The sequence below is a fragment of the Acomys russatus genome, chromosome 2, assembly GCF_903995435.1.
Source record: "Acomys russatus chromosome 2, mAcoRus1.1, whole genome shotgun sequence".
NCBI lineage: Eukaryota > Metazoa > Chordata > Mammalia > Rodentia > Muridae > Acomys > Acomys russatus.
Window position 1 is genome coordinate 1277155 of NC_067138.1, and position 144179 is coordinate 1421333.

General features: G+C 43.1%; 1 protein-coding gene and 1 pseudogene across 1 annotated transcript; one reads left to right on the plus strand and one right to left on the minus strand.

The window, feature by feature from the left end:
* Window positions 1-988: 988 nt before the first annotated feature.
* Rnf38 (ring finger protein 38) lies at window positions 989-109091 on the minus strand. The gene is made up of 12 exons (XM_051157420.1): window positions 108839-109091; window positions 66544-66614; window positions 24332-24525; window positions 21333-21546; window positions 15300-15467; window positions 14343-14513; window positions 12724-12885; window positions 11791-11897; window positions 9266-9350; window positions 7169-7290; window positions 4330-4429; window positions 989-2035 (listed from the first exon to the last, which is right to left on the minus strand). The coding sequence occupies exons 1-12, from the start codon at window positions 109089-109091 to the stop codon at window positions 1973-1975; spliced, it is 1710 nt and encodes a 569-aa protein (XP_051013377.1). The 3' UTR covers window positions 989-1972.
* Window positions 48022-48665, plus strand: LOC127199375 (60S ribosomal protein L17-like; annotated as a pseudogene).
* Window positions 109092-144179: the final 35088 nt, after the last annotated feature.

The following is a 144179-nucleotide window of genomic DNA, read 5'->3' on the forward strand; positions in this document are numbered from 1 at the left end:
CAGGAGGGGCATTATCCCAATGATTTAAAAGTAATGTGTGCATTTCACCACTATTTAAGTATTTCTGACACACTAACACAAATCTAGGGCAAACAAAACCTAGGTCAAATCCTATATGTCTAACTAGATAGAGGCAACAGTGTCTGGAAGAAGACAAAATTGTGCTTCTGTGTGAATTGACTTTCCTGAACTCTAGGCTGTGGTAAGCTTAGAGAGACTTCAAGGGAGGGTAAGGAACATGGCAGTAACTAGTAGTTGAACACTGTCCCTGTTCGAGTGAAGAAACAGGCCCACTGCCAAATGAGTTCAGTGAGGTTGGCAGCAAGCTGTCACACCTGCGACAGGAAGGCCACAGCATGTGTGGATGCACAGATGCCAATAAGTCACAGAGGCAGAGAAGGCTGAGCACACAGAGAAGGAGAAAGGAATCCAATGTTGTTGAAAAGTGACTTCAAACAATCTAATTTATGTTCAATGAACCTATTAAAAAAAAACCCCACACACACATAGCTAGGTATCATTTCAGATTAAAGGCCAATTTCTGTTTGACAGCATTATCTTTTTATGCAAAAATTCAATCTTCATTTTCACTGCAGGTATTCTGGACACTGCTGTATTAAGCTTTTCTTGTTCTAACATAAATTAAAAGACTAAGACATCAGAGCAGACCAGGCCTAAGAACTGAGCTGTCACAGCGCTTGATCCATCCGGAAACAAAGGTTCGGATGAGAACAGGAGGAAGAACTAGACAACATCAGGACTGCAAATGGGAACTCAATTAACACCAACAGAAATACTTTTCTTAAAACAATTTAGTTGCCCATGGAGGCCTGAGTTAAGAACACAAACCAGAAATAAGGCTGAGTTAGGTAACAGATTTTGTTCTAGCGGAAGTCAAGGAGGTGAGTCTTACGGGACCAGTGGTGTTCTTATAAATATATTACTCAAACATCTTCAGAATAGACTACAAATCTACACATTAACAAAAACACAGGTCCTTTCTGTAAGAAGCTACTGGAAATGTAAAGGAAAAACAAGTACCAACACTCAGGCCACTGGCTGAAATGCTAATATTGCTGCTGATGATGTATGGTATTGCACCTTCTTTTTGGAAATAGCAAGTTGGAGACTTAAGCTTCTTTTACAATTGAATTGAAAAAAAAAAAAAAATTCAGGTCATGGAGTGAGAATCTGACACTTTTTTCTTAAGCGACCCACTTAGGATCACCAAGGAAGAGAAGGGGACAGCTGCCTGAAGCAAAGGAAGAAGGCTTTTCTCATTCCATTCACTGGGAAGGAAGCGGATGGAGTATTCAATGCTTAGAATTGATGCACCCTTAGCAATCAGTGTGCAACAGCAAACACAAGGGGAAAACCAGTGTACAGTACTAGTGCTGTTTAAATAACACACCAGATTATACATTGCAGCATAATTAAAACTACACACACATTCTTGGTACATGCTGGTATATAGGATCTCACACACACAGTAGCTACCATGCCCCCACACATGAGGTTGCACACTCTCTCACACAGATTCACTTATCACCAACAGTCATACGCTGCACTCATTTCCACTCACAGTTTCCGAAAGGCTCTATATAAGGTAGATTGCTATATCATCTGGAGCTACCACTTTTTATAAAAGCACATGCTAAAAGATCACGTCCACTGTAATCTTGCAGCAACACTCGGAATGATCACACAAAAACCAGGGAATGTTAGTGCACACACAAAATTAAGCTAAAGAAAAGGTCTTTGGAGTTCCAATCACACAGTTAGTATAACAATCCCATAATTGTGAAGACTAATTGTAAGCTTTTATAGTTGATTAAGTCACACAGTGCAAAGAAAGGTCCATTGACCCTTTTGGTAAAGGGAGGGCTGGAAGCCACACAGGTTAAGTTCAACGGATAGTCCATATATACATGTGATGAGGAACACCCAAACTAAATTTGTGCTCTTAGGCTGGTCACTCTGAATCCCGATGCACTTCTGAAGCATCAGCTCGGCAAATTGGGCAAGTACGATTTCCCTGGAAAACAAGAAGAGCCACTGAAGGTATGTCTCTGACAGGTAAGCACCCAGCTCTACTGTTAGTCCCATATGGTCTTTATATTCTGTTCCTCTAAAAACAAATGCTAAACAGGATGGTGGGGTAAACCCAAATCTTGGGAGGCAGAAAAATCAAGCCTTTCAAACCTCCTCTATGTGAGACCCTGTTTTAAAACAAAACAACAAAAACAAACTAAAGCAAGACGACCTACTCAAATCTCCAAGATATTACAAGGCCACAAGTGACTTTTAATGGCTTTGTTTAAACTTATTAACATGCTATCATCTAGCTATCACTTGTTTGGAAAAACCTTAAAATCAAAACCTGGGCTGCTGTTTTGTTGTTGTTTAGAGGAGGACAGAAGGGGTGGGACTGGGACTAAATCCAGAATGTCACACACTACTAGCTCTTCAGACTTTGGGGAATGGAATTTCTCACTCTGTCCTCATCTCTTGAGTGCTAGGACTGTAGGTTGTGCCAAGAGCCTGGCTCCAGCCTTCACTATTTAAAAAAAAAAAAAAAAAAAAAAAAAAAAAATTAAGGCAAAGTCTATTATGTAGATCAGGCTAACCTCAAACTCAAGCAGATCCACCTGCCTCTGCTTCCTGAGTGCTAGGATTAAGTTTCACTGGAATTAACAGAGTAAGCTTGTATCATACACATATGGTTCCCCTTATTCCTCCCCTGACCCCTAAAGTGCTCTCTTCCTTCTCTCCTTCTCCCTTTCCATAGATGGGAAACACAAAGGCATCACTTACTGTCTTACCTGCTACAACCCACTACTTACCAAACACTCAAATTCCCACATTATGACTGATGGCTCTCAGGAGCAATCAGTCTTTTCATCTGACTGTCATGACTTTATGATTGGCTCAACCTATCTTACTCCATCTTCCTTCATGAGAGGCCACTTTTCCTTTCTCATTCTTTAAACAGTGGCCAATGAGGTTTTAAAAACACAATTGTAGCTGCACTCCCCCATTCCTTGCTTTCAGAATCAAGTATAAACTCCCACATACTTCAGAATGACTGCCATAATCAGTGATATCCCTGAAACTCTTCCTTTGTGTACCACCCCCTCCCACACTCTCCCTTCTAGCTATTAGCTGCATGAACCTTTCCTCATTCACACATTAGGACTTTGCACAAGCCACGTTCTTCTAAAGAAGTTCAGACTCTTCATTTTCAGAATTTAGTTTGCTTGTTCCTTCTCTTACTTAGTAGACAGGTCTCACTATGCAGTCTGGAATAACCTTGAGGGCAGATGGTCGTGGCTTAGTATGTCCTCCAGTGCTGGTGTGCAGCTGTCATGCGGGTGCACACCAGCATAGCAGTTCTTTCTACTGTACCTGTTTTCTTTATGAGGCCATCAAGTTGCCTCATTAGCACATTCTACTAAAAGACTCAAAGTTGACTATTTTAAATTGTTTTATTGAATCATTTTATTTATATGTTATTCACATTAGTAAGATTATGCAAAGAGGGCTGGAGAAATGGCTCAGAGGTTAAGAGCACAGGCTGTTCGCCTGCTCTTCCAAATGGTCCTACTTGAGTTCAATTCCCAATAACCACATGGTGGCTCACAGCCATCTATAATGAGATCTGGTGCCCTCTTCTGGCCTGCAGGTGTACACGCAAGCAGAGCACTGTATACATAATAAATAAATAAATCTTAAAAAAAAAATATGTAAAGAAATGCTTAACAAGGAAGACAAGAAGCCTCAGAGGTCACTCACACAAGCCACTGCTGTCCTTAGTTTCTAAGCTTTTCTAAATGCACAAGTGAAGGACCAGCCAGAAGCAAGTTTAAAAAAAAAAAAAAAAAGTAAAAATCTCTGGGGGGAAAAACCCAGTGAGGTCACATACAAACTCTGATTTCAAAAACAAAAACTAAACAAAGTCCCACTAAATAAGTCCTAAGGAGCCTAAGGATGAAAGGAGAGCACACAGGTAACAGGGGCAAACAGCCTGCTTGCTCCCTGCTCCTGCCTAATTGCCACCATGAAGGTGGCTACAGTTTTTGTTTTTAATTTAAGAACAATGCTGGAAACGGAACTCGAGTCACTCATGTTAAGCACACGCACTTCCTCTATCCCCAGTCTCCGCCGCTACTCTTCACTGCACTTTTCACGGAGTGCTTCTGCTAAAAGCTAAGCCTCTATCATGTCTTATTTCCTACGAGCCTGCCCCCAGACACGCACGGGCTTACCCAGATGAACCTACATCAGTAAGAACACAGAACCCGGTTATTCTCCTCACACTTGGCACTTTACCTTCAGCCATTTATCAACACACTTGGCATGGAACTCGTGGTTACAGGGTAAGACTCTAAGAAGCTGCCTGGACTCAAAATCACACATGCACACTACACACCTGAAAAAGAGCAAAAAAAAAATTTTTGGTTTTCTATTTTGTTATGACTATTATGTTTGCAAAGCCATTCTCAGTTATCAAAATATCACTTTTTAAAATTACCACTATCCTATAAATGACAATGCTAAGGGATTTCCTGAGGGTTCTTTATTTATTGACAGATTATCAAAAATTTCTGGTTAAGGAGCAGGAGACATGGCTCAGTGGATAACAGCACTTGTAAACATGAAGACCCAAGCCTGAAGCCCTAGCATCCATGTACAAAGTTAGGCATGGCTGTGTGTGTGTAACCCGAGCAGTGGGAGGCAGGGACAGGGAAGTCTGAGAGCTCCTGGATGGCCTGTGTAGAAGCAAAAGCATACTAGCTTAGTGAGAGAAGAGACCCTATTTCAAGACAATGAAGTGGAGAGAGCAACAGAGGGAGACACCCAATGTCCTGTGCGTGCTCATGTTCATGCACACGAGCACCACACACAGACTACACTCAAACATATTATAACACACACACATCCACCAGAAATAACAAGTAACAAAAGCAACATCCAAGCTAGTCTGAAAACTAAAGATACTAGAGTATTGATACTGGATTATTTTTAGAAGTACTAGAATAAGGTTGAGCATGGTGATGCACACCGTTAGTCTTAGTACCTGAGACAGAGGTAGGAGGAGCTCTGTGACTTTCAGGCCAGCATGGTCTAGTGAGTTCCAGGACAGCCAGAGCTAGATAGTTAGACCCTGTGGCCGCCTCCTTCCAAAAAAAAAAAAAAGTTTAAAAAAGGGGGTATTGAAATAGTAGGGTAGTAACATGAAAAAGAGCAAAGGCAGACCTCCAAATTTTACACAATATAAAAATTAATTAGGGCGGGTGAGAGTTTGTTGCATAAACACAAGGACCAGAGTTCAGACTCAAAGGGCTCACATAAAAAAGCTGGAACCCCTGGGATAAGCTGGCTAGTCAACCAGCAAGGTTCAGTGAGACCCTGACTTAAGAGAACTGGAAAATGATTGAAAAGATACCACATATCAACTTCTGATCTGTGTGCACACACATGCATATGCACCTGCATATAAATGACAAACACGTATGTATGCAAAAAAATTTACCTTTAAAAAGTAATGGAACAAAATTCTAGATTAAGGGGGAAACAATAAATTTTTGTGATCTGGAGTAATAATAAGGTTTTCTGACTAGGGAAAATATCAACAGAAAAGCAAACAATAAAAATGAACTAAAACAAAATTAATCAAAACTAGGTGGGGATATAGCTTGGGGGTAGTGCTTGACTGGCATGTACAAAGGCCCAGTTTTAATTCTTAATATCACAAAATAAATTGCATCAGTAATTTAAGAAATTTGTTTTTTAAAGGATGCCATCAAGAAACTGTAAAGAGTATAATATAGTTCAGAGCGCTTCACTGGCATGTGTGAAGATATGGTTTTGGTTCCTGGCACTATTAAACCAAAATCTACTAAGACAACCCACAGAATGGGAGAATTCTGGGGAGGAGGGAGGGGAAGGAGGGGAGGGGAGGCAAAGAGTGAGTGAGTGAGTGAGTGAGTGAGTGAGTGTGTGTGTGTGTGTGTGTGTGTGTGTGTGTACGTACACACATGCACATGGAGATTAGAGATCCATATCAGAGTCTCCCTCAATTGCTCTCCACCTTTCCTTCTATGGGTTCCTGGAATGGAGCTCAGATTGCTGGCCTTGCAGCACAGCACATCATCACCTCCTGACAGGGCCTCTTGCTGAAACTGGAGCCTGCTCCTTCCCCAGTGCTGGTATTGGAGGAATGTGCCCCCCCCCCCAATTAAAAGTGGCTCTTGGTTTGAACTTAGGTCTTCACTCAAGCAGTTTCACCCTGAACTATCTGCTAGCCAAACCTCGCATTTTTGTTTTTTAAAATTACGACATCATTTCTCGCTTCCTTTTTCTCTCTCCAAACCCTCGCATATAGGCCCCCTTGCAATTGCATGCAGAGGCAGGCGGATTGCTCTGAGTTCGAGGCCAGCCTGGTCTACAAAGTGAGTCCAGGACAGCCAAGGCTACAGAGAAACCCTGCCTCGAAAAAACCAAGGAGTACCAAAATTACAGTTATGAAGTAGCAATGAAACAATTTTATGGTTGGGGGCCACCACAACACAAGGTCACAGCATTAGGAAGGCTGAGAAGTACTGTTACAGGGTCCCAGATATGTGCTATCCAGAGACAGAGGAGGCAGGCACGAAGAGGGATGAGAGGCAGGCAGGCTGTGGTGTGGTGCACGCCTTTAATCCCAGCACTTGGGAGGCAGCCCCAAGTGGATCTCTGTGAGTTCCAGGTCAGCCCCGGCTACAGAGCAAGTTCCAAGACAGCCAGAGCTACACAGAGAAACTCTGTCTCAGAAAGAACAAAGAAAGAAAGAAGAAAAAATAAAAAATAAAGAAATAAAGAAAGAAAAGAGAGTGATTTTTTTGAGTGATGAAATTGTCTAAGTCTGTGGTGATGCCACACAACTTTATGAACATTCTAATGGTGAACTTTATGGGACAGGAAATTCAATTCATACTGGATTCAAACCTATATCGAAATCTCATAATAGCAGTCACTTGCTACTGTGACTAAGACATTTAAACAGTCCTTACTGGTCAGCATAGACTCAGAAAAGCTCTGTGCTGGCCACTCGCTTTTATCACATTATCTCTGGCACTCCAACGCCTACTTCATAAAGGTAGCAGGAGTGTCACAGAAACACACTTACAAAGTCTGTTCTGACTGGTGGTTGCTGGGGTTGAACCTGTAAGAAGGAAGCTGTTCAATATCCGCCTTAGTCAGTCCCCGAGGCTTGGCCTCTCCCAGTCGCTCTGCCAGGTTTAACAGGGCCTACAGAGGGGGAGGAAACAGATGGTCATCTTTCTGTATATTTTTTATTGGAGTATTATTATAAATAGTCTAATTATTTGTGACTATGAACCTTTATGCATACACACAGCGCCACTAAACACATGAAGAGGTCAGAGGACAGTGAGGGGCATTAACTCTCTTTACACCAAATGAGTCCAAGGACTGAGTAAGGGTCATCAAGGCTTGGCGGCAAGAGCTTTCAGCCATCCATGGCAGAGAGAAACTACTACTATTTTTTTTTTTTTTAGACAAGTATCACTTTGTGGACTAGGCTGTCTTGGAACTCAGTGTGTGGCCCAAGCTGGGTTCAAGTACATGGCAATCCTCCTGCTTCAGTCTCTCGTGTGACAGGGTTCCTGGTGAGAGTCAGCACAGCCAGCATTACACCTTTTTATTTTACACAGTAAACTTTATCTGGCCTAGAATTTAGTGGAGTTCCCAGGATAACAACCTTAACCCAACCCCTTTGCGTACTTCTTTGAGGCTGCACCCTAACTTGTTAAGATTTTTCACATTTGCTCTCATCAAGTCTTTCTAGCCACGTCTCGTCTTGACAGGACTCTCTCTTGTGCGCTATACGTGGTCCTTTTCAGGAGAGGAATGGGCACAAACTTGCAGAGAGATGCATTAGGACAGAAACCAGGACAGTGACAGCGGGATCTTAACTCTGGCCCTTTGATAAAGCACTAACTACTTTTAATGGTTATGACATCTCTCCAGCCCCTCATGTCTCTTTTCATCCTTGTATTTGTTGAAGAAACCAGGTCAATGACCCGTAGAAAGTGCCAATGGGTGGCTGTGAATGTAGCTCAGCTGAAGTGCTTGCTTAGCTCAAATCCTGCGTTGCAGCCTCACGACAGTATCAACCCAGATACGGCAGAGCTGTTGATAAGAGTACTTAAAAGATGGAGGCGGGAATAATCACAAGTTCAGGGTAAGCCTGGGGACCCTATCTCAAAACAACCAACCACCACACACATTCCCATGTGACGCCAATGACTTTCCACTTCTGACCTATTTGGCTGAGCACATTCTGGCTGTTAAGTCGCCAGGTTCTAATGAGCCTGTTGTGCCATTCATTCATCAAGGCTGGCAAAATGATACTAATATCATCATTAGTAAAAGAAATATCTTAGAGTGAGTAACTTCCCCACACAAAAGTTTACCGAGGAGTATATAAAGAAAAGGTAGGATTTAAAAAAAAACAACAATGAATTGGGTTTTTAAAAAGCATTTACCATGAACTCGTGTTTTAAAATACCGGATGTATTTAGCATGTTATGACTATTATATTTATTGATTTTTACATTAGTACTTCATTCTTCCTGAACTTTTAATGGCTCATTATTGATCTGCTTTAATCTTTTTTTTTTTTTTTTTTAAATGAAGACAAAGTATCATGTTATACAGCTCAAGTTGATACTGAACCCAAGATCCTCCTGACTCAGACTCTTAAGCACCAATCCCAATATCATGCCTCAAATTTCCATTTTTAAGACAAGCTCTTACTACATAGCCCAGGCTGGCCTCAAATTTTCTACACTTCTGTTTCCAACTCTTAAGTGCTGGCCTTGCAGGCATGGTTCAGCATACCAGGTCCACTTTGGTCAGGGACCACATGCTGTATTCCGTGATGTGGTAACACTCCTCCCTCAACCTTATGCAATAAGTACATAGGTAAAATCCCTTCTTCAAGACTCAGCTCCGACATCTTTGTTTCCACACATCTTTTCTAAACACCTCATCATAACTCACCACATTATCTCCCTGAAATGGCAACTGTACACAGAAAAGGTCTACCTACTGTGACAGATAGCTGTGTGGCAAATGTTCAAATATCCTAGAGATCCTAAACACTTTCATGACTTTTTTGTAACCTAATAAATGTTGAAGTGAAAATACAGGATGATTACATACAGTACTCCCCAAAGTAATTCACACTTCATCTACTAACCTCATAGTTTTCAACTTCTCCATCTTCCACATCCAGTTCAAAGCTGAAAGTCGGGCCCACTGCAGGTGGTACTGGGAGCATTGACCTACAAAGAAAACCACCGAGGAAGCGTTAACACGTAGGTGTATTAACACAAATATATGGCAGAAGGACAAACTACACTGACGAAGAATGGCCAGTGTTCATTAGTGGGAACTCACTAAAGGCACTGGCTTTACTAGGAACAGACTAACGCTGAGAGTAAAAGCACACCACTTGCAATAGCATAGCAAGACAATGGTGGAGGCAGGGATGGCTCAGCAGGTAAAGAACTCTGCAAAACCTGATAATCTCAACTTGATCCAGAACCCACATGATGGAAGAAGAGCGCCCAACTCCCACAAATGGGCCACAGTATGCACATGCACACAGGCATGTGTAGACATAGTCACATTTAATAAATGAAATATAACAAAAAATTTAAATGTAGGGATAGAATTAGTAAAACATGTATGTAAGACCTATATAATAAAAACTACTAGGCAGGGAGCATGGTAGTGCATGCCTTAAATCCCAGCACTCATGAGGCAGAGGCAGGTGGATCTCTGTGTGTTCAAGGCCAGCCTGGTCTAACAGATTGAGTTCAAAACAGCCAGGGCTGTTACATAGAGAAACTCTGTCTTGAACAACCAAAACCAGGGGGCTAGAGAGATGGCTCAGTAATTAAGAGCACTGACTGCTCTTCCCAGCAACCACATGGTGGCTCATAGCCATCTATAATGTGATCTGATACCCTCTTCTGGCCTGTAGATGTACACACAGGCACAACACTGTATACATAATAAATAAATAAATAATAAATCTTTAAAAAAAGAAAGAAAGAAAGAAAGAAAGACCAAAACCAACAAAACAAAAACAGCTCAAATAAACAGTAATGCATAGACTAGAAAAATTCCTTGTTATTACCATTCCTCCATATTGATCTATGGGTTTAACAAAAAACATTAAGCTTTTTTGTCTTTTAGTACAAAATGCTTATTTTAAATTTTACATGGAAATGCAGAAGATTAAATAGAAACATTTTTAAGCTCTAAGTTAGGAGTTATATTACCTTATTTTAAGACAGAGAAGAGAGTGAGGTGTGTGGTGAGGGGGAGGAGAGCGCGCTAAAATGATCAGAACAATAACTTGTAGTTTAAAGATTACATTTCATACTTGTCTCAAACATGTGACTAAGTCCCAGTCAATGAGGCATCAATATCAACAACAGTATCATGTGCCATTCTGGGAAACGTCAAGAGAAGCAGGTAAACAGAGAACCCTATTTTTCTTTCCTTTTTGGGGGGAAGGTTGGGGGGCTTTTAGAGAGAGGGTTTCTCTGTGTAACAGCCTTGGCTGCCCTGGAACTCACAGGGATCCACCTGCCTCTGTCTCCCAAGTGCTAGGATTGAAGGCCTGGCTATTTTCTTATTTTTTAAACCCTTCATTTCTTTGAGATGGGGTCTTGCTATGTTACCTGGTTTGGTACTTTTTTCTGTGTAACAGGCTGGCTTTGAATTTACAGACAGTTTCCCTGCCTCGGCTCCCCGACTCCTGGTATTACAGTGTACCAACACATGCAGCTTCCTACCTCTACTAGCTAGTCTCCCGACACGACGAGCACACCCTAACCCATCTCCACAGACACAAGGCTAGCAGACCACCCTGGATTTGGTCTACTTCTACACTTCACTGTGTAAGGAAACAACAACAACAAAAAAACCACCCCAAAACCTACCATGTTTAAGCCACGATGTTCAGTACAGATGAACTTAATCCTAACAGACTAGTTCTAAGATGCCAAAATAGCTATCTTTTTCAAGAAAAACACCATCAAAAGCTGGATAATCAAAAGCAATTCTAAGGCCTAAGAGATAACTCAGTAAAGTTTTTCCCAGCAAGGCTGATGATCCCTGACTCACATCAAAGAGAGAAATGACCTCCCCAAGGTGTTCTCGGACCTTCACACACAAGCTGTGGCACACATGTACTCCCCGATCCCATGCATGACAGATAAAAGTTGTTTTGTGACTCTAAGGGCTGAAGAAATGGCTCAGCAGCTAAAAACTCTTGCTCAGCACCTCCTGTTCTTACGGAGAACCTAGGTTCAATCCCCACCATCCACACATATAACAGCTTACAATCATTTGTAACTTGGGTTCCTGGAATCCGATGCCCTTTCTGGCCTCTGCAGGCATGTATGCAGATGGCACAGATAACATATACTTGCTGGGAAAGACTCACACACAAAATAAAATCTAAAAGAACCAAAACAAAACAGTGATTCAACTGGGTTAAGTGGCAAACACTTTAAGATTGTCCATCTTGCACCTTGTTCGATAGGCTCTGTCAGAGTTTTTATCTCCCCTTTTCTTCCTTTAGGATGGCTCTCTAGTCCCAGAACCACTTAACATCAAGCAAAAGCAGTCACTCAGCACACACTAAGACCACAGAGAAGGCATTCGTAAAGCAACGACTGTCAAGAGAATTCAGTGAAAGGAACTTACAGCACGTATGGCAGGAAGCTGGGATGATAAGGGGGAGGTGGCATGGGCTGCTGGGATCGGTATCTACTACGTCCTGTGAGTCTCCGAGGCATAAATGGAGGATAAGGCTGTAAGAGGGAAAGGTTAAAAACAATCATTCTTTGCTTATAAACAATGTCAAACAGCTCTTCTTTATTATGGTGTGTGCATGATGTGTGTAGGAGCACATGTCACAGCATGCATGTATGTGAAGGTCAAGGAGAAGTCTATGGAGTTGGTTTCCTCCTCACATCACTGTGAGGTCCACAATGTAACTCAAGTTGCCAGGCTTACATGGTAAAAGCCCTTACCTTCTGAGCTACCTTGCTGGCTCCAACTTGAATTTTTGTTGTTGTTGTTCATGTTTTTTGGGTTTGCATTTGTTTGTTTGCTTGTTTTTTTCCAGACAAGGTTTCTCTGTGTAACCTTGGCTGTCCTAGACTCACTTTGTAGACCAGGCTGGCCTTGAACTTAGAGCAATCCACTTGCCTCTGCCTCCTGAGTGCTGGGGTTACAGGCCTTTCTGCCTATCCCTAGCTGAGCTGGACCTCCCTATGTAGATCAGGCTGGAGACCCACCTGCCTCTGCATCACCACATCAGCTTCCCAGCTTGGTTTTTTAAGACAGGGTCCAGCTATCTAGCCCAGACTGGCAAGAAACTTGCTTTGTAGACCAAAGGGATTATAGGCCTATGCCACCATGTCCAGCTGCCACTTGTTTATTTTTTAAAATTTACTGTTCAAGGGTCATTAACTAGTTCTTTAATGTTAATATTGATACAACATCTAGGATAAAACATACATGCAAATGATTTTAAAAACACATGAATCCTCAATATTTTCAGAGCTATACTGAAAACAACTCAAAATAAGTTGTCAAACAAATAAGTCAATATAACAATACATGAAGACTTACTACTCCAAAGGACACCTCCTGATGCAAAGGGTCATGTGTCAGGAACTGCAAGGGAGCTGACGGAGGTAATGTTGGGGGATGGGCTGAAGGAGGATAAGTAAAACTGCCTACTTGAAGATGTTCTCCTAAGAGCTCCACTTCATTTTCTATCCTCTGCAGAGGCTATAGAGGGAAAAAAAGAAATCAACATATTCTCAGGGCTTACATTTTTAAAAAATATAAAACAAATATTTTCAAGATCATGGTTGATACATCAAACCAAAATACAGGTGAACACAAGATTTCCTGCCTTTCATTACAGTTGGTCTTAAATACACATTAAGCATTTCTGCTTTCCAGTTTAGTATACATGTCTTTTACTAATCAAACTCTCACTTAAAACGGAAGACGAAAAGTCATATAGTAAGTCAATTGGCAAGTTAAAATTTGAGTTATCATAAAACTCCAACCAACAGAATTTTCGGACCCTGAGCCTCCCACCGTGTGTAGGTCAGAAGCAGAGGGATGGAGTACGGGACAATGCAAGTTGCGCTCTAGTACAAAAACCATGAGCTTTGGTGTCAATCAGCATGTGACTTTTAGATAAGTTCTGTGTCAGTATTCTTTCTTACAAAGCTGACATTTTTAGTGTACATCAGAAGTGTACTATGGCTGGGCATGCTAGCATCTATCTTAGGATGAAGGCAGGAGAACTGTTTGAGAACAGCCTGGGACACACAGGGGACTCCAATTCAATGTATCATGAGCACCACGTGAACAATAATTACAAAGCACATAGTACTAGGTGGCTCATTCCAAGTTTCTTTTGTATAATATACTGTGTCTCATGAACCTGGGTTAAAGGAGACTCTGTTAAAGAAAAAAAAAATAAATAAAAGCCAATAAGAGAAGAAAGGAAGAGGAGGAAGAAGTTCTTTAGGGTTGCAAAGATAGCTAAGAAAGAGGTTGTTGCTGTCCCAGGTAGAGTTCAGGTCCCAGCACCCATATTGGGTGGCTTAAAACCAGACTGAAAGTGCAGCCTCAAGAGGCTTGGACGCCCTCATCACATCTCCGTAAGTGCTTGCACACATGGTGTGCTCTCTCCTCCCTCTCCCCTGTGCCCCCCCAAAGATTAAGTATTGACAATTACACAGTTTCCATTTCTCAATTTAGAAATATATAAGAGGCCAGTGAGATGGCTCAGATGGGGCTTGCTGAGCAATCCTGGCAATCTGAGTTCTTGAATGTACACTGAAGGAGGAAGAAAACCAACTCAACAAAACTGAGCCACATGTCCCCTCCCCTACCCCCAACTACAGAATGAATATACACATAATAGACTTAAAACATCCCAGTAAGAGTTGTTCTTTGCTCTAACTTCCAGAAAGACTGCAGCTATGAAGAAACGACAACCCACTTCAGGTCAGTAGGACTAGACTAACTAGGGGGAAAGTTTTTAGATAAGCTCACTCTAAAATATGTTCAAACTAATTTGTGTATCTATAAGTTCCTTTTATTCTTCTAAGAGCTGCAAGAGTACCAACACTATAGTGCTTAAGTGGCAATTACATTACTGAACTAATTGGCCTAATCTTAACAGTCTGAAAAAACTAGAAGCACAAAGAGAAATAAATACCTACCGATCTCGACTGTTGTGTTTGAAAAGGAACAAATTGGCCTGGTGGCGGCAAGTGAGGAGGATGATGGGGAGACAGATGAGGAGGATGTATAAGAAATGGGTCACTAGAAATAAGGGGTGGGAACGCAGCATATGGAACTGGTAAGTGCTGAACTGAACATGCCTGAAGCATCTGTAAGGGAAAAAATTACTTTTAGATTAAAAATGTCAGAATATGCAATTTCTTGAATTGCCCAACTCATAAAAGTAGTCCAACTTTTTCTCAGAAACCAGCTTGGGTCATTTCATTGTTAAACTAGTAACCTCACAGTTGGACCAGGGGCTAACCTTATACCCAGGTTTTTCCAAGTGAAGATGAGTGACTGAGACCCTCTGGACTTCAGCCACCTGATTCATTGTTAATAAGACAGTTGGACTACGGGTCAGTATCACAAGATAAAATACAAGCTTTAGAGGGAAGAATAAGTAGTCTAAATCTCAAGGTCTCTATGGCATAAGGAATAATTTTCCCTTCCAGATCAAGTTTATAGATACTGGGGATCATCACTGTATCTCACTGTGAAAAACAAGACTGGCACTTGAGTGCCCAGTGAAGCCTCAGAAGGGGCAAGGTGGCTAACTGATGAATATTACATTACTAAGCTTAAAAGCAAACGTTTACTAAGGTTTAATTATAAACTTTTTATAGGCATAAATATGGTTTAAGACATTTAATCACTATAAATAAAACATATCATACCTTAAAGCTAACTTTATTTAATGGTCACTATAATTATGATGAGATTTTTATAATAGTAAAATTAATGTTTTTACTTGAAAATGAAGCTACGAAGATGGTTCTTACACCTTGGTAGCTATCCTAAGTGTGGACTGCTGAACTTCAAGTCTTAAAGAAACCCACTGTCAGTCAGCATGCTATTTTAAATAGTTAAGATCCAATGAGAAGACACAGACTTACTGGAGGAGGCACACTACAGACAGGGAGATGCTGTCCACTGAAAACCACAGAGCATCCTGGGACTTGCTGTGTACTGCAAGCAGGGATGTGCTGGCCTGTGCAGAGTGGAATCCCATGGGGTGCCACTGTGGTTACCGTGTAGGAAACAGGAACTGTTCCTTGATGTAGCTGTTAGGGAAAAAGAGAAGAACTTTTGATAAAGTGTTACCTATTTTAAAACTTAACATTTGAGGGCCTGGGGAGGGTAGCTCAGTCGGTAAGGTACCTTTTTTTTTTCCCCTCTCCTGAGACAGGGTTTCTCTGTGTAGCCTTGGGTGTCCTGAACTCTGTAGGCCAGAGATCCACCTACCTCTGCCTCCCAAGTGCTGGGATTAAAGGTGTGCACCACCGCCCGGCTGGTAAGGCAGTTGTTTACATACACGCGGTCCTGGGTTTGACCTCAGCAACACATAAACCAGGCATAGTGGCTCAAACATGTATCCTTGGCTCTGGGAAGTGGAGCCAAGAGGATCAGAAGTTCAAGGTCATTTTTTACTTATACAATGTATTAAAAAGACAGCTTGGGCTAGATGAGACCCTGCCCAAGCAAAATGCATTGCTTCCCCTATCTGCTATACGGAACTTCACAATGTACTTCCTCCATATATATTTTTTTTCTTTTTAAAGCAAGAGCCTAGTTCAAGTAAGCCTTTAAACTCACTATGTAGCCAAATTTGGCCTTGAATTCCTGATCCCCTTGCTTGCACCTCCCAAGTACTGGAATTACAGGTCCGTGACACCATTCCTTGCTCCCTCTAGTAGTTTCAATTGGAATATTTTCTGTCTTAGATAGGAAAGATAAGTATGAAGATTATTTATTATCCTCACAAAACTAGAGCTGAAAGACTGAAAAAAAAAGGGGGGGGGGGGGGGCTGGACATGGCTAAATGGTTAAGAGCACTTGCTGCTCTTGCGGAGGACTTGGTCAGTTCCTAACATCCACATGGTGGCTTACAACTATTCATAACTCTAGCTCCAAGGGACCCAACACCTTCTTTCTGCCCTCTGCAGGCACCAGGCATGTATGTGGCAAGGAGCTGGGAGAGGGAGAGAAGCCAAGCGGTGAGAAACAGTCTAATGTGAATAGCCTATGCAGCTGCCTGAGGCCATGGTAATGTCCCTGCCCATGCTGCCACCAAGGGCCATGTCTGGGTTCATGGCCCTGCAACAGCGCGGGTTTCTGGCAATGTCTATAGCCCATGTAACCACAAAGACTATGCGGACATCCTTGGTCTGGGCTACCATCTGCCATATTGATGTCTACGGCCTCATCTGGGCGGCACAATAGCACAGGTCCTGATGGTGTGAGCACTGGAGAGCCTGTCCCGCGCCCTGCCTGGGCAAAGAGAGAGAGAGAGAGCTTGCCCCTGTGGTTCTGCTGCGGGAAAACTGGCGGGCAGACCAACTCAGCTACCAGATTTGAGTTAACCCACCCCAACATCTACCTTATTATCTATGAACTTCTGAAAGCGGCCAGTCCTGCAGAACCAATGAAAAATCTGAGAGAAGCCCCAGTGAAGATCCAGTATTGAAAAGTGTGGCAGAAGCCAGCAGCCTTTAAAGTCAAACCAATGGCTCATTGCAATCAACATTTGTAAGTGATGCTATTTTGGCGTAAGGGTAGGAACTATTTGACAGTGCACACCAGACACGCCTGAGCTTCCATGGGAAGATTTTTTGTTTTTGTTTTCTCATGGGAATACGGGGAAGGTTGCAAGAGCGGAGGATGGATATGGAGGGACCCGGGGATAAGTGGAATTGGAGTGAATGTTGTAAAATTCACAATGAAACAATGAGCTAAAAAGGCCTTAATAGTATGTTAACTCTTTCAGCCTGCCTTGTAGAACAAAATTCCTAAAAAACAAATCTTTTTGTCAAAAAATTAAAGCTTGTGAATTTTAAAAAGATTTATTCTGATTTTTTTATGTGTACGGTGTTTTTGCCTGCATGGTCTGTGGACCAGTAAGTGCAGTGTCCAGAAGAGGGCAACAGATCCCCTGGAACTGGTTACAGATGGTTGTTAGCTTGGATACTGGGAACTGAATGTGAGTCCTCTACAATAACAGCCAGTGCTCTTAGTTGTTGAGCCCTCTCCAGGCCAAAGCATGTGTGTGTTTATTCATACTCAACATAAGAAGACTTTCATTTAGCTATAACTGGTAAAACAATCAAAGTGGTATTGAATGCACGTGTGTGTATATACGTACGTGCCTGTGGAGGCCAGAGGTCGTCAGAACCCCTGCAGTGGGGGTTCACAGGCAGTTTTCAACCTTCTAAAGCAGGAGCTTAAGAGCCAAACTCAAGTCCTCTATAAGGGCAGAAAGCACTCATAACTCCAGCCTCATGTTGAAAAAATGTAAAGCTATCATCTCACAACGCCAGCAGTAATGCTAGGACCCAATTCCTAGCATCTCTCCTCAAAGATGTGCATCACTAACATGTTTGCAATCAGAGAGAAATGGTATAGCACTTTCGCTTTAAATTTGCATTTCTCTAACTATAGAGGTTAAACTTTTTTTTGGCATAGGTTATTAACCATTTAGACTTTCTTTTTCATAGCCTCCCCTGTTGTTAAAATCATGTTCACAGACCTGGAGCTCTCTTGATTCAGCTTGTCCCAGCCGCCTATCTCCATCTCTGGGATTAAAGGCAGTCCACTCTGCTCAACTGATTATGTGCATCTTAATTCTACTCATCAAAATTGCAGGGCAGGCCCAGTATCTACTGAGCCATCTCCTTAGCCCCATTATTATTATTACATTTATGTGTGTCTATATTTGGACGCACACATGCTCAGGCGCACTCAGAAATCAAGAGGACAGCTTGCAGGAACTGGTTTTCTCTTTGTACCATGTGGGCTCTGGGGACTCAACTCAGGCGGTCAGGCTTGGTATCATGGACCTTTACCTACTGAGCCATCTTGAAAGACACTGCAATTTTTCAATTTTTCTTTTCTTTCTTTTTTTAAAATAAGAATTAGGGTTTCTCTGTGTAGCCCTGGCTGACCTAGAACTCGCTCTGTAGATCAGGCTGGCCTGGAACTCAGATCCGCCTGCCTTTGTCTTCGTAAGTGTTGAGATTAAAGGTGTGCACCACCATGCCCAGCTGCTACTGCAATTTTCATCTTAATAAAGTCCACATGACTTTTGTCAATTGTGGCAACTTAATACACTGGGATTAATAAATATCTGCTGGGGCTGGAGAGACGGCTGAGTGGTCTAGACCCAGTTCAGTTCCCACCACCCATATGGTTCAGCCTCCTACAACTGCAGTTCCAGACGATCACTCACCCTCTTACGGCCTTGGCAGCACCAGGCATACACGTACTATACATACACACAGGCAAAACATTCACACACAGAAAAATAAGTCTAAATATTTTTTAAATTAAAAAAAAAATTTTTTTTTCCACCAGGTGTGGTGGTACATGCCTTTAAATCCTAGCACTCAAAGAGGGAGAGGCAGGCGGACCTTTTTGAGTTCAAGACAGCCTGGTCTACAAAATGAGTCCAGGATAGCCAGGGCTTCTTACACGGAGAAACTCTGCCTCAAAAAAGCCAAAAAATTAAAAATTAAAAACAACAACAACAACAACAAAAACACATTTTCCTACTTCATAAAAACAATTACTTTCACAAATAATATTAATTTTCTAATACAGATCTAGACTCTAACTTGAACCTTTTGTTTGTTTTGAGTCTCTAGTTCAGGCTAGCCCCAAGCTTACTATGAAACAGGAAATGACTGGAACTGTTGATACACCAGCCTCTTCTTCCTGAGCAATAGAATTGCAGGCCCATCAGCACAGTGTGGAAGATCACGCCCTACCGCCTTCTGTATGTTGGGCAGCACTGTACCAACTGAGATACACCTCCATCCCTGCTGGAACTAACTTCTGTGTATGATTCAAAGTATGAGCTAAAGTTCAAATTCATCCAAATGGATAGCCAATATATATTTATGTCTGACAACGAACAATAAAATTGAAAACTTTTAATTATTTAATTATATACAACATACCACTAGTTTTGTTTACTTTTTGCCTGTTCTTATTTAAGAAAGCCCTTCCTCCTGAAGCATGAAGCTGTTTATAAGCTACCCTTTTAGATACCTAATTGTTTTATATCATGAATTAAAGACCATCGTCTTCCAAATTCAACCATCGCCATATACTAAATACAAATTATCCACAGATGTGCCATCTTATTTTTCGACTTTATAATCTGTTTTAATAAGCATAATTGACCATGCCATAGATCCCGTCATTAAGTCCTAAAATTTGGAGGTAAAACATAAAACACTGCTGAGGATATGAGCTCAGTGATAACATGCTTGACTTAGACATAAAAAACCCTTGGTTTTATGCAAGACATGGAGTTCAGTCCCCAGTCCTGGGGGGAGTTGAATTGCTATTCCTGATTACGTTGGGTTTTTTCCCCCTTCAGGATTATGCAACAGTGTCTAAATGAAGTATAGACTTCAACACCTAGAAAGTCTACTAACCTATATTGCTGGGTCTGCATAAGTAAGTCTACTATACACTTTGTGATTTGGCATTTAAAAATAAACAGTTTGTGTTTGTGTGTAGATAAAAAAACACCCTGTGGCAGTGGATTCTCTCCTCCTGCTGTGCAGGTCCTAGGGACTGAACTGTTCTAGGCTTGGCAGCAAGCACTTTTACTTATCGGTTCATCTCAGCAGCTCTGAACTGGCATTTCTAAAATGGATGTCTAGGTGTTGCTGTTTCTATCATCCAATTAAAAACTGTTTTCAGGAGCTAGAGACATGGCTCAGTGGTTAAGAGCTACTGCAGAGAACCCAGCACCCAAATGGTAGCTGACAACCATCTGTAACTTCAGTTCCAGGAGATCTGACATCTTTTTTTTTTTTTTTGCCTCCATAGACACCAGACACGCACACAACATACAGACATACATGTAGGAAGAACACACATAGATTAAAAAAAGAAAAATTCTATGAGAGAGCCACTTGCTTGAGGCTTTATGCCAAGGGTTAAGTCCTTGATTTTTTTTCTTAAAAGGCAAAGTAATAAGTAATGCTTTAGGTTTGTAGCTGCCTGGGACTGCACATAGCTTTGGTGATAAACAGGCATGTGGGGCCAAGGAAGAATAAAACTTCACAAAACTATGAGCAACAGCTTGCTGTTTTCTGCTACCAATTATAGATTTAAGAAATATTGCCAGAAATCGGGATCAACTTTTCAAGTTATACTAAAAATCTACTGTAATTTTATTTTTGGGACTACACTGATCCTACATATTCTACACTTTAATTGAGAACTGACAGGTTTTTACAAAACTGGGCCTTTCAAGCCAACTGCTCATCTTTTACTTTAAATTTCCTCAACCACGTTTTATAATTTTCTTTATACAATTCTTTGAGGCACTTGTTAAAACTGATTCTTCTTGGGCTGGAGAGATGGCTCAGAGGTTAAGAGCGCTGGCTGCTCTTCCAGAGGTCCTAAGTTTAATTCCCAGCAACCACATGGTGGCTTATGACCATCTATAATGAGATCTGGTGCCCTCTTCTGACTTGCAGGCATACATGCAAGCACAGCATTGTATACATAATAAATCTTTAAAGAACTTAACTCTTCTTTCACATTATTTTATTTTTTCCTTTTAGTTTTTATCCTGAGTAGATTTAAATATTAAATTTTCTTCCTTCCTTCCTTCCTTTCTCTCTCTCTCTCTCTCTCTCTCTCTCTCTCTCTCTCTCTCTCTCTCTCTCTCTCTCTCTCTTTCATTGGAGCAAGTTCTCGCTGTAGCCCTAGTTGGCCTCAAACTCAGAAATCTGCTGGGATTGAAGGTATGTGCCACAACACCTGGTTAAATTTCCATTATTAAAAGGAATGGAGAACTTAAAATAGCTACATACCAGCAATTAGATAAATCTACAACAACAAAATCAATGGATCCTAATACACAGCCACTAACTTTACCATTTGTTTTCCAACACATTTTGCTACTGTACCTGATCGTGTATGTCAACCATGACTGCGTTCTGCTGGGGTGGGTGAGCAGCTGGATGTAACAGACGGGGAGACACATTCGGAGGGTGGAAGGCTCGAGGTTCCTCTATTGCTTGCTGCTGTCCATAAGGGAGATGGTGATAGTTTTCATCTTGACTAATAGAATTGTGTCGAGACAGACGGTCCCTTCTTCCTCGCTGACGCCTAACAGGAGGACTATAATAGGGTAAATGCCAAAAAGAAGATCATTATGACAACGCTTACTAGTATGATCCATCAGGATTCTTTATTATCTGTAAACAATACATGCTAAGATAAGATGAAGTAATAAAAAATTTCTACAGTTCCAAATCAATTTTAAAAACCGACTAAATATAAGACTCACCAATAATTTTTAACAAGCATGGATCTGCAAGAACTATGTTACTCTGATAGGGATTTCTATTACCCTCGTGTCTACACTTATTAATGGAGCTGTTCCATAAGGAAGAGTCACCACTCCTCTTTTTTTTTTTTTTTAAATTTGAAGGCGGGTGGTGACACAGCCACAGTGTATTTGTCCAGATTAGAGGCCAACCTGCAGAAGTTCATTCTTTCGTTTTACTATGCGAGTCCTGGGGATTAAATTCAGGTTGTCTGACTAGGTAACAAGCACTCTTAAGCTCCGAACTATTTTGCCAGCCCAAATTAGCACTTTCTTCTCATCTATTTACTTAGTTGCTTATTATTGGTATGGGATCATGGTTATTTATTCGCTGGGTTGTGATTCATACTAGTGTTTTGTGGGTGCTAGGTCTCCTCTGCTTCTCCTTTGTATTGACATGAAGTGAAGAGCATGATTCTTTTTGCAGATTTAGGAACAAAAGGTAGTTACTATCTCATCTGCAAACATGGCTTATATCTAGTGTACATTTAAATGATGTTTGTGTACGTATGTTTCTAATAGTACACTTTACAGTAGTAATACCCTGGACATGACTATTAGCCAATAGTAGGCTGATAAACTGTCACTTTAATGTAAGATTAAACCACAGTAAAAATAAGTGCTGGGCTGGAAAGATGGCTCAGCAATTAAAAGCACTGACTATTCTTCCAGAGGACCCAGGTTCAATTCCCAGCACCCACATGGCAACTCACAAGTGTCTCTAACTCCAGTTCCAGGGGACCTGACACCCTCACACAGACATTCATGCAGGCAAAGCATCAATGTACATAAAATAAAATTCTCTATTTCCATCAACATTAAACACAGAATACTTAATAAAGTTGAAGAATGTATTTAAACGAAAACAAAATCCCAAACTGTACTGTTTAAAAATATATATAGGCACTCAAAACCACAGTGAGTAGGGGATCCATAAACTACCAGTTTACTCACTTGGAAGGAAGACGACATGGCTGTGTGGTTTGTGTACATATTACCCTTCTAACTGTACATTTGTTTCACGTGTGCTAAATATATATACAACAAACAGTTCACCATAAAATAGAGAAAGACTACATACAAAAAAATGTTTAAGCTGTAACCTTTATAAACAATCTTATTTCTGCATACTTATATCTAATAGATATAAAAATAATTTGCTTAGAAGCCATAAATTACTCCAATGTTTCCATATAGTTGCCTAATATAGTACTGGGTACTTATAAAGCATTAAGTCTCTGCTTAGATAAGAATGTTATGCTGTATTGTTGCTGTGTTCCAGCATTCATGCTGGCAACAGATCGTCCTTGCCTCAATTAGTTATTAAAGTGGGTAGTGCAGAATGACAACTTTGCCATGCTTTTAATTTTTTAAAAATAAATAACACTTGAGGCTGGAGGGTAAGGGCACTGACCGCTCCTCCAAAGGCCCTGACTTCTGTTCCCAGCAACCACATGGTGCTTCACAACCATCTATAATGTGATCTGATGCCCTCTTCTGGCCTGCAGGTGTACTTGCAAGCAGAGCATTGTATTCATAATTAATACGTAAATATTAAAATAAACAAACAAATAAATATACTTCTGTAAACTAGAAAGAAAAAGAAAGTATCTGCTTAGAGTATAACTCTGACATAAATTAATTTTGGCTGCTTTGAGATATCAATGGTGGTTTTTAAGATCGTATCTATTCAATCTTCTAAGAATGATGTAACAAAATATTATAACCACCGAGCGGTGGTGGCGATGCTTTTAATCCCAGCACTCAGGAGGATAGCAGAGGCAGGAGGATCACTGTGAGTTCAAGGCCAGCCTAGTCTACACAGTGAGTCCAGGACAGCCAGGACTACACAGAGAAACCCTGTCTCAAAAAAAAAAAACAAAAAGCCAGGCGTGGTCGCGCACGCCTTTAACCCCAGCACTCGGGAGGCAGAGGCAGGCAAATCGCAGTGAGTTCGAGGCCAGCCTGGTCTACAAAGTGAGTCCAGGATGGCCAAGGCTACACAGAGAAACCCTGTCTCAAAAAACCAAAACCAAAACCAAAACCAAAACCAAAACCAAAAAAAAAAAAAAAAAAAAAAAAAAAAAAAAGGGGGGCGGGGGGAGCAATCTCTGGCAACTGAAGGACAAAGAGCTGAGGAAGAACTTAACTCCTCTGAGAAGCAAAGGCAAGGTCCAAGCTCTACTGACAGTTTTGGGGTACAGAACACACTTTTCAGTTACCAGAATTGTAGCCTAGCCCATAAAAAGAGGTGTGACTGCAGGGCTTTGTGGATACTAGACAAATAGTCTACTCTGTAAGCTATAGCCTGGCTTCATTATTAGTCATAAGGTAGTTTAATTTATATATAGTGTCCTAGGCTGACTTTAGGTAAATCCCTTTCGTCTTTTTCAGTCTCTTTACTTATTAGTAAAAAGCTTAATGAACTCCCTATAACCTAAGATAGAAATCAAAGCCTTTTAATAATCTTGTGCATGAATTATGAAGTATCTACAAAAATATGCTTTCTGACATTACAAACTATTCACCAATCTACCGGTGGAAGCAAAGTAAAGAGATAAGCAGTAATTAACTAACCTTCTTCTGTTGCGTGCAGGTGTGTTGCATCGTTCCCCTGAGAAGTGATGTTGGTTTGGTCGAACTGAAGGGGCCTGCCTATTTGATGTCATCTCCCATGGTCGCATTGGCGGGGAGGGAGCTGGTGACGCTGACGTGTAATCAAAGACTGAGTGAGAGAGGCGCTGTCTCTTAGGACTTGGACTATCTTCACTCTGCCAGTGCAACAAAAACAGTCAACTGAATAAAACCATAAGGAGTTCACATTTCTACACTTGCAATAGGCATTTAAAACATAATTCCCATTAAAAACAAGGTATATACATTGCACTATCAATCCAAATTAAAAATCCTAAATTAAGAAATGTAGGAGGAGGAAAAAAAAAAAAAATGTAAGAGCCGGGTGTGGTGGCGCACGCCTTTAATCCCAGCACTCAGGAGGCAGAGGCAGGCGGATCACTGTGAGTTCAAGGCCAGCCTGGTCTACAAAGTGAGTCCAGGATGGCCAAGGCTACACAGAGAAACCCTGTCTCGAAAAACCAAAAAAAAAAAAAAAAAAAAAGAAAAAGAAATGTAGGAGCAGGGATAGAGAGAATAGGGTTGCACAGTAAATATATATGTGTGAAAAATGAACTGTTAAAAAAAAAAAAAAGCCACCATGTCAGATAACAAACATATAAAGTTTACAACAGCCTAGCTAACTCTTATATAGTACTCAACCTTCTAGAAATCCTAACCCACCTGAGAAATGTCACTGTGCTATAAGCAATCAGTTCATCCTTTAGGTAGTGATGTTATGTTTCGTTAGGAAGAGGCCCTCCTCTTTTCCTGAGTAGGCCCCAAACTCAGATGCTAAATCACACACCTCTACCATTCTTGTTGTTTGCGCTAATATAGTTATGTTTTCAGTGATAGTTACACGGGCAAAATAAAATTTATATGAAGTAGAATCAACTGATCAAGATCAACAATTCTTTTTAGAATGCCATAGCACTTTGGGAGTATCACTCACTGTTCAAAGGTCACAGTATAAGCTTTGGAACTGTAAAATTTATAAAATCATGTAACTGCTATTAACTCCAGGATTCCACAGTCAATTAAATTTCCCATTTAAGTAACCAAAACTGCCAAAATTCCTAATGAACTGAAACTCTGACAGGCTATGTTTTTTAGAAAGACGGTTCCTATTTCTAATCTACATCTCCAAGTTCCAATTATTACATATTAGAGTACGTTTAGTTGGTTTACCAAAGTTGGTATTTGTAGTGAACACAAATACATTAAAACATTAGCAAAAAATACAGGGATACATACTATAATTTACGTTTTTTATCTTACGCACATGAATATCATGCCTGAGTGTCTGTGCACTATGCATTGCATGCCCATGAAGGCCATAAAAGGACAGCAGATTCTCTGGAACTAGAGCTACAGATGGTTAGCAGCTTGGGGGATGGGGGAGGGTTGAAACTTAACTCAGTCTAATGCAAGAGCAACAAATGCTTTCAACCAGTAAGAATGCATTCTAGCCCCCCAAATGTCAGATTTTTAAAGAGATAAGCAAAGAAAACAACTGATTTTAGGGACAAAGCAAATTAATAAATAGAGCCTGGTCTACAATACAATTACAGCGCTTGACAAACAAAGGCCAGAAGATAGGTAATTTGAGGTCATTCTTGGTTACATATTAAATTGAAGGGCAGCTCCATGAGACCCTGTCTCTCTCTCTAGCCTTGGCTGTCCTAGACTTGCTTTCAGACCAGGCTGACGTTGAATTCACAGCAATTAGCCTGCGTCTGCCTCCCAGGGTGCTAGGATTACCAATGGGTGCCACTGTGCCAGTCTGAGACCCTGTCTCTTAAAAAAAAAAAAAAAAAAGAAAAGTACAAGGTTCCATTTGATCTTTCAAAATTATTTACGTATATGTATCACCAAACCTATATTCTCTTAATGGCTTATTTAAATAGACTTTTAAATTTGGTTAATAAGAAAGCCCAGTTTTTATATTCTGAGAAAACATGCATGCACACTCACAGGCACTAGCTGCCCAGACAGGCCTCCATCTTCTACAGATAAGAACGGCCCTCCCACCTTGTCCTGAGTGCTGGGGTTACAGGCTCAGTTTATGTGGTACTCCATTACATACTTTTGTTGTTTTTGTTTTTGAAGACAGTGTCTAAATAGCCCAAACTGGCTTTGATCCATTTGCTTCTGCCTTCAGAATGCTGGGATTAAAAAGGTGTGCCCCACCTACCCATCAAGAATTGCTACTTCAGATATATGATTCTAAGTGACACTTGGTGCTGCTGGAACCAAACTCTAAGAAGTTGGTAGAAGGGACTGTCTATTTTAAAGAAACTTTTGTTCTGAATTCTCAGGGAGAGAATTCTTTGATATAACTTATCTAGATTTGTCAATGTACCAAATGTTGGCAATTTAAATGTGTAAGATGTTAAATCATAGTTACTCTCTCTATGGTATAGAACACTGCTACAGATAAGAAGTCAAGGGAGGAAAGAAGGCAGGAGGGTAGGTATGAGGTTTTACAGTGAGTATCAAACAGAAGCAGAAGCAGGTTCTAGGTTCTACTTGACAACTAAAATGTGCCTGACTCCAACAACCATTGTACTTTTTGAGGATGTCATTCCCAAAAGAAGGAGGAATTGACTCATGTTGGGAGAGGCTCATCTTGACTGATAACATAATAGGATTAAAAAAAAAAATTCACCATGGAGTCAAGCTTGTGACCATGTCTGAGAAACTTCTAAATAAGATTAACTAAGGTGAGAAGATCTATTCTAAATACAATGGCTGGGGACTCAGACTGAAAAGGAAGCTGAACTGTGCTTCTTGAATGCTGGGCACAGAGCCCACTGCTTCACATCCCCACTGCCATGATGGACCAGCCTTAAATTATCAGCTACAATCAGCTTTTCTATCTGACTTAGTTTCTAGCACTCGGGAGGCAGAGGCAGGTGGATTTCTGTGAGTTCAAGGCCAGCCTGGTTTACAGAGATTCCAGGAGAGCCATGACTGTTACACAGAGAAACCCTGTCTCAATTAAAAAAAAAAAAAAAAAAAAAAAAAAAAAAGAAGAAGAAGAAAGAAAGAAAAAGAAAAAAAAGAAACATAGGTCTCTCCCAGTCTTACTCAGAACCTCATCTTAGGTCAAGCACAGCATAATCGAATTTCCTAGGCATTGCATTTTACAACAAAGTCAACTGAACATACCCCAGGAACAACAAATTCACTTAATTTTGTCCACCTTACATAAACATGAAAGCATGCAGAAAAGTCACATTTTTTGTAAGTAACTTGCCATTAGAGGGTAACTTTTGGTTTCTGTTTTACATTTTTGAGATGGATGAAAACACAAGCATGGTAAAGTAGGAAATTTCATATTCAGATCACAATACAGTTTACAAAAGGACTGCCATACATTACCTCACTTAATGCTCTATGAGCTGGAGTCAAATTATGTTCTGATATAATTAAAATGTGTTTATCTTAGTGAGGCTAACTGATAGACAACTATCCCTTTTTATACATGGTGGGTTATTATCTTGATACGACAGGTTTTATACTGATGTACAGTTTTGATACTCTTGAATGAAAAAAGATTTCATTATTTGGACCTATTTCTCAACCAGATAATATCTCTTAATTACACAAAAATCAACAATGCGCAAAAATTCTGAAGCATGAGGTTTGTTTTATTTTGTGGTTTTGTTTTATTTATTTAATCATGTATTTATGGAAATAAAAGTTGTAGTATAAAACAAGGAAATGAAACAGGAACCAGGCTAGGGAGATGGCTCAGTAAATTAAGCATCTGCCATGCAAGCTTAAAGGCCTGGGCTCTATATCCACAAAACCTGCATAAAAAGCAAGGCTAATCCCAAGCACTGGCTGTAAAAGAAACTTTTACAACTGGAGACACTGAGTCAGAGGGTCCCAGGCAGTCACTGGCCAGCCAGTGTAACCTACTGTGGTAGATTCTAGGCCAGTGAGAGCCTATCTCAAAAGACAAGGTACAACAAGGCTGACCTCTGCATCAACTCAGGGAAAACAAGATCAAGGAACAGAAACGTTAACAGGGAGTAAACAATGGTCATAGACGGCAAAGGCTTTTTGTTCACTGACACTGGTGCTAGGCTAAGGCTGTGGGTTGGCACCCGGGAGCCCAGGCTGGGGCTGACAGAGCCTTTCACAGGAGCTGCTGCATATCAGATATCTTCATTACTTATACACAGTGATCTGCCTGCATGTACACCTACAGTCCAGAAGAGGGCACCGTGATCACATTACAGATGGTTGAGAGCCACCACGTGGTTGTTGGGAATTGAACTCAAAACCTCTGGAAGAGCAGTCAATGCTCTTAACCGCTGAACCATCTCTCCAGCCCCCGCTTTACTTTTAAGTACCAGTCATCTACTAATTATGTTGAACTTCTGTGTGCAGATAATGCTGTAATCAAAACGGTAGTCAATACGTCACTCACGTCACAGACAGCTATGTGTTAAATACTTACAAAAGGCATTCACAGAAATGATGTGCTGTCTAAAGCATGAGAGAGCAGATACAGCTAAAGTCAGATGAGTTCCTCGCTGTACAAATAAGAGGATGGCATTGTGCGCTTTGAACTTTTTAAAGCCTGTTTTCTTATCCAGAACAAGATGCATAGTTTATTCTGAGATTTAAAAACAATAGACATAATACACACAAAACAGATGATCCTAAATTCTAAAAGAAATACCAGACTAAAGAGCCCTGGATCATCTATAGAAATAATACGTGCCAAATTTAATTCATCCTAAGTATTTCTCTTTATCCAGTTCCACGTGCCAACCTATCACTTCCAAACAAACAAACAAACAAAAAATGAGTGGCTTCTGCTGAAAACATTTAGTCTTGGTCATCCATCAACTATGTCAATACTTGAGGCAGGTTTTATACAGGCACACACATGCCTACCATGCAAAAGTGATTCTATATACGTGGCTTACTTTTATCTACAGGTACTAAGAGGTACAGAAAGCAAATACCTTATGTACCCTCTCAGAAATATTCTGGGCACTAAGCAAATACACAGTGATAAAAACATATGCTTTCATTTTTCCTTTCCTACATACCTTATGTAGTTTAGTATCTTCTATTTTCCTACAGAAACTGCATGATTAGGACAAATGATTAAGGCAAAAAAAGATTTTTAAAAACAGAGTATTAAGTGGTCAAATAATGAATAGTAGTTGCTCAAGAGAAGACATTTTTCAGAAGAGCTGGCTGAAAGCTATACTGAAGAAGCCCTCTAATTATTTATTTATTCCCACATACAACAGAAATATAGAGGACACTGAGAAGTGTTTAAGCCTGCCTACGAGCAAGCTAGAATGTATCTATGACTTTCAGGCCTGTGTAGGGAAAGGGAAAACATATAAGAACCTGGAAGAAAGCTTTGAAGTGAGCATCCTCTTGAACGGTAGTGTTCTGATCACTTGGGAGGAGAGGGAACAGGCTCTGAAGTCTCACCCTTTCACAAATCACCTTGTTAGGATGGCCAGGTAGAGGTGCTGAATTGGCCCCGGGAGATATCTGGGAAAAAGAGGGAGAAGAAAAGGATAGTTCATGGCTAGCCATACCAATATGGAGAATCAAGCCTATGAAAGACAGTTTGGGTTTTCTAGTATTTGATAATTCTGTCAGCCGAGAGATGGGGGGGGCGGGGGGAGTAACTTTAAGCATCTAAACATACAGGAGGCAGAGATTCCTCTAGCAATGGAGCTTCCCACACAAAAAGGGTTCAGATAAAAACATTACAATTTGGGAAATTAACTCTTCTTGTTCCCCTAATACCTACTAATAATTTATTTTGTTTGTTAACTCTAACACCCTAAAGATCAGACTTCATGTTAAGACCTGAGGCAAAATCACCAAACTACAGAGCGCTAAATGTCTGTCTACACTGTATTCCCTCTCAATGTACTTTTACAACTTTAGTTGACCTTACAAGTGACCACTAGGGTAAGAAAGGTAAAATTTGACAATATTTATGGTAAAATTTCTATAAAATCAGCTGTAAGACTGTACAACATATAACAAGCAAAAATCTTATGTTTAACTGGGAATGGCATCAGCAAACTTTAGCTACATTCCTTCAGCACTAACTAGGGAGGCTGAGGCAAGAACATGCCAAGTTCTAGGCCAGCCTGGGATAGAAATCATGATCCTGTCTCAAGATTAAAAAAGTAAGTGAAAATCCTCAGACAGTAACAAAAGGCCAAACAACAGAAATCCACAGGCCCTGCTAAGGAACCAGGGACAAACTCATAAGCCTGAAAGGTAAACAACTGCTGCAGCTTAAAAACACTAGACTGTGTGGATTAAATCTCCTTAAATTTGTGTGAATATACTTAATCTGTAGTATTTTAAAACCATGAACATCACTCTTCACTATGTTGTGACAATGAAATTCTCCTTGTGAGCTCGAAGTTAAAAGACTTGCTTGTCCTCACACTAAAAGAAAAGGCCATGCTGATTAACAACACTGCTTCACAGCTTCTGTTTCACTGCATCCTTCAATCTTAGATCTGAGAGTCTCCTTGGTGACAGGCACTAAATAAAAGGAAAGGCATGGTTTCCTACCTTCAAGAAGTATATGCTATAAAAAGAAAACAGAAATGGGAAAAGAAAAGGAAAAGAAAGAAAAAAGTAAATCACTATATAGCAAGTATTATGACAACAGTAGACACCAAGTGCTAAGTTCTGGTAACTGGCAGAGAGCAGTGTGGTAAGGAAACATAGTAAGGATATGAAAATAAAAAGTGGATTTGAGTCCCAGCGTAACAAAAGAAAAAAAATTCATAGGGCCCTGCAAGTAGTTTACGCCTCTACTCAAAGGTGGAAAGAGGACTGTTACAAACTCCAGGCCAGCCAACAACAAAACAAACCCAAAATAGATTAGAGGTGTATTTGCCATTTTTGATCTTCACTCAATATGGAACATCACAAACAAACTCTCCCTGAATGAGCTGGTCCTTCTGCAAGTTTAGCACTCTATCTGCAACTCCCTCAGGTTTTTTATGGCCACAGTAAGTAAATCCATAGTGTCCCCTACAACCCCCCCCTCCCCCTTAAAAAGTAAATAGATGTTGTCTGTGTCTGTGCATGCCAGGTTTCTTGTAGGCCAAAAGAGGGGGTTGGCTCTCCTGAACTGGAATTATATACAGTTTTGTGCTGCAATGTGGGTGCTGGGAGTCAAACTCAAGTGCCCTGAAAAAGCAGCCAGTGCTCTTAACTGCTAAGCTATCTCTCCAGCCCTGTAGTGTGTTTTAATTAGGCCATTTACCATCAACAATCATGCTCAGTTTTACAAATCGCACGTACAAGTACCTGGCTGTTAGAGTCAGCTTTATTATTTATTCTTTGGTCCTTTAGAAAATTTAAGATTCCCATCATCGTAAGTAAAAACAACAACCAAAACCCTGGCGCCCTTGGCTCTGGCTGTAACATTAGCAGCTCTCTTTTCCTGTCCACAACAGTTTTCTTCTGCCAGAAACTCCATGTGTTTAGTGTAACAAGACAATGTGGTAGAAGAATTATATTCAAGTCCCACAGTATCTATGATAAAGCCCCTGCTGGGCTTGATCAAAACCAACCCAGATCCTCACAATAAGTTCAGACATTTTATTTTTGTGTAGTATATAGTAAGCAGACTTCCTATGAAAGACATTAGCATAAATTCTCACCACTTATGTATAATCCTCCCCCATTCCACTTGATGGAGCAGATTATACCAATGGGGGACAGGGGTGGGGCAAATTGGGAAAGCTTTTCAGGGCAATCAAGATTCTAAAGGTTGGCTTTAACTTAATCAAGAGGAAGAGATCATCCTGAGAGGGCCTGACTTAATCAGAGGAAGTGCCTAAAAATGGAACTGGACCATTCTTGAGAGGCTCTCTACCAGCCTTTCACACCAAGCTGCAGCACCTGCTGTGAGATGAGAGAAAGGAACCATGGGCACTGGAGCAGCTAGCAATGAGGTAAAGGTAATATCTTCTATTAACCAGTGACTTAAAACAACAAAACATGAGTAAAGAAGTTGAACCCAACCAGGTAAAATAATGAGCAAGGACCTAATAGCTAACTCATTCCAAGACTTCTCATCCAAGGTTTCTGTTTGGTTGGTTTTCTTGAGACAGGGTCTCACTAAGTAGCTCAGGCTGGCCTCGAACTCAAGAAATCTGCTTGCCTCTGCCTCCCAAAGCTGGGATTAAAGGTGTGCGCCACTATGCATGGCTTTAATACAAGTAAAATTTAAGATAACAGGTTCTGTAAGTTCAATTCCAGGTAATCTGATAAACACAACAAAAAGCTAACACACATAATACATCTGAGTAAACACACTAAAATGAAATGTATGGTTCTCAAACTTTCCTTATGAAAGGATAAACTAAGACATTTTTATAAGGCTAGAATATTATTCAATGGTAGGGCGCTTGCCTATCATACACAAGAGCTTGCGTTTCATTTCACAGAGTCCCTCCCCACTCCACGGACTTTTTTATTTAAACAATATAGCAATTAAAAACTCAGCCTGAAGAGAAATACAGGAGATGGGGAAACAGAAGGACACAGAGGGTCTGAGAAACCTACAAGAACATCCTGATGGGTGAATCAGGGCCCAGGGGGGTCTGCTCAAACTACTGTACCAACCAAGGACAATACATGTAGTAAACATTGAACCCCTACTCTGATCTACCCAATGGACAGGACATTCTCCACAGTTATGTGGAGAGTGGGGACTGACTTTGACATGAACTCTGGTGCCCCATACTTGGCCACCTCCCCTTGGTAGGGAGGCCTGGTGGCACTCAAAGAAAGAATAAGCAGGCTACCATGATGAGACTTGATAGCCTATGGGGAGGGGATTAGGGTGAAAGTGAGAGGGAGGGAGGGAGGGAGGAAGGAACCAGAGGAAACAAGTGATAGGATAACAATTGAGTTGTAATCTGAATAAATTAGTAAAATTAAAATTAAAAATTAAAAACAAAAAACAAAAGCGCAGTCTGATGATACCTAACTTCATGTCAGGAGATGACTTGGGCCCTGTGCTGATTAGTTTTTGTCAACTAGACACAAGATAGTCTCATCTAGGAGAGGGAACCCCAACAGAGAAAACATGCCATCAAACTGGTCTATAGGCAGCCCATATGGCATGCACCTTTAACCCCAGTAGGAAGATCTCTTTGTGTTCAAGACCAGCATGATCTACATAGTTCCAGGCTAGTCAGAGCTGCAAAGTGAGACCCTATCTCAAATAAATAAAATAAATATATTTTTAAAGGCATTTTTTTTTTTTTAACATTTTCTTGATTAATGATTGATGTGGAAGGGCCAGGGCCACTATGTGCAAGCAGTACCATCTCTGGGCAAGTATCCTGGATTGTATTAGAAAGCCTGCTGAGCAGGGCAGTTCCTGCCTCCAGGTTCCTGCACTAACTTCCCTTTGTGATGGACTATAAGCTTATATAAGCAAAATTAACAGCGATCCACCTGACTCTGCCTCCCCAGTGCTGGGATTAAAGGAGTGCGCCACCACAGCGGGCTACAAGTTACTTTTGTTAACAGTGTTGACCACTGCAATAAGAAGCAAATTAGGACAGGCTCTCTGATCTTTACACAAACAAACAAACAAACAAAAAAATATATATATACTTGTTACCTTGTTTACCTGAACTAATTAAAGCCATGCACGTCAGAAAGACTACATAGGACCTTCAACCTTAGAATCTATTAATTCACGAACCCATCTTGTAGTTTAAATAACTTAAAAAAGTCAAATTTTATGGCTACGTTCAGTTAATTAAAAATAAACTTGTTGGCCAGGTGTGGTGGCACACACCTTTAATCCCAGCACTCGAGAGGCAGAGGCAGGAGGATCACTGTGAGTTCAACGCCAGCCTGGTCTACAAAGCGAGTCCAGGACAGCCAAGGCTACCCAGAGAAACCCTGTCTCAAAACAAACAAAAAATAAATAAAAATATACTTGTTACCTTGTAAAAACTGTTTTAGGCATAGTTTCACTTACTCTTCTATGGTCAACTCTAAAGTTTCACCACACTCCTAAACTGATAGAATACTGTCAGTCTCTAGCCTGCAAATGTTGAGCAAGTGCAGCCCATGCTCAGGATGCAGCTTGTAGCTGCCGCAGAACCACACTGGAGAGGGGAGTAATCTATAACCTCACAACTTCTTGTTTTATGTTTGTTTACATGTAACTATATGACCAATTCACCCAGTGTAACTGGGAAGTAATGTTTACATATACTTTTAAAGCATCTGCGCATTAGTAGGTTATGAAATTTTCTGTTTAATTTGACCCTTCTCTGTTTGGGTAGCTAATAGCCTCAATAATCAACCATGTAATCCTTGTCTTGGAGATTAGCACAGTTAAAAGCTATTATGCTAAAATTTAAGGAGACACTGTTCCTTTTTAAATTGTTTCTAATGGTAGCTTTCTACTATATTCAGTTAGTTTTCCACTCCATAAACATGAATGAAGAGGAGAGATTTAGCAGTCTTCTGTGTCTGTTTCGTTTGTTTGTTTTTAAGACAGGGGATGGCCTGAAACTCACAATCATTCTGCCTCAGATTGGTTAAGTTTTGGTATTAAGGGTGTATACCAAAAGTTCCAGGATAGTACTAAATAATGCACTTTTTACAAATTACATTGCTTGAAACCTGACTTCAATGTACCTAGGATCCACATGTGCACCCTGATACAGCTGAGGCACACATGTAAAATAAGCAAATAGTTTGTTTTTTAAAAATTGTGTAATTTTTATCAGTAATTTTTTCCTTATCACTTTTAATTCCTTGGTGGATTTTATCAACTGAAATCCTTTCAATCAATATTTTTACTCTAATCATTGATGTATAAATTGTACACATTGAATGTGCGACACGTTTCTATACAAGGGCTGATTATGCTTAATGCCTTGCCTTCTCTCTACGCTGCCTGGCACGTCCCCACTCTGCTGTCTTTTCCTTAATGGTCTCCCTTCAGAAAAGCATGCCATATTTGTCTCTCCAACTTAATTTGCTTACCACAACGCTCTCCCCCCCCCCTTCAACCTACTTTCCTAGAAATTAATAAATTAATGAGTTGTGGAATAAAAAGCAAAGCAAAACAAAACAACAACAACAACAACAACAACAAAAAAAAAACCCAAAACTAAACTATGTGCTATGAAACAAAGGGGGTCAAAACCATGTAAATTTATAAATGTTACATCACAAATATAGTATGGTAGCACATAACTACAGTTCTGGCACTTCGGAGAACTAGCAGCTCAAAGTCAACCTCAGCTACACAGTATATGAAGCCAGGCTGGTCTGTAGACCTTGTCTCAATACACAAGTTTTGTTGTTGTTTAAATTTATGGGTAAGTATGTGGAACACCATCAATTTGAGATAAATTTTAGTTTACAAAACACATATACTGTGTTTAACACTGTATCATTATTACCTAGAAATATAGGTAAGAGAATATTCTTCCAAACTAACCAAATGATAGGACAGTCAACTTTTTGGGATTATGTCACAAGTTTATTATGACAGTTTAGAATGAGACAGGCTAATAAAAACACGGGGTGCTGGAGAGGGGGCTCAGTGGGTAATTTGCTTGGCTCACAAGCATGAGGACTTGAGGTCCACTCCCTGAATCCTACACAGAATAGTGTGCATCTGTAATCCTGGTGCTCCTGTGTTACAGTATTTTGTATCCGTTCGGCCTACAAAGCAAATAACTGACACATGGAAACTGAAATGTACTTTAAAGCTGCCAGCACTTCGCCGGGCAGAGTCTGAACTGATTCTAATCTACTCGTAAACTAAACAAACTACTCTAAACCTTATAACATACATATATTCCAAACATTTGCCACTAGGACCCCTGGGCCGGTCCGTGTCCAGTTTCCACCATCCTCCTCCAACCATCAAAAACCCTTTTTCTCTTACCATTAATTGTAGTTTGCCAAAATATTTGTTTTTTGGTATCTTCATTACCTTTTATTTCATCTCTAGGGGCATTATTATCTCCATTAACTGGGTTTTCTAAGTCTTCAGTGGCCCTACCTCTTTTATCAGACCTTGACTTTTCTTGTCAGGGGTCCTGGTTTACATATACATACAAAATACTGTAACACTCCTGTGGTGAAATGAGCAGCATAGTCAGAAGAATCCACGACACTCATCAGCCAGATAGCCTGGTATATGCAACAGTGTGCAAAAGACCCTGCCTCAAGATGGAAGGTAAGAACAAAGACCTGTGGATGGCCTCTGGCCTCTGGACGTGCCTGTGCGTACCACTTTTGAAAATCCTACAGGCACTAACTGGGTACAAACTGGTATCCACATCAGGGAGAGTGAGCACTATTGTTCAGCACTGGAACTCTGTTAAGTACCAGTCTTGACTTAAGACAGGCTAAGTGAATCTATGTCTTTTGGGTAAGCATTCAAATCCAAGGTTGGGGACTAGGGAAGATGGCTCAGAGCACTAACTGCTCTTCCAAAGATCCTGAGTTCAATTCCCAGCGACCAGATGGTGGCTCTAGCCATCTCTAATGAGATCTGATGCCCTCTTCTGGCCTGCAGAAGCTAGATGCAGGCAGAACACTGTATACACAATAAATAAATAAATCGATCTTTAAGTAAAACAAACAAACAAACAAACAAAAAAAACAAGGTTGGTAAAAACAACCAAAGGCTGCTCTTTTCCTTTCCCGAGTTCAGAGTTTCATAGCACAATGGTAAGAGAGAAGTGAGACACATACAGCTAAGTAATATGGAGAGACAAGCTGGGAGGAGTGAGACTGGGTGTGTCACTCCTGTACGTCATCTGTTTAAATTTCTCTTGAACTTACTATGAAGAATTCAATCGTTTCTCACAGACAATATCATAATGGGTATTTAGCATCCACTGATAGATGGAACAGAACCATAACTATATGGTGCAAATGAATATTTGCAATGCTTATGTTCTCTGAAGAGAAAGACGAAAGCAAGTTATTAATGAAGCAAAGTAGAAAAGAAGTTAAAACTACATTGAAAAACCGTCAGGGAATTTGTAAGCAGCCTCAGATACCATGCAATAATCAAGACTAATCAAGAACTACCTTCCCAGAACGAGGGAGTATAAAAGAGTACTACAAACAGAACTAAAGGCAGAGGGAGCAAGCTAAGGATAAACAGCCTGACCAATGTGCTCAAGCACCTAAGCATTTTGGATATTTTTATTTTAAACATTTCTTAGCCACATTAACTTAAACAAAACAAAATATAAACACAGCCTGGCAATGTTAAAACACAAGTGAACGAAATGCCTTATCCAATGCTGGGGGCAAAGAGACAGCAGAGCTATACTCTCCATTATGATGCTTGCAGATTCCTTTAAGCACTGTTTCAATCTTTGATGAAAATCAGACTGTTCTAGAAAAGAAAAGTCTATATACCTATGCAGATTAACATTTGCCAACTTAGTTTAGGACAGAGCCTGGTGAAGTAGCTTAGCACATGATAGCACTTGCTGTAAACCCCAAGACCTTTGAATCTCCAGAACACACCAGGCAGAGGCACAGAACCAACCAGGGCAAGTTGTCCAAACATATTGTTTTTTTTAAAGTGTTTTCTAAATCAAAATAAAATAATGTAAGACACTACTGGTGGAAAAATCAGGAATATTTAAATACAGTTTTTTCATAATTTACAGGAGATGTAAGGCCATCAAGACCTGCTAGGTGCAAAACATGACACTAACCTCAAAGTCCTCCAGTTCTTGCAAGCTAACTCATACGTACTCCTACAGAAAAAAATTTGGAAATTGGCTTTAAAGTAGATCCCTCTAATTAACAGGATAGGATGAGCAGGTTTTCAAAAGGAGAAAAAAAAACTAGTACATTAATAAACTAGAAGATACTATGGCAAGCGGACCACCAGTGATAAAATTCTCGCTCAAAATTATTTTCTTAAGTTTTCCACATTTCTGCGCCAGATCTGACACGTTTGATCTTGTGTTATTTTTCTCATAAGCTGGATTTCTCCATTAGACAGTGTTTCTCAAAATGAACAAAATTTTACTTTTAGATTCACTATTACTCAAATGTGATTGGAAGTCTAGTCACAAAGCTGTTTTTTTTTTTTTTTTTTTTTTTTAAGAAACTGCGGTAACAGTTTGTATCTGTAAAACAGGCAGTACTCGACAGACTTAAGATTTCTAATAAAGTATTGTGTATAAGCGCCTAATTCGTTTCAAGTCCACCACTTAGGAAGAAAAATAATGGCAACACATGCTAGCAATTACTATATTTAAGTATTCAAGACTAAGGTAGAAGAATTAGCATGTTCAATTTTACTGAATAGCACACACCATTTCCACAACACAAAGATCTGGATCTGTCCATGCTGGATCATACACAGGGAAAAAACAAAACAAAAACCTTAGTTCTCTTTGGCCTTCAGCAATCCGAAAAACTCCCGTTTCAAAAACCAACCTCTCTCATTCTTCAACCCTGAAAGGAAGAATTTCCATCCACGGAGAACAAATCGGATCCCATCCAGAAACCCGTGGGTTGGAAGGCCGCGAGAGAAGACCCCCTCCGACTGGGTTCTGAGTTCTCCCAGGTGACATCATTTCACCTGCGCCTTAGTCAGGCAAGGGGGACTGGCTCCCAGCAGCCGCGGGAACAAAGAGCGCTGGGCTGCACGGAAACGTCCGCCAAGCTCGGCTCCAACCTCCCGCGGCCAGTACCGCCCTCGCGCCAACGGCTGCGGCCGCCAGTACCTGCGAGGGGAGGCTCCGCCCTGCGGGGCTGCTCCCGCCGCTCCGGGCCAGGCCGCCGCCTCCTATTGTGACCGCTCGCCCCGCCGGCGGCCAGCTCGCCGAGGCCGCCGTCCCCCGGCCTCCTCGTCCCCGGAACCCGTGTTCCGACTGAGGCGCTGTCACGGCACTTCCTTCCTCCTGGCACCATCACACGAGCTTCTCCAGGAAACCACAGCTCCACGCCCAGCGCTGAAAGAGCTGGCTAGTGCCTAGGATCCCCCATCTTTTCAGCCCGGCGTCCCAACCGCCGGGACCTCCGGAGGTCCGCCTGCCAGCCTCACGAGGGGACCCCGCCCCGCTGCACCCTGCCGCGGCACTCGCAGGCCCGCACGGGGCTGCGCCCGCGCAGTGGCTAGCGCTGCGCGCGCAGGCGGCGCCCCAAGCGCCAGGCCGCCAGCCGCTTCAGGCTCCGGACGCCCGGCCCTCCCCTCGCCCGCACAAACCTGGCAGCCAAGCGCAGGGCCGCCGGAAAGCTCCGCCTCTTCCCTACGCCGAGCCCACTTTGTTTCCACCCGCGGGGGCGGGGCCGCGCGCGTCCAGGCCGCTCGGGCCGGTTCCGGCAACAGAGCCGGCGCGCAGCTCCTCTGCGCAGCCCCGCCCAGCTCAGTTTGGTCCGCGCTGGCAGCAAGGGTGGGGAGTTAAGGAAGCATCTTTCAGCGCTGGCCGTGCTTAGTGCTGCGGAAGCTTCCGCTGCCGCCACCAACTCCAGTACTCAGCAGTAGAACAGGAAACCTCACAATATAATATGTCTATACATGACGGAAGAGTAGGGTCTCACGACTGAACAAGCAGCCTCGTAACTAATTTGTCCAACCTTCAGGACGAGTCTGACAGATTCTCCAACTTCTCCGAGACAGGAAATACGTTCGAAAGCTGAAGCCTCCTGGCTAACGATTGCGTTCAAGATCGAACAGAGAAGACAAACCCTATATTGTCTCAAAATACTAGGAAAAGATTGTTGAACGCCATTGGAAATTATGGAAGGGTGGGTTTTTTAAGCAGATAAAAATTACAGGATTAATTAAAAGTTCATGTGTAAAAAGTAGGAAAACGATCAATGAGCAGAAAATCCAGACTAAGCAGGGAATGGTGGGCTCACACACTGGGAAGGCTGAAAGCAAGGACTTCTGGGAGCTTGATGTCCGACTGGTCGATTGTATTAAAATGCGTTCTAAAAACCTAGAGTAGGAGAGGTGAGAAGAGGGCAGAGAAGAAAGCAACCAAGCCCAAACTACTTTAGACCACTTAACCCTTCCTTCTTAGTGGCCTCGGGTAAAATAAGCAACAATAAAATGTTTTAGGATCTGTTTGTACCATATGCATTCTGTTCATGAATAACACCACATGTAACTGTGTACATTTGTCAACCAGCATCAGACTGAGCACCAGTGCTCTATTGTGACCCTAACTGCAAGTCTCACAATTTCAGGTGCTTGGCAACCACTAAATCAAAATTCTAGCAGTAACTCTAGCACAAAGGGAGGCTGGGATGAGACAGTAGGCCCTGTTAAGTATTCCCTCACACCCAGCACCACACTCCCATTATGGAACCAATTCTCCTCCTTCCGAAGTCCTCTTCTAGTTTTCTAGAGCAACCATTTTGGAGAAAACACTGTAAACTGTTAAGTCCCAATTCTCTTCTCCTCTCCTCTCTTGCCCTCTTGCCTCCTCCGCCTCTCTCCCTCCCTTCCTCTGTGTCCCCCTCCCCTGCTCTCTTCTCTCCTCCTCCCTCTCCTCTGACAGGGTTTCTCTGTGTAGCCCTGGCTGTCCTGGGACTCATTTTTCCAGGCTGGTCTCAAAATCACAGAGACCCATCTGCCTCTGCCTCCCAAGTGCTGGGATTGAAGGCGATTGAAGGTATGCACCACCACGCCTGGCTTCTAAATGCTTTCTCAACCCCAAATCTGAGACTGATAAAATTATATGAGTAATTATTCAACATAAAGCTTTGCTTGCTGTCTTTTTCCACAATGGCAGAAAGCTCTGTTGTAGTGCTTAAAAACAACACAACAACTTTCTGTAATGGGAATGTTCTCCATCTGCACAGCCCAGAAGGCATCAGCTAGCTCCACATACGGAATGTATGTAATTAGTACATACTAGTGAGCTAACATTTTAAATCTGCATATGCAGAATCTGAAGGGAAAGTTGTTGCTATGTCAAGAGCTTTTAAGAGAACTGACACCAAGGGCTGCCCTTTACAACTGGTTTCTTGCCACAGGGAAATTGTGAGTGAATACAAAGCTTCTTGAAGTATGTAAGACACTTAAGTTTCTAAGAAATGCATCACAGCACTGCCTATGAAATGGGGATGCTGAAGTGACTTCAAATGTATCTGGTAGTTACTCCTGAGATCAGCCCAGGTGCCCTACATTCTAATACAAACTAACAGCAGGAATCAAAAACCTTACCTAGGTGGGCATCCACCCTCAAACAGGATCATAAAGGATTTTAGATTTGATCACAAAGTAATTCATACCACTCCAATTCTGAATCGTCTCATTTCAAATGTATCTGACTCTAACAACTCTCCTTCTTATGCCATCATGGTTTTCTACCTTTACTGGAACATCACTAACGCACTCACCATTAATTTTCTCCACCTTTACGTTTTTAACTGTAGCTAACGGTTTGGTGTTCATCTGTTGTTACATTATTTAAAAACTACTCCTGGCTGGAAGTGTCCCTCAGTGATAAGGCAGTTTAGGGCCTTGAGGTGGATCCCCAACAACACATACACACCTGCCTATCTACCGCTCTCTTTGCACTTAGATCATTAAGGAATTTTCTAAGAGATCTCTATTTCCTTTCTCATGCTTAGATATACATATGACCTCGAATGTGATTTGGTGAGGTGGTAATCAAGTTGGCTTTCTTTGGCCGGGTGTAGTAAGCATATGCCTCTGATCTCAGCTAAGAGAGGCAAAGGTCAGAAGATTAAGAATTCTGGTTCAGGGCTGGAGAGATGACTCGGAGGTTAAGAGCACCGGCAGCTCTTCCAAAGGTCCTGAGTTCAATTCCCAGCAACCACACGGTGGCTCACAACCATCTATAAAGAGACCTGGTGCCCTCTTCTGGCACACAAGTGTAGGTGTAGGCAAAACACTATACATAAATAAATCTTAAAAAAAAAAAAAAAAAAAAAAAAAAAAAATTCTGGTCCAACCTGGGTTGTGTAACAAGACATTGTTTCAAAAAAAAAAAAAAAAAAAAAAAAAAGGAAAAGAAAAGAAAAAAGTTATTACCCTTATGGATTGTGTTTCTGGGCTAGGGAGTCTCACCCCACTGTTTATCTGCTGAAGAGATCATCTTTTCTCTCCAAAAGTACTTTACCTTTTGAATCTCAAAAAATTTATTAATTCTTTTTTTTTTTTTTTTAATTTATTATGTATATAGTGCTCTGCCTGTACACCAGAAGAGGGCACCAAATCACATTATATGTGGTTGATGGGAACTGAACTCAGGACCTCTGGAAGAGCAGTCAGTGCCCTTAACCTCTGAGCCACCTCTCCAGCCCCCAAAATTTAGTAATTCTAAAGAAAAAAACAGAGGGAAAGAAAAAGAACAAGTAGAATTTAGGACTTCACTGAATCTAGAGGAGAGGCCGTGGTAATGCCACATCATCCAACAGCTGAGCAAGGTGAGGTCTTCTATTTGCTCAGAAGTGTTTTCAGTCATGCTTCTATAATACTCTAATTATCTTACATCTCAGTTCTTGGGTTTATTCTAATCGTTTTCTTTAATTCAGTTATTACAGTGGTTAATATCAACCCTTGAGGCTTATAAAAATATACAATTGTGTTTAAATTCTGTAGATTGAGCTGAAAATAAAAGAACTCATCTTTTTCTTGCTATCACACCTCACCTAAGAGCCTTCTGCGCCAGCTGGTGAGTACACTCTGGTCAGAGGGAAGACCTTGCTTCTGTCAAATCTCCACCAGACAACTGTGGACACCTGAGTATGAAGTTTTCAGGGTTTAATAACTTAAGGAGGCTCTTCTATTTCCACTTTGCTGAAAACGTATATAAATGGTAATTTAATTTTGGTACAATTCTTTTTTTAAATAACTTATTAATTTTATGTACATTGGTGTGTTTTGCCTGCATGTATGTCTGTGTGAGGGAACAGGAGTTACAGACAGCTGTGAGCTGCCATGTAGGTACTGGGAATCGAATCTGGGTCCTCTAGAAGGACAGCCAATGCTTCTAAGCGTGGAGCCATCTCTTCAACCCCATTTTTGCCAAAGTTTTCTTTACATATCATGATTTTTTTTTTCTTTTTTAGTTAATGTATAAATTATATTGGCTGGACTTTGGCTATTAAACTAACCTGATATTACTAACAAATCTATTTTAGCCTTATTATTGTCCTTTTAAAATACTGGTGGGTTTGGTCTCCTTAAATTCTTTAGGACTTTTACTTAGTGTTAGCCTTAGAAAAATATCAGAGTCAGTCAGTCTCTCTGTCTCTATGACCCTTGTCCATGTGCCCACTCTGCCCCCCCAACCTCTGGAAATGAATGAAGGACTGCAGGGTCAGTGTTATATGGTTTTTAAACATGTAAGAAAATACATTGGCTGCCAACCTGTACATGGAATTAAATGTTTTAGATTCTTAGCTCTTATTTCTAACTAAGAGGGAAATAGCTGTAATATTAGGACAGATTTATGTACATACAAAGATCTCACAATCTACTTTTGGAAAACTACATCCTAATCATGTGAATTTAGAAAACATTATAAATATATTTTCAAGCACGGTACATAAATAATAATTATAAGCCTAGAGAAGTGCTACTTAATGCTGTCAAATGGTAAAAGTAAAATCTGTTTTTCAGATCAATTTGCTTTACTACATACTAAAGGTTATCAAGGTAATGGTTATCTGAAGGACTATTCTATAAAAAGGAAGACTGTGGCTAGAGACTTCTTCTCTGTTTGAATACTATCATAAAATAACACACTATTTATTAAATTACTATTTCTCTCACTGAACTGTAAGCTCCTTGAAGACAGTTCATATTTCTACTTGTTCATCACAGGTGCCCATGTTGGAGGGATGCTGGAGGGCAAAAAGGTTCAATGATGAAAAAGGTCATTTCCTATTTTAAGGCATGAACAACATGATTAAGAAATACACTCGTGGGCTGGAGAGATGGCTCAGAGGTTAAGAGCACTGGCCGTTCTTCTAAAGGTCCTGAGTTCAATTCCCAGCAACCACATGTTGGCTCATAACCATCTATAATGAGTGCCCTCTTCTGGCATGCAGGCATACAAGCAGGCAGAACGCTGTATAAATAATAAATCCTAAAAAAAAAATAAAGAAAAATAAATACACTTGGGAGGAATGGTGGTGACTCACTTTAATCCCCAGCACTTGGGAGGCAGGGGCAGGTGGCACTCTGAGTTCAAGGCCAGTTTGGTCTACAGAGTGAGTTCCAGGACAGCCAGGGCTACACAGAGAAACCCTGTCTTGAAAAGCGTAAAACAAAAAGCACAACAACAAAAAATATTCATTTTTGAGACAGGGATTCAATATGCAACCTGGCTTGTCTGAAATTCACTGTGTAGATCTACCTGTCTTTGCCTCCTAAGAAATGGGACTAAAAATGTATGACACCATTCCTGGCTAAACAATTTGATTCTTCAAGTGTCTGTCTGTCTTTTGTATTGTCTTGTCTTGTTTTGTTTTGTTTTTGGACACAGGGTTTCTCTGTGTAGCCCTGGGTGTCTTGGAATCATTCTGTAAACTCAGAGATCTGCTGCCTCTGCCTCCCAAATGTTGGGATTAAAGGCGTGTGCCACCACTGCCCAGCTTCCTGTCTCAAAGTTAGAAAAAAAAACTGTTCTAATCCTGAAGAAACATTCGTATGGGGGAAATGCTCAAGTAGACAGCCAAGATAAGGAATGCTTACTGGAAGCCTTGAATCCTAATGTTTAAGACTGTCCGACACTGAGCTGTTCATCTTCACATCTACTGCCAAATAGCCGGATGGCAACCCCATTCCAATGAGCCCAGCCTGACGCCTGAGTCGGTAGCCTTTCCTTTGGTCGTATCAGCAGTTATGTCTATTTGCCTGGTTCTTCTGCCCACACAGCAAACGTCCTAAAGCCAACGCTGAATCTGAATGGAATCTGTCAAGATTGCAAGAACTACATGCCACGTGTATAGTTAATAGTTTAATTGGTAAGTAAATATCTCAAATGACAATTGCACTTTTTCTCAATAGGCAAGCTCCTAAGGAGAAATAGGGCATGAAAATTAAGGAAAGGGGAAAAGGAAATGGGGGAAGACCCACCACCACCAAAAAACTTCAAAACTTCTTTCTTTCAATACAGGGTTTCTCTGTGTAGCCTTGGCTGTCCTAGACTCACTATGTAGACCAGGCTGGCCTCAAACTCACAGAGATATGCCTGCCTCTGCCTCCTGAGTGCTGGGATTAAAGGTGTGCGCCACCACCTTCCAGCTCAAAAAATATTTTAAAGCTTGTTTTGCTCGCTCTTCTCCCTCAAAATATTTTTTCCGCTAAAACAAGGTGAAGCTGGTAAGATAGAAATTCGTAATAGCTGAACAGAACAGCTTAATGAATCTACAAGCAGGCCACACTGGATCCATTGCAAAACAATCCACACATGCAATTTCCCCACTTGCCCTCAGGAAAGCTTAGTTAGCAGCAACTTTCAATTACAACTGCTAAAAGCCAGAAGGGGGCAGCAAAGGCCCATCCAAATCCAACCCACTCAAAGTCTTAGCAGCCAGTGGCCCACTGGGCTTTGTGGCTGCTGAATCATCAGGTGGTTATTCCCATTACAAGTAGAGACTGCAGAGGCAGGACCACAAACACTAACATAATAAGGAAAAACTTATCGCAGTGAAGATGAGAAGGGGTGAAAGAAAATGCAGGCTGGGGGCTGGAGAGGTGGCTCAGCAGTTAAGGGTGCTGACTGCTCTTCCAGAGGTTCTGAGTTCAATTCCCAGCAACCACATGGTGGCTCACAACCATATATAATGTATAATCTCATGCCTTCTTCTGACCTGCAGGTGTGCATGTAGGCAGAGCACTGTATACATAATATTCAATAACAAAAAAGAAAGAAAGAAAGAAAATGCAGGCTGAAAAGCCATCAGCCATGGAATTAAAAAATAAATGACTCACTCTGCATCTCCAGGACCAACAGAACAGAAAAATGCAGGCTGACAGCAATATGGGACGTAACGTGCCAAGAGCAGGTGCACGCATGGTGCAGCATGTTCCTCTCTAGGACAGGATATGCAGGCAGGAGCTGCCTGTACTTTTTAAAAGCATATCCTTTTGTGTCTGTGTGCATGGGTTGTATGTGAGAGCACAGCACATGTGTTGCTGGGTGATGGGGTCTCTTGTTTTCACTGCCGGCTCTGGCAGGAGGGCTGGCCCAAGAACTGAGGCTCTCTTGTCTCTTCTCACTTCCCCACTAGAGCACTGATGTTAAGACATATGCTGCCATGCCCAGCTTACGTGGGTTCTGGGGATTCAAACTCAGGTCCTCGTGCTTGGGCAAACTTTACCCTCTGATCCATCACACCCTTTAGTAGAGCTGTTGGGTAACAAAGAGCATCTTGGGAACAACTCTAATTACAGCTCTTACTATAATACTACTCCACAGGCTTAATCTTAGGGACATCCATCTTAACAGCGTAGCTTTACCAAGTCCACTGCACAACTACACAGACAGGAAGAAGCTAATCACAGATCTGTGATTCTGTCCAACAAAGCCTACACTTTTGTTGTTAGGGATGATCGTTTAACTTAAATTTTAAAATGTTTATTTTATTTATTTATTTATTTAGTATATTCTGTCTGCATGTACACCTGCAGGCCAGAAGAGGGCATCAGATCACATTATATAGAAGGCTGTGAGGCACCATGTGTTCGCTGGGAATTGAACTTTGGACCTCTGTAAGAACAGCCAGTGCTCTTAACCACAGAGCCATCTATCCAGTCCTTAATTTAATATTTTAATGTTAGTTCATTTCAGTGTTCTGATATCATAAAGATACAAAAATTATTGTAAGATGTATAGTTTGGCACACACTTGAAAATATGCCCATAAAAGCAAATTTATAGCTTTGGAGTTGCTTGTTCAAAGAATATGTGCTTTACTTTTTTTCTAGATATTATCTAAACTGCCTCCTAAAAGACTGCACCCAATTTTGTCCCTGCACCCAAGAGTAAATGTGAATCGTTTAGTCTATTCTGTTAGTAGAAAACAGCAGTGTTTATTTAAAGGTAGCCCCTTGGAAAGAAAGAAACTCCAGGGTCTGAGTGGCATGCCATGCCCTAGAGCAGGGAGAAAAAAGCCCTGAAGCTGAACTTAGGCAGCTTACTTTGAGAACAACCACACTTCATATCCACATTCTAAATTTTTTTTTTTTTTTTTTTTTTTTTTTTTTGGTTTTTCGAGACAGGGTTTCTCTGTGTAGCCTTGGCCATCCTGGACTCACTTTGTAGACCAGGCTGGCCTTGAACTCACAGCGATCCGCCTGCCTCTGCCTCCCGAGTGCTGGGATTAAAGGCGTGCGCCACCACGCCTGGCTCACATTCTAAATTTTTGTCCTAATGCCCAACTGTGAAATTCTGGAGGCTTTACTATGGGTTATATGAACTGGAGTAACCTTAGGAACTGGATCCATACTTAAGCTAAAAGGACTCATGGACCAATGTGAATAGCAACTCCCTGTAAAAGCTACGAACCAAAAGACCCCAGGTAAAGGACCTGCTGGGAAGACAGTACTCAGGACACAACAGTTTCAGAAATACCTGGGGAGGGAGACTGATAAAACAAGCCGAATCAACAAGACAGTAAAGGCTTGGCTTTGTAATCAAAGTAAAATAAGGAGTGAGTTCCTCTTCCTGTAAGCAGCCCAAGGTGACCTGCGAAGATGGTTCGCTACTCACTTGACCGGGAAAACCCTACAAAATCATGCAAATCAAGATGTTCAAATCTTTGTGTTCACTTTAAGAACACCCGGGGAACCTGCCCAGGCCATCAAGGGTATGCATATCTGAAAAGCCACCAAAGTATCTGAAAGATGTCACTTTAAAGAAGCAGTGTGTGCCATTCCGGCTGTGTAATGGTGGGGTTGGGAGGTGCGCCCAGGCCAAACAGTGGGGCTGGACTCAGGGCTGGGGGCCAAAAAAGAGTGCTGAATTTTTGCTGCACATGCTGAAAAATGCAGAAAGTAATGCTGAACTTAAGGGTTTAGATATAGATTGCCTGGTCACTGAACATATCTAGGTGAACAAGGCACCTAAGATGCGCCGACAAACTTACAGAGCCCATGGCCAATTAACCTGCACATGAGCTCCCCCGGCCACATCGAGATGATCCTCACTGAAAAGGAGCAGACTGTTCCAAAGCCAGAGGAGGAAGTGGCACAGAAGAAAAAGATATCCCAGAAGAAACTGAAGAAACAAAAACTGATGGCATGGGAATAAATTCTGCATAAAATAAATGCAGATAAAAGTTAAAAAAAAAAATGAGTGAAATGAACTTACATACAAACATGCTTCAAAAAAGAAAACTGGTCTTGGACCAGTATGGACCAAGCATGGACATCCTTCATTTGAGGGATGACCATAAAAACAGACAATCACTGACAAGGAATACATGGACATGAAATCCATAAAAGATTTTGTATGCAAGACATACATACTACAGCTCTTGGTTGACTGGACCACATGAACGCCTTGTTACTGCCCTGTGAGAAGAAATTTTCTCTAGGGAATCCTAGTGCACCCTGTGTATATGAATAATCACAACTAGTCCAGCCGACACACACTGCTACGGAGAATCCGAGTAGCACACACATATGAAATGTAACCCGCTCAACGAACTGACAGTGGCTCCTGCTACTGATCCATTTTTACAATGCTCCCAACCTTAGTGACTGTGGACATTTGTGACGTTCCTACGTATCCACAAAGCCTGATATACTTCCTGCTTATGCCACAGTCTACAAACCTTTCCAGGCTTCATCTCGGGAAATGTGTTGCCTGAGCAGATTTCTAATCAGCACAAATCAAAACCTTAAATAAAAAATGCTTAAAATAGTACAACTTTTAATGGGGTAAATTAAAAAAACTTTTAAGCTCCAACAGGGGAGTAGATTTCTGGCTAGTGTTTTCTGTTGTTTAACAACTGAGTTTTAAGGAAAGATTCAAGGGTTCTGGCTATTTCTATAACACAAGCTAGAATCATTTTGGAAGAAGGAACTTCAGTTGAATAAATGCACCCACCACCAGACTAAGCTCCAGCTAAGGCTGCTGTGCATTCTCCTTGCTTTATGAGTGGTGTGGGAGGGCCCAGCTCCCTGCAGGCAGCACCACCCCCTCGGGCTGGTGGTCTTGGGGTACTGTAAGAAAGCAGGCTGAGTAAGCCATGAGGAGCCAGGCAGTGAGTAGTTACCCTCTGGCCTCTGCTTCAGTTCCTGTCTTCAGTTTCCTGACTTGAGTTCCTGCCCTGACTTGCATGTTGGACTACAAACTATAAGATAAATCCTTCCTATAAGGAAGGGAGGCTGCAGTCAAGATGTATTGTATGAGAGGAAAATAAAATTTTTAAAAACTTATGGAAGAGATGAAGAAACAATCCCTAATCCCCAGGGCTTGTTAGATAAACAAGTACTGAATAACTTTTTTAAAAAATAAAAAATCCTTTCCTCCCAAAATTTTTTTTACTCATAGTGTTTTATTACAGTAATAGAAACCCTAAAAAGAAAATTTATCCTTGTTTTCTTGTCCCAACAGTGTCATATATAAAATAATAAACATATCATGGAACAAACGACAGTTTAAAGGCCAACGAAAATGTCAACAGTAATCTTAAGATATCTATCAATAGATCATATTTCCAATTATCTCAGCTAAACTACAATAAAACAAGGTGAGACAAAACCAAAACCAAAAACTACCCATTTGCATAGTGCCAAATATCAAACAAACTCTAGGTAAACTCCAGGTAGACCAGAAAAGATGATGCAATATTAGCAAACATTAAGCTGCCAAATCTGAGGAACTGGGTTTGATCCTAAGGACTCAAGTTGAGGAAGGAGAGAGCTGACTCTGAAAAGTAATCTCTGATCTCCACATGTGCACCACAGCACTCACATCTCTACTGGAAAATATATAATCAGCTTGGTAAGATCTAGAATCACTTGGGAGAGAAGTGCTTCTTGGCATGCCTGTGGGGGATTATCTTGATTAGATTAATGGAGGTGGAAAGACCAACCCACTGTAGGTGACACCATTCCCTGGGCTGAGATCCTGGACTATATAAAAAGTAAAAAATTAGTTGAACAGGTACATTCATCTCTTTTTGTTTCTTAACTATGGATGTAATATGACCAGCTGTCTTACACTCCTGCAGCTGTGACCTCTGCACCATGATACATACTGTAGCTCCAAATGTGAGACAAAATAAATGCTCATAATAATAATAATAATAATAATAATAATAATAATAATAATAATAATAATAATAATAAATGTTCCCTTAGGTTGTTTTGTCAAGGTATTCTACCACAATGACATAAAAAGCAGAAAAGCGCCCAGTATCATTCATCATTGGCAATATAATAAAATTATAATGAGATGATACTTTACAATCACTAGTGTGACTATAAGTGGGGCAGAGGCAGGTAGATCTCTGTGAATTCAAGGACAGCCTGGTCCACAGAACAATTCTAGGACAGTCAGAGCTACACAGAGAGACCCTGACTTGGAGAAAAACAAAAACAAAGAACAGGCAAAACCATAATCTAAACATGTAACAAAGAAGTGGGAAAATATGAACCCTCATACACTTCTGATGGGAATATAAACGGTATGGCCCTTTGGAAAACTGTTAGCTCCTGAAGACGTTAAACAAAAATCTACTGTGTGACCAAGAAACAAATACACGCAAATGTTCACAGCATCATTATTCATAACTACAAAACTGAAACAATCCTAATGTCTACAAACTGATGAGCAGATAAATGTGTTACATCCATGCAATCAAATATTATTCACCCACTAAACAGTATACAGCATTCATTTATGCTACAGTATAAATCTTGAAATGATCATGCAAGTGAGAAGCCAGACACAAAAGGTTATATACTATATAAAATCCATGCAATACTGAAAGAGAGCTGGGGTGTAGCACAGGTAGAATGCTTGCCTACTATGCACAAAATCCTGGGTTCTATCCATTGGGCCCCAGAAAACAAAACATCTCCCAGCAGAGAATCACCAGGGCACTGATGTTCACGCTATATACAGAAAGATATATGGCTGTTAGGAAATGAGGAAGGGAGTGGCAGGTGACTGCTCCTGAGCATTGGTGGGGTTTGTTTGATTTTTTTTTTTTGGTGGGGGAAGGGCATGGGGTAGAGTCTGAGGATGTTCAAAAATTAGATGGTGAAGACAGTTGCACAAACTTTGAAAGTCCTAAAAAGCAGGCCAACAAGATCACTCAGTGGGTAAAGGACTTGCTACCAAGTCTGACAAACTGATTTTTATTCTTAGGCGCACATGGTAAAAGGAGAGAGCTGACTCCTTCTGCAGTTGTCCTCTCACCAACACCATGGTATGTGTACATGTAGGTACATGTATGTGTACACACACACACACACACAGAAAAAATAAATGTTAAAAAAGATACTAAACACCATATATGTGTGTGTATTAAAGGGTTTTGTTTATGCTATATGAATTACCTCTCAAATTGTTGCTAAAATTTTTAAGGCATGTTAAAAATTATAGGTATTAAAATTATAGGTATTAATAAATTAAAAAACTTGCTGATTATTTTATTCAAATTCTCTTTATCTACTTTCCCCCTTCCCCTTTCTGCGACAGACATACTGAGGTGGCCACTAATGAGTCACTGTTATTGTGTAACCCCTTCCTACTGGAGTACACTATAAAGTTGTGACTGACTTCTAGCTAGACCATGGCAAAGATGGAGTAATGTCATTCCTTCATTACATAATACTCCATCTGCGCTATCTAGAGTCTCCTTCTGGTCTTGAAGCAGGAGGACAGGATCACATGACTACATGTGTACAGCCCCTAGAACTCACTGCTGGCTAGAGGCAAAGAAGAGCTCAGATCTTCAGTCACACAGGTACAGGGAAATGAATTTTATTAACAACTTGAACAAACCAGGAGGAAACATCTACCTTAATTAGAATTTTTTTCTTTTCTTTTTTTTCCTTTGGTTTTTCCAGACAGGGTTTCTCTGTGTAGCCTTGGCTGTCCTGGGCTTACTCTGTGTAGACCAGGCTGGCCTTGAACTCAGAGATCCGCCTGCCTCTGCCTCCCCAAGTACTAGGATTACAGGCATGTGCCACCAAGTCCTGCTTTAATTAGGATTCTTAGAGAGATACAGCACTGAGTTTGACTTTGTGTGACCCAAGAAGACCACTTAGCCATTCTAGATTCCTAGATACATAATGTAAAATATTTACATTTCATAAGGACAACAGCAGCATGTCAGTACACTAACCTGGAGTGCTGACCCGCTTACAGCATCGGTACACCTCTATCGTTTTCTTCTTGCTCTTTTAACAGTTTCTGGCTTAAATGTTGGGAGTTGAGTGGGAGGGCAGGGCTTGTTTTTCTCTGATCTCAATAACATACATGAAAAGGTAAGGATTTCCCCTTCTAACAAAGTAAGCAATGTGCTGGAGCAGCCCAGAGCTGGAGTCCTTCACCTCAGCTCTGTCTACCTGGAGAGTGTTAGATCCCATGGGCTTAGGGCTTAGCCCCCAGCCTAGAACCCTTCCTTACACATCTTGTTATCTGTCTGGCATTTCAGGGGTTGTTTGTTTAGTTTTGAAACAGTTTATTATGCAGTCCTGGCTCGCTTGGAACTCAGGCTGGCCTCAAACTCACAGAGCTCCACCTGCCTCTGCCTCCCTAGTGCAGGAACTACAGGTGTGCAGCACGATGCTTGGTTCCCCTCGGACGTTATATGCTGGCACAAGTGTGACCTGTGCTTCTGAATGACCAGCTAGACACTAACTTGTCCACAATCTCCTCTCAGGTCAGATAAACTCACCTGGTTAGATTACAGAACTCAGGGAAGCACGTGCTCCAACTCAAACAACAAAGAGTACTGATGGCAGGCTGAGGCTGACAGAAGGGACACAGAGCTCCCTACGCTCTCTGGGTGAACCTTCTACAAAAGTGCTCTACTTGGACATACTTCAACGCTAGCCACTGGATTCCTTCAGGGATATCACTGTATGGGGATGGCTGAAGCACGGGCAACCATACCTTAATGTTATATGGTGTAGGCTGGTCGCCTAGGCTCCCTAGCATTCCTTCCTTTGCAGCGCAGCAACACCAGAGCCAGTGAGTCTACCTGAAGAAGAACTAGTGCTAATTGGAAACTTTCTCCAGCCTTCAGTATTGCCTTCCCTGTGGATCTGGAGAATGAAGGCCCTTGCCGTTTCTATCACATAAAGAATTCCTTTACGACCAGCTCCAAGGCAGGAGCAAAGTTAGGATGCTCTATGATGTGCCTTGTGGGAGTTAGTTATGAGCCACTAGCCGTGAACAAAAAGTATGTGCGACGGCATCAAGTACATTTTGGTTCATGGTCCTATATTAACTACACATTATGCCTTTGGACTCTTTCGTACAGATCATTTATGATATGAATTCTACTAAAAATGTCACCTCTACTTGGATAGATGAGACAGGCCTTTAATTCTTGCATTTGAGAGGCTGAGGCAGAAGGCTCAGAAATTGACCTCCATGACCACCAATCTAGGTTACATGAGACTCTATGAAGAAAAATGCACTTGTATTTTCTTTGTGTTCACATCTATGTTATGCTATCTTTCCTTATCTTTCAGAGCCCTAAGTCTCCTCAATGCCCAGCCTTGGTGCCCCAGCCTCCTGAATGCTGAGATTACACACATGTCACCACGTCTGACTCCTTGCTTATATTTAATTTCCAGTTTTTGTGCCATTTTGTTGTATGTCTGTTTCTTGTATAACATAGGCTTGAAACTTGTTTCTCTATGTAACCTTGGCAGTTCTGGGCTCACTGTGTAAATCAGGCTGGTCTTGAACTCATAAAGATCCACCTGCCTCTGCCTCCCGAGTGCTGGGATTAAAGGCATGTGCCACTACATCTGGCTCCAAGTTTATTACTTAACAAACAACTTTGACCCTTTTTGTTTTGTTTTGTTATGGTTTGGTTTTTTGGTTTTTTAAGACAAGGTTTCTCTGTGTTACCCTTGGCTGTCCTGGACTCAGAGATCCGCCTGCCTCTGCTTCCCGAGTGCTGGGATTAAAGACATGCGCCACCACGTCCATGTTTTCTATAACCAAACAGCTCTACTACATTATTTTCTTTGTTCACCTTCACTCATGTCCCACATTTCTTAAACCTTACTGAAAGTTTCATGAACAATCAAGGCTTTCTGGTCTCTTTGCTTTCTTCTTTTGACTTAATAATAGCACTAAGGTATCTGGTTGTTGCATAGTTGGTGTTTCTCATGGTTACATGCTGCCCATTGGATCTATTTGTGTGCCTGTTGTGTTTTTCATTCTCTAGTCACCCCAGTTAGGTTTCTAAAACCAAACTGTGCTGGACCCAACAAGTGGTGCTCAAACTGCAAGCCTGAAGTGTGTGGAATTTGCACTGCTCAGACCAGGGGATGCTCCCTAGAGAAGTAGGCACAAAAGACAGATGAGAGTAAAGAAAAGTGGGGTAGAATTCTAAGCTTTGGGTGTAAAGCATGGGGCAAGCAGAATCTAGATAGCAGTTCTATGTTGGTGGTACGTGGGGAGATTTATGAGGTCCTGTGAGTGAAGGGTGAGAACATGACGGGGCCATAATTCTTAGACTGGGCTCTGGAGACATGCCCTTGATTCCCAGAAGGGACAGTAAGTAAATACTACACCCGACAGGCAACAAATCAACTATAGCTGTCCTAGAAGAGCCATTAAAACCAGCCCCCCCAACACACACACACACACACACACACACACACACACAAAATCCATACCAATCTCACCTCTGGCTTCTGCTAAACCACTGCAAACCTGGCACTGGAAGTCACAGATCCTATTTTCCTAGTGTGCTAGACAAGTTGCAGCTTTGTGAAAAATAGAAGTAGCATAACTGAAAAGGCACTGTTGAGGTGATCTTTTTGTGCACTGTGTAAAGACTCTGTTTTATCAGTGCTGATATCTGTGCCACAAGACAGCTGAGTACAGGCCAGACTTTGGTGGTGTTATCCTTTTTCTGCATCTTATTTTGAAAACAGTCCTTCCAATACCTCCTTGTTGGTTTAATAAGGAGCTGAACAGCCTATTGCAAAGGCAGGAGAGGAAGGCAGAGAGGAAGTCTGGAAAAAAAAGAGGTGCAAAGATTCACATCAGGACGGAAGAAACAGGGTGCCAAGGCTGAGGGAAGATAACAAGCTATGTGGTAGAAAGTAGATTAATTTAAGTTAAGACCTAGTTGGGGGAACAAGCCTAAGTTAAGGCCAAGCTTTAATAATTATAAAAAAAAAAAAAATCTCTGTGTCATTATTTGGGAGTTGGTGATGCAATTCCGACCCATAAAGACGAGTGAACACTGAATGTTCTCTTTCACCTGTGGGTCCCAGCTCCAAGTCATCAGGTGTGGGGACACGTCCTGGAGTAAAAAGGGACCACTGCCTGTGGAGAAGAGTATGGGAGCAATAGAGAGGGGAACAGCAGGAAACAGGTGATCTATCTGATCAGAGAAATGGGAAAGATGGAAGGGGCCTAAGGAAGGTGGGGAGAGCGAGATAAATGCAGAAGAAAGAGAAGAGGGTAAAGCAACAGTAGGATGTTTGAAAAAGCCATACAGAATCATAACAATCTTCCCTTAAAAACTACAAAGACCAAGTCTGCGTATAAATATGCATATATAGTTTAATGAAATGTTCTCATCTAGGCTGACATTGCCAACAGCCAAAGACCATTTAACAAAGCCCCCGGCACCAGGCCTGAGAAGCCCTCTTTTGAGTTTTGGTCAAGACTATCCCACAGACTCTCCAAAGACTAGACTACTGCTATTGTCACTGATTGCCTCCCAAGGTGAAATGCAAGTCTCTATTTCTAAAGATACCATGTAATTCAGATGCAGGGCTCTGAGGCCCACAAACTGGAAATGATAGGACCTGAAAGTCTCCTCTTTGAGGACTAGCTTTCATGGTACCAGAAGGCACAATGCAAGCTTCCAGAGGAGGGAAACAACCAACAGCCCTGCTCAGCTATGACACATAAGCCACAACAATGACCAGCCTGGAACAATAAACCTAGGGGCACAGTAGGTGGCATGTATACTTTGGCAGTAACCAGCAGCTCTCTAATTGGACTTAAGACCCACTGAACACAAGAGCAATCATACCTGGCACTAGAAACCTAACTAACTACCCAGGGCGAGTGAAGTCATGGATCTTGAAGGAGAGCTTACAACCACCAGACCAGCATACTAAGCCAGAATCCGTAACTACACTCTAAACATGTGTCCTTATGCTCACAGATAAGTGCAGTCCTCAACTCTCATCAGGGAAGCATCTCTTTGCAACAGGCAGGCCATTACCGAAAACCACAACCAATCAAAATGGAGAGCTGTGCTGGGCGTGTGGCCCACACCTTTAATCCCAGCACTTGGGAGGCAGAACAAGGCGGATCTCTGTGAGTTCGAGGCCAGCCTGGTCTACAAAGCAAGTTCACAACAGCCAGGACTACAAGTGAAACCCTGTCTCAAACCCCCTACCACCAAAAAAAGTAGAGCTGTGATAACAGATACATCTCCAAAATAATTCCTATACTGAAGGCTCAAGGATCACTGTGGAAGAAGGGGTAGACAGACTGTAAGAGGCAGTGGATAAGGAAGCTTGCTGTGAGTGTGTCTTTTAGTAATGTCAGAAGTTATGCTAGGCCAACAGACATATTAACAGAGACAGGAAATCCTAGGAGGCCTCAACCCTAGATTAAGAACTACAGGCAACTAAGGAATATTGAAAACAAGAAAAATTGTCTTCCCCAGGGAAGCACACACCAACTGGTTATCCCATACAAAATGGTCAGTCCTGAAAACATACATACAAAGCAACATTACATAGACTGAGAAGGATGTAACCATGAATTTAGGAATATATGTGTATATGCCCGTGCGTGTGTGTGTGAGAAAAATTAATGAAAAAAGAAACCATGAATTTGAAAGACAGCAAGAAGGAGTATATTTAAGAGTTTGGAGGGGGAAAGGAAAACGATATATTGTAGTCCCAAAACATAAGAAATTATTTAAACAAACAACAGAAATGAGAGTGCATGGCCAGATCCACAGGAGCTAAAGCAGACAGTCAGGAATAGTATATGGCAGCTTTTAAAATGCACAAAGTCTATGTACTTATGGCAGTGCTGACACACATCTTTAGACTCTAGCACTCAGGACACAACGGCAGGCAGAACTCTGAGTTTGACGTCAGCCTGATGTACAGAACAAGTTCCAGAACAGCTAGGGCTACATGGAGAAAGCCTGTCTCAAACAAACAAACAAACAAACCAAAAACACAAAAAAACCACCCAAATACTTCTCTCTCTCTCTCTCTCTCTCTCTCTCTCTCTCTCTCTCTCTCTTTCTCTCTCTCTTCTCTTTCTCTCTCTCTTTCTCTCTCTTTCTCTTTCTCTCTCTCTCTCTCACACATATACAAACACACATACACTTTATTTTCTATTTTCTCCCTCTTTAAAGGAAATAAAGTTTTAAAGTATTCAGTGACAACAGGCAAATTATTTAACTGGCCTAACAGTTTCTTCCACATCTTTAAGCATGTTAGTGATAGCACCCACACTTCCTAAGAAGGTAAAAGATTCTTCAGTGCAGAATGCTTGGAGAAGTTCATGGCTATAGAAAATACCTTAATAGCATCACTACAAATTACACACCATTTACCATCATAAGATGTGGCTATTATTCCTATTTAATAAATGAGTAACATCTGACCTAAAGAACTTGCCTACAGTATACAGTTTAGCAGGTGAGAGAGGAAGACTTTTAACTTGGGTCCCAGACTCCAAAAGTACATTTTCTCATGCTGCATTCTAAATTCACTTCACAGGTCAGTGGGGTATGAGGGAGATATATTTTCTTACTGAGTCTTAACATGGTCTGTCATCCTTAAGACCTAATCAGAGATGTCTAACTGTGGCCTTGTCCAGCTATGAATGTAGTCTAACACAAAATCAAAACTTATTTAAAACATTAATTTTTTTTGCACATCAATTATCAATGTTTTTAACTACCATTGTGAACTAGCAGCATTAAATGTCATTTAGAATGCAAGAAAGTATTCCATTTTGATGACTAAAAGGGCTACCACACCTCAGCCGTGCCTCTTGCACCCACCACTCACTGAGCTTTCTTTGGCCCTCCACTTTGTGCTGCTTTGGCAGATGAGATGTGGAAGGCCCACTCTTTGTTATTTTTTTGTCAATTAATTCCATGGTAAAAGTAAAGACAAGGGGCTGGAGAGATAACTCAAGAGTTAAGAACACTGGTTGTTTTTTAGAAGACCCAGATTAGATTCCTAGCACCCACAGAATGGCTCACAACAGTCTGTAATTCCAGGTCCAGGGGATCTGATGGCATCTTCTGGCCTCTGTGGGTACCAGGTCCATGTGTGGTATACAGACATACATGCAGGCAAAACATTAAATAAAAGAAAATAAATCTTTAATAAATAAATGATAAAAGTGACAACAGCATCTAGACTAACACCGAGGCTGAATTTCCTAAGCACCAACAGCTCTGACCGTCACTGATGTCAGGTTATGGGAGCATCATTTACAAGTTGGATGATAGCTAAATCAAAGCCAAATGGTGAAAAGAATTTGTGATTTACAACATGTCACCCAGTCCTTTATGGTATCAAAACCATAACCTGTGCCGGAACGTGACACTAAAAGCTGACTTACAGATTTAGCCCGTTTAGTAGATTTAACCACGCATTTGAGTGAGCTAACATGCCTTCAAGGGAAAAACCAGCTTATTAACACAATTTTCCAAATCATATCACATTTCAAACAAAACTGAAACTATAGCAAGCTCACAGTAATCAGAAAATTGTATGCACTTCTATGCCTTGCCTAAACAGTCCTGTGACCAGCTAAAATATATAGCCTTGCTTCTTTCTCCTTCATTTGATACAAGAATTTTTAAACAGACTTTAACACTTTGGTGTGTGTGCTGGGCTTCTCAAGTGCTCTCTGTAGCAGCAGCTGTGCTCCCAGATGCATCTCACGGGTGGCACCTTGGGATAAGGTAGTGCAGAGCACCTGAGGAGCACCTTGACAACGCACTGGGATTATGTCCGCCCAACACTGACGCTGTAGCTCCTAAAACAGTGTCACATATGCTATTACTTTTATGTTGCTCTCCTTTTTTACATGTTTAATAAAAATATACTTAAAATCAGTGAAAATTTACTACTTAGCTATATTCATTTCCTTATTAGGGATCATAAACTATAACCTGCCTGACAATTTTAAAGGACTCTCCCCTGGAAAGTCTCACTATGGTGTAAAGATATTATGAAAGTCATATATAGTGTTTATATACCTCATGGTAGCCTAAGACAATTCTTGGTCCAATGTGGCCCAAAGAAGCTAAAAGAGTAGACACCTTTAGTCTAAACTAATCATTTTAAAGAATGTAAAGCCAAATGTGTTTGCATATTTACATTTTCTGAGTACAAGTATTTTGTACATACGTATATTCTGTTCACAAAATAGTTTTGCAAAGATGAAAAGTATTTCCTAGAACTATTTCTTTTAAAAAGCCAGGTGTGGTGGCACACGCTTTTAATCCCAGCGCTCAGGAAGCAGAGCCAGGAGGATCTGGGGCAGCCAAGTTCTAGGACAGCCAAGGCTATACAGAGATACCTGTCTCGAACCCCGTGCCCCCACCACTCTGCCCTCTCCCCCACCTTTAATAAAAGCCAGGTGTGGTGGCATGCACCTGTAACTTCAGCATTCAGGAGGCTGAAGCAAGAGAACTGAATGAATTCAAGACCAGCCAGAGCTGCACAGTGATGAGCCACCAGCTTGGGTTGTAAGACCCTGTCTCGATTTAAAAAAATAAAAAGCCACGTGAGCTGACTGTGGTGATGCACACATTTGATCCCAGTACTGGAGAAGCAGAGGCAAGTGAGGTAGGTCTCTGAGTTTGAGGTCAGCTTTGTCTACATGAGGTCTAACCTACCTAGGGCTACATATAAATGTGTGTGTCTGGGGGGGGGGGTAGTTGTATATATAAATTTTCAAAATCCTGTTAATATAAAATTCTAATTGATACTATTTCTGGGGAGTGAAACTGAAGGGATTCCTACATTTCTTGTCACAATGTGCTTTTGTTGTTGTTTTTGTTTGGTTGGGGTTTTTTGTTTGTTTGTTGTTTGTTTTTTGTTTTTGTTTTAGACAGGGTTTCTCTATGTAACAGCCTTGGCCTTCCTGGACTTACTTTGTAGACCAGGCTGGCCTCGAGCTCAGATCCACTTGCCTTTGTCTCCCTGAGCATGGAGATTACAATCATGTGACACCATGCCCAGCTAATGTGCTATTTTTTCATACTAAAAAAGAAAAAAAGAAAGAAAAGAATTTTTAAAGGAGTATGTTGTCACAGAAGAAATGTGCCCCCTTCCCCACCTTCCCTGAGGGCAGTCTGCATTTCTTATATACAAGCTAGACTGATGCTTCTTCCCACACAAGTGGATCAACTTTATTACAAGAAGTTGTTTTGTCGAGAAAAAAGTCTTCTGTTCTGAATTACCACTCACGCACAAGCATTTCTCTCTCCACTGCTCAGCATTCTCATGACATAGCACAGTGCTCTTGAAAAAACTTTTTTTAAGTTTTTTATTACATTCATTCATTTATGGTGTGTGTGTGTGTGTGTGTGTGTGTGTGTGTGTGTGTGTGTGTGTGTGTGTGTGTGTACATGTGCCACAGTGTGAGATCAGAGGGCAATTTGCAGGGGTTAGTTGTCTCTCTCTAGGAGATGCGTCCTGGAGTTCAAACTCAGATCATCAGGCTAACTCAATAGCTCTCAAATGTTTAAAATTCTATTTTCTCCTTAAGGCAGACCTTGTGTCTGTGTCAGGTTATGTTCTCACTGAACACATCTCCTTATTCCCAAACTGACACTTGTTTAGGATAGGGAAACTTCAGTATCTGAACAGGATCAGTAACAGTCTTCTATTATACGTTATAGTGATAAAATAATGCTTTATGGCAGTCCCACTGGAAATGATGCAATATAGCAATCACGATGCGAGGTTTCTTACAAAGCAGCATAGACTTCCTAGCATGATTTCCTCCCACATTGAAGCATTCCATCCTGCAGGGATGGTAATTGGCAGAGTAAGCAATGGCATTTAAACAAGAAGGTAAACAACTCAAAAAAAAGGCTCCAGGGAGTCCCCGAAACTGACCAAATTTACTAAGCCCCTACTGAAGGGACTCTGGCCAGCTTGAGCGTGGCAAACATGGCCCTGGAAAGCCTTGCCTTCTCCCCCACTCCCTCTGCCTAGCCTAAAGCTGGCCACCAAGGTCTATTCCCTCATTTGGCCACTTCCTCCTCCTGAGGCTAACTGCCAAGATCCAGCTATCAAAGTACTGAAATCCAGCATAGAAAACTCCTTTTGGAGATTCCTCCAAATTAACTACTCGGGATAAAAGAAAAAAAAGTGAAATTAATATTGGTAATAAAGTTTATTTAACATATGATATTTTAAAAAAAAAACCTCCCTTTGGAGATGGGCATGAGCGACCCACACCTCTAATCCCAGCACTTGGGAAACAGAGGCGGGAGGATTGCTGTGAGTTCCAGTCCTCCCTGGTCCAGTCTTACCTGGTCTACAGAGTGAGTTTAGGACAGCCAGGCTACACAGAGAAACAAAAACAAACAAACACCAAAACAAAAAAGTTACACCTGCATTGCTTTTTAAAATTATCTGTATTATCTGTAGGTCTGGTTAGTAATCAATCAAGACATAGACACTTCATTATATTTTAAAATAGTCTTAGTTAACCTGGGGTAGGGCAGGTTTCAATCTTTTAAACTACCTCTCATAGTGGGGCAGGCATGGGATTCCTGTCTTAATTTTATGTCATTTGTTTTTAATAACTTTATTAAGTTACCTCTCATTTATAATTTTAAATACTTGTTAATATTTTTTATTTGGGCTGGATCTTTTATCCATGCCAGCCATGTGTTTTTGTTTTTTAAAATCTAACCCATGGTGGCCTCCTCTCTTTTCTTTCTCCTCTCTTTTTGTGATGGGTTTGTTTTTGTTTTTATTTTAGATTTTTTTTTTTTTAGCCTCACCTATCGCCTTTGTCCTGTCCAGGTGGGATTTTTTTTTTTATTAAGCAAAAGGTGGGTCACACAGCAAGCAGTAATTAGTATCAAAATACATCAGACCATCCCCCAACACACCTGCAAGGTCATTTGCTGCTATTTTTCTGCCTGAGTCAGAAAGCCACCACCACATTAACTTTTCTTCCTTGGTTAATAAAGGATCTCTCTGTGAAACCAGGTGTTCGGGTGTGGTTTGTGCCTAATTCAGGTCTGAAGGAGAATGTGGGGTCTCCTAACACCTCCCTGCCAGAGTGCCCCACAGGTGGAAAGAAGCTGAGCTGCAGAGGACTCTGAGACCTGCCCAGCTGCCTGAGGGGCCTGGAGGGACATCCCTGTGAGTGAGGGGCATCCCTGTGAGTTGCTTGCTGTGAACTACTCCAGGTTCCCATGCTGGGGTGGGCTTTGAGTCATTTCGGCTCCTGCAAGGAACCCTTCACCCGTATTCCTGTAATTAACCCCAATAATACTCATTGGTAAACCAAGTTGGACTTTGGTGGTACCTGTATTTTTGGCTGCCATAGGTTCCCTATCTGGAGTGAGTAGGTGTGTATTTCATCTCCCCGGGTAAAGTTTTGTCACACAACATTGGGATAAGTGAGTCCTTGTCTCAAACATGTAAGATAAGAGAAGACCAGATGGATGAGATGAAGTGAGGTAAAATGAAAGCAGACAAGAGCCAGAGAGACAGCAGCGTGGATAATGGCACTTGCCACCCAGGCCTGATCCCTGCAACCCGCGTGAAGGTAGAAGGAGAGAACCAACTCCATAAAGCTGGACTCTGCCCTCCAGAGGTGTAATTTGGCACATACCCACCCCCAACAATAAACTGAAAGATAAGAATAATAAAAAACTAAAATAAAATACTAAAATCTGTCATCTGTGTCATCCACCTTTTGATGGACATCATTCCATCACACCATGATCTGCTTTTTTTTTTTTTTTTTTAAATTGAGACAAGATCCTACTAAGCAGCCCTGGCTGGCCTAGAACCCACAGAGATCCACCTGCCTGCCTCTACTAAGCAGCCCTGGCTGGCCTAGAACCCACAGAGATCCACCTGCCTGCCTCCACTTCCTAAGTAGTGGGGTTAGAGGCTGTGCCATCACATTTAGCCCTGCATTTTCTTTGATCTAATTCTTATTGTATCATTGCGCATGGTGGAGCACGCCTGTAATCCTAGGACTCTGGGAAGCAGAGACAGGCAGCCTCTGTGAGTTCAAGGCCAGCCTGGTCTACAAAGTGAGTACAGGACAGCCAAGGCTACACAGTGAAACACTGTCTCAAAAATCAAAACAGGGGGAAAAGGGACCTTATTGTAACATACTATATAAATGAATTTTTTTTTTAACTGCCTGTTTTTCCCAGTTACACTGTAAAACCATGGGGAGCAGGGGGAGGAATTTCTATCTATATTGTATCCTGATATATTCCCTAAGTGCCTAGAAACAAAACCATGGGGAGCAGGGGGAGGAATTTCTATCTATATTGTATCCTGATATATTCCCTAAGTGCCTAGAAACATAGCTACCAATCAAATACTATATGCTGGCTCAAATCAACAGAATAAGCTATAAATGCATAATAAAGAAAATCCTTGGGCCGGGCATGGTTGCCCACACCTTTAATCCCAGCAAGCCACGAATTCGAGGCCAGCCTGGTCTACAAAGGGAGTCCAGGACAGCCAAGGTTACAAGAGAAACCCTGTCTCAAAAAACAAACAAACAAACAAACAAACAAAAGAAAAAAGACAATTCTCTTACTCCACTCTGAGAAGCAGCGTACACACTTCAGGAGGAGAGATGGCAGAACAGTTCCAGCCATCCTTGGTATGCTGACCAAATAGAACCCTTTAAAGTTCTCTCCTCCTGCCCCACCCCACCTCCTATGGTGGGGGATGTTCGAATTATGAAAAGCACAAAATTAGTCATATAAAAATTGAAAACTGTGAACTATTTCAGGGAGATAGATGGAAAGTAAGAGACAGGATGCCACCCCCAGACTCTAGGGCCAGGCATCTCACTTTGGTTCAATACCATAGATGAAGGGGCAGAGCAGAAACTGAACCCCACATAGCTTCACAACGCTTGTAATTACCGACAAGACGACTTCATCATCTTCTGCTTTTATCACTCTTATTTTCACATGCTCATTTCTAAATTCTGGTATATTACATTTTAGAAAGTCTCTTCTATGGCCTCCCGATGAAAATGAAAAATGAAACCCACACCTCTGGGTGACTATAACATAAAAAGAGACTTTGGGATGCTCTGAGCAGAGCTGACAGACAGAAACAGTGAGGCCAACAAACAGAACAGGCACAACGAAACATTTGAAAAAGGTCAGTGGTTAACTAACGTCTCCAGCAGTGAGAGCAGGACCTTGGTCAAAATAAGGAAGAAGATGGCTTCAGTTGGTCTGCACTGGCAGCTACCAAGGGAATGACACACTCATGCACAGAAACACAGGAAATGGAAAAGGCTTTGGAAACTGATGGTGAAAAGCTAAATTTAATCTCATCCATATCAGCAGCCAGATATTCCAAACACACCCAGACCACATAAATCTACTGGAAAGGAGGCTAGAAAGGCCTCCAAAGCAAGTTTCTCCCCTTTTATTTTTGATATTAAGGTCTTCCAGAGCCCAGGTGACTTAGAACTTGCTAGGAAGTAGAGATGTCCTTGAATCCTCAGGGATTACAGTTAAGAGCCACCAACCCCAGCTAAAAGCAGGTTTTCTTAGAGACAAAAAGAACACAAACAAAACCAACCAACACAATGGCCAGGCATGACGGCTCACACCTTTAATCTCAGAATCTGGGGAATAAAGACAGGCACATGTCTGTTGAGTTCACGGCTAACCCTGGTCTAACATAGCAAGTTCCAAGCCAGCCCCAGGGTTATACACCAAGACCTTGCCTAATACAAAACCAAAACTAACCCACAATGAAACAAATCCACCATTAAGTTGAACATGATTTAAAAATGAAACAATCAGGCCCAAAGCAGTACACGCACAGGCACAGGACCACCCTGAAGGATCGGATAGGGTGCATCTCAGTGACCAAGGGCTGGTTTAGGCTTTGGGAATAAAGTCAACAACAACAAAAACAACCATGGTCCAAGCACTTGAAAGGATTAGGAGATGCTGCCGGGCATTAGGCCCTGAATCAAAGAAACACTCGCAAGGGTTGAGGAGTCAAGTCTGTGGCTGGCGCACTTGCTGTGCCTAAGTGTGAGGGTCAGAGTATGCGTCTGCAGAGCCCACATAAGCTGGGTCCGAGACATATGTCTCCAAAACAAGCTTTCTTCCAGCAAGATGGGAAGTTGAGATGACCATGAGATGACTAGGAATCCTGCTTCAAATAAGGTAAAGACCAATACCCAGGTTTCCTATGACCTTCACAACACTCACGGTGGTATGCACAAACCTGCACATGTATGTACACACACACACACACACACACACACACACACACACACACACACACACACCTTCACATTTAAAAAAAGGGAAAATTATGACAATAATCAACTATGAAAGTGAAACAAATATGGAATGTTTGGGATATTTGTGACTAGAAGCACACGAACTACTAACATGTGTTCAGATAGCACATATTCCTATGTTAAATACGCCTCATGTCCAACTGTGTGGAGAGAGGAAGGACAGAGACACATCAGGGACCTGGAGGACTAAGCAGGAGCTCAGGTCCTCTCTTCTGAGGACTGAGCCTCCGGCTTTCTAGAGTAGTCCAATAATCTGACACACAAACAGTAAGACCCTCTGTACTCAGCATCTCAACACCGTGCCCAAGTCTACCCAGTGGCTAGGTCCAGAGCTACACAAGTGAATCCAGCAGTACAGTAAGGTGGCATGCATTCTCAGGGTGGCAGACATCAACAAGGACCTCACCTTGTCACTGTCATCATGACAAATGTGGTCGTGATGGATGGACTGGCACTGAAAAGAAGCACCAACACTACCTACGAGAAAAAGGAAGGAGAGTTAAGCAGCAGTCATCCCTTACATCAAACTGCTTTAGCAATTAAAGAGACTTATGTCCGTTATCCCATCTAATCCTCAAACAGGCTCAGAAAGCAGCACGACAAGATTATCTGTATGTGTGTGCATGAGTGCATGCGGGTCAGACAGCAACTTTAGGAACTGTTCTCTTCTATCTCCTATCTATCACTATCTAAGGACCAGGCTCAGGCTGTCAGACAGTCTGTGGGCCCTATTTGGAGCTTCTTCACTGGGAAAAACAAAAAAACAAAAAACCAGACACGGATTCATTTGCAAACAGCAGCTAACAGTGAAATGGCATATCTGAAACTGAAGCCTGGCTATTTTTTTAAAAATTTTTTTAAAATTTGTTTTTTCAAGACAGGGTTTCTCTGTGTAGCCTTGGCTGTTATAAACTCACTTTGTAGACCAAGCTGGCCTCAAACTCACAGAGATCCATCTGCCTCTGCCTTCCTGAGTGCTGGGATTACAGATGTGCGCCACCACTCATGGCTAATCCTGTTATTCAAACCTGACTCACCACTTTGAAGCACAGCAAGTACTTTCCAAATAAGACCCCCTAAGTAAATACATCCTCCAGGAAGGGAAAGTCTCACTAATGAAGGATATAATTACATTCCTGTTCAGTGTACGCATGCTTTAAAGCAGCCCCTATAAATTCAGCATATAAAATACAATTTACTATAGAGTGTGTGTGTGTGTGTGTTGAATGCATTTGAGTATACAATGTATGTGCCCATATGGAGGCCACAGCAGGACGCCAGACATCTTCCCCGATCATTCCTCACATTGTTTGTTGCCTTAAGTCTGAGTCTGATGCTGACCTAGAAGTCTCAGCTTCTGACACTCCAGCTGGCCACAAAGATCTCAGGAGCCGCTTGTCTCTGCCCCAAGTGCTGGGGGTCTAGGCCCATGAAGCCATGCCTGACTCCCCCCCCCCTTTTTTTTAAATGTATACAATATTCTGCCTGCATGTGAGGCAGCAGGCCAAAAGAGGGCACCAGCTCTCATTATAGATGGCTGTGAGCCACCATGTCATTGCTGGCTGGGAATTGAACTCAGGACCTTTGGAAGAACAGCCAGTGCTCTTAACCTCTGAGCCACCTCTGCCTGACTCTTTATGCAGATGCTAGGGATTCAAACACAGGTCCTTGTGCCTATACACAGAGCAATCTTTCTAGTCCCTAAATAATAATTTTAAAAAGAAGATTCTCCTAGAGAAGAGCCTGCATGTTTTATACAATTACCAAAGGAGTCAAAGGTACAAATACACAAAGAATCATTTTAGCAGCAGGAGACACCAGGAAGGCAGGAACAACCTGGCCTCGGAGCTTTGCAAGGTAAAGGCAGGTGCGTGGAGGGGACTGGGGCTGCAGCTTAGTACTGAAGCACTTGCCTACCAGGCATGGAGCCTGGTGTGACCCAGGACTTCAAAGAAGGATAGGAAATCCAGAGGAGAGCAAGCAGAAGAATAAAAACGCAGGGATAGAGCCCAAAATTCGCAAGACTTGGAGAACAAAGAAGTCAATGCTGAAACAATGACAAGAAAATAGAGAAATTACAGAGCCAGTGTCAGTATCAGCTGGATGTTTTGTCCACAAGATTCCAGTAGGAACACAAAAAGCAAGTTGGGCAGTGGTTGTGCATGCCTTTAGTCCCAGCAGGCAGGGGGTGGGGGGATGGGGGGGGGGGGGATGTCTCTGTGTGAGTTCAAGGGCAGCCTGATCTACAAAGGTGGTTCAGGGACAGCCAGACCTGTTACACAAAGAAATCTTGTCTCAAAAAAAAACAAGAAGGAAGGAAGGAGGGAGGGAAGGAGGGAGGGAGGGAGGGAGGGAGGGAGGGGAGAGAGACATTATCTGTCATGCTCACAGAGACTGTAGTACAAAATCCAACAGTCAGCTCTGAGCACTCGTCTGCTAGCGTCCAGGTGATTCAGCTCTCCTCCTCAAACTGCTTTTCTTCATGCTGCCGCAGTAAGACAAGGGCAGGTGGCACCTCTATGCAATCCTATGAGGAGCTATCAGACAGTCCCCAAAGCGATGCATCATTCTATAATCCAAGCAAGATACAGAAGGCTATTTTCTGTGGTTCCTGAGTACAGTCCACTTTGGAGTCCTAGTAAAATGCAGTTTAGGGATTGGCAGACTGTGTAATCACAGGCAAGTCACTCTACAAATCCTATGCCTCTCTCACTGGAAAGTGAGAGTAACATGAAAGTCACCAAGCACTTCTGAGAGTAAAGATTAAACAAATGGAAAGGCTAATAACAGATGCACAGCACATAAGCAAAACAACATATCAACAAAAGGCATGTTACCTCTAACTCAGGTTGTCATGGAGTTTGCATGAGGTAAGAATTTAGCAACATCTAGCACAGAAACAGTCACACTGTTAATCTGGAGGGGTCTGGCATGCCAGTGCACATACCCACACACATATGTGAGCCGCATACGTGGCCTGTTTATCACACTTGGCCTTTTCCCCTTGAGACAAGGACCGTAAGAAATTTGGTGGCCAGCAAGTCCTAGTAAGCCTCCTGACTACAACTCTACACTCTGGAGTTACAGGTACATGCCAGGCTTTTTATTTGGGATTTTTCCCTGAGGATTTGAAATTAGACCTTCATGTTATACGGGCGTGTCCCTGCCCACTGAGCAATCATCTCCCAGGCCCAAGTTGTTACTCCTGTATCAAGAGAAAAAGTTAACAGTACCAATCTCCTTTCTCTAGATTTCCCAAAATTGCCATAGTTATTACAGGGAAAAGCTTGCTGGTATCAACAAGAAGAAATGATTGAATATGATTCTGTTCCTTCCTATGGACTATTTACAGCTCTCCTGAAAACTACTGATGTGAAAAAACCATCAAAATATACTAATAAGTAAAAAAAAAAAAAAAGGAGAGATGGCTCAGAGGTTAAGAGCACTGACTTCTCTTTCCGAGGCCCTGACTTCCATTTCCAGCAACATGGTGGCTCACAACCATCTAGAATGTAATGTGATGCCCTCTTCTGGTGTGCAGGTGTACATGCAGGCAGAGCACTATATACATAATAAATAAATAAATAAATATTTTTTAAAAGTACACTTCAAAACAATAAATATAGTAAGTTCTTAATTTATAAAGCCAACCAACCTGAATGCCTTTAATTTTAGCGCCTAAGGGACAGAAATGGGCAGATCTCTGTAAGTTCAAGGCCAGCCTGGTCTACAAAGCGAGCTCAGGACAGCCAAGGATACACAGAGAAACCCTGTCTCAAAAAAAAAAAAAAAAAAAAAAAAAAAAAAAAAAAAGCAAAAACAAAACAAAACAAAACAACATACAAATTATTCACAGTAAGTATCCTTAAAAAGGATAATGCGACATCAACATGGTTTTTGTATTATTTTCATTCTGTAAGTATAAGCTGGGCTTGTGTAACTACCCTCAGTGGTAAAAGCACTTGCAAGGTAAGCCCACTGATGGAACGGAGGCCAGGCCTACTGTATGCAGCACTGCAGTAAAACAACAGAAGGGCACTGCCTCAAACAAGGGGGAAGGTAAGGGTAGACTCTCAAGGCTGTCCTCCACGTCCATGTCATGGCACAATCACACCCACAGCAAGAGAAACAGTTACCTGACTGAGATAACAAAAGAGTATTACTTACATAATTAAAGTGAAATTATATAACCTTAAATACTGATTACATAATTACTTATGCAACCTTAGATGCCAATTTAACCTTCCTATTGAACGTGCCCCCCCCCAAGTACCTCATGATCTAAGTGCCTTGAAAACCTCATAGCAGGTCGTTTTGGCTCTGTCAGCCAAAGCCATGGTGGCTAGGTGAGGGAATATAGCTCTAAGAGGGAAAGGTAGTAGAAGAAAAGAGCGAAGAGAGCTAGAGGCATAGCTGCCTATGCACCCAAGACCCTGACTACACAGGCTCATGGGGAAGGCTCGCTGGGAAACGCACGCCCTTCACTATGCAGTCAGGCACCGCTGCTGTTATAAAATGATCCTTGCTCAGCCTGGAGGGCCTCTATTGTGACCAACTATCTAAGTGCAGCACAGCCAAGCTTTTCATGAAAATCAGCTGACACATAAGAAGTAAACTAAATCATTTCATTTACAGGCATTTTATCTGTTCACAGTTACTAAATTATTCTATCAATTATTTTTTCAGTATTGATTACTTCATTTCAGATTAATTTCCAAATTATGTCTCACCTCATGTTCTTTCACCAGATACTTCCTCATCCACACAATGACCTAGTTCTAGAACCAGAAACTTGGCCAAAAGGCCAGGTGTGGTGGCATAAGCTGTGATCACAGTACTCATGGGGCACAAGTAGGAGGCCTTTTAAAAAAGGTATGTGTATGCATGTTTGTCTATATGTATGTATGCCACATGTATGGGTACTCTGAGTCTAGAAGAGAGTGTTGGATCCTCCGTTGCTAGAGATACAGGCAGCTATATGAGGCCTGATGCAGGTGCTGGGAATGGAACTCTGGTCCCCCTGGAAGAACATGAAACATTTCTAACTTCCTTTAAAAAAACAAAATGTTTTGAGACAGAGTATCATTATGTAGCCCTGGCTGGGCTGGAATTTGCTGTATAGCTGGTAACTCACAGAGGTCTGTCCAGAGGTAGTACATTCGAGGCTGGTCTGGTCTATACATCAAGTTCTAACCAGCCAGGGCTTCACAGCAAGAGCCTATCCGAACAGAAAAAAAAGGGGGGGGGGGGGTGGGAGGAGAAGGAAGGAAAAAAAGCAGATAGATTATGATCTAAAAACCCACCACATAGATGGTGAACTGCTATCTTTATTAAATACCATATATTTTGAAATGTAACTTAAATGCACCAAAAGAATGATGTCCTAAAATTCCACTGCAGAACTGAACCAACTCTCCACCTAATATCAGTCACAGTTGTAGATGACGCCCATACACAAGTCTGTTCCTAGAAAAACCTAACACTCTAGTTTGGGAAGAAGAAAAAAAAACAAAAACAAAAAAACTAGAAAACATAGGCTTCAAGCAGCTGACTCCCAAGGAAAGAGACGGAGCTAGGCCCGGATGAGCTCCTAACTCAAATTTTCTACCATTAGTCATTCCACCGTAGTCAAGGAAAGGCTAAGGAAACATGGGGCAGGAGAAGGGAGAGTCTACAGCCCACAGCAGTTTCTACCCCTGACTTCAAAGTTAGTCATTTTCAAATGCGGGCTTCTGAGGGCCTTTTAATGTTTTTATTTAAGTTTTGGTTGTTTTTACTTACTAGTTTTTTTAAATCCAAGTGGATTTTAAGCTGCTAGAGGGTAGACTATTAACAGACTGTCCATAGGCACAAGAGTGAGCAGCAAGGTGCAGCTGGGAAGTAGAGGTTTGGAGGACAATGATGAGCCTGACGGTAAAACCCCAGATGACCTGAAAGGAGCAAGGCAAGAAAAACACTCATGCAAGGAGCTTTAGGGAATGACAGCACCAAGGCGTGAAGGCACAAACCTCCAGAAGATGAGAAAGCAATGGTAAGAGTCCCAAATGTGAGGAAATGCCAGTGCTGGTCCATGTTCACAAAGAAAAGGGAAACAAAGCAATTCTGTTTCTATCATTCATACACAAGACATAACAACCACTTAGTTCTGAAGGCACATCAAGACTCAAATAGCAATTAGGAATCCCTATAAGCAAATAGTCTTAATTAGCATACACTGCTACAAAATTATAGCAAGCCAGATCAACCAGAAAGCAGCAAAAAGAATGACTGAAACACAACACTGAAAGTCAGACAATCACTAAACTAAAAGAAAAAATCCTACAAAAGCAACTAGCCGCACACTGCCATGAACCTGTAATCCCAGCACTACGCAGACTAAGGCAGGACAATCCAGCATCCAGAGTCATCCTAAAGAGGCAAACAGTCCTCATCTGGTTTCTGTGGCTAACGAGACAGAGCTGTTCAGGAAGAGGGAACAGAGAGAAAGGATCCTAGGTGAGAAGTTACTGGCTATGACCCAGAGGACAAAGGTATAAACCAAAATGCATACAGGCAAAATTAACCACAATTAACTCTGGCTAACAAGTGAATGTGGCACGTGCCTTTAATCCCAGCACTCCGGAGGCAAAGGCCAGGCTGGTCTACAAAGTGAGTCCAGGACAGCCAGGGCTCTACTACACAGAGAAACCCTGTCTCAAGTAAATGGGGGGGGGGGGGTAAGAAAAGAAAAGAAAGAAAGAAGAACTTCAGGTAGGCATGATGGCGCATGCCTGTAATCCCAGCACTCAGGAGACAGAGGCAGATGGATCACTGTGAGTTGGAGGCCAGCCTGGTCTACAAAGAGTTCAAGACAGCCAAGGCTACACTGAGAAACCCTGTTTTGAAAAAAGAAAGGAAGGAAGGAAGGATTGGAGGAAGGAAGGAAAGAAACTAAGGAAGAAAGAGGAACATGAAAAGACTAGCAATAACAGAAGGCTAGCTAAGGAGGCTGCTGATCAGACTTGCTCTTCAGTGAGCAAGAAAGGGCTGACAAGAGACTGCAAGCAGGCTACTTTGAAATACAATCTTCAGCAAACAGCCACAGGAACTTAAGTAACCGACAGTTTAGAAATTCTTGCTATAGCAACTGAGTTATCTATATACACCAGCTGAAAACATCAAATTCACTATGGCTACTTTTTAAATTTTCTAGGAAAATAAATAAATAATAAGAGTTTAAAGGCAAAAGAGTAAAATCTGAATCACCAAAGAAATTCCATCCTCTTCTCCAAAATGCTGTTGGTGCTTTTTACTAACCTGGAAACTTAGCGTCATTATAACCTTACAAATTACTCCTGGCTGCTGAGAGGCTCAGTGGGTAGGTTATGTGCTACCATGCCTGACAACCCGAGTTCCAGCCCCAGAACCCATGGTAAAAGGAAAGAACAGACCATATGTTGTCCTCTTACCTCTGGACAAGCACTGTGATATCCCACCAAAACAAAAATGCAAAATGAAAACAAACTTTTAAAAAGCGAGGACTGGCTGGGCAGTGATGCTACACGCCTTTAATTCCAGGACTCAGGAGGCAGAGGCAGGTTTATCTCTGAGTTCGAGGCCAGCCTGGTCTACAGAGTCAGTTACAAGACAGCCAAGGTTACACAGAAACCCTGTCTCAATAAACAAGAACAAAAAAGGGAGGTCTGGAGAGTTAAGAGGACTTGCTATTCTTCCAAAGGATCCAAGTTCAGTTCCCAGCACACAGCGGCCTATGCTTCAGGGAATCATATGATCTCTGGTCTCTGTGGGTACCTGCACATAGCACACATGTACACATCAGACACACATGTACACATAAATAAAAATGTCTTTGAAAGAGCTGTGTTTCTTTCTCTTCATAGCCATTTCTGAAGATCCTTGAGACAGCCATTACTACTCCAGGCCCTAAGCAATTCCTGTATATAAATACAAAGGTTTAGATTTCCTAAGCTAGGGTAGGAATATTGCTCAGTTATAAAGTGTATGTGCACCATACATGAGATCCTGGGTCCAATTCCTAACACTATACAGAAGAAGAAGGGGGGAAGGAAAAAAAAATAATCCGAGGGGCTAGAGAGGTAGCTCTGCGATTAAGAGCACTAGCTGCCCTGCCAGAGGTCCTCAGTTCAATTCCCAGCAGCCACGTCTGTAATGGAATTTGATACCTCTTCTGGTGTGCATGAAAACAGCACTCATATACATAAAATAAATCTTTTAAAAAGAGAGAGAGAGAGAGAGAAAGAAAACAATCAAAACTCTCCCAGGCTACACTATGTACACAGGACAGATACACAGTAGCTCCTAGGGTCCTGAGTGTTCCTGTGATGGAGCCTTTGCCTAGCATGTACAGGGCCTGGCTGTGGTTCCTAGCACTGGAGGCTGGGAGAGGAGATCCATATGAATATGTGAGCTCACTATTAGTAAAAAGTATGCTACATAATGATGCTTCCATTATAAAAGGTCAGAGAAAATACAAACTTAAATCAGCAATTAAATAGTAAGACTCAGAGGCAAAGAATAAGGAGGAAAAGGCATACAGAATAAAGTCAATCATAAAACGCTTTGTGGGAAAATGTAAACATGGCTGAGACCCTGAACACAGTATGTAGCTGGAACAATCAAAACAAGACACACTGCACTCTGAGAGTGCATCTATGACGGCAGAATAGAAAGAGAAGAACCAAGGTCTTTTGTTGTTGTTGGTTTTGTTTTTTGAGTTTCTCTGTATAACAGTCCTTGGGTAGACTTTGTAGACTACACTGGCCTTGAATTCACAGAGATCTGCCTGTTTCTGCCTCCTGAATGCTGGAATTAAAAGTGTTAAGAATCAATTTTTTTAAATTAAAAAATGTTTTAAGATATATTTATTTATTTTTATGTATACAGTGCTCTATTTGCATGTACACCTAGAGGCCAGTAGAGGGCATCAGATCAAATTATAGATGGTTGTGAGCTACCATGTGGTTGCTGGGAATTAAACTCAAGACCTCTGGAAAAGCAGCCAGTGCTCTTAACTACTGAGCCATCTCTCAGCTTCCAAAGAATCAAATTCTAAAGGTGTAATATATATATATATATATATATATATATATATATATATATATATATATATATATATTTTTTTTTTTTTAAATCATAACAGCTAGGTAGTAGTGGTACATTCCTTTAAGCCCAGCACTCAAAAGGCAGAGGCAAGCAGATCTCTGAATCCAAGCCCAGTCAAGTCTATACAGGGCATGTTCCAGGACAGGCAGGGCTCCACAGAGAAACCCTGTATCAAAAAAACAAAACAAGCCAGGCGGTGGTGGCGCACACCTTTAATCCCAGCACTCGGGAGGCAGAGGCAGGCGGATCGCTGTGAGTTTGAGGCCAGCCTGGTCTACAAAGCGAGTCCAGGACGGCCAAGGGTACATAGAGAAACCCTGTCTCGAAAAACAAAACAAACACACAAAACAAAAATCAACAGAAAATTTCTCAAACATGGAAAAAGAGATGCCAATCCAAATATGATGTGTTTAGAACACCTAGACACCAGAAAGGAACTGTCCTTCATTATACTTAAGTACTAAATACACAGACAAAGACAACATCCTGACAGCGCAAGGTACACCACATGCCATAAGCGGCAGACTCGGCAGGATAACACCAGACAGGGGATTCAACTGAAACTTCAGAAGGCAGGAGGGCCTGAGCAGATGTATTTCAAATTCTGACTCAACTGCCAGCCAGCCCAGACCATTATATCCAGCAAACCTGTCTGTTGTAACTGAAAGAAAAATAAAAACTTTCCATGATAAAAACAGGCTAAAAGAATGCATAACCACTAAGCCAGCTCCCCAGAAAAATACAGCAATCTTTCGTACTGAACAAAAAACAAATTTATCCACATGTCCAAGGTGGGGGGCGGGGGGCGGGGGAGTTAAGCAAAAGAGAAAAAAAAAAAAACAAAACAAATGAACACTACAAAAACAACAAATGGAAGAAAATGAATAGATACTTTTCAATAATAACCAAGTATTAATAATCTCAATTCCCCAATCAAAAGACAGGGGTCCCCACAGCAATGAACTCCTCAGGCACCTGTAATCACATACACAAACCTATACCTAGGCATGGGCACACACAATTAAAAGTAAAAATAAATCTTTGAAAACAATGCAGGGGGTGGGGAAAACTAGCAGACTGGATCAGAACCATTTATTTGCCTCCTCCAAGAAACAGATGTCACTGCAAAAACCAGATGTCACCTTAGGGCACAAAAATGGAAAAAGTTCCAAGTAAATGGAACTAGGAAACAAGTAGGTATTGCTGTTCCAATATGTGACAACACAGACTTCACATCAAAACTAGTGAGAAAATATGAGGATGACTGTGTCATACTGATTAAGGGAACACTGATTAAGAGGACAGTATGATTCTAACATATGTACCCCCAACACAGGTGCAACTAATTTCGTAATAAATAATATTAGATGTAATTCCAGATTAACTATAATACACAGTCGGGGGAGACTTTAATACTCAAACAACTGACATATCTCCCGAGCAAATTAAAGTGATGCTATAGGTCAGGTGGACTAACAGACATCTATAGACCATCCCATCAAACTGCAGAGTTCACATTATTCTCAGCAACCCATGGAATTTCAACAAAATAACCACATATTCTGAGACAAAGCATGTCTCAACAAATCCGGGAAACAAGTCCTGGTAGCCTGCCTGATCACAATGGAGTAAGACTATAATGAGCAAGAGAAACCCTGAAACACACTCAAACTCATGGAGATTAAACAACACATTCCTGAATAGCAAATGGGTACTTGAAGAAATCAAAAAGGGAAATTTTAACTCTCCTAGAATATCAAAACCTATGGGATGCAATGAAAGTGGTCCCAGGAGGCATTCATCCTATAGTGCTAAGTGCCTACTTTAAGAAGCCAGAGAGGTCGCACATGCCTCTAGTCCCAGCAGAGAGAATCAGATCTCTGTGAGTTCAAAGCCAGCCTGGTCTACAAAGTGAGTTCCAGGACAGCTAGAGCCACACAGAGAAACCCTGCCTCAGAAAACAAAATAAAACAAAAAGAATCCAGAGAGCTCAAATAAATAACGATTTGTCTTAGAGATTCAAAAAATGAAGAATAAGGCAAACCCCAAATCAGTAGATGAAAAGAAATCAAGATCAAGGCAGAAATTAATTAAATAGGAACAAAGATAACACAAAGAATCAATGAAACAAAGTGCTGGTTCTTTGAAAAGCATGACTGACAAACCCTTAGTCAGACTAATAAAAAGATGAAGATTAATAAAATTACCGACTCAGATTAATAAAATTAAAGATAAAAGAAGAACTACTACAACAGATACTAACAAAATTCAGAAAATCATTAGGATTTATCTTGAAAATGGGTATCATTTTCCAAATGAAAAATAATCCCAAACTTAGCTTTTCTGAGTTGTCTGTCTTTATGCAGCCCTGACTGTCTTGAAGCTCTCTATGCAGACTACGCTGACCTTGGACTCAGAGAGATCTTCCTGTCATATCCATGCTCTTAAATCATGACACCATAATATCAACTTTACTATTTTTTATATATATTTTTTAAAGATTTAGTTATCTTATGTATGAGTTTTCTATCTGTGTGCCAGAAGAGAGAATCAGATTCCAGTATAGATGGTTGGGAGCCACCATGTGGTTGCTGGGAATTGGACTCAGGACCTCTGGAGGAGCAGACAGTGTTGTTAACTGCTAAGCCATCTCTCCAGCCCCCATCAACTTTACCATTTTAACCAATGAAAATGAATAATATAGAGGTACAACTGTATTCATAATGTGTGTGAACCGTTGCTATTTTCAAAGCATTTTAATTACCCTAAACAGAAAATCTGTTATCAGTCAATAGCTTCTCCTTACCATTTCCTCTTAAAAACAACAACTACTACAGTTTAGAAAGACTTACTTTCATGTTATGCTGCCACCAGGTGGCTAGAGAGTGTCATGGCTGCCCATAACTAGTATGGAAGGCAGGCAGAAAACATTTACCTTCCCTAAAAATTAGAATAGTAACACCATCTATATAATGAAACTTTTTAAAGTTCCCTGCTTTATTGTGTGTATTAGCGTTTCGTCTGCATGTATGTCTGTATAAGGATGCCAGATCCCCCTGGAACTGGAGTTACAGAGAGTTCTGAGCTGCTAGCTGATGCTAGGAATTGAACCTGGATCGTCTGGAAGAGCAGCCTGTGCTCTTCACCATCTCTTCAGGCCCAATAATGAAACTTTTAACGCTGCTCAAAAAACCCCAGCAGCTATGGTGACACGCTGAAGTATGGGTTAGCAGAAGAGGACTGCTTAGTACGTGGTTCATTCCCAAATAAGGTATTTAAAGACTAATAACTGAACTCATACAAACTTTAAACAAATTAAAGTTAGGGGAAATGTTTAAAGTAAAAATAAAGAAACTAGCTGGGCATGGTGTCTTAGGCCTTTAATCCCAAGTCTCAGGAGGCAGAGGCAGGTAGATCCTGAGGCCAGCCTGGTCTACAAATAGTGTACAGGACAGCCAAGGCTACACAGAGAAACCCTGTCTCGAAAAACCAAAAACAAACAACAACAAAAAAGATGTGTATGTGAGATTGCCAGAGTCTCATGGTGGAAAGGGTCTCACAGTGTAGAGCAGCTCACATCTTGTAGAGTACTATATACCAGCACCCAAGACCAAATAAAACAATCCCCAAACCAAATCTGTTCCTGAATTATTTCTATTTACTAATTCATCAACCTCTATTCTTTATTAAATTTTTTCACGATGCCTCTTTCTTTCTTTCTCCTCCTCCTCCTCCTTCTTCTTCTTCTTCTTCTCCTTCTCCTTCTTCTCTTCTTCTTCTTCTCCTTCCTCCTTCTCCTTCTTCTTGTGGTTTTTCAAGACAGGATTTCTCTGTGTAACAGTCCTGGCTATCCTGGACTCAAACTCATAACAATCTGCCTGCCTCTGCCTCCTGAACGCTGGGATTAAAGGCGTGTGCCACCACTACCGGCTTTCACAATGCCTTCTTAAAAGTTTATCCTATGAGCATATACAGGGGGTGGAAGTGCCCCTCGGTCACAGTCATGGGGGAGGGGAGTAGGGAGAATGGGAGGGAAGGAGGAATGGGAGGATGCAAGGGATGGGATAACCATTGAGATGTAATATGAATAAATTAATAAAATATTAAAAAAGTAAAACTAAAAAATAAAAAAAATTTTAAAAAAGTTTATCAAAGGTTCAGGCTTGACAGCACACACATATAATTTTAGCACTAGGAAGGCAGAGGCAACAGATCTCTGTGAGTTCAAGGCCAGCCTAGTCTACATATTCCAGGCCAACCAAGGCTACATAGTAAGACCCTATCTTTAAAACAACAACAACAACAACAACAACAACAACAACAACTTTATTGCTGGGTGCAGTGACACATGCCTATAATCCCAGCCCTCAGAGAAGCAGGGGCAGGCGAGGCCAGTCTTGTTTAGGACATCCAAGGCTACACAGAGAAACTTTGTCTCAGAAAACAATTCAAAACACAAAAAAGTTTATCGATGGCTGGCAAGATGGTAGGTACATCATTTACTTTTCCATTGCTGTGATAGTGACAGGGGCAGCTTAAAGAAGCAAGCTGACTGGGGCTTAGAGCTCCAGAGGGAGTAAAAGGCCATGATAGCAGAGCAGAGGCATGGCTGCTGGAACTGGAAGCGGGGAGCTTATACTTTCAACCACAAACAGGAGGAAGTCTTTTTTGTTTTTTTAAACATTTTTATTTTGTGTATATTTTTTGCCTGCATGTATGTCTGTGTACCATGTTCATACAGAGGCCAGAGGAAGACATTAGACTTTCCTTGGATGTGGAACTAGGGACAGTTATTATCTACCATTCCATGGGTGCTAGGAAACAAATGTAGCTCCTCTAGAAAGCCAGTCAGTACTTCCAACTGCTGAGCCAGTTTAAAACTGGCTTTAAGAACTAGGCGTGGTGGTGCACACCTTTAATCCCAGCACTTGGGAGGCGGAGGCAGGTGGATCCCTGTGAGTTCAAGCCCAGCCTGGTCAACAAAGTAAGTCTAGGACAGCCAAGGCTACACAGAGAAACCCTGTCTCGAAAAACAAAAACAAAAACCAACAACAGCAGCAAAAAAAAACCAAAAAAAACAAAACAAAACAAAAAAAAAAAAACCAACAACAACAACAACAACAAACAAAAAACCTGGCTTTAACCTGGCTTTAAACTGGTTTAAAGAGGAAGTCTTTAAACTCTCAAAGCCAGTGAGTTTACATAAACTCCTCATAACACCTCAAACAGCATCACCAACCAGGGACCAAGTATTCAAAAGTCTGAGACTCTGGGGAACTTATTATTGCAGTCTACCATGTGAAAGTGCTTGCTTTATAATCCTGATATAACTTGTGTTTGATCCAGGGAACCCACAGTAGAAAGAACCAACTCCTGCAAGTTGTCCTCTGACCTGCCTGCACACACACTTACAGGTACACACACACACATCATATACACAGTAACAGTAACTTCAGATGTAAAGAAAGCTTTAAAAATGTATTATAAAGTAGACATTTGCTAAGTCAGGCATGGTGATAAACACCTTTAGTTCCAGCACTCAGAAGGCAGAGGCAAGCGTATGTCTGAGTTAGAGGCTAACCTGGTCTACAGAGTAAGTTCCAGGACAGTCAGGGATATCCAGAGAAACCCTGTCTCAAAACAAAGAAGTAAAGGTATGTATTGTTGTCTTCTGGTTGCAAAAATAAACACTGTCAAAAGTTTAGCCAGGAAAACAAAGGGCACTGTATTTGAAGTCTGTGGAGATCAGTTGAGAATAGTTATGTGGATATTCACCCAGTACTGTTTCTGTAAACTCCATGTGTGCAAATTCACAGCGGGACCGTACTATACTTGTCTGTGCTGAAGGTTTGCTCAGGGCCTTCTGTATGCTAAGTAGGTACCATGCCACTGAGCCCAGCCCTGCGTGCCCCCTCTTCAAGATAGGGTTTCTCTGTGTAATAGCCCTGGCTGCCCTGGAATGCACTTTGTAGACCAGACTGGCCTCGAACTCAGAGATCCGCCTTCCTCTGCTTCCTGGGTGCTGTGATTAAAAGCGTGGGACACCATGCCCATCTTGAAAATGATTTTTTAAATGCCTCATGCCATTATGTAGCCAGATTTACAAGTATTTGGATTCAAATGTATTTTAGCTTTTTTCTGCCCCCTTCTCCTCCCTAGACAGGGTTTCTTTTTGTAGCCTTGGCTGTCCTGGACTTGTTTTGTAGACCAGGCTGGCTTTGAATTCACATAGATCCTCCTGCCTCTGCCTCTAAGTATTGGGATTAAAGGTGTGCCCCTTTGAATTCTGTTTTGTTTGTGGCCTTTTTTAATACCTGCCCTAGCTCCCAAATAATGATACAGAGACTTATAAGGTTTATTCAACCAGCGTTGAGGTTCATCTGTTCTAACCTAGTTTTGCTGCTCTAGCTACTTCCCAGCCACATGCCCTTGCCTTTGCTTTCTGTGGTCATGGCTCCCCGTGGGGACATCTTCCTCTCTCCTCCTCTTCCTTCTCTCTTCTCTGTCTCTCTGAAACGCCCCGCCCAGAACAGACGTCCTGCCTGCTCTCTCCTCTGCCCAGTTATTGGCTAATTCGGCTCTTTATTAACTAACCACAGGTTAGTCTTCATAGAAATGACAATGCCCACGTCAGACTGCAGCCAGATCTCAGGCACAGAAATCAGCGCATGAATACACAGTGCACAGGACCACACGGGTGTGTGTGTGTGTGTGTGTGTGTGTGTGTGTGTGTGTGTGTGTGTGTGTGTGTGTGTGTGTGTGTGTGTGTGTAAGCTTTTGATGGTCTCTTTTCCCCATCACTTTCTCATTCTTAGGACTTGGGCCTGTACCCTCATCTCTTTTCTATGTTCTTTTTCTAGGCGATAGCATTTGTTTCCAAGGATATAAATACCACTTATGCTGAGAATTCTCAAATTTGTATTTTACAATAAGTTCATACTTTACATGTCCCAAACTATTATTATCCAGGCAGACTACCTACTTCCTGGTGTTTTTCATCAGAAACTGGCACTCAGTTGCTTAAGCTGGGAAATCTGGGAATCTGATTGGCAACTGAATTTTTTTTCTTTTTTTAAAAAAGATTTATTTATTATGTATACAGTGTTCTGCTTACATACATGCATACAGTGTATATGTATACAGTGTTCATACCTGCGTGCCAAGAGGGTACCAGATCTCATTGTAGATGGTTGTGAGCCACCGTGTGGTTGCTGGGAATTGAACTCAGGACCTTTGGAAGAGCAGTCAGTGCTCTTAAACTTGGAGCCATCTCTCCAGCCCGGTAACTGCAATTTTCTTGTATACCTCTCTCCACCACATCATTCTCCAAATCCCTTTCACCCACCCTCCTTCCTTCCTTCCTTTCATTTTGTTTTTCAAGGCAGGGTTTCTTTGTGTGGCCCTGGCTGTTCTGGAACTAGCTCTGTAGACCAGGGTGGTCTCAAACTCACAGAGATCCACCTGCCTCTGCCTCCTGAGTGCTGGGATTAAAGTCATGTGCCAGCACCACCTGACCTTCAAGTCCTTCCAAATTTCACCTGCAAAAATGCACCTTACAAGCCAGCAAATGAGTAAAGATGCTTGCCCTAATGACTTGTGTTTGATACCTGGAGTCCATGTAGTAAAAGAAAAGAACTGTCAGCAAGTTGTCCTCAGACCTCTACATGTGTCACACACAAAGAATATATACACCATAGCCTAGGTGCTGTATGCCCCTCATTCTAGCTCTGGGAATGCCAAGTCAGGAAGATGGTAGAATCCAGGTCAGCCTAGAGACACACAAAGGTCTTGCATCTTTCCATTTCTTCCTGCTGTAGCCTTTTAACTGGTCCTCACCACTCTCTGGGCCTCTGTCCTATTCTCTGTTTGCAGATAGCCAGGGAGAGCTTTTAAAAGAATGGGTCCCATGACAACTTCAAATGTCAGGGGCTCCCCATTGCACTTGAACTTATCCAGTGTCTTTTTGTTTCTTACTTTCTCTGATTTGAGACTTTAGCTCCTGTTCATCCTGAGCTCTTATCAATCCTCCCATGCCTCCTGCTCTTCCTGCCCTCTTCCCTTTCCCCCTTTCCCTCCCTCCCTCTTGAAGTTCCCTAGCCTTTATCTTTTTCTCTTTCTCTTTTTAGAGGAACAGTACCTCGGAAAGCAATATATACTCTTAAACTGAGCCATTTCTCCAGCCCCTGATTTTGTTCACATTTGTAGCTGTTGGATGACATCATGATTTTTGTTTATCAGCATAAATACAAATCCTAGTTTCCTTTCCTATTTACATGATAAAATACCTTGATAAAGCAACTTAAGGGAGAAAACATCATTAGGCTCAGAAGGTTACAACCCATCATTGTGGGCAAGTCAAAGCAGCAGAAACTTAAGGAAGTGGTCACTTCACATCCAGTCAGAAACAGTGCAGAATGAATTAATGCATACATGCTTGCTCTCCGCTCACTTTCCTCTCTTACAACTTCAACATTCTCTGCCCTAGGGAATGGAGCTACCTACAGTGAGCTCTTCTTCTCACTTCAGTGAACATAATAAGAGAATCCCTCATAGACACTTTCCCACAGGCCAGTCTGTTTATACAGCCCCTTTCCTGGTTGTTTCAAGTTGCCAAAACAAAACATTACAGTATGCAACCTTAAAAATCTGGTATGTAGCCGGGAGGTGGTAGCCCCATGCCTTTAGCCCCAGCACTTGGGAGGCAGAGGCAGGTGTATCTCTGAGTTCAAGAACAGCCTGGTCTACAGAGTGAGCCCAGGACAGCTGGGGAAGAGGGGTGTAGGGGAGCCAGGGGTGATAGCTTATGTCTGTAATTGTAGCATTCAGTAGGGTGAGGCAGAAGAATCCTCAACTATCTTTAATTCTAAACTGGAAGGATAGAGCTCTCTCTTTCCCCGCTCTCTTATCTTACACACACACACACACACACACACACACACACACACACAGGGGGGGGGGCGGCGGAGGGGCAGGCAAGGAGAAGGGTGGGAAAGAGGAGGAGAAGGACAGAGAGAGGGAGAGAAGAGAACCGGATGCTTTTATAAGGTATAATGTTTTACCTCAGGTTTTAAAAAGAGTGCCTGAGGAGTTGGTGAAATGGTTCACAGGGTAGAGACAGCCTCTGCTAAGTTTGAACACCTGAGTTCAATCCCAGGACTCAAGCTGATCTCTGACCTGCACCATGTGCTATGACATGCATAGTGACATACAACCACACACATATGCTAAATAAATGCTAAATAAATAAATTGTAGTAAAAAATTAAATTAAGAAATACTTGCTGTGGGTGTGGTGGCACATGCTTTTCATTCCAGCATTTGGGAGGCAGAGGAAGGTAGTATCTCTGTGAGTTCAAGGCCAGCCTGGTCTACAAAAAGAGTTCCAAGGACAGCTAGGGCTATTATATAGAGTAACCCTGTCTCAAAAAACCATAAATGAAAAAAGAAGGGGAAAAAAGGGGGGGGGAGAGAAATACTTCCTGGGGCTGGAGAGATGGCTCAAGAAATTAAGAGCACTGGCTGCTCTTCTAAAGATCCTGAGTTCAATTCCCAGCAACCACATGGTGGCTCACAACCGTCTATAATGAAATCTGATGCCCTTTTCTGGCATGTAGGTGTACATGCAGGAATAACATTGTATACTAGACAAACAAGTAAATAAATAAGCAGGAAAAAAATGCTTGGTAGCTGATGAGATGTCTCCATAAAGGCTCTTCTTACTCCCTAATGATGCAAACCTCAGCGTGACATCCAGAAGCATGCAAAGGTGCAAGGAGAACTATTTTGCAAAGTTATCCTGTGACTTCCTTTCTTTTTCCCCAAGTCAGGGTTTCTCTGTGTAGTCCTGGCTGTCCTGGAACTCACCCTGTAGATCAGGCCTCCAACACAGAGACCTGCCTGCCTTTGCCTCCCAAGTGCTGAGACTAAAGATGTGCGCCACTGCCACCACTATCCTGACTTCTACACACGCACTGTGGCATGAGGGCCATGCACACATATCACACGCACACAAATACAATGAAATAAAGCAAAAAAGGGAAAAAAGCATTTAAGTACTTGAAGTCATATATTCATGTATTACTGGTATGTAAAATATGCAGTTTTCTAGAGTCTTAAATGCGTAAAAAATCATATCTATTTATAATATAGTTAAGTTATAATACTTGTTATGGAAATTTGCATATATGTGCGCACTTGCTTATCTGTCACCTAGTACTGAAATTTTTCTTCATCTGCATCTCCACCTACTCCTTCAACCTTACTGTTATTTGGAACAAATCCGGACACCATGTCACTCATGTAGAACTATCTCAGTGTGAGTCTTTAAGAGTCTATGCATGGCTATCATGCCACCACACTAAAACGCTCATGTTTCTCGTGCACGCCCACTATCATGGCTGTGGAAGATAGGCCAGTGCTAGTGGATGTGCAGGGACACCTACATTCAAGCAAGCTGTGGCGAGTGAAATAATGCAGCTAGTTTGGGACATAGCTGAGCAGTTGTAATGTTACCCAGTAATTCTGCTGCTAGGTGTGTACAAAAGAAAATTGAAAGTGTAATTTTATATAAAAAACAAATGTTTGCTCGATCACTCATTATTCATAATAGCTTAGAGGTGGGGACAACCCAAATGCCTCTTAGCTCATGACTGGGCCTACAAGACGTGGTATATATACAGCATGCAATATTATTTATAAAACAAAACAAGGCTTTTGATATATGCCACAGTACGGATGCATTTTGAAACTTGCTAAATGGAGGAAACTAGGTACAAGGCCCTACCTTCTCTGTCTTACACACTTTCCTTAATATACAATATCCCAAATAGGCAAATCCACTGTGATGGAATATCTACCTCTTCACTCAGAGCTGCTGGATAGAGAAGTTGGGTGACTGCCTATGGGGTGTGGCATTTCTTATTGGGGTGATGAAAATACTCTAAAATTAACTGTGAGCAGTGTGTAACTATGAATACTTAAAAAACAATAAAGCTTAACAGGGTGAATTTTATGATGTGTCAACTACATCAGTAAAAACTTAAATGCTAATAATGCTCAGATTAGGCATGGTGACTCACACCTGCCATCTTAGCACTTGGTAAACTAAGGCAGGATTATAGAGACTTCCAAACCAGCCTGCAGTACACTATAGGCCTTGTCTTGGTGCGTGATTGCGGGGATTACAGACACACACTGTTGCCCTGGCTGTGTGTGCGATCTAGGGGCGCAGGTTCAGGTCCTCATGCCTGAGCAGTGAGCACCTGACTCACTGAACCATCTTCCCAGCCCGATACCTAGGTCCACAAGTCTATGGCGTGCTTTACTTTTGTAGTACTAGGGACTGAATCCCAGGCCGTACACATGGTAGGCAGGCTCCCCTCTCCCAGTCTCCATGTAGTTTCTACTTTCATGTCCTTTTAAAATATACACTTTAAAAGGTGCAGGCTTTCTATGCCACCCAGCTTTGAATAATGACATGAATACTTTTATTTACTTATAATAGCTTTAGGCCTTAGCTTACTCTTATTTCTAACTAGCTCTTATAACATATGCTTAATCTATGTATATTAATCTTACTTTCTACCATGTGGCTTGTTACCCCTCCTCCATTTCATACTGTGTCTTGCAGCACATCTTTTTTTTCCCCCCAAATCTTTTTGATCTGCTTTCTTTCCCAGAGTTCCTCTGTCTCTGGAAGTCCTGCCTGTTCTCTCCCGCGTTTGCTGTAGGCTGTTCAGCTCTTTATGTCAACCAATCAGAAGGTGATGGAGAACAATGTTTACAAAACACTGAGACAGGTGACGCTTGACAATAACCAACGTCAGATGTGTACTCAGCTCTCTGCTGGTGCAGCACTCAGCATCTGAACAATACAAGGACAATCTTTACACAGTGCACAAAAGCGTCACTCCAACATATACTCTTCATTTCACATATGAGAGATACTATATTTCTCTGAGGTTGACTTATTTTGCCTAATATAATGATCTTTATTTATATCCATTTTCCCAAATTACATTATTTTTTATTAGGACTTGGTGCCTGCGTGTGTGCGGTACCAGAGTTTACCTTGGGAACCATTCACTCTTTTTTTTTTTCTTTTTTTTCTTTTTTAAACAGAATCTGTTATTGGCTGGCTGGAAAGCTAACCCCCAGAATCAGCTTGTCTTTGCGTCCCTGGTGTTAAGATTACAAGTGTCAGGTTTCATACCTCGAGTTTTTCATGGGGCCTGGGGATCATATTTGATCTTTATATTTTTTGCAGGAAGTACTTCATCACCTGGACCCCTAAGGCTTTTGGGGATGGCCTAACTCTGGCCTTGAACTTAAGCAGTCCTTACTTTAGCCTCCCATTTGCAGAGATTACTGGTCTAGGCCAACACACTTAACACTCTCCCTCCATAATCCAGGCTGGTCTTGAACTCATGGAATCATAATGTCCCAGCCTTCCAATGGCTAAGATTATGAACAGAAGCCACCCTGTGTGCTTTGTCTTTTGTCATCTTGAGAATAGCCAACTGGGCTCAGTTGGAATATGAGTGGTTTTTTGTTTTTGTTTTTGTTTTTTGAGGTGAGGTCTAGTGATAGACCTGGAAGGCTTGAGCTTTTAATCCTTTCCCAAGAATGGAATTCTAGGTGTACACCATATTCTGCTCTCAGGTTTTGAGACAGGGTCTCATCTATCTCAGTCTGGCCTTAGACTCTGATCCTCTTGCTTTTACCTTCATAGTATTAGCATTACAAGCATATGCCACTGTGTCCCAGTTTATATGCTGGGGCTAAAACACCAGGCTCTGTGTGATTAGGCAAGCACACTACTAACTTAGCTACGTCCACAGCCCTTAGCATAGTGTTAATTTGCCATTTCCTCATGACTAAAGATATTGAAGCCGGCATGGTGGCCCACGCCTTTAATCCCAGCACTTGGGAGGCAGAGGCAGGTGGATCCCTGTGAGTTCGAGGCCAGCCTGGTCCACAAAGCGAGTCCAGGACAGCCAAGACTACACAGAGAGATTTTGTCTTGGAAAAAAAAAGAAGATATTGAACTTTTTTTTTTTTTTTTTTAGAGAGAGAGAGAGAGAGAGAGAAGAGTTTCTGTGTATCCTTGGCTGTCCTAAACTCACTTTGTAGACCACACTGGCTTCAAACTCACCGAGATCCTCCTGCCTCTGCCTCCTGAGTGCTGGGATTACAGGTGTATGCCATCACTACCTGGCTAAGGATTATTTGTGTTTCTTTTGAGAAGTTTGTGTTTATTTATTGCTGGTATTATTCTTTTGAACAAAAGTTTTGAGTTCTTCATGTACTCGGTATACTCTGTGATGCAGGAACAGCTGGTAAGTTATCTCGGTCCACAGTTCATTCTTGATTGCTTTCTGTGCTGTGTGGTTAATTCACTGCAGCCCCCACTGGTCAATCCCTGCTATTATCTCCTGAGCTATTGGAGCTGTATTCAGAAAATCACTGCCTGTGCCTCTATCCTGAAATGTTTTCCTGTCTTTGGTCATTTTGAATGGATTTTTGTGCAGAGTGAGAGAACAAATCTAATTTCAGTTTTCTTCTACCTACTTTTCCCAGCAATGACTGTTGAAGAGACTGTCTTCTCTCCAGTGCATGTTTTTATCCCTTTTGTTGAGAACTCAGGAAGCTGGAGTTGTGTGGGTTTACTTCTACTCCATTAGTCTATGTGTCTGTTTTGTGCCTGTGTCACGCTGTTCTTGTTACTACAGCTCTGTGATAGAGCTCTAAAGAAAGCATTGTGCTTTCTACTCATGGTTGTTTGGCTATTTGGAGTCATATGTGCTAATATAGGAATTTAAAGCTAAAAATCTTTGTCATGAAACAGATCTAGATAAATACTTTTCTTATTAAAGAAATACTTTGGAATCAAGACATATCTGTTCTTCCAGCTTTTGGGAGGCTGAGGCAGGAAGATCTAGAATTTGAGACCAGTGTGGACTGCGTTACAATATCCTGTCTCAGCCAAGACAGAACACAGGGATGACGGCAGACACCTATATTCTCAGCATTGGCAAAGCAGCAGAAAGATCAAGGCCAGCCATCCAGCACCCCTACCCAAAACAAAACAAAGACAAAAGACAAAAGGTCTCAGTGATAGATGACTTACTAAGCAAACACTAGCCCTTAAATCAATCCCCAGGTCACTGTCCCCACTACCCTCCCCCGCCCACCAAGATGGGGATTATTTGGTACTAGACTAAAACTCTTTAATTTTGAAACTTGAAAAGGTAAAGTGATGATTATTAAGTCCTTGATATAGTCATTAGTTGTTTTTTTTTTAGTTTGGTTTGGGTTTTTTGTTTGTTTGTTTTTTGTTTTTCAAGGCAGGGTTTCTCTGCAGAGCCTTGGCCATCCTGGACTTGTCCTGTAGACCAGGCAAGCCTTGAATTCAGAGATCCACCTACTTCTGCCTCCCTGAGTGCTGGGTTTAAAGGCGTGCATCACCATGCCCTGGCTTCACAAGCACATCTTAAGGTTAAAAGAAATAGTGGCTCAGGCTCAGGCTGAGCAACTAGGTGCATGTCTACGTTCCCAACACCTGAGGCTGAGGCATGAGGACTCCCTCAGGTCTTCTGTTTGTTTTTGTTCTGTTTCACTTTGTTTTTTGAAGCAGGATCTCTCTATGTTGTATTAGCTTTGCTGGAACTCACTACAGACACAAGGCTGGCCTTGAATTCACAGACTTCCCTCCCTGGTTCTGGGCTGCCGGTAGGGAGGCGAGGCTCTCTGGACCCAGTTGGCTCTTGAGCACCTACTATCCGTGCACTCGTAGATTGTGCCTCTGTAAAGAGTTGGTAGATGAAACTAGAAAATGACCAACAGATTTGGTGCCAAAAACAAAACAAAACGAAAAAACCCTACCCACGAGGAAGAAGGCTTGGAGTGGACTAGAGAGGTACTCTGCAGAGGATGCCAGTTCTGTCCCCAGCACTCACATCAGGCAGCTCACTTAGACCTATAAATTCAGCTTCACTGGGGATGAATGACTCTCTCTTCTACCAGGAACTCAAAAAGGCAGAGGCAGGCAGATCTCTGTGAGTTCAAATTCCAGGCCAACATAGTGAGACCCAGAAATTCAGAATTCAGTCTTTAAAAAAACCCAAGAGGCCGGGCGTGGTGGCGCACGCCTTTAATCCCAGCCCTTGGGAGGCAGAGGCAGGCGGATCGCTGTGAGTTCAAGGCCAGCCTGGTCTACAAAGTGAGTCTGGGACAGCCAAGCCTACACAGAGAAACCCCGTTTCAAAAAAAAAAAAAAAAAAAAAAAAAACCAAGAAATTCAGGTTACAAAGTCAATATAGCCAGGAATAGAGTCCATACCTACAATGCTAGCATTGGACCCTCAGGAAGAGCAAGAAGATCATAAGTCTGAAGCCAGCCTGGGCTACATAGATTCATTTTTTAAAATTAGCTCATTTACAAAAAGCAACATCTTTTTCTAATAGCACAATTCAAAAGACATGATGAAGCATTCTTGTCAAAAGAGTAATAAAAAGTGTTGTAAGATGAACAGCTGGGCAGTGATGGCGGTGGTGGCACACGCCTTTAACCGCAGCACTCAGGGGGCAGAGGCAGGTCTCTGAGTCCAATCTGGTCTGTCTGTAAAAGTGAGCTCCAGGATAGTGAGGACTACACAGAGAAACCCTCTCTTGAATTTATAATACAGAGAAATATTATAAAATTAACAAATGTGAATCAAAACTTCACTAATATATTATGGCACATAAAAACACAAAAAGAAATCATGTCACTAGACAAAAGGCTTAGTAACATGAAAATGTTAGCCGTGTCTTACAATGGTTTGGGAGTATAGCTTAGTTACTAGAATCCCTGTAGGTCCGGTTTTCTTAACCAATATAAATTTATTACGAACTTATTACCGAGCGTACGTCACTTATAACCCGACTAACCTAAACAATAGGAAAAGGAGATTAGAGAATACAGTAAGAATATCAGTTCCTAGGAACGATTCTCCTGGTGTTGCCAGCAAGATTTCTTCTGCTGGAACCTGCAGTAACCAGAACCCGGAACCTCAGCAGGAGCCCAGAGCCTTCCCTCAAGCGGTTCTCTCTAGGAGCCTCTCAAAGTGGAGCGATGAACAGTAACCAGAACCTGGAACCTCAGCAGGAGCCCAGAGCCTTCCCTCGAGCGGTTCTCTCTAGGAGCCTCTCAAAGTGGAGCGATGAACAGCCAAAACTATCCCAAGTCTCCAAAACATCCCGCCTCTTGTTTCTGGTTCACTTATGTATCTCCTCTCAGAGTGTGTTCACAGATCTTTTTAGCTGGCCTCGAATTCACAGCACTCCACCTGCCTCTGCCTCCCGAGTGCTGGGCTTAAAGGTGTGTGCACCTGGCTCTCTTTTTCTTTAATGACACAAAGTTGGGCACAGAAAGTTAGACAGTGCTCAAGTGTGGGCATAGGCTCTATTCTGAAATAAGGCAGCCCAGGCCTGGTCGCAGAAGCTTGTAATACAGAAGCTAGAGACTGTAACTCAAGGAAGCTTAGACTACAGAGTAAGCCTAGGGCAAGCCTGGTAACTTACTTAGGTCTGACCTCAATTTGTTGTTGTTGTTGTTTGCTTGGTTGGTTGGTTCGTTGGCTGGCTGGTTTTTCAAGAAAGAATTCTCTGTTTTAGCCCTGGCTGTCCAGGAACTCACTTATTGACCAAGCTGGCCTTGAACTCAGAGAGACCGCCTGCCTCTGCCTCCTAAGAGTGCTGGGATTAAAGGCATGCTCCACCACAGCCCTGCCTAACTTCAGTTTTAGTATGGGCTGGGACTGGGTTCAAAAGATCCTCTGTACTGAAGGGAGAGAGAAAGGAAAGACAAAGGGGAAGGGGAGACAGGCAGGCAGGCAGGGAGCGAAGGAGGGAGGGCCAAGATGGAGAGTGTGGTTCTTGTCAGGGTCATTTACAGTCTACCTCAAAGGCTGTAGAAATTGCCCATCCCTCTCAGTTGTAACAACATCATCTAGGACTTGGCTTAAAAGATAATTCATCAGGACTGGAGGTGTGGTGAGTGCCTAGCATGCACAGAGTCCTGGGCTCCATCTCAGCATGGCATAAAACCAGGCAAACTGACAATCAGTAATCCCAGCACTCAAGAGGCGGAGGCGGGAGGATCACAAATTCAAACTCATGCCCTAAACAGTAAGTTTGAGGACAGCTTGGAATACAGAAGACCCTGGTGACAGAAATGAAACAAATAGCAAATTATCAGGCCCCATCTAAGCAAGGTAAATGCAAACCTAAGGTGCCCTCCTTGTGACACTCAGTTAAAGAACCACCTCTTTACCCTCTGGCTACTCAAAACATGCTCCATCACCACTTGGGTCTTTGCATTTTTTTCCTTTTATTTTTATTTTATGTGTATGGGTGTTTTGCATGCATGTACATCTTTGTATCACATGTATGCAGTGTCTGAGGAGGCCAGACAATGATGTCACATTCCCTGGGACTGAGTTACAGACAGTTGTGAGTTGACACGTGGGTACTGAAAATCAAACCTGATCCTCTGAAAGAGCAGGAAGTGCTCTTAACCACTGAGCCTGGGGTCCTCAAAATGTTCATAAGTTCTTCACATTTTGAGGAAGTAAGGGTGAGAGGCACTGGCCTAACTATAAGCAATAAAATCTAAAACTATCCCTATTACCTCCACCCTCTACGCAGTGGTTCTGAGAGGCTTCTGTGGATGAGTGCTGGTGAGGCCGACAGAGGCCAACTGTCTGTACTGGCTAAATGTGAGCCGATCACTGATCAGTCCTGTGGGAACACAGCAGCACTGCGTGCCCTGGTTAGAGCATGGTAGCCAAGCCACACATGTGACAGACAACACCTAGTACCAAGAAGCCTCCTTGGAAATGTACTCCTTCCTCTTGGTTGTCAACATTATATCAGAAGTAATTCTTTCAAAATAAAAAAATGTTAACTTTCACTCCAAATCTAACAGAACTAACAAGAATGGCTCATTTTGTATTGAAAATCCAATGGAGATAGAGCCTATTTGCTAGACACATACCTTCCCAAAACACACAAGTATTACCCACCCTCTTGGGGCAGGGAGAAATATCTACCACATTCTACCTTTGATTTCTTGCCATCTCAAAGCCTGCACCTGAGCCCTGCTCCTCCATCTTTCCCTTGGCCTCCCACATAGTCCTCTCAGAGTCTCAGGTGTGCCCTGTGCAAACCCTTCCTGAGGAAGGCTGTGGATGAAGGCACACACTGTGCCTGAGAAGCCCAACCTCCCAGTGCAGTCCTGCTTTGCTCCTAACAGCCGCCATTTTAAGCACTTGCAGTTTTCACTTCTGGTCCTAGCAGGCTCCTGCCCTACACCAGTGCAGCACAGCTACACACTCGACCCGCCGCTCCCCTACCCACCTCACTTCCCAAGCACAGGAAGTAATGTGATACGTTTGTGGGGCCCAGGCCCAGTTTGATTTGCCTCTCCCTTTTTAAAGCACTCTTAGAAATTAAAATCTCTAAACCTTTCTTTCATATAAACAAGGGAGTTTAATAGTCTTAAAATAAATTTGGGCCTTGGGTTTTTAATTACATACTATTAAGAAAAATAATAACAATCTACCAAATTATCTCAAAAGGAAACATCTTTATATCTCAAATGTGTTAGCAATGACTTTGGTTTGGGGCTGGTAAAGTGGCTCACCTGGTAAAAGCACCAAAGCCACCAAGCCTGGCAGCCTCAGTTTAATTCTTGGGACCCACATGACACAGGTTGTCCTCTAACTCAGGTGCACACATACACAGATAGATAGATTGACTGATATAGATGGATAGATGGACGGACGGACGGGCAAACAGGCAGACAGAAATGTAATTTAAAACTAAGAATATTCTGGTATGGTAGCTCATTTCTACCCATTTCTTATGCCTGTAAACTTTTCCTGTTTTGTTTTGTTTTGTTTTTCAAGACAAGGTTTCTCTGTGTAGCCTTGGCTGTTCTGGGCTCACTTTGTAGTCCAGGCTGACCTCAGAATTCACAGAGATCCACCTGCCTCTGCCTTTCAGTCTGGGATTAAAGGCATGCTCCACCTCCACCCGGCCACTGTAAACTTTTCCAACAGCTCCAAAATTTCCTGTTAGGTTACTTCTGGAGCCCTCTGTGGTGGTGCACACCTGTAATCCCAGCACTCAGAAGGCAGAAGCAGACAGATCTCTGTGCATTCAAGACCAGCCTGGTCTAGAAAATGAGTCCAGGATAGCCGTAGCTACACAGAGAAACTCTGGCTTAGAGCAGGGGAGGGCACCTACAACAACAAGAAAAATTACTTCTGGAACAACAGGTAAAGGCACTTGACAAAGCCTGGAAACCTGAGTTTGATTCCCAGAACCCATGTAAAGGTGAAAGCAGAGAACAAACTCTACAAACCTGTCTCTTGAACACGCGCGCGCGCACACACACACACACACACTGTGGCACATTCACTCCCACACTCACAAGCATGTCTGCAATAATGATAACAACAAGAACTTCTAAAAGTTATTATTGCACCTCTTCACTTATTTGTGGCACTATGTGGGGGTCCAGGGATTGTTGGGTTTAGTGGTCATGCTTTTACTCACCAGCATCTTGCTAGTCCTAATTAAAAACTAAAAAACAAACAAGCTTTAAAAATAACATCTGTTAGCAGACACAAGTGATAGACAACTGTAATTTCAGCATAGGGGAGAAAACCATTCAAGGGTGGTGAGTTTGAAGCTGGCTGGACTATCTAGCAAGACAACAAAAGGAGGGCTGAGGAAACGGCTCTCAGCGAGAGCATAAGAACCTGCATGTGGATCTCCATGTAACTCGCCAGATGCAAGGACAGATGCACTGAGACAGCAGCAACCTGTCTCAAAACAAGGAAAGCAGTAAAGGAAAACATCCCATGTCAGCCTCTGGCCTTCACACATATGAATGCATGTGTTAGCTGTCCTATCAATTAAGCTAAAATCAGAATTGGGGGAGTGGGCGACTAGAGGGGACAATATGTAACCAAAGCTGGCCTTGAACTTCCCTATTCATCCTGCTTCTGCCTCCCAGGAGCGGGGTCATGACAAGTGCTATCGCAGGACTCATTTTTAAATATCCTGTTCTACTGAAACTTACACTCAATACATAACAGCATTGCCTGAGCATCCCAGGTCAAATTCCGACTGTAGTTGTTGTTGTTGTTGCTTGGGGTGGGGACTCACACGTGCTAGGCAGATGTTCCACCACTATGGTCCACGTTCACTACAGTTTTTATCTCAACAACAACTTCACAGAGCTACAGAAGTTTAAGAAGAAATCCGAGGCCTGTGGAGGTCAGAAGAAAACACTAGAACCTCTGAAACTCAGCCTGGTCCTCTGCAGGAGCAGTAAGTATTGAATTACTGTACAATCTCTCTAGCCCCTCCTTATGTAATTTTCCTTCCTTTTTTCTTTTTTAAGATTTAGTGATTTATTATGTATACAGTGTTCTGCCTGCATGTACACTTGCATACCAGAAAAGGGCACCAAATCTCATTATAGATGGTTGTGAGCCACCATGTGCTTGATGGGAATTGAACTCAGGACCTCTGGAAGAGCAGCCAGTTCTCTGAAACATCTGTCCAGCCCCCTAATGTAATTTTCAGTCTCACAACATTTAGCTATCAAATTAATAGTACCTTTTTAAAAAAATCTTAAAATGTTTATTTTGGTTGATGGTTCTGGAGGTCAAAGGTTGATGATGGCCTTCTTGATGACAAGAGTCCCATGGTGGCACAGGACATCACCTCATGAGAAACTATGAGTATGCCAATACCAACTTTTCAAATGATTATTTGGACAGGGTCTTACTGGGAATTGAACCTATAGCCTCAAGCATGCTGAGGAAGTACTACTCTACTAACCTAGCTACAGACCTAGGCCCTGAGCAAGATCTTGTTCTTTGTTGTTGTTGCTGTTGCTGCTGCTGCTGCTGCTGGGATGACTGGTTTTTTTGTGTTGTTGTTGTTGTTGTTGTTGTTGTTGTTGGTGGGGGTGGTGGTGGTGGTGGTTTGGTTTTTCAAGACAGGGTTTCTCTTTGTAGTCCTGACTACAAAGTAGTGCTGGACCTGGATCTAGACCAGGCTGGCCCTCAACTCAGAGATCCGCATTCCTCTAATTCCTGAATGCTGGGATTAAAGGCACGCATCATCACTACTCAGCCTGGACAGGCTATTTATAATGGGGTTTCCAGACATTTATGTGGAGATAAGTTTAAAGCCGATTTCTTTAAGCAAAGATAAAATCATGCTAAAAGTCAAAGTCCAACTGTGACTCTGACTCAAGAAGATGGGGCAGCTCATAGCTGTACATTTCCATTAGGTACATGCTATCAACCTATACAGAACACCTGTCAATCATGGATGCAGCCCTTTATCCTCACCCTAAAAATACTATGGTCTACTATGCTGCTTGCTTTGAATTTGTTTGTTTGTTTGTTTGGTTTGGGTTTAGGTAATATTCGAGTCCCATGTAGCCCAAGCTAGCCTCAACTCCATAGTCAAGGATAACCTTGAACTCCTCCTGCCTCCCTTTTCCCACATGCTAGGATTACAGGGTATGTTATCACACTAGTTTACAGGGTACTGATAACAGAACCCTAGGCCCTACACATGCTAGGCAAGCATTCCACCAGCCAGAGCTCCTTTCTATAAACAATTGTTTGCTGTACTTCTTTCTCTCTCTTAAACACTAGTAATAAGTAATACAAGTGACTGCTTACACACTAAGAAAACCAGCAGGGCCTGCCTATAACCCCAGCACTCAGAGAACTTAGAAGAATTCACAGTTCAAGGTCACCCTGGGCTACATAATGAGACCCTATCAAAAAAAAAAGCAATGGTGCTGGAGAGATGGCTTGGTGGTTGAGAGACGCGCTGCTCTGTTGCAGATGCCCAGAGCTCCACTCCCAGCACCCACTTCTGGCAGCTCATGACTACCTGTAATGCCAGCTCCAGGGGATGCAAAGTGTGTGTGAGCGCACACACACACACACACACATTTTTTTTTTGGTTAGCCTGTCAGTGGTGGTACACATCTTTAATCCCAGCAGAGGCAGGTAAATCTCTGTGAGTTCAAGGTCAGCCTGGTCTACATAGTGAGTCCAGGACAGCCAGGACTACATAAAGAAATCCTGTCTTAAAAAAACAAACAAAAATTAAAGGAAAGGCAGGTAGGCAGGAAACAGAAAAAAGAATGGAAGGAAGGAAGAAAGAAAGAAAGGAAGAAAAGGCTGGGCGGTGGTGGCGCATACCTTTAATCCTAGCACTTGTGAATTTGAGGCCAGCCTGGTCTACAAAACTTGAGTCCAAGACAGCCAAGGCTACACAGAGAAACTCTGTTTTGGAAAACCAAAAAATAAGAATAAAAAATAAATAAATGAAGGAAGGAAGAGAGGGTTGGAGAGATGCTCAGAGGTCAAGAGCACTGGCAGCTCTTCCAAAGGTCCTGAGTTCAATTCCCAGCAACCACATGGTGGGTTCTTAACCACCTATAATGTGACCTGGTGCTAAGGGATGTAGCTAGCTCTGTTAGTAAAACGCTTAACTAGTATATATGAAGCCCTAAACTGAACAGGCTGACATAGTTATATAATCCCAGCACTGAAGACGCGGAGGCAGAAGGTCAAAGTCACCCTCAGCCACAGAGCAAGCTTGAGGCAAGCTTGGGCTACAGAGTCTCTATTTCAAAAAACATTTTTAAAGAAAATACTTGATTGATTAATTTTTTATTTTTATATTTTTGGTTTTTCGAGATAGGGTTTCTCTGTGTGTAGCCTTGGCTGTCCTGGACTCACTTTGTAGACCAGGTTGGCCTCGAACTCACAGCGATCCGCCTACCTCTGCCTCCCAAGTGCTGGGATTAAAGGCATGTGCAACCACCGCCCGGCTTGATTGATTAATTTAAACCAACTTATTAACACATTTCCCAGAATAGTTTTTGCCCCCTTGTAGTAGCAATATAAAATCAGCTTCTCTGCTTAAAAAGAAAACAAAACAAACAAACAAAAACCTGAAAGCCACGCTGGTTAACAGAGACAAGTCCAAAGCCAGTCTGGGTGTTGCAGTGAGAGCCTGTTTTCAACAAATTAAACAAAATTCCACAAGAGGGACCTCAGTGGTTAAGAGCGCTTGTCGCTCTTACAGAGGACCCAATTCTGCTCTCAGGCAGCTCACTACCACCCACCCACGGACCCAATACTCTCTTCTAGCTTCCACGGGCACACTCCCAAGTGTAATACATTCCTACACATATATAAATAAAATAACACGCATAAACGTTTTCTAAAACTAAATGAGTGGGCACATCTCTACAGAATGGGCAAAATAAGTATTTGGCTTTCTAGAACAATCAGTCTGTTCTAGCAATACAAACATAAAGGTAAGCAGTCAGATACCTACACACCTTCTTCTGAAGTACTTTTCAATTATAATTTCATATTAGAAAAAAAATGTTCCAGGCAGAGTCTTGTGATTTTTAGAGCTTCAAGTATCTTGCAAGTAGTAGATTTAAAACTCTGAAATATATTCACTTAAACACACTCTTGTCAGCATTACAACAACGCTCCATTATCCACTTTTGGATGCTGTCTCCAGATAATTTTTAATCCCGCCTGACTTTTCCTTACCAGCAAGAACTTGGATACCATCTTTACCCTGCCTGCCCCCATTACTTGCTTGTGCTTAGGGAATTATAATTACAGTGATCCCGCCTCTTAGAACATCCGCCAAGCACAAAGCCTCTTTGTATGATTTCGGGAAGGGTGTGCTTTCCAGGCTCACAGGAGAAAAGGATGAGTGGCAGCAACGAAGAAGAGCTGGATCTCTTATGGTGGTCTTGGTTCTGCCTGGATATTATTCATAGGGGTTTCCTTTTCTACGGCCCACCTCCTTTTCTCATCTTCTTTTTTAGAAAGTCTTCTTGGGTAGCTCTGGTTGCTCTGATAATACTCACTATGTAGTACAGGCTGGCCTCAAACTCCCAGGACTCCTCTCTCAGCCATACTCACTTAGCCATCGGGTTTTTCTTGTGGGTGACCATCAAGAATCCTGTTCCACCTCTGTGGAGGTGCAGAGTTGGAAGGACAGAGCCCATCCTGACATAGGCACAATCACTAAGCCCAGAAGGCCAGGGAGCAGCAAGAATCGAGAAGGAGGAAAAAAAGCAAGCACCACTGCCCTAAGTGCACCCGTGTGGCTCATCTCAGAACTTAGCAGCAGCTGACTGTGAAGGCTACCACTCCAGTGAATCAGTCCTCAGCGTGTTTACTGTCACTACTGGGAGATGCTCGTATATGCACTCAGGCAGCAAGACAAAGTTAGGAGGGACACAAACCTAGGTTTTATTTTAAGTAAGATACTCCAAAAGCCAAACAAACAAAAATATTTTTTGTTAATCACAAGCATCTCAACCCCTCAATATTTGTGAAGACAACTATGAAACAGAATTTGTTTTACTTTCAGCCTACCGAACCTTGGCAAGCAGCACTAAAAGGTACTGCAGAATGAAACAGGCACCTTCCCTTCAGAAACCCCAGGAGCACAGCAAAGCCTACACAGAGCAGACCCTACCCCCGGCTACTCTCTCCTCCATACGTACCACTTCTCTCCACTGGTCTTGACAAAACCATAGTATATTCAGGGAGAAGCACACATTCTCACTCCTTTATTTCTACACATATTTTTACCACAAAAGCAGAAAGTGCAGAAATAGCTTTTCTTGACTTGGCACAGACAAAACAAGGGAAGCCCCATCATCCTACACCAGCCCAATATTACTTCAGTCTCCATTCTATCCCAAAAAAAAACAAAAAAACAAAAACAAAAACAAAAAAAAAAACAAAAAAACCCTGCACTGGTAGCCAGTTAAGAAAAACAAGAAGAAAAAAGTTAAATCATGTTGATGAAATCTACAGTTAAGATCTGTCTATCCTCCTTGTGTGAGCATAAGGCCACTTTATTTTTGTTAAACATTTCTATTTAAATTACTTATTTCTTCAAAAATTCCTTGTAGACGTCAACACATAATGGACTTCTCTATCCAGCACCTCGATCATGTTTTACAATAATAAAAAAGACAATAAACCCACTTCCCATGCAGCTCTCTCTGAGCCAACAGGACTGTCATTTGACCAGGACAACTGCTCTGGAAAACCTCTGCCATCCTTTCCAAAAGCAGGAGGAAGTCCAGTCTGTCCTTGGTATGTACTCCTCCCTTCTCTCTCTGTCCAAGAAAAAAATGAAACAGCAGGAAGCATAAACAACAACTTAATGGAAAATACAAATGGGTAAAATATTTTTAAATTGGCTAAAAAGCCTCAGGTCTTGGAAATTCAGGAATGCCACACTAGTGTGAGTGGGAAATAGAAAAAGAACAATTACACTCCCCCACATAAGAGCAAATATGGCACGCAGCCACTTTCCCACCTTCGTTTACCACTGTCTTTCCTACAGGTGTCTGTTTTGCCATAAGCTATTCTCTTGCTTGTTCTGTGTGTATTTCTCCAGTCTCATAATAAAGTTTATCACAATTCTCTGATTCAGGGTATTAATCTCTGCACTCTGGGAGGCAGAGGCAGGTGGATCTCTTTTGGGTTTGAAGCCAGCCTGGTCTACAAAGTGAACCCAGACCAGCCAAGGCTACACAGAGAAACTGTCACAAAAACCAAAAACTAAACAAAAAGTCAGGACTAAAATCCTTTTGATGATAAGTTCAGGTGTAGAACTGGGGATATGTCAGTGGTGGGGTGCTCACTTACTTAGACACTAGTTTCAACTCCCAGAACCACACCGCCCACCCCACCCCCCAAAAGAAAAAGGACTAGGAATGTGACGATGTTGGAAGAGTAGCCAGCTGCCTAGCACACAAAGCACCACGTAAAGCTGGGACTATAATCCCAGCACTCAGGCTGGCAGAGGAAGGAGGTCAGAAGTTCAAGGCCAGAGCAGGTCAAAAGCCAAGTCTGAGACAGGCCTGAGATGCATGAGACCCTGCCGCAAAAAAGCAAACAAGAAAAACTCACAGCAAGTTCTTTTAGAGCCTCAAACCCAACGCCAAACCAGCCTTCAATCAGAAGCACAGTAACTATGGACGGCACACTCACTGCTGAACCAGAGGCCCAAAGCTGGCAGGTTATGCTAGTTAATATTTCACTTTGTGAGACTGAGAAGCAGGTGGCCCTTCAGAGGGCATACAGCGACCATCTTTTAAAAATATATAAATTCTAGCCAGGCGTGGTAACACACAGACCTGTAATCCCAGAACTTGGGAGGCAGAGGCAGGTAGATCTCTGTGAGTTCAAGGCCAGCCTGCTCTACAAAGTGAGTCTAGTACAGCTAAGGCTACACAGAGAAACCCTGTCTTGAAAAACAAAAACAAACAAAAAAATGTGTGTGTGTGTGTGTGTGTGTGTGTGTGTGTGTATTCATTCATTCCAGGACAGCCAGAGCTAAAACAGAGAACCCTGTCTCAGTAAAAAAAATAAATAAATAAACAAAATAAAATATATGTGCTTTTGTTTGTTTGTTTTTGCGTGTGGAAGCTAAAGAAGAACTTGCAGGCCTCACTTTTCTCCTTCCACCATGTGGGTCTCGGGATCAAACTGAGGTCATCTTGGTGACAAATGGTTTATTGACTGGACTATTTTTGCCAGCCTTTAGGTGCTCATCCTGGCAGAGTTGTCACCCTCTCTTGCTACCTGAAGTAATCAGTCTGTTTTGGAGGTCATGTGTCTAGTCCTATAGAGCAGTCCTGCTTAAAATAAATTTAATTAGGATCACTGTGAGTTTGAGGCCAGCCAGGATAGCCAAGGCTACACAGAGAAATCCTGTCTCAAAAAACCAAATAAATAATTTGATTAATTAATTAATTGACTAGAAAAACGTAAAGGGGGGCTGAAGATATGGCTCAGCAGTTAAGAGCACCAACTGCTCTTCCAAAGGTCCTGAGTTCAATTCCCAGCAACCACATGGTGGCTCACAACCATCTATAATGTGATCTGATGCATCTAATAAATAAACAAATCTTTTAAAAATAAATAAATAAATAAAAAAACTTAAGCCCGGGCTGGAGAGATGCCTCAGTGGTTAAGAAAACTGGTTGTTGTTCCAAAGGTCCTGAGTTCAATTCCCAGCAACCACATGGTGGCTCACAACCATCTGTAATGAGATCTGGTGCCCTCTTCTGGCCTGCAGACATACATGCAGGCAGGATATTGTATAAGTAATAAATAAATCTTTTTAAAAAAAGAACAATCATAGTGTTAAAAAAAAAACAAAAAACTTAAACACCCTGGAGGCCTGCTGTAATGGCTAAATGTAATTCAGAAAGCACCTCAACAAAAACAGGCATTTCACTAATTTCATCATCAAAAACACACCTTCAATATAAGTTTTTTTTTGTCTTCAAGACAGAGTTTCTCTGTGTTATCCTGGCTGTCCTGGAGACCAGGCTGGCCTCGAACTCACAGCGATCCACCTGCCTCTGCCTTCCAAGTACTGAGATTAAAGGCATGCGCCACCACCACCACCCAGCCCAATATAAAAGTCTTAAATGAATCAAGACTAAAAGGACAACTAGTAAATTTGGGCGAGGAAACTCATCCAACTCAAGGGCTAAGTGGTTGTTTCCTAATACCTAGACCTTCTGTCATGGCTTCAAATGGCTGAAGCTCAGACGGAAATAATATGCCAAAACAATCTTAATATCTGCGGAGGGGGTGGAAGGGCAGGAGGGACCTGAGAGAAGGCTAAGGTACTTGTGGCCAAGCCTGATGGCCTCAGTTCTGTCCCTGGAACCTGTATCGTGAGGGAGAAAACAGATTCCTGAAGGCTGACCTCCGTCCTCTGCATCTGCACCCACCCCCCACACAAAGTAAATAATAAGTGTGAAAAGAAAAGGGGCAAGAAGGCCGGGAGTGTGTACAGTGCATGCCTATTAGCATGGCTGAGGCCCTCCCACATTCCCACACATCCTTCTTCTCTCAACTGTAAAATGATACATTGACAGTATGGTAGAAGCCCGTAAATTCTGATAAAAAGTCTTCTTAAGTGAGTCCCTTAGCCACCTGCCTAGAAGTAAGAGGAATTGGCAACCTGGATTAAGTGGGCGTGGCCAATCAGGCATGCACACCTAAACCCTAGCACTGGGGAGCTGCAGCAGGAAAAGCTGTAGCTCTTGACCAGCTCAGCTACATAGAAACTTGAGGCCATGCTGAGCTACATGAGACTCTGTCACAGAAAACTAGAATAACATTGGGGACATAGTTTACTTGGTAAAGTACTTGCCTGAGATGTACCAAAACCTAACACAACATGAAATGGGTTTGGTGGTGCATTCAGGTGTAGGCAAAAATATTAGAAATTCACACCTTTAATAGCAGCACTCAGGAGGCATAGGCAGGTGGATCTCTGAGTTCAGGGCCAGCCTGGTCTACAAAGCAAGTCCAGGACAGCCAGAGCTGTTACACAAAGGTAGCCTGAAACACATAAGGGGGAGGTGGATTTTAAAAAGAAAAAAGAAAAAAGGGGAAAAAAAAAAGCACCAGGTGTGGTGGCACACGCCTTTAATCCCAGCACTCGGGAGGCAGAGGCTGGCAGATCACTGTCTGTAGAGTAAGTCCAGGACAGTACACAGAGAAACCCTGTCTCAAAATCAAAACAAAACAAAACAAACAAACAAACAAACAAACAAAAAAGGGACTATGCTATCTGGGCCTGTAATCTCAGCACCCTGGAGGCAGAGGCAGGTGGATCTCTGTGAGTTCAAGGTCAGCCTGCTCTACAAAGTAAATCCAGGACAGCTAAAGCCAAAAAGAAAAACCCTATTGGGGGGGGGGGGCGCGAGGGGGAGGACTGCAGAGGTTGGCACTGTGTGTCTTTGATCATTCTCCACCTTGAACCTAAAGCTTGCCAATTTAGCTAGTCTATCTAGCCAGCTCATCTGGGGGGTCCTCTGTCTCTAGCTCCCAAGCACTGGGATTATAGGCAGCTGCCTGTCATTTACCTGGTGCAAAGAATCTGAACTTTGAGAGCACTTTACCCATAAGCCATTTCCCCAGCTGCTCCCTTGTCAGTTCTTTATGCTCCACAATGGAGTAAGCATTTTGGTAGGCTATGCCTGCACTGAGAAAGCTGGGGCACGAAGATGGAGAGGAAGGCTGGCCAGCGCTCAGAGGGCCCGGTATCCAAGTGATAAGCATCACAGGGTTCAGATCATACCAGTCAAGGAACAGGAAGAAAACACAGCCTGAGGAAGAGCCCAGGGGCTGGGCTTTGGCAAATCTGAAACAAGTCCTCAAATTCTGGTGCGCATCAGAATCAGGTGTGTGGCCATCTTCTACCAAGTTAATCAGCAGAATGCGCAGGCGCACTTTCACTTCTGACAGAACTCAAACTGCTGATCTAGGTCCGCCAGAAAACTCATAAACACCAGAAACTCCTCCACAACCACCAGAAATTCAAAAGGTATTCCTGGCTGGACAAACAGCTCAGCAATTGAGCAAGGGCCACCCTTGCCAGCACTCACATAGTTGCTTACAACCATAACTGCAGTTCCAAGGGATCCAAAGCCCTCACCTACCCTCAGGCACAAGACATGCTGTGGTACACAATCATACATGCAGGCAAAACATCTATGCTGATATATATATATTTGGGGGGGGGGTTCGAGACAGGGTCTCTCTGTGTACCCTTGGCTGTCCTGGACTCATTTGTAGACCAGGCTGGCCTCGAACTCATACTGATAATTTTTTTTTAATTAAAAATAGTAACAAAGTCTTTTTTTTTTTTTTTTTAAAGTTACTCATGACAAAACTAGGTGACAGGTCAGAAAGGGTAAAAAAGGAGCACCAGCCCAAGTGCAGAACAGATAGACGTAGTTACAAAACAAGTATTATGGGACAAAACTTTGTGCCAACAAGAAAATCAGGGACATGAGAAATAGTCAAACATCTGAAAAATATTTATAATAATACACTTAATCTCTATACCCCACATCCAACATAAACAAATCTTAATTTGTAATTGCCTAATTTGAATTTAAGTAATAGTAAGTACAATTAAAGCTCTTTGCATGCCAGTCTTATCCCACACCTCATCTGCTCTACAAGCACCACTTGTCAATTTCTGTAGTTCCCATGTATGGATATATTTACATTACTGTGTATGTACATAACCACAAAGTTTTCTAAATATACAGGTGGGAAACTTCTGTAAACATTCTTCTGGGATTTGCTCCCCAAACCCATGTCAGGTTTCTGATGTACATCCACTTTTAATGCATCAGCTATAATTTACTGGGTGGAGGGTTGAGACAAGTGTTTAGGTAGCCCATGCTGGCCCTGAACTTTTTCTATTTCCAAAGTACAAGAATTACAAGTATGTGATACCACTGCAGCTTTATCTATTTTTCTCACAGTGCTGTAATAGTCTGTTGTGTGGGGGCGTCAGTGTGCCAGCGAATGCACATGTTGTTTGCAGGTACTCCTGACTACGCATGCCCATGTGGAGGCTAGAGGCAGTTTGAGCATCTTCCTCTACCAGTATCCACATTAGTTTTTTGAGGCAGTGTCTCTCATTGACTCCATAGCTAGACTGGCTAGCCATTAAACCCACAGGTACATCTGTCTCCACACACACACACACACACACACACACTCTCTCTCTCTCTCTCTCTCTCTCTCTCTCTCTCTCTCTCTCTCTCTCTCTCTCTCTCTCCCTCCCTCCTTCCTTCTCCGACTGCAGCAGGCAAACGCTGGCACGGCTGGCTACGGTGCCACCCGTGAGCTGGAGCAGGATGCTGGTACTTCTCTTATATGTATTATTGCCTTTACACATTTTAGATAGATGGGTATGCCAACCAGCGTTTAGCTAGATATTTGTTACACTACTATTCTCCAACGTGGCTGTATCCACTTATGTTCCCACTAACAGTATGGGGGGAAAAAAGTACAATTCATTAATCCCAACAGTCAGAAAGTAGGGAAGGGGCAAATCTGTGAGCTCAAGGCCAGCTACTCCTACATAGCAAGCTCCAGGCCAGCCAGAACTACACGGTGAGACCCTGTCTTTAAAAATATACTCCCTAGGCAGGCATGGTGGCACAGGCCTTTGAACTCCAGCAGTCAGAAGGCAGAGGCAGAGGGATCACTGTGAGTTCAAGGCCAGCCTGGTCTACAAAGTAAGTCTAGGACAGCCAAGGCTACACAGAGAAACCCTGTCTCAAAAAACCAAAAAATACTGCCCCACACGGAGCTACAGATACAGAGTACTGTTGACAGAGTAGTCAGCTTGGGGGAAGCCCTGGGTTCCACTCAAACAAAAACAACAAGGCAACAGAAAGTTTATTTCCCTACAATCTAAATAATGCTCACCAGAGCATTTAAGTTCTGCCTGACTGATAGGTATGACAGAGCATGCACTGCTGTTCAATTTACATTTGTCTGAATACAAGTCTCTGACAAATAAATGTTCTTATGCATACATGCATATGTGTGGACATATCTATTAAACGTGCTTCTTACAGTCATGGTTTGTTTGCACTATTAGAAATCTAACCCAGGGCCTAAAGTATGCTGGACAAGCACTCTACCTTTCTATTACATTTCAAAAGAGGATTTTGAATCGGGAGCACTGGCTCAGCAGTTAAGATCACTGGCTGCTCTTGCAGAGGGCCCAGGCTCAGATCCCAGCACCTACACAAAGGTTCACAACAGCCTGTAACTCCAGTTCCAGAAAACCTGACATTCTGTCCCGGCCTCCATGGGTCCTGCACACATGTGACGCACATACATAGCTGCAGATAAAACACTCAGACACATAAAATACACACACACACACACACACACACACACACACACACACACAGCAAAAACAAAATCCCAGGATGTTCCTAAGTTGCCCAGGCTTTCACCTTCCGGTGGTGAGCCTGGCCTGCAACTCTTGATCCCTTTCCCTCAGTTTCCCTCATGCTGGGAGCACAACCCCAAAGCCCCGTTCCAGCAACACTCAAGATGGAAAACTCAGGTACAGTGCTGGACCTTAAACCAAACTGCGGACTTTATGAGTCAATCTGGACAAAAGCCTTAATTAATTCATTTGCTAATTAGCTCTTCTCTGCCCTCTTTTGTTAAGCCTTACTTCCAAGACAATACCTTAGGCCTGTCCCCTTAGGGATGAGAAAGGAGGAGGTAGGAGATGCTCAGGCCAGCAAGTGTCTATAAAATATTACAACTGTCCTTACTCAAAGAACATGAAATTCTATTAGACCAATAGGTAAACTCTCCAGTGTGGACAGCATTCAGCTTTAAGAGATGCAGTTCAAACTTATGTTTAGTTCCCTTTTTGAAGCATCTCAGTCTTTTTCTCTAAACTAGCTGCCCTCCTTCCCTCCCCTTCAGCCATACCTTCATCTCCCTTCCCCCACAACGACTACAAACCCTCTCCTCTCCCACCATTCCACAGCCTCTACTGGCCTTTCTTCATTGCCTGCTCTCCGTCCATTGCTTTCTCCCTTTCCTCTAAACTGACATCCTCTCTCTTTTCCTAAGATGCACCCAAAGTAAAAGCAACTCACCTGGTCACCCCAAGATTTCTCCCGCATTGTATAGCAAGCAGGAGGGTGACTTGTCCCAACAGTCCTAACTTCCCTCCCACTTCAGGCCTGGGACAGCTAGCTGTTCTTCCTCTGGGAATTCTCCCAGTGTGGTTACGTCTAGAAAAGGCTCCTATAGCCTTTCTGAGGCACACATGCTTTCACCAGGGCTAGATACGTATTTCTGTTCGTGGCATGAACAGAACTCGGGCAATTTCCAGGAAAAGACACTGTATGAACAGGCCTCCTTCCCTTTCTTTCCCGCTGGGCTGGCTGAGCCTGTGCAGTGTGAGGAGGATGACCAAACGGTCCTTGAGACAAGTTTCCAAAGCTCCTCTCCACTAGCTCAATAAAACCCTCTCGGAGCACACACAGCCCCTCCCCGCCCCCACCCCGGTTAGAGTCTTCCTCCCTTGGGCTCCCTGGGGCACTAAGCTCCCGAGGCAGCTCCTGTTTCTCCTACCCACCCATCTTGGTGAGCCCAGGACAGCCAGCTACCCTGGTGGGTGTGCCAGGGCGCAGGCCCCAGCCCACCCCCTCTCCAGACCACTCTAGTCCACAGGGGCTGGGGACTCTGCCTCCTCCCAGCCCCCTCGGCTGGCGGCCCGCGCCAGCTCCAGGGTGGCCCTGGTTCCCAGCCAAGACACCACTCTAGCTGGCTTTGTGACCTTGGGCAAGTCACTTCCCCCGTAAGCCTCAGTTTCCTCCCCGGCCCAGCCGATTCCTCACGAGGTCCTGCCCTGCCCATCCCGCAGGACGGGGCTGCTCAGCGGGTGCGAAAACGCTTTGTGAGGCGCTCGGCCCCGCGGAGGTGAGGGGCTCCGGGGGGGGGGTGTCTCCCCGGCTGGACAAAGCTACGGCGGACAAGGCTCCACCCTCTCCGCGGGACCCCTGGCCCCAGACTGACCCTCACCCCTCCCCGCACAGCCCGCCCCGCCCCGCCGGCGGACCCCGTACCTGCTCCGGGAGCTCTGCCGCAGGCGCCGCCACCCTGCGCCCCGCTCCGAAGAGGCCCGGGGCCCGGAGGGCTGAGGCGGCCGGCGGCTGCGGACTCGGGCCGGGGCGGCGGCGGCGGCGGGGGGCGCGGGCGGCGCGGGGGCCCGAGCTCGGCGGGGCCCGGCCTGGGAGATGACGGCCGAGGTTGGAAGTGCGCGGCGGCGGCAGCGGCGGCGGCGGCGGCGGCGGCCGAGGCGGCGGCGTTTCCGCTCATGGCGGGGCCGCGGGAAGCGGCTCGGGCTGCGACTCGACTCCGGCGCGGCGGGCGCTGGCTGGGCCCGGGCCGGCGGCGAAGGAGGTTGTGGCGGCGACGGAGGCGGCTCCCGGCGGGCCAGGAGGCGGAGCCCGGCCGCGGCGGCGGCGGAGGGGGCGGGGACGCCGGGGGGCGGGGAGGCCGGGCCGCGCCGCCAATGAACGCGGGGCTCCGGGCCGGGGCTCCGGGGCGGCGTCCGGGGGAGAGGCGGGGTGGGGGGGGGGAATCCTCCGCAGCCGCGGCCCGCCCAGGCGGGGAGGCCGGAGCCACAGCCTCAGCGTCCGCGCCCCCCACCCCGCGCCGCCCCGCCCCCGGCCCGCCCCCTGGGCTCCGCCGCCTCGGGCGGTGTCTGCGCCGGGGAGGGTGCCTAGGTCCGCCTGCCCGGCGTCCCACGGCCTGCGCCGCGCGGGCCTGCTTCCTGCTGCCGCCCCCCTGCACGTTGGTCCTCCCTCCCCGCTGTTTCCTCAAAGTTTGTGCCTTGGAGACACTTAGGAAAGAAACTCTCCCTTCGCTTCTGAGGTTCACTGGCGATGGATCGGTCTCTGCGGAGCCCCCAGAGGACCGCAGAGGCGGAGACGGAAGAGTTGGGAAAGAGATGAGCTCCTTTCCCTTGGTCCTGGAGACCCATCTTGAATTCCCACCAGAAGCCAGTCTGGCTCAGCCTTGGCTCGCTCCCATCCCCGACTTTCTCTTCCTCTTTCTCACTTTATATACCCCTCGTTGGTAAAGCACTGACAGGAAGCCGTCCAGGCATCTGGGCCTAATCTCAGAAGAGGGAGAAGCAGTGAAGTGAGAAAACACTTGGGGGTGTCCTGAGGGCTTTCCTATTATTTCGGAAGATTTCTGTGGATTCCGGACTCCCTCTCCCCCAACCCCCGCCTGGCCTCATTTTCTCCTATGTGTTGTTGGAGGCTGAACCCATTTCCCTCCCATCTTTCTCTGGCTGTCGTTATCCATGGAAGAGCAAAATAAATTCAACCATGTGCTGAGTGCCTCTAAGTACAGGCATGTGGGTAAGGGTGCAGCTAAGCTGTTGGCTAGATTGTTTTAATAAATATTATTCTCAGCCTTTCCCTGCATCATGCAAAGAGGCGAGGGCAAAGAAAACCGTCTCTGGCAACAGGCATTTCCAATTCCATGATGGCACTAGATGATGCATTGTTTTTCATCTATCTGGTTATTAGCAATGCCCAGAAATGAAGATACCATGATAGTGAAAATACTGTTCAGGCCTTCAAAAAGCTTGCGATCGATCTCCTTGGAGGTCATAGAGTCTTACAAGTCTTAAGGTGAAAACTGCATCAGAGGAGGTCATTCCTGGTCACATAAGAAATTTGTGTGCAAATTTCGGAGCTACACAGAATCTGTCTCAAAAAAAAAAAAAAAAGAAAGAAAGAAAACAAAACAAAACAAAACTTTTTTTTTTTTTTTTTTTTTGGTTTTTCAAGACAGGGTTTCTCTGTGTAGCCTTAGCTGTCCTAGACTCACTGTGTAAACCAGGCTGGCCTCCAACTCAAAGAGACCCATCTGGCTCTGCCTCTGCTGGGATTAAAAGTGTGCGCCACCACCGCCCAGCCAGTTTAGACTTTTTACCCCCAGAGTCCACACCCCAGTTTCGGTTCTTAGAACTCCAAATTAGAGCAAATGCCTTCAGTGACAGCCCTAAAAGAAACTAGCAGACTAACAATTTAATCTAGCCAGACCGTCAAAGGATGCCTTGAGACCGGGAAAAAATAAGGGACAGGGCCATCAAAGGCTGGAGTCACATCACCCCACCCCACCCCACCCCAGACAGAAACGAAAGCATGGCTAGGTCCTGGCTGCTGTGGCCCTTGTCACTTACATATTCGATCCTCCGTTGGTGATTATTGAGAGAGATGAACACTGGGGGTGTAGGAAACCCGAAGGCTTGATGCAGACATGCAGACATCAGGAGGAAGAAAAGATTGTGAAGAGATCAAACTGGAAAATGTGGTGTGTGCAAGCAGTGCAGCATTATTCAGCTGTAAAGAACAAGGACAGCTCATCACCTGCAGCTAAACAAGTGGACCTGAAAGACGTTATGTTGAGACGGGTACTACGTGTTCCTCTCACATATGCAAAGTTTTACAGAGGAGACCTGATAGGCTATCAGATGGCTCAGCAAGTCAAGGTGCTTGTGGCCGCCAAGCTGGACAACAGAGGGTCCATCCTGAGGACTCACAGGGAGATAAGAGAGAACTGGTTCCTGCAAGCTGTCTTCTGCCATCCATTCTCTCTCTCTCTCTCTCTCTCTCTCTCTCTCTCTCTCTCTCTCTCTCTCTCTCTCTCTCCCTCTCTCTGTGTGTGTGTGTGTGTGTGTGTCTCACACACACATACAAATACATAAATGTAATAATTATCTAATAAAAAATACGAGATAAACATGGACACACATGCCTATAATCCTAGCACTGTAAAGGCAGAGGCAGGAGGAGTGAAGATTTGAAACCAGGCTGAGCTACATAAAGAGAATTTGTGCTTCATGCACAAAAATTTGTAAATATATAGAATAGTGATTTTTGGACACTGGAAATGGTGGGGACTAGGTGGTTAGATTTAATTGGTGCTAATGTTTATGCATACAGGGCAATATGCTGAATCCCATTAATATGTGTAATTAATATGTATTGAAGAGATAAGACCAGAAGCGGGGTGTGGTGGCTCCACCTCCACCTTAATCCTTGTACTTTGGGAGGCAGAGGCAGGCAGATCTCTATGAGTTCGAGGCCAGCTGGTCTACAAAGCAAGTCCAGGACAGCCAAACTACACAGAGAAACCTTGTCTTAATTCGCCCCACCCCACCCCCAAAAAAAAGAAAGAAAGAAAGAAAAAGAAAACATTTTAAAAAAGAAAATACCAGAGGGGCTGAGAGATGGCTCAGTGGTCAAGAGCAGTGGTTGTTCTTCCAGAGGACCCAGGTTCAATTCCCAGCACCTACATAACAGCTCACCCCTGTCTGTAACTCCAGGATCTGACACAAAACATGCAAGTAAAACCACCAATGCACATAAAGTAAAAACAAAATATTTTTAAAAAGAAAAAAGAATAAGACTAGAGCTGAGCCTGGTGGCACACACCTGAAATCCCAGCATTCAGGGAGGCAGAGGCAGGTAGATCTCTGAGTTTGAGGCCACCCTAGTCTACGAAGCAAGTCCAGAACAGCCAAGGCTACACAGAGAAACCCTGTCTCGGGAAAGAAGGAAAAAAAAAAAAAAGATAAGACCAGATTATGAAGTCTTTTTAAAAAATTTAATTTATTTTTATTTTATGTGCATTGTATGTCTACGGGTGTCAGATTTTGGAGTTACAATTGTGAGCTGCCATGTGGGTGCTGGGAATTGAACCCAGTTCCTCTGGAAGAACAGTCAGTGCTCCCAACCGCTGAGCCATCTCTCCAGCCCAAGATTATGAAGTCTTAAATGCCATGTTGTATAGGTGTTTGCACTGACTTATGAAATAAAGGAGCTTGATAGAGTCACTGAGAAAGCGGCATCATTAGGAGGCGCGTTGGGAACACTCTGGCTGCTATATAGAAGGTGGGTCAGAAGGAAACAAGATGGGCAAGAAAAGAGGCCACAAAGTCTTAGGCAAGAAAGATGTAAACGGAGGTCCTGACAGTAGGGGAGAGGCATGAATGGGTAGTTGAGCCTCAGTGTTTATGAACACTGTCTGTTCTCTTACCCATGAGGGAGGGCTGAGTGTGGCCGGTGTAGGCCAGTGGGTGACTTGCTAGGGTCAATTCTCTCTTCCCATGTGAAATGTCAAGGATTTAACTCAACTTTGTTTATTTGATACCCCTTAAGGCACAAGGGCTAAGTGGCTTGGACTGAAATCAGCACCATAAAATTGCTAGTGTTCCTAGAGTGGGGGGGGCAATGATTTATAAAGGGGAGAAAACAACAGAACTACCCCACTTCACATTTTCTTCTTCTTCATGTTTTCTTTTCATTGTGGTAAAATGTATGCAGCATGCAATGTATCATTCTAAGCCCTTGCCAGTATGCTGTTGTAATTTCAAGTGGCACTAGCTGGCAGAGCAATGGCATGTAGTCTATACTGCGATCCATCCCCACTTCTTTATCTCAAATAAAAACTGTCTACTCAGTAAATAAGAACCCAGTTAACTGCTTCTCCCAGCCCTGACTTACCTGTCTCTGTCTCTGGGATGCCATAATCCTTTTCTTTTCTTTTTCTTTTTCTTTCTTTTTTTCTTTTCTTTTCTTTTTTTTCATGATGCTTTTCTTTTTCTTTTAACGTGGTCTTAGAAATAGAGCATAGGATCTGGCTTGTGTTGGGCAATACTTTCTGTCTCTGTGAATTTAAGTATTCTAAGGTCCTCACACAAGCTGAATACCCATATGTTTGTCTTCTTTTGTCTATCTAAATCATTTTTTTTCAATTGCATGTTTTCAAGATTTATTCAAGAGGTAGCACACATCAGTGTCTCTTTCCTCTTTAAAGCTGAATAATACTCTCTTTATTTACTCACCATATTTTGGACATCCAGGCATCTGCCCATGGACACTTATGTCATTCTCACCTTTGGAGTATTGGGAATAACACTTCTGCAAATGCTGGATTATTTATTTGTTTGAATCCCTCTTTTAGTTATATTGAATATGCTGCAGTGAATGGGATTGCATCTCTTTTTTTTTTTTTTTTTTTTGCTTGTTCGTTTGTTTGTTTGTTTGTTTGTCTCATTGGTTGGTTTTTTGAGACAGCGTTTCTCTGTGTAGCTTTGGCTGACCTAGACTTACTTTGTAGGCCAGGCTGGTCTTGAACTCACAGAGACCCGCCTGCCTTTGCCTCCCGGGTGCTGGTTTTTCTTTTCTGAGACAGAGAATATTAGTTACTTCTCTGTTGCTGTGTTAAACCATTACCAAAGGTGACTTATAAGAGAAAGAGTTTATTTTAGCTTAAGGCTCCAGAGGGAGAACCCACTCTTCTGAGGGAATCTTCCACTACCTGCTAACCCCAAGCCCTGAAGGAGCGAGTTCATGTAAAACTACAGAACAAGGTAAAGTTAAGAAAAAAGAGCCAAGTAGTCATATAAGTATTACAGACTAGTGGTTTTGTTTTTGTTTTTTTTTTGAGGTTTACTAACTGAAGGAAAACTTAGGGTGAACTGAGGTCAATGGAAATTATCACTGCACCTGGCAACATAGTAGGACCAGCAAAGCCTAGTGAAGAATAGAACGAAGGGGCTGAGGCAGGGGTTGAGGTTTGTTGTTGCTGTTGGTGGTGGTGGTTTTGTTTCTGCTTCTTTAGTTTAGAAGCTTAGAATGTTTGCTAGTTGGCTGATTTTATTTTATTTTTTAGGCAGTGGCCTCATATACCAGGCTGGCCTTCAACACTTGATCCTTCTACCTCTACCTCTAAGTGTGAGAATGACAGATCTAGAGTGCCACCACATCTGGCAAGGAGATAACAAACATAGGTGGAGCCCATAGAGCTTTCCCTGATCTACTGGAGGATGGTGACCATTTTCCTTACTGTGTGAAACCCGTGTATGTGAGCCTGCTCTTCTCCTTTTCTTTTTGAATGGTGTCAGAGATCAAAACCCGCATCATGTGTACGAGAGAACTGATCTTCCACTGAGCCACATCTCTGGTCTGATTTCTTTAGACTAGACTCCCTCCTTAAGTATGACTGTGACCCCAGTTTTTTGTTTGGTGTTTTTTTTTTTTTTTTTTGGTTTGTTTGTTTGTTTTGGGTTTTTGTTGTTGTTGTTGTTGTTTGATACTGTTTTTGTTTTTTAGGTTTTTTTGGGTTTTGGGTTTTTGGTTTTTGGGTTGTGTGTGTGCGTGTGTGTGTGTGTGTGTGTGTGTGTGTGTGTGTGTGTGTGTGTGTTTTGTTTTGTTTTTTATAACAAGGCCTCCTGTAGTCCAGTCTGGCTGTCAAGCTGCTTCTGACCCCACAGCTTCCATGCCACAGGAGATGGGATTAATGATGGGCACTAATACACATGGCTTGCCTCAATCTTTTTTCTTTAATGGTTTTACTTTCCAGAAAAACTGTGGCCATTTTCTGTTAATCTAGTCATTTACTTATTTTTATTTAAATAGAAAGTTGACTTATCATATTTCTCATCTGAAAGTCACCTCTTGTTTTTTTTTTTTTTTTTTTTTTTTTGCTTGTTTGTTTGCTTATTATTATTTCTCTCTTACTCATCCTGTTCCCACTCCTCCCCCTCCCCCTTTTTTTGACAAAGTCTCCTGTAGTCCAGGCTGGCCTCAAACTCAGACTCACTGTGTAACTAAAGATGGCCATGGTCTTCTGGCCTCCACCTCCCAAGTGCTACACCACACCCAGCTTCGCCAGGTCCACCATGACCACCAAACACAAGCCCTTATCAGTCTTTTTTTCTTTCTTCCCTGAAGGCCGTCATTCCAGTATATTTCCAGTTTGTAGATGTTTATTTAACATATAAATTATTGTTTTAAATACATGTATTTTCTACTTAGGGAAATAGAATTGTATAGCTTTCCTCCTTGTTTTTGCTTCCTCATTAAAGCATGTTGTTTGTTTGGTGTGTGTGTGTGTGTGTGTGTGTGTGTGTGTGTGTGTGTGTGCCTACAAGTGCCATAGTATGAGAGTGAAGGGCAGAGGATACTTTGGGGGAATCATCTCTCTCCTTCCACCATGTCAAAACTGAACACAGGTCATCAGGCTTGGTATCAAGCACCTTTATGCAGTGAGCCATCAGGGTAGCCCCATGTGTCTTTTCCTTCTTTCTTCATATGTGTGTGTGTGTGTGTGTGTGTATACCAGAGGAGGGCACTGAATCCTATAGGACTACAGTTATAGACAGTTTTGAGTCCCCATGTGGGTGCTGGGAATTGGGAATTGAATTCAGGACCTCTGGGAGAGCAGCCAGAGCTCTTAACTACTGAGCCATCTCTCCAGCACATGTTTTTTGTTATGGTTTGGTTTGGGTGGGTTTTTTTTTTGTGTGGTTTTTTTTTTTTTTTGTGTTTTTTTTTTTTTTTTTTTTTTTTGAGTCAGAGTTTCTCTGTGTAGCCTTGGCTGCCCAGGACTGTTTGTAGACCAGACTGGCCTCGAACTCACAGCCATCCAGCTGTTTCTGCTTCCTGAGTGCTGGGACTAAAGGCGTGCGCTACCACACCCAGCTCTTGTTTGGTTTTTCAAGACAGGGTCTCTCTGTGTAGCCTTGGCTGTCCTGGACTAACTTTGTAAAGCAGGCTGGCTTTGAACTCACAGCGACCCACCTGCCTCTGCCTCTCCAGTGCTGGGATTAAAGGTGTGTGCCTCTACGCCCAGCTTTCCCACATTTTTTTAAAGGGAGGAACAGTTATGGAAGCACACTAACATCAAACTATTTCTAAGCTCTGCTCTGTTAGCCATCCATAGTGGCACACATCTCTGATCCGAATACTTGAGAAGTAGAAGCAGGAAGATCAGGAGTTCAAGGCCAGCCTTGGCTACAGAAGACACTTCAAGGTCAGCTACCATTCTAGGAGACCTCTCCAGAACAGACTAGGCAGTGAGGTCTACAGTGCTGCTGCTAATGACTGCATATACTCCACTCAGCCCTCGGTGGCCAAGGACTTGGTCCATAGCAGACACCTAAGCTGCCTCCAGCCCACCACAACCCAAACCAGTGCTGCACAACAGATGTGATAACACAGGCCTAGGATGCCAGTGCTCAGGATGTAGAAACAGGACAAGCAGCCCAAGTTCAGGGCCAGCTTGTTCTACGTAGTGAATTCCATGTAGGTCAGGGGTACACAGAAAAATCCTATGAAGAGAGAGAAATCCCAAAAGGCATTTTCATGAATATCTTCACACCCCATTATAGGAGCTGTGAGGAAAGGTCTCTGAATTATAAATACAGCAGGAGAATATTGTCATACTTCTCCCATACAGGTGTGAGCCACCATACCAGATTTTTTTTTTCATTTGCTGGTAGGTGTAGGTTTGTGTTTTCATTTAGTCGTTTGTTTGTTGTTTGTTTGTTTTGAGAAAAGACCTCAGGTAGCTCAGGGTGAACTCAAACTCTGAATATGTATGCAAAGATGACCTCAACCTTCCCTTCCTCCACTACCTTTTATCACATCCTTAATCCTATATTCATTGCTGCTTCTTTTAGAGACCAATTTGGTCTATAATTGATTGTAATTCATTGGTTTCTTCTCTTTCCCCCGAGACAGGGTTTCTCTGTGTAGCCTTGGCTGTCCTGGACTCACTTTGTAGACCAGGCTGGCCTCGAACTCACAGCGATGCGCCTGCCTCTGCCTCCCAAGTGCTGGGATTAAAGGCGTGCGCCACCACCGCCCGGCTGACTGTAATACATTGAATAATGTGCTACATGAGTCATAATGAGACTCACAGAGAGACAGAGAGAGAGAGAGAGAGAGAGAGAAGAGAGAGACAGAGACAGAGACAGAGACAGAGATTTAGAAAGGGGGAAAAAACCCAACTCACCAGCATCAAAAATACTATACCATGTGGTTGCTGGGAATTGAACTCAGGCCCTCTGGAGGAGCAGACAGTGCTCTTAACCGCTGAGCTACTTCTCCAGTGCAATGTGTGATATCTTAATCTTCAATCCCAGCACTCAGGAGGCAGAGGCAGGCGGCAATCTGTGAGTATGAAGCTAGCCTAGTTTATATAGGAAGTTCTAAGGTAGCCAAGGCTATATAATGAGACTATTTCAAAAAAAAAAAAAAATTAAAGGAAATACTATGAAACCAATTTCTTTTGGCAGGAACTGGATCATTAGAGTGAAAGAATAAAGCGGTTAACCTACCATTGAGGAAGAAATTAGATTCTTCCCTGTTTGATGAGGGGAAACCTTTCTTTACAGAAGAATGTCAGCTAATACATGTAGTAGGATTGATAGAATTAGAAAAACCACCATTTTGCAAACTCCGGCAAGATAGCTGAATCAAGGAAGGATCATCTGTAAATGTTAACCTATTTCAAAAGAAATAAAAAATGGCCAATCTGCTACTGTATGAATTTCCCACCATTTGCTTGCTCTACAAACATTCCCAGTTTCTTTTCTGCCTCCGTGAAAGGCAGTAGTGACTTCTCAGTTACAAATACAATGGCCTTTTCTCAGGTCTGGCCTTCCAAGACCTCTTCAAAGACTTTAACAAGAGAGGGCACTTCCTTTTCTTGTAACTATCTCTTTTCATCCACTAAAGATAAGTTATTAGCTGCGCAACAAATCCCTCTAACATTTACAGTCTTAAAAACATTCTCGTTTCTCATGATTCTTGCTGTAGATGTAGCTCTGGAGAGTGGCTGGGGCTGGATTCATCGGAAAGCTAAACAGGGCTCAAGATGGCCTTTCAGTCTGCGCATGGGGGCGTATGCCTGGAGACCCAGCACTCAGGAAGCAGAGGCAGGCAGCTTCCTGTGAGTCCCAGGCCACAGGCATGCTCCCGCCACACCTAGCACGCAGTGCTTCTTATAAGACAATTTATGCTATCTTACTTTCCATTCGGTATATGAATGTGCCTCATCCACTAATTAATTAAAGTATTGGGGCCCTGGAGAGACGGCTCAAAGGTTAAGAGCACTGTCTGTTCTTTCAAAGGTCCTGAGTTCAAGTCCCAGCAACCACATGGTAGCTCACAACCATCTATAATGAGATCTGATGCCCTCTTCTGAGGTACATGTGTATACATAATAAATGAATAAATCTTTAATTCCAGCATTGTTTCTTTTTGATTGTTTGCTTTGTTTGTTTTTTGCTGTTCTTATTTTCTTTTTGTTTTTTGTTTTTGAGACAGGTTCTTATAAATTTCAGGCTGATCCCAAACTCAGCAAGTGACAAGGCTGCCCTAGACAGCTTGGCCTTCTTATCTCCACTTCCCAAATGCTGGTGACAGTCGGTGACACTCATATTCTACTTTTCCTGGCCAACAGTGGTTCCTTTAGAGAAGAAAAGGAGAGGCAGAATCTCATTACATTAACTAGCCTGGTCTTCTGGTTGATCTTCAACACATAGTGTCAAATAGTCCTCCTGGCTCCGTGTCCACAGTAGCCAGGACCACAGGCCCATTGCTTGGTTTTTCTTGTTTCTCTCTGTCTCTCTGCACCCCCTCTCTCCTTTTTTTCCTCCTTCTCTCCTTTGTTTGTCTCTTCCTTCCTTCCTTCCTTCTTTTTGCCCTGGGGATTGAAGCCAGGGCCTTCCACATACAAGAACTCTTCCTCCCAGCTCCTTCTCCAGCCTCCTTTCTGCCTTGAGACTGGGTTTCACTAAATTTCCCAGACTGGCTTTGAACTTGCACTGTAGCCCAGGCTGCCCTTGAACTTTTAATCATCCCACTCAGCTGCCCAGGAACTTGTGATTACATTCTTGCGTCACCAGGCCCAGCTTTTTGTTTCAGTTTTTCTGTTGTCAGTGATTACGGTTTAATTTTTAAGGATGTATTTAGCCATATCTAATGCAAGGCAAAGTTTGAAAATTTTTTCACCAAGACTTTCAAGAAAAACAATTTAGTTTTCATAGACCAGAAATTGGGTCCTCTTGTGTTTGTATTTTTTTACTTTTTTTTTTTGGTTGTTGTTGTTGTTCTTGTTGTTTTTTCAAGACAAGGTCTCTCTGTTTTAGCCTTGGCTGTCCTGGAGTATGTATTTTTTTAAGTTTAACTAATATTAAATAGCAGAATTTCAGTAATAAATGCAACCTGTATAAACAAGTTTGGGGATAAATTTTTCTCTTAACTCGTAGGATCAGTGCTAGTAAGCCCACTGTCTGAGCACGTTAATATACATGGGTGTCCGTTAGCACATTTTAAATAAGCATTAAAAGAATTAGTTAATCTCACTAATGAGTTAGAGAATTAGAAAGCTTTATGTCTTTCTTTTTGATATTTTGAGACAAGGTCTCTTTATACAGCCCAAGTTGGCTAGCCTTGAATTCGAAATTCTCCCAATTTAGTTTTGCAAGCATTGGGATGCAGATATGTGCCCCCATACCCAGCTAAACTTTCCCTAATGTATCTTTTTCTAATTTAGAATGTGTCTTAGTAACCTTAAAAATATTGTTTCTGCATATGTGTGTGTGTGTCTCTGTGTCTGGGTGGCATACATATGAGAGGAGGCCAGGAAAGAGGGTCAAATATCTCAAGCTAGAATTAAAACAGAAGATGGGCAACATGAGTGCTAGGAGCCATGGGTCACTGAGCCATCTTTCTAGCCTCTTAAAAACATTTTTTAAATGATTTGTGTGTGTATGTGTGTGTGTGTGTGTGTTCATGTTCTCACAAGCACACGCATGCTTTGTCAGAGGGGAACTTGTAGGAAATTGTTCTCTCTACCACATAAGTTCAAAGGATCACTGGGTGTGGTGGCACACTCGGGAGGCAGAGGCAGGCAGATCTTTGTGAGTTCGAGACCAGCCTGGTTTACAAAGTGAGTCCAGGACAGCCAAGGCTACACAGCGAAACCCTGTCTCAGAAAAGAAAGAAAGAAAGAAAGAAAGAAAGAAAGAAAGAAAAAAAGAAGCTCAAAGGGTCTGGCTTCAATGGTAAGTCATGGCAGCAAGGACCTTTACCCCCTGAGCCATCTTGCCAGCTCTCTGATGCTTTGTTCACTGAACCTTTTAGTGGGAAGTAGCATAAATCACTTTAGGAAACACAGAGCTTATTGACTAGTCTGGGGGTGAATAATGTCCCTTGCTAGTCTTCCTCCACCATATTAGATTCCAAACGATGTCCAGGTTATGGCAGCAGCTGCTGGCACAGAAGAGAACAGGGCTCTCAGCAAAGTCTAGCACAACTCTGTGACTGAAGATGAGTATATACCACTCTTGTGCTGACCTGTACCAGGGTAACTGGGACAAACTGAGGTCCTCCCTGAGGCCCTGCCTAACCCAGTGGACTGAAAAGAATTGCCTTGGAGCCTTACAGCCTCCAATTGTAGAAGTCCATTCCTGAGGTAATGATTGGCAGGGAAGGCAGAACCATCTGCTGCCTGAGGGCACTTCTAGCAGAAGGTTCTTCTCTTCCCCCTTTTCTCTGTAACCCAGCTCCAGCACATCCCTTCCCCCCCCCCTACCCTGACATCCCCCCCCCCCACAGAGCAGGCATTGCTCAGGCTTAGTATAAATGAGAAATTTGCATTTTCTTCGCAGTCCACTGTGCACCTCATTGCATTTTATGGGAAAGACTTCACCGAGCAGGACATCAGTCTTCGTTTGCCTTGGTCTTGTCATCTTTTGATCTTTTGTGCGTCAGAGCATAGGCTTCACCAGGGTTTTCATGCAAAGAGGCAGAGAGCTGTGCTCCTTAAAGCATATCCCAAGGAGGTACTTTGTTGGTCCTGCGTTTGTTTCCTAGCACTGGATCTGGTGAGATGGAGGCGAGCTTGTCTCCTTTTGGGTTTCTATCAGTGGCACTTTTTTTGGGTTCTTTCTGGGTCCTCCCCCATCCTCCTCCCTGAACTTAGCTTTCCCTGGCCCCTTGCTTCCCTGCAGCCACAGCTGCTTGGCTCGAGGGCACTCAGTCGGCACTGTCTCCTTGGCAACCCAGAAGGGGGCTTCAATCTACTGTCTCCCCAGAGGAGCCGGCTGGCCCAGAGCCAGAAAGAGGCAGGGGGCAGGGGACCTGACTGGCCCTGAGCAGAGCATGTTGGGAAATAAACAGACTGTCGGTGTTCTGCCTGCCACGAGGGAGTTGCCATGGGTGTGACTGTCTGTGTATTGAACAAGCAAATGGCCAAGGATACCAGCAACGTATTAAAGAAGTAGAAAACCGGACAGAGAAAGAAGGCCTCTTGTGCGTCTTGGGCTAAGATCTGGAGGTCTGGGTTTAATGGCTAAGCCTTAGTGATAGTTTCCAGGGCTGTCATAACAAAATACCACAGACCTGGTGCTTAAAACAACAGAAATTTATTGCCCAAGTCCCAAACTCCAGAAGTACAAAATCTCTGAAACCTGTGGTGGGATTCTTCTTTGCTTCTTACCAACTCCAGGAGGTGTGCCGGCAACCTTCGGCAATCCTTTGCCTACGGCTAGTAACTCTAGGTACTCCTTTGGGACTCTGTAGTGTTTGTTCTCCTTTTGATTCCATGAAGCCTTCTGCTAAGGACACTCTTCAGGTCCAGGCTACCTTACTTCAGCAGGATGGCACTATTTATTTTCTTTTGGGAGGTGGATTTCTTTTCTTTTCTTTTTTTTTTTTTTGGAGATAGGATCCGGATGGCTTCAAACTCACTCTGCAACCAACGGCCCTGAACTCCTGATTTTCCTGCCACAGTCTCCTGACTGCTGGGATTATAGATATGTGCTACCAGGCTCAGCCTATTAGTGTTGCTTTTTTTTTTCTCCACCCATCCCCACTACCCTCTGTCCCTTTATTCTTTTTTTTTTTTTTTTTTTTTTTTTTTTAACTGTGAATTGAATCCAAGTCTCAAGCCACGGCAAGCAAGCAACTGTACTAGTTGAGCTATATGCCCACCTTTGATTTTGTCGTAGCTAGTTAGAACTTCAGTGACTATGTTTTTAAACAAGGTCACATCCTAGGATGCTGGGATTTGAAGCAGGGCGTGTTATCACCCATAAGAAGCTTTTAGATGGTAACTGGCTGCTCTTTCAGAAGACTGGGGTTCAGTTCCCACCACACACATGGCAGCTTCTGAATCTTCACACAGGCATATATGTGCAAGCAAAAAAATAAATTAATTAATTAAAAAAAAAAAAAGCTCCTAGATGAGTATAAGGATGAAGCTTTCTTTGTTATTTTGGTTTTAGTTTTGTTTTTTTGGGCTTTTTTTTTTTTTTAATGTTCGAGACAGGGTTTCTCTGTGTGGCCTTGGCTGTCCTGGACTCACTTTGCAGATGAGGCTGGCTTTGAACTCACAGAGATCCGCCTGCCTCTGCCTCTGCCTCCTAGAATGCTGGGATTACAGGCATGTGCCACCACGCCCGGCTAAGAATGAAGATTTTGTTGAGTATTTATTTACTGAAACAGTGCCTCAGCTAGCCCAGATTATATGAGTTTGTGGTTCTCCCGTCTCTTCCTCTCAAACGCTGAGGATACAGGCATGTGCCATCACATCTACCTGTGCCTTTATTTAGTACAGAAGAGGCATGAAGGGAGCGCCCTGGAGCTGGCAGCAGTGTATCAGCCTGTAAGACTCAGTTTGCCGACAGATGCTTTGCGTGGCTTAGTGCTGGTGGACTGGGCACCCTTTCTCCAGTGCTGCCCCTGAAGCTCACAGCACAGCCACATAAAGAAGCATGGCGAACAAACAAAGCCAGCACAGATTTGGGGGTAGTTCAGAAGTGAGCCGGTCCCCCTTATCGATTGTGTCAACTTCATCAATTGAATAAGGTTACCACGAGTATCCTTTTTTTTTGTAGAGTTGTCAGAAGGGTGTGTGTGTGTGTGTGTGTGTGTGTGTGTGTGTGTGTGCTTGAGAGGGGGAGGGGGAAGGGAGAGAGACTGAACAAAGAGATTGGAGTCCAAGCACACAGCGAGCAGTGGCAGAAGAACCAAGAGGTCCAGGCCAAGCCGTGCTCTCTAAATAGTAAAACTGATAGTTCAGCACAACCAAGCAAAACAGAAATCAAAAACAAATGCCTGACCAATAACTCAGGAAAGGGTCGAAATTATTATGCAAAAGCAAACAGCTGCTTGTGGCACTGCAAACACCCCCAGCCCACCCCCCTGAACTTCTGCCCCTCCCCTCCAGGGACAGCAACCGCTCACGTCTCAGGCATAGTCCTCGCCGGGTTTCCAAGTACTAGCTCATCCATTCCTGTCTCTGTGTCATCTTCATGACAATCTCACGAGACAGGGAGGCCTGTCATTGTCTCCATTTTGCAGACAAGAAACTGAGACCCAGGTGGGTTCCGTCAGCAGCCTTCAACTTTTCTTAGGGGACGCATGACAGACGATGCCTTCGGGTGGAACACTCCCAAGTGCAGCCCTGCCATGTCTTTATCAGTCCCCTCCCACTGGAAAGCGGTTAGCGCTGTGTAGCTGTAAGAGGGTAAGAGGAGTTATATATAATTGATGGGGAAAATAGCTCTGATATATTGTGGATGAAAAAAAAAAACCAGATTGCAAATTTACTATTCATAGTAATGCTGGTATTACTATGTTTATTTAGCACATGTGCACTTACACGTACATAAGGTTATCAGGAAGGCTGCATATGACACTGTTAACAGTGGTAAACTCTGAAACAGAGGTGGATGGTGGCCAATGAGGGCTCTTATACCATTTTTTTTCAAAGAGTATGTATTATTTTTATCATGAAAGCATTTGGTATTCAAGCAACATTATAGGCAGACCTTGAGTCTGCTCTGATTTTCTTCAAGGAAATCATTCATGAATATGTATTGACTACCTCTGGAAAGATATTTAAGAAGCTGATGGCAGTGCTTGCCTCTAGAGAAGAAGTCTGGGGGACTGTTGTTTGTAGGCAAGGATGGGAAGAAAATGGACTCCTCGCTGTATCCTCTTTTATAAGATTTAATTTGTTTTCAACCAAGTGCATGCATTATAAATTCAAATAAGTTGAAAGAATATTATTAAAAGCTTCAGTGGTTTATAATTACCAGTGAATAATTTGTAACCCACCTTCTGACTGATATTACATACCAGCTATTCCTACTGGGTCGGATGCTAACGTGGAGGGCTTACATTCAAGCTCAGGGATTCTCTGAGTTGGTGGCTTTTTGTTTTTTGTTCTTTGGTTTTTGTTTTTGTTTTTTTTTTTTTTTTTTTGAGACAGGGTTTCTCTGTATACCCTTGGCCATCCTGGACTCACTTTGTAGACCAGGCTGGCCTCGAACTCACAGTGATCCGCCTGCCTCTGCCTCCCGAGTGCTGGGATTAAAGGCGTGCACCACCACGCCCGGTGAGTTGGTAGCTTTTTATATTGTGTCACCAGTGTGTTACTTCAAGAGGCACACCTTCAAAAACCCACTGTCCCCAGCCCCAAAAACCCACTGTCCCCCAGACCCCCAAAACCCACTGTCCCCCAGACCCCAAAAACTCACTGTCTCCCAGACCCCCAAAACCCACTGTCCCCTAGACCCCAAAACCCTCTGTCCCCCCAGGCCCCAAAAACCCACTGTCCCCCAGACCCCAAAAACCCTCTGTCCCCCAGACCCCAAAAACCTACTGTCCCCAGACCCCAAAAACCCACTGTCCCCCAGACCCCAAAAACCCACTGTCCCCAGACCCCAAAAACCCACTGTCCCCCAGACCTAGCTTCAGGATCAACACGCCTTGGGCAGAAGTCACAAATAATTTACCTTGGAATTCAGTTACTTTTTATGATAACATTTTATCACTTAGCACACATTCTGTATTGTTTTACTCTCTGTTGGTTTGTTTTTGTTTTTGTTTTTTAGAGACAGGGATTCTCTGTGTAGCCCTGGCTGTCCTGGAAGCACTTTGTAGACCAGGTTGGCCTTGAACTCACAGTGATCCACCTGCCTCTGCCTCCCAAGTGCTGGAATTAAAGGCGTGCACCACCCCTGCCAGGCTCTTTTTCCCCCACTGTATTTTTCCTGAAGTATAACTTACTTCAGGAAAAAGAAAGAAAGAAAGAAAGAAAAGATCATAGCTCTGTCTCAAAAAACAACAACAACAAAAACGAAAAACACCACCAACAACACAGAAAAAAGTGCACAATAATAAAATTTGGCTTAATGAATGTTCTTTAAAAAAAAAAAAAAAGATTTATTTACTTATTATTTATACAGTGTTTTGCCTGTATGTGAGCTTGCACGCCAGAAGAGGGCACCAGATCTCAGTATACATAGCTGTGAGCCACCATGTGGTTGCTGGGAATTGAACTCAGGAACTTTGGAAGAGCAGACAGGGCTCTTAACCACTGAGCCATCTCTCCAGCCCCTGAATGTTCTTATTGTTTCCATTTTTACATTTATTTGCTTGAGGTGTGTGTGTGTGTGTATGTGTGTGTGTGTGTGTGTGTGTGTGTGTACACAAGTACCACCACACTTGTGGGGAGGTCAGGAGACAAGGTTCAGGAGTTCGTTATCTCCTCTGCCACATGGGTCCCAGGGATTGAACTCAGTCTGTCAGGCTTGGCATCAAACCATCTGAGGTACTTTGTCACTGTTGTTTTGAGGCAAGGGGTCACTCTGTACAGCCCACACTGACCTGTTTTTCAGCTGTTCAAGCTCTAAGATTACAGGTGTGAGCCACCACTCCAGTGAACGTTTGCATATGTCCTACCCGTGTAACTGACACCCAGATCAAAACATACCTGTGCCATCTCTTCAGATGGTTCCTTTCTACCCTCTCCAGCCCTTGCTACTTCCTAATTCTGACTCTTATCACCAGAGACTAGTGCTTGGGGTGTCATAAAACTGGAGCACACAGTGTCTCCTCTTCACTGTATGTTTCCATACAGCCTACCCATGTTGTGGCGGGCAGCAGTTGTTTGATCTTTACCAGACTCCAAGTCCTGAGTCACATGGTACACATGTATTTAACTGTAAGTATCCAGCCAGGCAGCTGTCCACTTGTATGAAAGGTCCCCTGTTTTCAGCCTCGGCATCATCAGTCTTTTTCATTTCAGCCATTGTAGTAGGGCTTGCCAACTCTGCTATGATGCCTTCTTGGTTCCATGGTCCCCATCTGCTCACTTCTCTGTTCTAGAAGACCACCACCACTCCAGTGCACTGTCCGAATGCCTAACCACTCTGTAAGCACTTTCCTTTCTGGGACAGAACCCTCTCCTTCCCTGACCTCAAGCCCTGACCAAATCCCAGCACGCAACACAACAAATCCCACCTCTGCCTCTGGCCGAGACTGGTTTCCAGCAGAGACTAAGCCCTAATGTGAACCAAACTGTCCTCTTAGACCACCACACACTGAGTCCTAATCACAGCTACAGGGTGACCCCGCCCCCAATCCCAGCCATCGAATCCACCAAGACTGAGCTCCCTCCCCCCTTAGCTGGTAATTTAAATTGACCTAATCTGAACTCCATCAGGAAGACACAGAAGGGCCAAGTGTACTGTCTAAAATTATTAGGAAATGTGCAATTGCAAGAATAAAATGCACCGAAAAGCAAACTGCTGTCTCAAAAGCATCTCCTTGATGCACTTGAGATGCTCATTGTGACTGAATGTTCCTAAGTTAGAGAAAGAAACTACAGTCAACCCCACTCTGGTATGTAATAAGGAACAGCCTGGGGGTGGCAGTGGGGGTGTGCATCTCAAGGAAGCCTTAAGCTGAGCTAGTCCTGCAGATGGTGGTAGAAGAAGAGTAACCTTCCTCCTGTCCTCACAAGATGGTAGGTTTATTTTGAGGCTGTTTCTAACAGCTTGAGAAATGGATTGGGGCTGGAGAGATGGCTCAGCGGTTAAGAGCACTGACTGCTCTTCCAGAGCTCATGAGTTCAATTCCCAGCAACCACATGGTGGCTCACAACCATCTATAATGAGATCTGATGTGCATTGTATACATAATAAATAAATCTTTAAAAAAAAAAAAAAAAAGAGAAATGGATTCAGAGACCACTGGGGGAAGCCTCTGATTTGGGACCTTTGTCCATGGTGTCTTTTTTTTTTTTTTTCCTTTAAATAGTGGTATTTGACTCCTGGTGAGATTTTGTTCTTTCATTAAGTTCTGATCATATTGCTGTTTGCGCCACCACCACCACCACCCCTGCAGTGTGGTGTGTGTGTGTGGGGGGTGGGGATTCAGCGCCTTCGCCTTGGAGGAGGAAGAATGCTTTGGGTTCTGTTTGCTCTGTCTGCTAATCAGTAGCAAGTTGAGAGTGTCATTTTCACTTTCCTGTATGTCCTTGGGAAAACTCTGGTTTCCTCTTTAACACTGGGAGGAGTGACTGGGTAAGGACCCTGTCCTCTGAGATAGTGTTTCACTGTGAAGCCTTAGCTGTCCTGGGTTCACCTTGGAGACTAGGCTGGCCTCGAACTCACAGCCATCTGCCACTGTGCCCAGCTTGGACGTAACCTTCTTGTTTAACCAGTCTAGAAGGGTTGGTGTATCCACTGAAGAGGATATGGGTCAAAGGTTTCCCCTTTCTCATTTTCCCCGTTTTTAATTACATTTATTATGTGTGGGAGGGGGTGGGCATTTGAGTGTTAAGGCATGCCTGTGAAGGTCAGAGGCCTTCAGGAGATGGCTTTCCCTTTCCACATTGATAAAACTTAAGCCATCAAGCACAGCGACAGTTACCTCCCTCCGCTGAGCCATCTTGCCAGTCCTGTCCTTCTCCTTGTCCTAGGACAAACTCGGTTAATGTCCTAGGTTTCTCCTAGAAGCCAAGCAATGCCAACTACAGAATGAGGGAGAGGGCTAGGCACTTTATGTGTCACTGAGATCACAATACCTCACAGGATCACTCAAAAGAAGAAAGATAGCCATTCTTGGTAGCACACACCTTTAATCCCAGCACTCCGTAGGCAGAGGCAGGCAGATCTCTGTGAGTTCGAGGCCAGCCTAGACAGTCAAGGTTATACAGAGAAACCCTGTCTCAAAAAACCAGAGAGAGACAGAGAGACAGAGATAGAGAGAGGGAGAGAGAGAGAGAGAGAGAGAGAGAGAGAGAGAGAGAGAGAGAGAGAGAGAGAGAAAGAGAGAGGGAGAGAGAGGGAGAGAGAGGGAGAGAGAGGGAGAGAGAGAAGAAAGATTTCTTTTGGCTCACATGTTCAGTGTTCTGTCTACTGTGATGAGAAAAGCATGGTGGATCTGCTCAGGTTGTGGTAGCAGGTTCACATCACAGAAGACCAGGAAATAGATCCTGAGGGTTGAGCCTTGGGTTGGGCTATTGCTTTCAAAACCCTTCCCCTAATGACCTACTTTTACCATGGAGGTCCCACCTCTGAAAGTTCCCATAGCCTCCTAAAATAGTGCCACCAGCTGAGGAATAAATATTCAAAATATGAGCCTGTGAGGATCATTTCAGATTCCCCAAGCAGACAGTATTAGTTGTGCTAAAAACGACTCCTGACTGCTCAGGTGCCCCGGGATAGTCTGTGTACTATACCTAGTGGAAACCTTGGCTTTAGCTTCCTTAACTGTTGTGATTCTTACCTGTTTGTTTTTTGGTTCTTGAAGTTGCTAAGCAAGTATGAAGCCTTAATCTTGGTTGTCAAGTTGGGTACATGTGGAGTCAACTAAAACCCAAACATCTGGCCAGACTTGCGAGGAAACTTCTTGATTGGATCATTTGAGTTGGGAAGACCCACTTAATTACCTAGATTGCACCCTTCGGTGGCAGCCATAAAGGGACATGAAACAAAGATACTCTTTTTTTTTTTCTTCTCAAGACAGGGTTTCTCTGTGTAGCCCTGGCTGTCCTGCTGTCACTTTGTAGACCAGGCTGTTATGGAACTCACAGAGTTCCTTCTGCCTCTGTCTCCTGAATGCTGGGATTACAGGTGTGTGCCACCAGACCCAGCAGACACAAGGATGCTTTTGACTTTTTTGTGCTTGCCTTCAGTCTCACTGGCATGTTCGTATAGCCTGCAGCTGGTATTAGAACTTAACTTCTTTGGGATTCCAATGTAGTCTGAGACCACCTGAGATGTTTGGCCTTGTGGACTGAACAGCTGGCAGATTCTTGCCCTTTCCTTTGAAAGACAACAGCCATTTTAGACCTAGCTGAAACTGGACAGCCCATAAGCCACTCTAGTAAATCCCCTCTTACTACACATCTGTCCCATCAGTTCTGCTCCTATAGAGAACCCTGACTGACACAGAGAGTGTCCTGCCACTGAGCCACACCCCTAGCTGTGGAGTGATTCACAGAACAAGGCTGAACTCCTAAGAGCCTCCTGAAAGGTCTGACCACAAGATACAAAATTCCTGTTTGGGACAGGGCATCTCCAATTAATGTTGCTGTCACACCTACTGATTCTACCCCCTTGCCCGTTCATGGTCCATTGGGAGCTTCAAGAAGCCTAGCCATTGAGTCACTACAAGAGTGCCCCAAAGCACAACCTCCAGGTGACATATCCTTGGCAGACTGCTCTGCATCTTAGACCCTTCTGAATTAACATGATTGCCAAAAGGCAGTTTAGACACAAAGTGAAGATGGGTGAGGTGCACAGTTGAGGTCTGAGGTCTTGAACTAAAGGCCACACTTTTATGGAAAGCTCATTCTGGCCTGCAGAGTAGAGAATGTGAGCTCACTCCTGTTAGTTTATATACTGTAGCAAATATGGCAGGTTGAATGGGATGCCCGATGCTCCTGATGTTCTCAAGCATCTGAATACTTGGTCCTCAGTTGGTGATGCTGTTGGGGGAATGTCCGTTCATCATCTGGCTTGAGAAGTTTATAGACCTTGGGCAGTGGGAGGGGTTTCAAGGATGAATATGTCTGATTTGCTAGGGCTAGAGATGCTAGCGACACTTAACCTACATGAAACAAAACAGCCCTACCATAAGGGAGGAAAAGCAATATTTAATTAGCCTATAGGTGAGGGGGAAAATCTCCAGCTAGTGTTAAAGGCCATTGGTTGAAAGCCAAGACATCTTATTAGCATAGGGTGGGCATCTCCAGGGATACCAAGGTGCTTGCTGAACAGGTTCCTTATCAGGAAAGGGCTGGGCCTGTCTATCCCTGCTGGCTGTGTGATGCTCCTTAGAGTTCCTAGGGTTCAGGTAGAGAAGGGACTCTGCTGAGAAAGGGAGTACACTGCTGTACACCGAGCTCAGAGGCTATCTGGAAGAACCAGACTTTGACCTTTCCAGAAGATCCCCACGGGGTAGGTTTAAGAGGCTTGGCCTTGCCAGTGGAAGCATGTCACAGAGACTGGGCTTTGAGCTTTCAAAACTATGCATTGTTTCCAGTGGGCTCTTTCTGCTTCTTGTGTTCTCTGCCATCATGGGCTCTTATTCTTGTGGAACCCTAAGCCAAATAAACCCTTTCTTCTATAAACTGCCTTGTCTATAGTATTTTGGTGCAGCAATAGGAGAGCAGCCAAAGCAGTCAGCTTGCACTGGGAATTCCCTGTCTCTGCCTCCCAAGTATTGTCATGACAGGGAGTCCCCATGCCTGCTCAGCTTTGATGTGGATTTTGGGGGGTCAGAACTCCAGTCCTCACACTTGTGCAGTAAGCATTCTATCCACTGAGCCATTTACCCAGCCCCAATATGAAGTATACGTGCAGGAAACCATGCACAGTGATGCATGCTGGGAATCTCAACACTCAAAGAGGTTAGAGCAGGAAGATAGGAAGGTCTAGGTTAGCCAGTACCACATAGCAAGAGCCTATGCCAGCAGTAAGCAGGGTAATTGAATACGAATAACGTGCAATGTCTTGTTTTAGTCATCTTAGAGGCCAAAGAGCACCTAGACTTGAGTCTTGCTCCTGTTGAAATGTTCATGCTAGACCAAAACAACTTTTTAAAAATATTTACTTTTGAGCCAGGCTTGGTAGCACACGCCTTTAATCCCAGGACTCAGGGAGGCAGAAGCAGGAGAATCGATGTGAGTCTGAGGTCAGCCTGGTCTATAAAGGGAGTCCAGGACAGCCAGGGCTACACAGAAAAAGCCTGTCTCAAGGGAAGGCAGGGGGGAGCTTGGGTGGGAGAAAGGGGCAAACACCTATGACCGAGATCTATGACTAAGGACAGATCACGAGATAAGTCTCTACACAGCTGAAGTTTCAAGGAAAAGGCAGATTCAGGCTTAGAGACTAGTAGTAGGGACTTGCCTGCCACATACTAAAAAACAAACAACAACAACAACAACAACAAAACCCACTAAATTTCTCAAGATGACTCCAGAAGCGACAATGGCTGCTGAGTGGAAACTGGGGCAACTAGAGTATGAAGGGACTCTTTCACAAAGCCTCAGAGACCTTATGGCTTTCTCCACACACCACGACCCGTGCATCTAGTTGTTACTTACTCCCTGTGATAGACTTCGGGATACAGAATGAGACGTGGATCCCAGGTCTTGCAGAGACCGCGGCTTGGAAAACTGATGGCTGAAATGTTAAACTCTGTGTGTGTGCGTGTGTTTGTGTGTGCGTGTGCCTGTGTGTACACATGGAGACAAGAGAACGATACCACATACCTCTATTTCTCTCTGCTTTATTCCCCTGAGAATAAGACTATTGCTGGGTGTGATGGCCCACACATGTAATCCCAGCACACGGGAGGCAGAGGCAGGCAGATCTCTGTGAGTTCAAGGCCAGCCTGATATACAAAGCGAGTTCAGGACATCCAGGGCTACACAGAGAAACCCTGTCTTGAAAAAAACAAAAAACAAAAAAACCAAAAACAAACAAAAACTATTTCTCACTGGCCTCACTGAAGCTTGCCCCTTTTTGCTAGGCTAGCTGGCCACCAAGTTCTAAAATTCAGTATGTCTTCACCTGCAGTGTTGGGGTTGGGGGTGCATATGGATATGCTTGGCTTTAAAAATGATTTTATTTGTATTGCTGACTCTCCTCTCTCTCTCTCTCTCTCTCTCTCTCTCTCTCTCTCTCTCTCTCTCTCTGTGCACATGTCACATCATGTTTGTAGGTGCTCTCAGAGGCTAAAAGGAGGCATCAGATCCACTGGAGCTGGAGTTACAGGCCACTGTGAGCCGCTGAATGGGTTCTGGGAACTGAACCTCAGTCCTCTGGAAAAGAAGTGCACACTTAGCCTCTGAGCCATCTCTCTAGCTCCATGCCAGGCTTTTTAGGTGCAGGTGCAGGGGATTAGAGATTAGGTTCTTGTGCTTACATAGCAAGCTCTGTGAGCCACCCAGCTACCTCCCTTGCCACAATGGCTGAGGCTTTAGTTGCAGTTTATACAATGACATTCTTTTCAAAATGAAGGCTACTAATGACCCAAGGGCCTTGGGTTTCTAGTCATTTTGGTGTCCCCACATCATTATATTAACCATATCTGATCCCCACCCATCCCTGTTTTTGTTTTGTTTTTTTGAGGCAAGGTTGCTCTGTGTAGCTCTAGCTGTTCTGGAACTCTCTCCATAGACCAGGCTGGCCTCGAACTCAAGCAGATCTGTCTGCTTGTGCCTCCCGAGTGATGGGATTAAAGTCACACAGCCCCTGCCTGTGGGGGCATGGTGGCACACACCTTTAATCCCAGCACTCGGGAGGCAGAGGCAGGTGGATCACTGTGAGTTCGAGGCCAACCTGGTCTACAGAGTGAGTCCGGCATAGCCAGGGGTACACAGAGAAGTAAACCTTGTCTCAAAAAACAAACAAACAAAAAAGGCACATGGCACTGCCGCTCCACCTTTCTCTCCTTTTTTGTGTGTGGTTCTGGGGTCAAATCAGGGCTTTGCATGTGCTGAGCATACTTGCAGCCATACCTAGATTACATTCTTTTATACTAAAGAAGCAATATCCAACTTTATTTTTCTTATTTAGGGTTTCTGCAGCCAATTCAAAGATAATACACTAAGAAAAATGTTGGTTTTTTGATTTTTTGAGAAAGGTTTCTCTGTGTTAGCCTTGGCTGTCCTGGACTTGCTTTGTAGGCCAAGCTGGCCTCGAACTCACAGCGATCCCCCTGCCTCTGGCTCCCAAGTGTCATTTTACATTATTAATTTTTTTCTTAATAGCAAACAACATTTTAGGTGGGCGTGGTGGCACACACCTTTAATCCTAGCACTAGAGAGGCAGAGGCAGGCTGATCACTGTGAGTTCGAGGCCAGCCTGGTCGACAAAAGAGAGTTCAGGACAGCCAAGGCTACACAGAGAAACTCTATCTCAAAAAACCGAAAAAACAAATAAACAAACAAAAGATAAAAACAAACAAACAAAAAAATGACACTTGGGATCCTTGTGGTAAACACCTGTAGAGCTCCAGTTATCTCGTAGGTAATGTCATTTTTTGCGTGCAACCTCCCTCCAGACATGTCAGGGGGACTCAGTCTCTCTAGTCTCTCTGGAGTTCTTTGGCTCTCCCACAGCAGCTTGTTTATTTTGCCAGGATAACACTTAGCACACTGAGTTTGTGCCAGGCCTCTCACCCACTTTTGGAGTTCCCGCGCACCGTTTGCAGCATGGGCGTGGCCGACACCCCGACACCGAGAGCGTTGAAATGGGAGGCTGCCTATGTTGCTGTCCGCGGTCCTGAACTTTCCAAGCGTTCTTTGGCTGTGGATGCTTTCTTATCACGGAGACATTAATTACACTAACCTTATTAAGGAATTCTGAGCTGTCAAGGGAAAGGTAAATATGTGATAAAACAATGAAGGCTCAGAGGACAGCCAGTGAGAGAAGACCTGGGAAGAAAAACAACAAATGAAGAAAATTTTAAAAATTGCATCAGAGTCAAGGAAGATGGACAGCTAGCTGGGGGTGGTGGTGCATGGCTGAAATTCCAGCCTTTGGGAGGCAGAGGCAGGGGCTTCTGTGAGTCTGAAGTTAGACTGGCCCATATGGAATTGTGTTAAAAGGAAGAAGAGGAGGAAAGAGATAAGGGATGGAGGGAGACAGGAGGAAGAGGAGAGGGAGGAGGAAAAGGGGAGGGACAGAAGGAAGAGGCAGAGGGAGAGGGGAAAGGAAGGAAGAGAAAAGGGGAGGAGGAGAAGGATTTACTTTACAAGGCCTCACACCTCCTCCTTACGGTTCAACAGGCAGGTGATGGTTTTGTGGGGAGGGAAAGACATTTTCTTCAGTGGGGTAGCCACTGACAAGGTGTCCATGCTCCTGTAAGTAACCCTCATTAAACTCATTAGTACATACGTGCACACACACACACACACACACACACACACACACACACGTACACACATACACATAGACACACACATATGCATGTATACACACACGTACACACACAGACAGACACACAAAGAGTATCAAAAAAGCAAGGGACTATTTGGGGGAAAGGAGAAATATGAAAGTTTTATAATGAAGCAAATTATTACATATGAGTAATATATGATAATAAAAAATAAATAACAAGCCAGGTGGCGGTGGCCCAGCCTTTAATCCCAGCACTCAGGAGGCAGAGGCTGGTGGATTGCTGTGAGTTTGAGGCCAGCCTGGTCTACAAAGTGAGTCTGGGACAGCCAAGGCCACACAGAGAAACCTTGTCTGGAAACACCCCCCCCCCAAAAAAAAGAATCATCCTTCAGTTATTAAAATACCTTAATTCATATCTTTTTTAAAAATGTATTTATTTACAACATATACAGTGTTCTTTTTGCATGTATGTCTGCACACCAGAAGAGGACATTAGATCACATTGTAGATAGTTGTGAACCCCAAGTGGTTGCTGGGAATTGAACTCAGGACCTCTGGAAAAGTAGTCAGTGCTCTTATCCTCTGAGCCATCTCTCTCCAGGCCCTAATTTATTTATTTTATTTTATTTTATTTTTTGGGGGGGTGTTTTGAGACAGGATCTCTCTGTGTTAGCCATGGCTGTCCTGGACTCGCTTTGTAGACCAGGTTGGCCTCGAACTCACAGTGATCCACCTGCCTCTGCCTCCTGAGTGCTGGGATTAAAGGCGTGCACCACCATGCCCGGCCCAGGCCCTAATTTATATCTTTTATTCTCTAACTATAAACACATATAATTTTTTCAATGTTAGAACATGTTATTTGAGGCGACCTGAATCTATGTTTCCTGGGTCATGTTAACTCATATTAGGTAGTCTTCAGAATAAGCTGTCTCAGGGCCGGGCGTGGTGGCGCACGCCTTTAATCCCAGCACTCAGGAGGCAGAGGCAGGCGGATTGCTGTGAGTTCGAGGCCAGCCTGGCTACACAGAGAAACTCTGTCTCGGAAAAAAAAAAAAAAAAAAAAAAAAAAAAAAAACCCAAAAAACAAAAACAAGAATAAGCGGTCTCTTATTTCCTTTTGAGCTGAGAGCTGTATTTTCTGGCAACAGATACTTAAAGATGTCTCACAAGTTTGTGTTCCTGGTGATACAAAGCTGTGCCAGTGTTGATATGAGCAACTATGTTTGTGCAGACGGGGAAACAACATGTCCTGTAGATGGAGATGGAGGACGACATGCTCTCACTCACACCAGCATTCGTGTGTTTGCTTTTCAATCTTGATTGCATTTGATGAGTTTTCAAACAAGTGAATAGGGGACTGGCGCCGCAGTGCAGCTTGGGGTGTGCTTACCCAGCAAGCACAGTCCCCGTATTTCGTTTCCGCCATGGCGTAAACTATGTGGGGCACGTGCCTATAATCCCAGCTCCCTGGAAATTGATACAAGATGAGAAGACGTTCAAGATCCTCATTGGCCATGCTAGCATACTGAAGATCAGCCAGGGATACGGGAGACCCTATCTCAATAAATAAATAAATAAATAAAAATACAAACTCTTGATTTTAGTCAAAAGGCCAAAGAGTGACTAAATTAGTTAATCATTAATTAAACAGTGCTTCACGAGTCAGGGATGTAGTTCAGCGGCGTGGGATTTGCTGAGCATGCACAAGCTCTAGGCTCATTCAGCAACACACACACACACACACACACACACACACACACACACACACACACACACAGTTTAAAGATTGTTCCGTATCTGTACAGGGTACAAGTTTTCTCCTTCTCTGAAATTTGGAGGGTGGTGTGTTTTTCTTGTAATTCCCTCATGTTTGTCAGCGGCTCCCTCCTGCAAGAGTCTTACATAGATCTTGCTTCAAGCTCCTGCTAGGTGCGTAAAGATGCGTTGTCTCGGCTAAACCTCCAAACAGCCCACAGTACCACTGTGATCGTTCTCTTTACGATTAAATTCGCGTCATGGATCTTTGAGGCTGTTTGTGAAAAGCTGAGACAATGAATAGTGATTTAAAAATGTCAAGGGTCTATTCATAGTCTCGTATCTGTCTCCCAAAATAGCCTTTGAATATTTGGAAGTCATAAGACATACCTTATTCATGAGGAAATTCTCAGCATTACCTAGTATGGTTCCTAACACATAGTAGGGGCACAGAAGTATTTTTGAATAAATGAATCAATTAATGGAAATGTACAATGATTAGCATTGCATTTGAATAATTTAAATAGCTGCACTTCTGCATAATAGAGCAAAGATACCTAAGGGAGACTGGTAAAATAGTCTTAGCTGCTGTGAAAAGCTTAGAAAAAGGTCTACATGCAATGATGGTTAGTTGAAAAGAATGCTCCCTGTGGAGACCAGGCTGGCCCTCAACTTGTGGCCATCCTCCTGCCTCCTGACCTGAGTACCATGATTATAAGTGTGTCCTGCTACCCTCAGCCCTACAAAATACATTTTTAATTTCCAATTAAGACATGGAACAAAAATAGTGAGATAACCCCCCCTTACATAAAGCAAAACTCATTTGTTGAGGAAGAAAGTGGGGGGCCCTCCAGTCTGCCTTCTTCCTTGTGTCCCTTTTCCCCAAATATTTGTGGAGATCCTCTGTGGTGGTGCACCATGAAGGTTTCAGCTGGTTTTTGAAAAATTTGCTTTTTCTTTTTGGTTTTTCAAGACAGGGTTTCTCTGTGTAGCCTTTGGCTGTCCTAGACTCCTATAGTAGACCAGGCTGGCCTTGAACTCACAGCAATCAACCTCCCTGAGTGCTGGGATTACAGGTGTGTGCCACCGCACCCAGCTAAAATAGTTCATTTTAGAGCCAATATGAGCGACTATGGCCTGAGAACACTGATTCAGGGCACTCCAAAGGTTCCAGCATGCTAACAGGCCCATGGAAGTCTTATAACACAGGACAAAGGAAGTCACAAGTTAATGAACTTTTCAGTACATTTGTGGGGCCATCTGGAAGGGGTTACAAGCGAGGCTGGCAGGTCCTCTGCTAAATGAGAACATCCTTTGCATGCTGGTTGTTTGAAGCTCCTGATCAGTTAATACTCTCCGAAAGGTTTCGCTTGCTAGTTAGCTCAGCTAGAGGCGGCCAAGGAATGGCTGTTAACTGGACTAGAGCTAGGTGTGGTGCTACATACCTTTAATCCCAGCACTGGGAGGTAGGGACAGACAGATGTAGCTCTGAGAACAGCTTGGCTTACAAAGAAAGTTCCAGAACAGCCAGACCTACTTGGAGAGACCTCGACTCAAAATGGGGGAGAGGTTAGAGACAGCCTCAAATAAATTATAAGTGGGCTCTGAACCTGCAACATCGCAACCTCACCACACTCAGCCTGGCAGCAGGTTCTGTGTTGCACTTTCTGTGGGGCACTTTCCTTCACAAGCTCTAGTCAGCAGGGAAAGGTAATGAATGGCCCGAAAGAACTTCCGGGACAAGGGGCAGCTTTCTACAATGGTTACAAAGACCAGGACCTTGCTCTGAGCCGTCTTCTTGCCCTCATGCACATCATCCTGGAAGACTTGCCTGATATTCTTTACTTAAACACAGAAGCAAAACAAACAAGCAAGCAAGCAAGCAAACCGCCCCCTAGTCCTCAGACACACACCGCCCCCCCCCCCCCCCGTGCCCCCAGTCCATAGGCGCCTGTGGTAGTTGGCAAACCACAGTAATAATAAAAGTGGGGACAGCTTCAAAATCTTGTTCACTATGATTAAAGACTCAGAAAAAGGACTCTGGGATGGCTCTCTAGAACCTCTATCTGGTTCAGCTCCTTCATTGGCTGAACCAGATAGAGGTTCTAGAAAGCTAGAGAGTTGATACGTCTTTGGACACAGCCTTCAGGCCAGCACCGGCCAGCGGTCCAGCTTCAGGCCTCCCTATGAGCTTCCTGATCAGGATTATATCCTGATGTTTCTTCTATTACTAACACATCAATGCTAGGACCTGAGTGGTGACTGTAACAGGACTGCAAGGCCGCGGAAGCCTGCACTTCTGGGTTTTTTAGCTTATTCTAGATTGTGCAAGAGGAACTTTTTGTTTTGCAAACTTATTTGTTCTGTGATGGCTTTAGTTTGCTTTCTTTTTTCTTTTCCTTTCTTTCTTTCTTTTTCTTTTTCTCTTTCTTTTTTTGTTTTTGTTTTGTTTTGTTTTTTCGAGACAGAGTTTCTCTGTGTAGCCTTGGCTGTCCCAGACTCACTTTATAGACCAGGCTGGCCTCAAACTCACAGAGATCTGCCTGCCTCTGCCTTCCGAGTGCTGGGATTAAAGGTGTGCATCACCACCACTGCCGGAGTTGTTTGTTTATTTTTCTTTTCTTTTTTTTTTTTTAAATTTTTAATTAATTTATTCTTGTTACATCTCAATGTTTATCCCATCCCTTGTATCCTCCCATTCTTCCCTCCCCCCCCCATTTTCCCATTATTCCCCTCCCCTATGACTGTTCCTGAGGAGGATTACCTCCCCCTGTATATGCTTATAGGGTATCAAGTCTCTTCTTGGCAACCTGCTGTCCTTCCTCTGAGTGTCACCAGGTCTCCCCCTCCAGGGGACATGGTCAAATGAGAGGCACCAGAGTACGTGAGAAAGTCATATCCCACTCTCCACTCAACTGTGGAGAATGTTCTGACCGTTGGCTAGATCTGGGTAGGGGCTTAAAGTTTGTCGCCTGTATTGTCCTTGGCTGGTGCCTTAGTTTGAGCGGGACCCCTGGGCCCAAATCTGCCTATCATAATGTTCTACTTGTAGGTTTTTCGAGACAGGGGTTTTCTGTAGTCCTGGAACTTGCTCTGTAGACCAGGCTGGTCTCAGAGATTTGCCTGCCCCTACCTCTGGAGTGCTGGGATTAAAGGTGTGAGCCACCACCACAACCACCACCACCACCAGGCTCAGAGAAAGTTTTGCTATGTAGCCCAGGCTGGCCTTCTTCTTTGCTTCAGCCTCCTAAATGCTAGAATTACAGGCAGCTAGCTAAGTACAGGGCTGGGAGAAGCTTTTAAGAGAGAGGCCTTTTTTGTTTTTTGTTTTTTTGGTTTTTTGAGACAGGGTCTCTCTGTGTTAGCCTTGGCTATCCTGGACTCGCTTTGTAAACCAAGCTGGCCTCAAACTCACAGAGATCCACCTACATCTGCCTCCCGAGTGCTGGGATTAAAGGCGTGTGCCACCATACCCGGCTGAGAGGCCTTTTTAAATTAAAAATAGCAGTACTTGTGCATATGTGCAATATGTGTATATGCATGTGCCAGTGTGTGTGTGTGTGTGTGTGTGTGAGAGAGAGAGAGAGAGAGACAGACAGACAGACAGACAGACAGACAGATGTTTTTGGTATGCAGGTGTCCACAGAGGCCAGAAGAGGATGTTGAATCTCCTAGAGCGGGAGTTAGGGGAAGTGAACAACCATTCACTATGCATGCTGACAACTCCAGCTCCCACCCCCCTTTTTTTTAAGGTAGGGGCTCAGGCACACCAGGCTGCCTCAAATTCATTATGTATGACCTATGTCTCTGCCTCTCTAATTCTGGGATTACAAATGAGTCTCACAATACCTTATTTATGAGGTGCTAGGGGTGAAACCCAGGCCCTTGTGTTCGCAAAGTAATCCCTCCACCAACTGAGCTACGTCCCCAGCTGAAAGACACTAATAATTCCCTTTAATCTTAATGTTTAAGAAACATAGGGAGTCGCCAGGTGTGGTGGCACATGCCTTTAGTCCCAGCACTTGGGAGGCAGAGGCAGGCGGATCACTGTGAGTTTGAGGCCAGCCTGGTCTACAAAGCAAGTCCAGCACAGCCAGAACCTCACAGAGAAACCCTGTCTGACCTCCCCATGTACTTCCTATTTTCCATTATTTCTTAGTTCCTGGTTTTTGTCTTTTAGAAACCAAATGTTTCTTTAAAAACCCAAACCCAAACCAAACCAAACTAAACAAAACCAAATCAAATATCCCATTTCCCCCCCCCCCCCCAAAAAAAAGAAAAGAAAAAGAAATACAGGAGCTGGAGAAATGGCTGGGCAGTTAAGAGCACTCACTGCTCTTTCAAGGGATTCCTACTCTATTCCCAGCACCCACACTGTGGCTCACAACCTCTGTAACTTCACTTTCAGGAGATCAGGTGCCCTCTTCTGCCTTCCTTGGGCACCAGGTACCCACAGGCACCCACCCACCCACCCACACACACACACACACACACACACACAAATGCAAAACACCCATATGCATAAAATAAAAAAACTTTTAAATATGTAAAAATCACTTTAAGCTTCGGTTTTTGACATTTTCCTTTTACATTTTATTTTATTTTGTGAGTGTGTATATGTGTATGAATGTGGGAGGTCAGAGGACAACGCTCTGTCCTTCTACCACGTGGATCCTGGGGATCAGATTCAAGTCATCAGACTCGGTGGCAAGTACCCCTACCCACTGAGCCAGCCCACCAGCCCAGACTGATTTTGGAGAGAATACCGAAGGACGATGAATCGTTTCCTTTGGGTTTGGAGAGGTTGCTCCCTGGTTAAGATGGCTGTCCTTACTCCAATCCTACAGGGTCTGATACTCTCTTGGGACCACCTTGGGCACCAGACATACATAAGTGTACATACATACATGTAGGTACTCACACATACATAAAGAAAATAAATTTTGGCCTGGAGAGATGGCTCAGAGGTTAAGAGCACTGGCTGCTCTTCCAGAGGTCCTGAGTTCAATTCCCAGCAACCACATGGTGGCTCACAGCCATCTATAATGAGATCTGGTGCCCTCTTCTGGCCTGCAGGTGTACATGCAGGCAGAGAACTATATACATAATAAATACATCTAAAAGAAAAAGAAAGAAAGAAAATAAATCTTTAGAAAAAAAGTGTTGCCAGATATTTGATCCCGTTGTGAACTCCGAGACTGTGAACTGTAAAAACCTGTTTCTTGTTTGGTGTGGTTCAGCCCTAACACACACCTTTAACGCAAGAACTTTCTGTTTATTGTAAGCAGGTGATAATGGTGCGGCTCAGCCCTAGCACACAGGTAAGAGGAATGTTTCAGTTTCAGTTGTTGTCTCTGAGGCCTAAAGCCTCTGCCTGCTAACCTAGGCCTACTCCTGGAAGCTTATAGCCTCCGTACCTAGGCCTAGAATGTTTTCAGCTTCTGAGACTTACTGCTTAATAAGCTCACCTTTTTGTTGTTTGTTTTGAGACAGGGTTTCTCTGCGTAGTCTTGGCTGTTCTGGATTCATTTTTGTAGACCAGGCTGGCCTAGAACTCATAGAGATCTGCCTGCCTCTGCCTCCCAGGAGTGCACCACCACACTTGACTTTTTTTTTTTTGCTTTAAAATTTTATTTTTATTTATGTCTATATGTGTGTGTTAATATATGCCGCATATGTTTAGAAGGTGTCAGATCAGCCAGGCATGGCGACACACATCTTTAATCCCAGCACTTGGGAGGCAGAGCCAAGCAGATCACTGTGAGTTCAAGGCCAGCCTGGTCTACAAAGCAAGTCCAACACAGCCAAGGCTAACACAGAGAAACCCCTGTCTTGAAAAAAAAAAAAAAAAAAAAAAAAAAAAAAAAAAAAAAAAGAGAAGGTCCTCATAGTTGGAATTATTGGCAGTGGTGACTGCCTGGGAACTGAACCTGGGTCCTCTGGAAGAGTACTTAAGTTCTCTCTCTCTCTCTCTCTCTCTCTCTCTCTCTCTCTCAAAAAAAAAAAAAAAAATTTCCAGCATGATGGTGCACACCTGTAATCCCAGCTCTCGGGCAGGCAGAGGTAGGCAAAAAAAAAAAAAAAAAAAAAAAAATTTATTTTTATTTTATATGAATGGTGTTTGCCTGCATGTATGGTGTTTGCCTGCATGTAATGGTATCAGATATTGGTGTTACAGTTGTGAGCTGCTATGTGGGTGCTGGGAACTGAACCTGGGTCCTCTAGAAGAGTAGCTAGTGCTCTTAACCACTGAGCCATCTCTCCTGCCTCAAATGTGTACACTTGGTTTAGCGAAGCATCAGGGAGCAACCCTGTGACTGCTTTCCCTGTGGTCATGCATGGCAACTATAAGATCCCGCTCCTGTTGGGAACCTTAGACCTCTGCTGTGTCATTTAGCCCCTCTGAGTTTATGAAGAAAAAAAAAAATGTGGTCGCAAGGGATCGCTTTAGGATTGTCCAGAGGCTTTGAAAGGAGAGCAAATGGAGGGGGCGGGGTGGGGAGAAAGAGGAAGCTGACAAAAGAGGAAGCCAGGTGGGAGGGACTATAAGAAGAATGAGGTTATTGAAATGATTTCAGGCTCTGTGTGCTGAAATAGTCACTCTTGCCACAAGCTGCTGGGGTTCTCTTCTTACGAAAACATGTCTAAGGTGGCAGATGAATATATTTAAAATTTTTTTTTTCCTGAAACATAACACTCCAACAGGATGTGTCAGAGAAATGCCAAGAAAAGGAGACAGAAGGAGGTAAAATCCCTGAATGAAGTCAGCGATAGAGGGGCTCCTGCGTGGACTCGGGGGACAAGTCCCACGTCCACACTGAGCTCCCCTCGCCTCCTGGGGGAGCTGGCTGTCTCCTTGTTGGACTCCTCTGATGTCCACGTACCTTCTCGTGGGACTGGTGCCAACAGTTTTTGAGTTTCTTGGTTTGTCTGTCATTGCAGGCAGCTGACAAAATTCTAGAGTACTAGCATTGTGTTCTAGACATTTTATTCCCAGTTCCTCCTACAGAACCTACCTGTGTAAAGCCGGGCGTGGTGGCGCACGCCTTTAATCCCAGCACTCGGGAGGCAGAGGCAGGCGGATCGCTGTGAGTTTGAGGCCAGCCTGGTCTACAAAGTGAGTCCAGGACAGCCAAGGCTACACAGAGAGACCCTGTCTCGAAAAAAAAAAAAAAAAAAAAAAACAAAAAAAAAAAAAAAAAAAAAAAAGAACCTACCTGTGTGACATGTTGGTGGCTGTGGAGTGCATGAGCCTGAATCTAGGACTTGGAGCCATGAGCTTTGAGGGAAGAGTGAAATCCAGGGGATTATTTGGATGCCACATTTGATAATTTTTGTTGTTGTTAATTTGGAGGGGGTGCACTTTTCTCTTCTTTTTCTCTTTCTTTCTTTCTTTTTGTTTGTTTTTGATTTTTTGAGACAGGGTTTCTTTTGTAGTCCCGACTGGCCTGGCCTAGCTTTGTAGACCAGGCTGGCGTGGAACTCACAGAGATCCACCTGCCTCTGTCTTCCGAGTGCTGGGATTACAAGTGTGCGCTACCATGTCTGGCTCTTTCTTTCTTTCTTTCTTTCTTTCTTTCTTTCTTTCTTTCTTTCTTTCTTTCTTTCCTTCTTTACCCTGG

What these genes read in the sequence shown, in the direction of transcription:
- Rnf38 (XM_051157420.1), bottom strand. Translation starts at nt 109,091, where the DNA reads ATGAGCGGAAACGCCGCCGCCTCGGCCGCCGCCGCCGCCGCCGCCGCT. An exon ending in CCTGCACGCAACAGAAGAAG is followed by an intron (nt 21,547 to 24,331) that starts GTTAGTTAATTA and finishes ACCCTATTATAG; the next exon opens with TCCTCCTGTTAGGCGTCAGC. An exon ending in AGCTTCCTGCCATACGTGCT is followed by an intron (nt 9,351 to 11,790) that starts GTAAGTTCCTTT and finishes TTTTCTTTGTAG; the next exon opens with GTCAATGCTCCCAGTACCAC.